Source organism: Phacochoerus africanus, chromosome 13, assembly GCF_016906955.1.
Source record: "Phacochoerus africanus isolate WHEZ1 chromosome 13, ROS_Pafr_v1, whole genome shotgun sequence".
Classification (NCBI taxonomy): Eukaryota; Metazoa; Chordata; class Mammalia; order Artiodactyla; family Suidae; genus Phacochoerus; species Phacochoerus africanus.
Window position 1 is genome coordinate 51,993,495 of NC_062556.1, and position 144,179 is coordinate 52,137,673.

Below are 144,179 nucleotides of genomic sequence, written 5' to 3' on the forward strand. Positions count from 1 at the left end.
GTTGCGGGTTTGATCCCTGCCCTTGCTCAGTGGGTTAACGATCCGGCGTTGCTGTGAGCTGTGGTGTAGGTTGCAGACGTGGCTCGGATCCCGCGTTGCTGTGGCTCTGGCGTAGGCCGGTGGCTACAGCTCCGATTTGACCCCTAGCCTGGGAACCTCCATATGCCGCGGGAGCGGCCCAAGAAATAGCAACAACAACAACAACAACAATAACAACAACAACAAAAGACAAAAAAAAAATCAGAAATTAAGATACCAATACACTCTAAAGATTCATCTCTCTCTCTATATATATATATGTATATACACACACACATATTTATTAGAAATCAGTTTTCAAGAACTAAAATCTCTTATAAATCTCTTATAAAGAAACAGTTTAAAATTTATCAATCCTTTGGCTTCATATCAACTCTGTTTTCTTCTTTTATGTTCAAGAAAGGATCCCTTTCTTTTGATACCCGGCTGTCTGTGGGCTCCCACTTTCCAACTGAGACCTTAGTTTAAGAGAATCATTCAAGCTGCTTTGCGGTCATCATCGTCTCCAGGAAACTTTCCTGATCCCACATACTACATTCAAGATAGAGTTAATCATTTAATCATTTCCTCTTTATATGAATTTTAAGTCTGTAATCACATGTATTATACTCCATCGTAAATATTGAGTTGTCTTTCAAACAAGTTTAGGGGACCAGAAGATACTGTTATTTGTTTTTTGTTTTGTTTTGTTTTTGTCTTTTGTCTTTTTAGGGCCGCACCCGAGGCATCTGGAGGTTCCCAGGCTAGGGATCAAATCGGAGTTACAGCTGTCGGCCTACACCACAGCCACAGCAACTCAGGATCTGAGCAGTGTCTGTGACCTACATCACAGCTCACGGCAATGCCAGATGCTTAAATCAGTGAGCAAGACCAGGGATTGAACTCTTGTCCTCAGGGACACTAGTCAGGTTCATTAAACCACTGAGCCACGATGGGAACTCCAGATACTGTTTTATCTCCTTAGCACTTAACACTGAGCCTGAGGTTAAAAAAAAAAAAAAAAACTTAATACAAAATAATAGGAATTTTTTTATTACTCATTTTGTACCATCACAAGGGTTGCTATTACAGACATCTCTTCAATCTTCACAACTTATATTTTTTTATTTTTTAAAGTTTTATTTATTTATTTTTAATTGTTATTTCCCCAATGCAATTTTTTTTCTACTTTACAGCATGGTGACACAGTTACACATACATGTATACATTCTATTTTCTCACATTATCATGCTCCATAATAAGTGACTAGACATAGTTCCCAGTGCTACGCAGCAGGATCTCATTGCTAATTCATTCCAATGGCAATAGTATGCATCTGTTAACCCCAAGCTCCCAATCCACCCCACTTCCTCTCCCTCCCTCTTGACTACCACAAGTCTATTCTTCAAGTCCATGATTTTCTTTTCTGTGGAAAGGTTCATTTGTGCTGTATATTAGATTCCAGTTATAAGTGATATCATGTGGTATTTGTCTTTTTCTTTCTGACTTACTTCACTTAGTATGAAAGTCTCTAGTTCCATCCATGTTGCTGCAAATGGCATTATTTTGTTCTTTTTTTATGGCTGAGTAGTATTCCATTGTGTATATATACCACTTCTTCCTGATCCAATCATCTGTCGATGAACATTTGGGTTGTTTCCATGTCTTGGCAATTGGGAATGGTGCTGCAACGAACTTGCGGGTGCATGTGTCTTTTTTAAGGAGAGTTTTGTCCAGATATATGCCCAAGAGTGGGATTTCTGGGTCATAAGGTAGTTCTATACTGTTCTCCATAGTGGTTGTACCAGCTTACATTGTCACCAACAGTGCAGGAGGGTTCCCTTTTCTCCATGCTCCCTCCAGCATTTGATATTTGTGGACTTATTAATGATGGCCCTTCTGACTGGTCTAAGGTGGTATCTCATGGTAGTTTTGTTATGCATTTCTCTAATAATCAGAGATGTTGAGCATTTGTTCATGTGCTTGTTGGCCATCTGCTTACCTTCTTTGGAGAAATGTCTACTCAGGTCTTTTGCCCATTTTGTTGGCTTTTTTGCTGTTGAGTTGTATAAGTTGCTTGTATATTTTAGAGATTAAGCCCTTGTCAGTTGCATCACTTGAAACTATTTTCTCCCATTCTGTAAGTTGTCTTTTTGTTTTCTTTGTGGTTTTCTTTGTTGTGCAAAAGCTTGTCAGTTTGATTTAGGTCCCATTGGCTTTTTTTTTTTTTTTGTCTTTTTTGCTATTTCTTGGGCCGCTCCCGCAGCATATGGAGGTTCCCAGGCTAGGGGTCTAATTGGAGCTGTAGCCACAGGCCTACGCCAGAGCCACAGTAATGCGGGATCCAAGCCGCATCTGCAACCTACACCACAACTCACGGCAACGCCGGATCGTTAACCCGCTGAGCAAGGGCAGGGATCAAACCCGAAACCTCATGGTTCCTAGTCGGATTCATTAACCACTGCGCCACGACAGGAACTCCCCCATTGGCTTATTTTTGCTTTTATTTCTGTTACTTTGGGAGACTGACCTGAGAAAACATTTGTAAGGTGGATGTCAGAGAATGTTTTGCCTATGTTTTCTTCCAGGAGTTTGACGGTGTCTTGTCTTATATTTAAGTCTTTAAGCCATTTTGAGTTTATTTTTGTGCATGGCAGGAGGGTGTGTTCTAGCCTCATAGATTTGCATGCAGCTGTCCAGGTTTCCCAGCCAATACTTGCTGAAAAGACTGTCTTTTCCCCATTTTATGTTCTTGCCTCCTTTGTCAAAGATTAATTGACCATAGGTGTCTGGTTTTATTTCTTCATTCTCTATTCTGTTCCATGGGTGTGTATGTCTGTTTTGGTACCAGTACCACACTGTCCTGATGACTGTGGCTTTGTAATATTGCCTGAAGTCTGGGAGAGTTATGCCTCCTGCTTGGTTTTTGTTCCTCAGAATTGCTTTGGCAATTCTGGGTCTTTTGTGGGTCTTCACAACTTTTAGATCAAGTATTATCTTAGAGTTCCTGCTGTGATACAGTGGCTTAAGAATCTGACTGCAGTGGCTTGGATCACTGCCGTGTTGCAGATTCCTGGCCCAGAGCAGTGGGATAAAGAATCCGGTGTTGCTGCTGCTGCAGCATAGATTCAGTCCCTGGCCCAAGAACTTCCATATGCTGTGGGTATAGCCAAAGAAAAAAGAATTGTTATATCTCTGATGAAGATACTGGGCTAAGAGAAGTTAAGTAACTTGCCTGTGGCCACACAACCAGTAGGGAACAGAGAAGGGCATTTGCCTAGTGGCTAGACCTCCTGAACTTGAAATACAACAGAAAGAGATGTTTATAAACAGAAGGCGTTTTTCCACTAGAGGAATTTCAGAAGCTTAGCACTCAGACTGGAAATTCCAAAATGATGGTCACAGCACTCTCCCCAAGTCCTTTGACCTCACCCCCTAACCCCACACACAGCTGATGGCCATCCTTGCTCTGTCTCTGTCTCCCACCTACCAACATAGCTTCTTCTTAGCAGGGTTTCTCAGACTTGGCATTATTGGTCTTTGGAGACTCAGTAATTCTTGGTTATTAGGACTGTCCTGGTCAGGCTAGTGCAGAATGTTTAGTAATTTGCCTCTACCTGCAAAGGCCAGTAGCATCTCCTTTCCACACTCAGTAGCAAGACCAAATGTGTCTCCAGATCTTGAGAAATGTCCCTCTGGGGGATCAAGGCAGGAAGTGGGTAATGCTACCAATCATTTCCTATGATTTAGAATCTAAGTCCTAGATGATCAGCTTCCAAAGGGTCATCATTCTTATTTTGATTTAGGCAAATGCTTTTATCCTTGTTGACTGTAACATCTTCTGCACTGGAGATACACCATAAATATTCAACCCGTGACAAATAACTGCATCCTGGGCCTATAGTTTGTTTTATCTTTTTCTCTTTTAGGGCTACATCCAAGGCATATGGAAATTCCCAGGCTAGGCATTGAATTGGAGCTGCAGCTGCTGGCCTACACTATAGCTCAGGTCCCTGACCCACAGAGCGAGGCCAGGGATGGAACCCACATCCTCATGGATACTAGTCAGGTTCTGTTAACCACTGAGCCAGAACAGGAACTCCCTGGGGCAGTAGCTTTGATTGTTCAAGTGGCAGAGCAAAGACCCAGAAGACACATTATTGCATTCTTAGCTTGTGAATTTTCATGATGATTCGAAGCAGACCAATGGTTTGTAAAATAATCCATTTCCAAAGTTTAAGCTCAAAGGAATAGTGTTAACGAATGTTTGGAGTGAAGTCAGTTAGGCTGCATCTGAATTGTGTAGGTGAGAATCCAGAGACAAATGCAAACATTAATTGTGCGGTTGCTGATGCTCCTGGAGTCAAGCTATTATTAACAGAGGGACAGTCAGAGACAAACACATCTCTGCACAGCCTAGCCATTAGCTTGCCAACCCAGCAGGTACCGAATGTTTATCTCAGGGCTCTATGCTGCTGTTCAGTGCATGCTAGGTGGTTCCTGGGTCACTTCAGTGACCCTTTGATATGATTTCTTTTTTTTTTCTCTTTTCTTTCTCTTTTTTTTTTCTTCTTTTTAGGGCCACGCCCATGGCATATGGAGGTTTCCAGGCTAGGGGTCTAATGGGAGCTACAGCTACTGGCTACAGCTGCAGCCACAGCCACAGCCACGCCAGATTCAAGCTGTGTCTGCGACTTACACCACAGCTCATGGCAATGCTGGATCCTTAACCCACTGAGCAAGGCTGGGGATTGAACCAAAACCTCGTGATTCCCAGTCGGATTCGTTTCCACTGCGCCATGACAGGAACTCCGGATGTGATTTCTTAAATGTAGTTTCTAACTTATAAAGATGACTTTGTAACAGGAATCTCAGGAATAATTTCCGGTATGACTAGCAGCTAACAGCGGATATTGGGGCTACTTGGTGCCTACTTTGGGGCAGGAAAGCCAGGTCTAGGAAAGATACACATATTAAGAACTCAGAGAGATGAGAGATGGTACAATATGGTATTTATCAGAACCCTGCTTGACTTGACTGTAAGCCCTATTGATGCAAGTTAATAAGCCAGATGTTATGTGGAGCATAAAATCATTTCAGAAATGGAAGTTGTATTAACTTAGGTAATAGAGATGGTCACCAGGCCTTCAACAGCCAATGTGGACCTGACAAGCCAGGTCAAGGGCATTGTTTTTTGACAAGGGCGTAATTGCTCTAAAGCATGACCTCTTCCTTTCTATCTTGAACACTTCTCAGCTTGCTTATCCCCAATTTGTTCTTTACAAGTATTCCTTTTTCTAGGTGCAGAAGCAAGCAGAAATTATGATTCATGTCAAAGGGTAAATTCTAGCAAAAACTGGAAAAACAAGAATAAACAGGTCTTTCCAATTTTTGTCTTATTTTTATATCCTATAGTGCATTTTTTACATATTCCTTAAGGAAAAGTCTTAGTGGATCGGCATCATAAAATTAAGAATCAACAGAGTAAATTATAGCTCTAAATATTAAGCGAACAGCTTCACATTTCACTGAAGATACAAGCCTGGTGAACATAGTTTTATTTAATGAGTAATGGGAATTCGGTTGCATCTTGCTGAGCTAAAAACTCTTTGGTTATTTAAATAGCTGTAACCATTGCAAAGGCCTGGGAATCAAACCCAGTATGGAGACACATCAGTGCTTTCCCCATTTTCTGCCTCTTAGAGCACCTTGCTTGTACTTTTGCTGTGAAAGTCCTGCCTGCGTTAGAGTCACTGACCCTTTGCCTTTGCACTGCATCAACTAGCCCGGTGATGGGTAAGGAGTAGACATTCAAAAAAAAAAAAAAAACAGTTTCTTTTTTCTTCTCTGTGCATTGAACTGTTTTGAGAAATTAATTGATTTAAGGTATGCTGAATCCTTATATGCCACATCTAGCCAAGCCAGAGGTCAAAGCAATAGGCTTCATTCTAATCTCCTTTAATAGTTTATTAAAAAATGAGTTAGTTGGGAGTTCCTGTCGATGGCTCAGTGGTTAACGAATCCAACTAGGAACCATGAGGTTGCGGGTTCGATCCCTGGCCTTGCTCAGTGGGTTGGGCATCCGGCGTTGCCATGAGCTGTGGTGTAGGTTGCAGATGTGGCTCAGATCCCGCGTTGCTGTGGCTGTGGTGTAGGCCGGAGACCACAGCTCTGATTCGACCCCTAGCCTGGGAACCTCCATATTGCCACAGGAGTGGCCCTAGAAAAGGCAAAAATAGACAAAAAAAAGAAAAAGAAAAAAGAGTTAGTTGCCAAATAAAACTGGCTTTTAAAAATTCTTTAGGTCAGGAGTTCCCGTCGTGGCGCAGTGGTTAACGAATCCGACTAGGAACCATGAGGTTGCGGGTTCGGTCCCTGCCCTTGCTCAGTGAGTTAAGGATCCGGCGTTGCCGTGAGCTGTGGTGTAGGTTGCAGACGCGTCTTGGATCCCGCGTTGCTGTGGCTCTGGCGTAGGCCGGAGACCACAGCTCTGATTCGACCCCTAGTCTGGGAACCTCCATATGCCGAGGGAGCGGCCCAAGAAATAGCAAAAAAGACAAAAAAAAAAATTCTTTAGGTCAATCAAAATGCAGTTTTAAAAAAATGTGAAACTTTCTCTCTCTCTCTCTCTTTTTTTTAGGGCTGAACCCTTGGCATATGGAAGTTCCCAGGCTAGGGGTCCAATCAGAGCTGTAGCTGCTGGCTTATACTACAGTTACAGCAACGCAGGATCCGAGCCACGTCTGCGACCTACACCACAGCTCACAGCAATGCCGGATCTTTTACCCACTGAGTGAGGCCAGGGATCGAACCTGTGTCCTCATGGCAGCTAGTTGGGTTTGTTACTGCTGAGCTCCAACGGGAACTTTTGGTAAAAATTTAAGTGCTAATTTGTGTTATTTGCTCTAGTTTTAGATTCTCTTTCTAGAGTATAATATACCTTATAGTTTATTAGATATATTCTTCCTCCCTTTCCTTATTATTATTATTATTATTTTGGCTGCACTCCAGGCATGTGGAAGTTCCCAGGCCAGGGATGGAACTTGCGCCACAGTAGCGACCTGAGCTGCTGCAGTGACAACGCCGAATCCTTAACCCGCCATGCCACAAGAACTCCATCTCCACCCTTTTCTGGCTGTAAATTAAATGAACATCAGAATTTTATCTTTGACCAGCGGTGCACTCTCATTAGTGGTATTCACGTTTTGCCTCACATTATTCGTAGTGGTCTCTCGTGGCACAAGGAAGGTGGTAGAGTGGCATCTAAATAAAAATCTAAGTGTGGGATATAGTCAGACAGCTTTTTTCTTTACTTTCTCTCTTTTTTGGCTGCCCTGTGGCACATGGAGACCTATGCTGCAGCTGCAGCAATGTTGGATCCTTTAACTCACTGTGCCGGTTGGGGATTGAGCCTACATTCTGGAGCTGCAGAGTTGCCATTGTGTCACTGTGGGAACTGCCAGAGAGCTTTATCCTCCCAGGAATGGCCAAACCAGTGATTCCAGATGTAAAGCTTCACTCAGGATCAGTTAAACCAAATCAGACAGGCCTTATTTCAAAATTCTGCTCTATCTTCAATCATTGGAGACCCACCCTTGGAGAAATGAGGCAACTGGCCTAATTAAAGTAGAAATTAACATAAGCTGTGTCTTGGGAGTTCCTGTCCTGGCGCAATGGAAACGAATCCGACTAGGAACCATGAGGTTGAGGGTTCAATCCCTGGCCTTGCTCAGTGGGTTAAGGATCTGTCATTGCCATGAGCTATGGTGTAGGTTGCAGACATGGCTCAGATCTGGCATTGCAGTGGCTGTGGTGTAGGCTGGCAGCCGTAGCTCTGATTAGACCCCTAGCCTTGGAAACTCCATATGCTGCCAGTGTGGCCCTAAAAATCACACACAAAAAAACTCCCAAAAAACCATAAGTTGTGTCTTAATGGATACTGTAAACCAAAGAATGGATACTGATACAGTATTGCTGTAACTAGCTAATGCCGTTTTTATTTTTCTTCCCTAAAAGAGTGTAAAATACTTTGCATGATGACAGTGTTTTTGAGCTACACAGTTTAACCCATTTTCAAGCTGAGATTTTGCACCTACATCCTGGTGCTTTTGAACCTTTAAGAGAGGAAGGCAAATGGCCAATTTTGGGTGTAACTGCAAGCATAACTCGAAACCCATTAAAGCTTTGAAAGTTTTGACATCTATATTCAAAAACATCAAACCTATCAACTGTCTACCAAATACCTCACAGAAGTGTGCAAAGTGCAAACTCATTTATCTGACATCATCTGTGTCTTCTAGATCCTGGAGACAGGCCCTCCTAAGACAAAAGTGTACTGCAGAAGAAAGTTATGCAAAAAGTTGGGTTGAGAGTACCTGTACTTAGGGTTGGCTTTCTTCTTTCACAGACAATGCCCAGAGCATGCTCCAACATGGAGACATCTGGCAGGGCCTTAAAAATCTCCTCCTCAAAACACAGAAATGACTGTTTTAACTAACAATCAAGTTGTCATCCTTAAAAGAATTTCAATATACAGAATGCACAGATTTCTAAAAAAGAGGAAAAAAAAAAGGCAAGAAACCAGACAAAAAAAGCTAAGATTTCCCTAAATATTAAGCAGTTCAAGTAATGTTTACTGTATTATTATACTTTTTTTGTTTGTTTTGTTTTTTAGCACCTTACCCTGGGGCACATGGAAGGTCCCAGGCTAGGGGTGGAATCAGAGCTACAGCTGCTGGCCTATACTACAGCCACAGCCACAGCCACACCAGATCCAAGCTGCGTCTGTGACCTACACCGCAGCTCATGGCAACACCAGTTCTTAACCCACCAGGCGAGGCCACGGATGGAACCCACACCCTCATGGATCCTAGTTGGGTTTGAGCCACGATGGGAGCTCCCTGTATTGTGATCCTTTTAATCTATCACATTATCAAAATAATGATCATTGCATTATTAACTGATATTTATCATAAGAAATTGTCCTAAACTTTAGAGATTAAGAACCCGAGGTGATGATTCTTTCACTTCAGTGAGGTGATAGAAGACTCAGAAACTTCAACACACTTAAGAGTGAGCACCTGCTGTTTTCAATCTCTTTAGATATACATTTCATTTTTTCTATTCTGAAAGTGAATTCTATGCTGGTTTATATAGGCTCAACATTTAATAGGCTAGTTGGAAGCTTCTTGAAGAATCCAGTTTTTCCTTAACTATCTCTAAATAATTTTCATCAGGACCTCGTATATACTGACACCAGATTCTCTCCCAACTTCAGCTGGTTTGTCCCTATATTCCACATTCAAAGAAGTGAATTATGCTTTCAATGGACTCCATTAAAAAAAAAAAAGCTACACTTGATCTTAGCCAAACGGCCGAGAAGTGATCCTGCGAAATTGGATTGTGATAATCATTATACAACTACAGATGTGATAAATTCATTGAATAATAAAAAAAAATTTAAAAAAAGCTAAACAAGAAAGTAATTTCTAGATCAGTAGTTCTCAAACTGTACATAATCACTACTGGATTAAAATCATTCCGCTCTGATGGAATCACACCATTAGAGACTGATTCAATAACCATGGAAAGAGGTATTTAATCTGTCTCTTCAACAACACCCAATTGCATCCGATACAATCTGTCTGTATAATACTTTGGAAGCTGCTCAAGTGGTTTTTTTTTAAAAAAAAAAAAAAAGGACTCTCACAACTTTTATACCAAAAAAGCTCACGCATATCAGTGCATATGGCAGTTTTAGGTCAGAAACTGATTAGTCAAAAATTCTGTGCTTTATAAATACTGAAAACTATACAATGAATAAAAAAAACTCTGCTCTAGTTTTTTTTTTTCAATATTCTAACTCCTCTTACACCATCAGGGTTGGATTTAAGGATATTAGAATTATAACATTCAGGATCCCAAAAGTGAAAATTAAGAGTAAATAATTTCTAAATTAACCGGTATTTTTTGGAAGAAGTTTAGAGGAAACTGAGGGTTCTTACAGCAATGTCTTGGTTTTAAGAGGTTATATAGTCCCTTGAAAGCCAATTTCAAAAAACAAAACAGAAGACAGTCTGTACAAAGACCTCTTAACCTGAGAAAAGGAACCTCAGAACAGGAAACAGATTAAACAAGAATGACAGGTAAATCATTTCCTAGACTTCCTGTGATTCTTGGCAGCAAAAGGTTGTGCTTTTGGAAGAAAAAAATAAACAGCCATAAAGTGACTAATTAATCAAGTGACTTATTACAAATAAGAAAACCCAATATTTGTCAAGATGGGCTTGTAGCAGCTTGCTGTGTGTTGGCTTCCAAAAGATAACTGCAAACGCACCGACTTTTTTGCCGTACTGCATCTTTTTTTCAGAGTAATATTTAACAATTTTCCAGATAATTCGATTAAATAAGACAAGGCCTCTCAAGTTGGCTTGCTTGGGCCTGAATTATTAGGCTAATATGTAGGATGAATATTCATGATTCCAGTACTTCAATCAAAACAAGCTATATTTTCCATCAACTTGGTATCATGCTGATGAACTCAAGAGTCTAAAACCAAAGAGACTAGAAAAACAGCCACCATCAGTGAAGTCAAGAAAACATTTTCAGCACTGACCTGTGTACACTGCATGCCTAACACACAAAGGACAGTCAATAACCGTTTGTTTAACGGAATTCATTTCTCTGGTCTTAAATCAGCCTTATGGCATTCATTCTTAGTACTCTATAAAAAGAAAAAAAAAGCTTAATTGTTCATCTTTTAGAAGTCTCCTGAGTGAATTAGGATTTTTTTTAAACTTGCAAAACAAAGACAAGTCTGCAAATCAACAAAAGAGAACAGGAGCCAAAATGAGCTCTCATGTGATTAATACAGTTAAGTGAGTCTAATACTCAGTTATTTCTCTCCTGATGCTACAATTATCTCTGAAAACCACCAAATCTCCACTTTACTTTAAAGCGGCCACCAAGAGATAATCTAATGGATAAGTGAAACTCTCACCGAAATGCTATTCCCGACATAAAATGGTTTCTTTTTCAGTTCAAAAAAACAAAAGAAAAGGTAAAATAAGACAATACAGCTCAGTTTAATTTCAAACGTTAATATATTTTCTATTTTATATTGAACATATGCATCTGTAACCCCTCATTTGCAGCAACTATCACATCCTCATAAAAGGGGCAAAATCTGTAAGATGCCTCTTAAAATAAATATTCTTTTTTATAAAATAATAAAACTTCAAATAAATATTCTTTACACTAAACAATATGTTGAAAAAATTAGAAAATAAAGGTTGGATTTTACTGTAACTGTACAATATACATGAAGTCCAAAGGGAAATCAGAGTCTTACAATAAAGGCTTTCTGTAAGGCAAAATACAATCTAAAAACATACTGATTGATTCACATTCTTCCGAATGTACAACATATTAGTATAATATTTTGTGACTGTGCCATATAGCATGGCACAACTTGTTTTTCACAGTTGCAAATATTATTGTATATACAAAAATATAGCACATTATCTCTGGAGAAAACAATGGAAAAAAAAAGTCATTTGCTAATTTACAAATTTTGCAAGTACTATTCACAAACAAAAACTTTGCCTAGGAGTGTCTGTTGCTTTAGCTTATGCAACATGTAGGTCGCCAAGATCTGTATCCCCCACTCGGAGCTCCATTAGCTGAGTTCTAACAAGCATATCAGTTAAAATGGCACACGGACAAAAAAGCATTTCACTGCAAACAGCAAAGGATATTCCAACCCTCTATGAACAGTGCCAAGATTAGCTGGTTGCATATGTGTGTGTTAAAAAACAAAAACAAAAAAAAAAAGGGAACCATCCTTATTACTGCAATATTCCTGATTAAGGATGCTATGTCGGTTTCTCAAAGTTCCTGGGTGGGACAGTGGGAACTCTGCAGCAAACTGTGTTTGAATTTTTACAGCGGCATCCAGGCCTGTTCACCCGGTCATAACACCCCTGGCACAATTTAAGGCAACCCTTGGCTGGCAGGTAACACCATAAGCAAGGCAAAAAGAGGGACATGACACCCATGGCCGACCAACGGGTACAACAGTGAGACTGGCTGCAAGAACACGGGTTGTCGGCACAGTTGTCCTCGTCATCGTTAGAACAGTGATAGAACAGACCTTTGACACAGCACACGCAGGTCCCATAGTCAATGACGTTCTGGGCTGAGCAAAGGCACTGCTTGTCGCAGATCCAGTCTGATGGCAGAGGCCTCGGGTAGGTGCACTCCTTACACTTGCACTTGCCGCAGTCCTCACACCTGTAGGCGTGCAGCCCCAAATCCTCCTTGCTCAGTGGCTTAAGCTCACCTGGCTTGAGCTCAGATTTGGGCTGCACCCGGATTATCCCGTCAGCCACGGGCCCCGAGGAGAAGGATGATCCCAACAGCCTCTGTTCCGAGGAATTGCTGCTGGTACTTGTCCTCGTACTGCTCCGAGACCCCGAGCTGACAGTGCTGATGGACCTGGACAGGGAGGCCCTCACAGAAACGTGGGCCTGCGAGTGCTGGAGCCGGGGAGGCTGGCGGTGCTCGGGCAGACCGTTGAGTCTCTCGTGTTTGTGCTGAGCAGAGGGGCGAGGGGCAGGCTTGAGCCCGGGTCTGGGGACCACAGTAGGTCCCTCTGTGTACTCATTGGTGTTTCGGATGGCTCTGATCTGATCCAGAGACAGCACGTGTACCTGCTGGGTGAGGGCATCTCTGGGGTCGGGCTCCCCACGCTGCCTGCCACCGTCACGGGGTGCCTGCAACAAGGGCTGCGACCCGCTGCCACTCTGAGCTCTGGCCTCCATCAGGTCTTGGAAGTGTGGTCACTCCAGCAGGCTTAGAACACATCTGAATTCCTGTGGGAGCCAAGAGGAAAGAGATGGTTTACACGCCGGGATACTTCCCACTCTCCACCCACCTGACTTAACTCTTCACTCCCCACTTCCCCTAGAGAAACAGCATTGGAATGGAGCGGCTGTCTAGGGCAGGTATTGGGATCGCCATCTGAACCCAAAAGAAAAAATATGGCCAGGTGCTGACAATTCTTTATTCTAATGATATGCAGTGACACCAAGCAGTGACCTTTGTTTCGATCATTTAAGCAACAATGCCTTACTCAAATAGGCATACAATTTCCAAGGTTCAGGTTCCATGGAAAAATTGTGGCAAAGTAATGTTGGAATACAACATTGATACTGACATTTTCAAAAGCTGAATAACACCTTTTCAAATTCTGAAATAAGCTTACATTTATCATGGTCACTTCTGCCTTAAGCAGCAATAAACACAGCCAAGAAATTCTTGGTTCTTTTACATCAAACACCTAGAACTATGGTTTATCTAACTTTATAAAATGCCATAGGATTACTATGATATGCAAAAAAGTAAATACCCCTCCAAGGGAGAGTTATACATTTTATACAATAATCAAGCACTATCATTAACTATAGAGTAACACAAAGTTTAGAACTAAAAACCTATCAATTCAAATCCTGCTAAGTGCCAGAAACATAATAAAGCAAATTTACATCATGAGCAACAAAAAGACAGGAACTTATTTTCAACTTCCCAACAACTTGTGACTCACATATTTTACAACCTGATAGATAGCCTAGGAGAACATCTTAAATTATGTAACTACAAGACTGTTCTCCCTGTTTTAGATATGAATTATGTCCAAATCTCAACTGCTCTGCCCATTTCCAAAAACCTAGTGAGAACATACACCGATTGGTGATAACAAGAAGTGTTCTAAAAACTCAACTGTCACGTCTCAGATCTATCATCCTGACAAGTAACCCCTTAAATGACCCTCCCTCTATAAATTTCAAAACTACCATCCTCTTTGCCAAGTCTGCAAAAGTGGACTTTCACCCAGTGTCTGCTTTTTAGAAAAAGAGACACAGGCAGGTGACACACACCTTCCACTTTGGAAAAAAAGCTGGCAACTGGATCTCAGTTCCAACAGAAAGGCAGACAAGACAGCGTTGCTCTTTGCTTTTACTCCGGCTACAGGCTCTATCTGCGCCCCAACACCGTCCCCAGCAGGTGGGTCACATTCGGAGCCCCGGGGCTAAGCTGCCCACCCCACCCCCCCGCGCCTCGGAAGGGGAGTGCCCTGAAATGCTAGGGCACGCTTCCCCCTCCTTTCCTCCGCTGCCAGAATCTCCCCCACCCCAGAGAACTGCCTGGCAGCTTTATGTGGGAGCCGCTCCACCCTCCGGCGGAGGTCACGCAGCCCATGGCAGGACGTTCCCTCCAAGGCCCTCGACCTTCGGGAACCGGTTTCCAGACCCGCACTGCGAGGTAGAAAGCCGTGCCTTGGACACACAGCCAGGATACCGAGGTCTAATCCTAGCACAACGGGAGACTCTACCTGCGCTGACCGAGGGGGCAGTGCCTGCAATCTGCATATACCCATGTATTAAAAATATACACACATATTCACATATGAATATGTTTCTTAGAGTCAAAGAAAAATTGCTTTAAAAGAGAAAACATTTTCCAGGAACCCACTGCAAACCCCCCCCCCCCCCCCCCGCCCCGGCATGCAAGACCCAGATCCCTGGGCTGGAAACTTTCCGCGCAGATTTGTTTGAGGGGGAAAGTAGCATCTTTGGGGATATTTACCAAACTGATTTTCCTGATCCCTGGCCTCCTTCACAGACCCCCGCCTCCCTCACCGCCCCCCGCTTTTGAAAGTGCTTTGAAACCCCCATTAAGAACAGTGTGTGATTAGACTTAGGATTAGGGAGAAAAGACTTCAGCAAAAGGGTGGGGCGAGCCGACACAGTGACCGCTTTGTAAAAACGCACAAGATTCCAAATTACAAAATAGCAGCAACAACAAAGTTGATCAACTCATCAAAGGAAAGGGGAAAAAAAATAGCTAGCCTCTTTTAATACCTCTTTTCAGGGAATGGAAAACGCTCGCGACTGTTTTAGGACTTTCTTCCTCTGCTGGGTCAGCCCAATCTTCCAAAAATAAAAAAAGCGTGACCCAGGCAGACCACGGCGAACGGAAAAAAGAGAGAGCTGCACTTCCGAACCGCAGAGACGCGGCGCCACGCTGGGCGACGCTCCCACCCGCCCTCTGCTCGCCTCTGTCCACACCGCGCAGAGCACCCCCTCCCAACCCGGTACCCTGTCCCTTTTTCACCCGCGGGGTCTCGCTGCCCCCGTGAGGCGAGCCCTCGGTCCCGCCGGCGTCCCTGCCCTGAGACAGCCTTTCCCAGGACTCGCTTTCCCCGAAGAGGAACAGGTTAGAAATGCGGGCGCCTGCAACAGCGACCTGGAAAACACAAAGTGCTTTCCCTCTCCCTCCCGCTCTCAGCGCCCAATTCGCGGCCAGTGCACCGCCCGGAGCCGACTCCCGGCGAGCAGTCGGCCACCCCAACCCCCCCAGGGCGCGGGCGCTTAGGGCGGTGGGTCCAGGGACACCGTGCCAGCCGCGCACTGCAGCCCCCGCCGGGGCAGGCCGAGCCCCAGGCGAGCCAGATCAGCGGGCAGCTCCGGGGATCCCCGCGGGGAACCTGTGGAGTTAGAAAAAGGGAGGCCGGAGGAGAGACAGACCCCACTCCTGGTCCGGCTGCACCTACTCCATGTTGCCCACAATGCGCCGGCCACGGCGCCAGGAGGGGAAGAGCCAGCCAAACGCGCCTCACCGTGATCTCGGCTTTGCACCAACCCCTCTCCGTTGGATTCTCTTCTTCCTGCGATGTGCAAATAAATCCAGCCCCGATGCAAACTTTTTCCCCTTTCCTTCCAAACTCTGCTTCCGTCCAACTTCCGAGCAACCGGCGGGACAAGAAAAGGAGAGGAAATCCGGAGCCAAGTCCCCAGCCGATGAACACTGCGGGGTTCGGGGCTGGAGGCGACCCCCCTTCTGGAAGCGCACGCGGAGTATTTCCTCTTTTTTTCTCAATGAACTGGAGGCCGAAGCGCCAACGGCTTGTCTTTTCCTGGCAGATGAACGAATGAGAAAAGAGGCCTTACAGAGAACCTAAAGCCAGATGGTCAAGTCCTGCAGCCGCGTCCGCGTCGGAGCGGAGGCGGCGCGGGGACGCGGGGCGGCGGGCCGGGCCGGGCGGGCGCGGGGGCCTGGGCGCTGCGCGCTCCGCCGGCCCCTCTCCTCCGCTCGCGCTGCGGCGCGCAGCTCTCGGCAGTGCAGACTGGGCGTTGTGGAGGCGCGGCGGCGAGGCCGAGGCGGGGGTGGTGGGTGCGAAGGAGGAGGAGGAGAAGGAGGAGGAGGAGGAGGCGGAGGGTCTGGGGCCTGACCGGGGGGGCTCGTTGTTGGCCTGCGCCCTAGCCTTTCCGGAGGAGGCAGGGAGCTCTGCGGCGGCCGCGGCAGCAGTAAATGGCGTCATGTGGATCCGAGGCGGAACAGAGCAGTTGTTGTCCCAGAGGATATATCGCATCCGGTCCCAGCTCATTGGCTCCGCGGGGCTACATTCACTCACACTCCAGCGCCCGCCAGCGCTCCGAGCCGCTGGAGGCATTCAAAAGGGCAACCACGCCGCCCCGCGCGTCCCCAGGCCGGTCCTACCGCCCCGGCGCCGTCACGCGGGGTGCCCGCGGGGCCGGGCTGGGCACGGCGGGGTCAGTTTATCTAGTTTCAAGGAAACACTGACCTTAAGGTTTCCCCAGAGGCCACGAGGACGAGCCGTGGCTCCCGCTGATTTGGGGAACTTTCTCCCCGCCACTAGGAAAAGGGAATGAACCTTAAAAACGAATCCGGGCCAGGCAGCGTTAGCATTAAAAACAGCAAGTTGCAGGTTTTGCGACTTTATGCGGAATCCATTGCAAGCCCACCTCTCCTCTTTTCTGTTCCCCCTCGAGGGGGCGACGGGGAGAGAAGAAGGGGGAGGGGAAGGGGAGAGGGAAGTGAGGTGGGAGGGCTATTGGTTTATTCTTTGTCTACTGGATTAACCCGATTATACACCAGGCACCAGCACAAACCGCCTCCCCCACCTCAGAGCCGCGTACGGGAGGAACGGAATGCAGATTCGTGTTTCAAGTACCTTCTGCTCTTGCCGGGATTTGCTTTTGATTACGTCGATTTGTAGTTTTTCGTTTAACATTAGACTTTATTTTTGAAGAGGGAGCGAGCTACGGATGGAGGCTTCTTTGAAGCTCTTCCTTACTGTTTTGTTTGACGCAATAGCCGAAGGAAATGCTACAATCTAGGCCTTTTTACAATTACACAGACGCGATTACTAAGGGCGACGTCGCGGGCTTCTGAAATGGGAGGGGGGCCCGCTGTTTTACTGCATCTTTCCTCCTTCACTTAACCAAGAAGAGTCACCCTTCTTTGCCAACTCTCCTTGTCACGTAGATCATTTCTCGAAGAAGATCCTATTGTCCTTTTTGAAGGTGGTCTGTACTTTCCTACTTAAAAAATAGATTATAATACAAAGATAGAAAATGCATACATCAGCACTGTGCCGACTGCCGTTCATTTACTAAGAAAGGTTGCACGTGGGAGCACCAGTGGGGAGTTAACACCCCCCCTCCTCGACCCACTCCTACTACTGCCGTTCATTTACTAAGAAAGGTTGCACGTGGGAGCATCAGTGGGGAGTTAACACCCCTCCCTCCCCGACCCACTCCTAATACTGGATTCTAATGATTTACAGAAAGGTTTTACTTTACAGGGAAGTACGGTCAAAGCTCCCGAAGAGCACCTGCGAGGGTTAGAGTTCTTGAAACACTGCTAGGAAAACGTGGTGCTAGATTCCCCGGGTCCGGCTCCAGCCCACATCCGTTCACAGCTACCCTGGCACTCGCTGCCTTCTCCCAGGCTCTCGTTCTAGAACGTCCCGGCGCGTTCCCGGCCGCGCTATGCTCTCGGCCTGCCTTCTCCATGTTTCTCCAGCGCTCTCCCTCGTCAACCGAGGTTTGGAACCAGAGGTGGCAAGGGAAGTGGCACGCGTTATTTCCGGGCGCTGGCCTACGTTCCCCCCCCCCCGCCCCACGCCACCCCTCCGGCGAGGGTGGACAGGGCTACATCCGCCTGCTCAGCGGCGCCCGAGGGGGCTGCAGACACTGGACGACCCGGGCTCCCCAGCCCGGGCCGCTCTCCCAACACTGGAGTCTTTCGAGCCTCGGAGGAGCGCAGGCGCCGCTGCGCTCCCAGCCCGTCCGGCCACCAGGGGGCGCCCGCCCGGCGCGGGGCTGGAGCTGCTTTCTTCCCCAGGACTGGACGAGGGCCGGCGGAGTTGCTTTCCAAGATGTACCCCGGGCCGGCTGTTTCCCAGTGAATAAAAAGACATTTATAATGTAAGTGCAACGGCAGGTGGCTTTCCTTACCATCTCCTCGACACATTCCGTTTGAATATGAGGTGAGGCACCCAGGGGCAGAGGAACCCCAGTTTTTAGTGAGCGGACGGAGTTGGAGGCCAAAGCCAGGGTGTGCAAGGCTGGCGGGAATACGCTGCCTGAGTCTGGCAGAACACGTGAAAGAAAACTTCTCTTGGCTTCCTCACACCCCTGCACCCAGTGGCTGCTTTGTAAGGAGACCCTTGCGCCCATGCTCTTTTCCCAGCCCTGCAGGAACTCTGCGAATATGCGTTCTTCTGGATCAAAGCATAAAATGGAATTTAAATTAGGAGCTTCCGGCTGCCTAGAGCACCTTCTATTTGTATTGAGTCAATAGGGTAGAATCTAGGAATTTATACTTTATCTTTCCTGAGCCAGAAGGAATCCCCTGTAATCTAGCTCTTCCTCTACCCCCCAAGCCTCCCGCTGGCAAGCTGGGAAAACATTTAACTTCTACCTTAAGCACGAGATAAAAACGAGAATCTGTTGGATTCTAATTTACTCCTTACTATTTGATTTATTATTACTCAACTCATTATTAATTTTTTGGACGTGGCGTATAAAGCGTTATGTTATGCCTCTAGAATTTACTTAGTTGTAGTTCCAAAGAGGAATCGTGTCCCTACTTATGCGTGCGCACACATATATAATTAAGTGTTTGGTGCAGCTGTTGTAATGTGTCCCCAAATTGATTCTCGTGTTACATTCCAAAATTATAACTGAGGTTCATTTTGGAAGATACTTTAGAATTTTGAAAGAATGTTATGTAAAACTTCACAGTGAAGCTCATTTTTAATCTGGTTTTGGAGAGTTCTAGAGATGCAACCCTGATGTGTGAACACATGTTCCTGTTTATCTGATGCTGAAAAATACCAAATCCTTGGAAAAGTCTGCTGCACCAGTACTCGCCTCTAAGTTCTCAGGTGGCACCAAGTAACATGCCCTCTTACTCCTGGCCATTGAGCAGGACCATGTGTGGTACATTTGGGATCTCATCTCTGCCTTGATTTAATTTTCTGTATTCACTTATGTGGATTTACTTCACTTTATAACTATAATTATCCTCATTTTTTTTAAAATTAAGGCAGTGTATAAACCTATGTGAATTTTGCCCCCTCCAGTCTTTGGTAGAAGGCATCATTAGGGACAATCTAGAGGTGCTTCTTTACTAGTGGGTATGTTGGCCAAGTTAAATCAGATATTTTCAAGGTTGTATACATTCATCTAAACTTCTGATTTATGTTGTAGAAATCGGAGAGTGTACTTTTACACAACTCTAGATCCGTTTTGTGTGTGTGCATGTGTGTGAGATTGACCAAACCACTTGGCCTTATTGTGATCAGACCCCCTAGTTTTGATAATCTCACAGTGATGTGATGTATTCTTGAGACAAAGAAGAATATTGATTAGTTGGTTGTTTTGTTAGTATTATAACCAAGACAACAACTTACTTATGTATTGATATTTAAAGATGGCCCAGAACACAACCTTGTAAACTCCTTCCAAGAGTAGCAATTTAGATCTTTCAACCATTATTACTACTCCTATCCCAGCTGCAATGGTAAACTTAATTTATGCATAGACTCTTCTGGGAGGGACCTTCCTAAATTAGAGGACTTTGCAGTAGTGGACCTTTTGATTGGCAGCCAGGACTATAGTCATTTTATTTTTTAAATTGCTTCGTATCTCCAAATTCGATAGTTATACTTCTTGGAGGGACTGGAAGAGGCTGCAATAGGAATTCAAAATAGACCACTTGAGGTCTTATCTACATCTCTTGGAAGACTGGGAACAGCTTTTCTCTGCATCTGACCTTCTTCGGTGATGTCTCTTATCCTTAACTAAACCAGGATAAAGATCTGGAGTTACCCCTGGGTAAGAGAAGTGGTTTGATAAGTTGGTCTTGAACCGAAGGCTCTGGTTGGTCTGGTCTTTCTCAGAGACTTTATATGCAACCTGGATCCACGGGGTGGTTAATCAGTCTTCTTGCTAGCTCCATGTACTTTATTGCTACAATTTATGCCAAGTCGGATGTGGACTAAGTTCTATAACAAAGCAAAACAAAATTTCTCTGCCAGCTAACATGATTTTTCCCATTATATTTCCAAAATATTTATTCCTTGACCTTAAGGTCGAGCTTCTTCCTTTGTAGGACTGATGTGTGCAGAGAATCAAGTGAGACCACTGTGCTCTTGCTTTGCCTTTCCCCAAATAGCCCTAGCTTTACTAGTTTTATTCTGTTTGCTTTTAACATTTGATCTCCTTTGTTATGCAGTATTTGTAACCCAGATGCTAAATCCTCATAAAAGTGAAAATCATAAATTGAAATGAATATTTGTGTATCACTGGCCAAGCTTAGGAGAAGTAGGAAGATGTTAAGTCTCTGAATAACCCTGAGGTTTGGGGTTATACCTCCCATTATGGGGACATGGGATCGAAAGGGCATAGGAAGTTCAACCTGTTCTCCAAGAAAGATGTAGTCAGACAGATTCCACGATAGCCATTCTTATAACCCAGATGCCATAATATTCAGGCTGCCAGCCAGCCCTGAATTAAGCTCAGTTAACAGGTCAGGTCAAAAATGTTCAGTTTGGTAAATGGACTAGGGGTGCATACAGACTCAATTTGTTCTTCCTGTCCTGTTTCTTTGGACAGGGAGTGTTTTGAAGTTAGAGTGAATTGTGAATCATTTGAGAATCTTATGGGGTTATATAAAACATCTTTATATAAACGCCGTATTTGGTGAAACTCTTCCAAAGGCTAAACTTCTCTCAGGATCTGAGGGAGTCTATATCAGGATGGCCTTGGACTTCTTTGTTAGTGGGCTGGAACGGAAATAGATTCTTCACGTTCTCATTCTTAAAAAAAAGAAAATATTCACCCTGATCTCTGTAAACATTAGGCTCTCAATAATGCTTTTCACTGAATGAGTGAAATTAATGAATGTAATTAAAATAGGAAATACTTTTTTCCTTAATTTTCTAAAATCAAATAGAGATTTTCTGGATTTTTTTTTTAATGACAGAATTTGAGTCATTCCGTTAGCCTGGAAGTTACTCTTCTGGTTTGTAAAATGATTAGGAAGTGACTGAAATAAGTTTGTTAAGGCTATGATTTTTAGTCCCTGAAATATTAAATGTTATGAAGTTAAAAAAGAAATCCTCATGGAAATTTTACGTATGCAAAAGAAAAATCTCTAGGGAATGTCTATCTCAAGCAATATAATAAAGAAATTAACAAAAAGGCTAATCATGGGTGGCTAGAAAATACAGATAAAAAAGTAAACTCTTGTGAATGTTTTACTTTAAAAAGTGCAGTTGGCAAAAGTGTAAGTATAATAATAATTAAAATTAAGTACTAATCTGTAGTTTCAAATTAAGCTAGCACTTTACCAACTTTCAGGAAAGCATTTTTAGGAGTTCCCCGTGTGGCTTAGTGATAATGAGCTCTGCTAGTATCCATGAGGATTTGGATTAGATCCCTGACCTCGCTCAGTGGGTTAAAGATCCAGTCATGATCTGTTGCCATGAGCTGTGGTATAGGTCAAAGATGCAGCTCAGATCTGTTGTTGCTGTGGCGTGGGCTGACAGCTACAGCTCTGATTCAACCCCTAGACTGGGAACTTCCATATGCTCCATGGTTGGCCCTAAAAAAAAAAAAAAAAAAATGCATTTTTAGAATAGTTCCAAGAAAGTCACCAAATACTGAACCATTTTTTTATTTTTTGTGAAAATCCCCTTTGCAATTTTGAGATGTATTCTTCTCACCCTGTTTATCATGTAGAGACATACTTGCCTTATTCCCTAAGAGATGTTAAAATCATGCATGGGCAAAATTAGATTTTCTATATATATAAATTTTTTTAAGTTGTAACTCCTAAAAGAAAATGACACTAAGGTTTAAACTCTTAAATACCGTAATAGGTTTTAGGGACTTTGGGAGTTGAAGAAATCTGGAATTGGGTTCAGTCTAGGCTATTTTGGGCAAATCTGATCAGGATTCCCTGATGCTTAAACTCCCACCCTTGCCTTTTCAGTACTCCTGGGATAAAGATCCAAGTCTTTAACCCAGCTTCGAGGTCCTACAGTCCAGCCCCTTTCCCCCTCCCAGCCTTCTGTTTCAACAGCCCCTGCTTTCTGCCTTGCAGCTCTGACTACTTCCTTCTAGTTGCTCCCAAATGCTCCTCTCCTGGACCGGGCCTTTGTATATGCGATTTCCCCGTTCACTTTTCTGGCCTTCTGCTATGTTAACTTCTACTTATCTTTTAAATCCCTGTTGTCTTTTTCTCAAGAACGCTTTTTCTGACCTTTTGACTAGGTCAAATCTCTCTTGTTCCTCTCCAGACCTTCTTTGCTGCAAACATACATGTAATTGAGTGACCATTTGCCGTATTCAAAGCTCCAGGAAGGCGAGAATCCAGGTCAGGTCTCACCTGTCATTTTATCTCCAGCACCAAAGATAACTACACTCATAAGTAACTCAAAGGTCAGTCTGTCTGTCTGTCTTTCTTTCTTTCTTTCTTTTCTTTGTTTTTTTTTTTCCTTTTGTCTTTTTGGGGCCGTACCTGCGGCTTACGGATGTTCCCAGGCTAGGGGTCTAATCACAGCTACAGCTTCTGGCCTACGCCAGAGCCACAGCAATGCCAGATCTGAGCCACGTCTGCAGCCTACACCACAGCTCATGGCAATGCTGGATCCTTAACCCACTGATTGAGGCCAGGGATTGAACCTGAAACCTCATGGTTCCTGGTTGGATTTGTTTCTGCTGCGCCACAACGGGAACTCCTCTTTCTTTCTTTCTTTTTTTCTTTTTTCTTTCTTTTTTTGGCTGCACCCACGGCATGTGGAAGTTCCTGGGCCAGGGGTTGAACCCATGCTGTATTTGCTTCCTGCGCCACAGCTGCTGCAATGCCAGATCCTTAATGCACTGCACCACAAGGGAACTGTTTCAGAAGTTTTTAAATCAGATGAATGAATGAATGAATGAGGTAATTAACCTTAGTTCCCATCTGTAAAAGAGCTGCTGTTAGCATTGGATGCTATAAAGTATCTATAAAGCCTAGCATAGGGGAAGCTCTCAATAAGTGGCAGTGATAATTTCAGTTAAATTGGGCTTGGTAGTTTATTTGGTAAAATAAATTGTTTTGCCTCCATATTTTCCAAAAGTTTTAAAATTATATAGTAAGCACTATTTGATTTGTATATCTTATTTGTGCTTATGTAGCAATAAAAGTAGAGATTTAAAACACATTTCAGTGACCCCTGCTAACTATGTTCAGCTATTAATAGTATTTCTACAGAAATCTTCACCTTATATTGATTTTTGTTGTCATATGTGACCTTCTCAAAGTAGAGAGAGCACTTTAGGGGAGAAGGGACCTATTTACCTGCTGTGGTTGGTTCTGACTGGAATGTCTCCTCATTGAATTACTTGTTCAAGAAATCTAGAGGCTTGAGAAATATGAGTTCCTTCCTACTTAAGAAGGCTTCAACATTTGGGCTCTTATCCAACACTGAATTTTTAAGCACACATTTTTGGAATGGAAACTTGTGCCTGAAATGAAGCTCCATCCCCTGTTAGGAAGAGTTTGTACATTCACTTACGTTAAATGGGGTGTGGCTGAAGTATTTGTTGTACACCAGAAGGCTGTGATGTTTCATTGCTCGAAACTCTCTAGGTTCTTTTATGATCCTGTGAAGGTGAATGTGCAAAGACCCAGAATAATAATACTGAGAGTCTTGAATTATATAGCAAATCCTGTTTTCCAGCATTCGTGGGGGTGGCGGGGGGGGACCTCATATCACGTCCTCTCTCTTATTAAATACCAAATGGTCTTCTGGGGCAGAATTCCTGTCCTCATGGCCTTGGTCTGATCTGGGACCTACTGGCCCTATCACTTTGCTCAAATAGTTGCGATGAGGACTGGCTAGTTTCTGAGTGCAAGGAGCTGACGGTGTAAATGGGAGACTGAGAGAAATGGCCATGAAAATATTGAAAAGTCATTCAAGAGCACCTAGAAAGTCATTTTCACCTGGGTGCTGTTGATGCTTGAGGGTTTGTGAGCGCAACAGAGTTAAGGAGGCTCCTGCAGAGCGGTGGTCTAGTTGTCTGATCTCTTTGGGCCTCAGTGTACAGGCAGTGCATTTTGGCAGTACACATTTGGAGTGGTCTGTTAAGAAGCTAAAATTCTTTGAATGTATACTGAGAATGTGGGTGAAAAAGATCCTTAGGTCTCTAGTACTGTAACTTTATAATGGAATTCAGATAAGACTGTTCTAGGCAGAAGCTGAAATATTTGAACTTCCCTAAAGAATTCTGTAAGTATTTTCATGACATCGTAGGAGCATTTCAAACTCAGTCAGGGCCAGGGTTCTGGCAACAGACAAATGAGTATCTTTCCATTATTTGAAATCCTTTTCTCATGAACTTCATACAATTTTTAAAATGGGTTGTTTTCATACCCTATGTTCCTAACTGCTTGTCAAGTTATTAGTGGATTGTGATACTTCTGAAATCTAAGATAAATACCACATGTCCTGGGCTCATGGAGCAAAGGGCATCTTCCTTGAGGAAGTCCTTAGTATCACAACTCAGCAGGGACTATAGATCAGATAGATCAGCTGGGACTGGGAGGGTTTTCTCTTGCTTTCAGTCTAAGAGCAGAGATTTTTACCAAAAATCTCTAGTACATTTTGATGGCTACATTCCATCAATTTGTATCAAGTACTTTATGCTCCAGAATTATCCAAAGATAAGATCATGCTACTTTTTTCCCTATCACAGCTTCCCAAATGACAAATGGGTTAATTTTATTTTATTGTTTCTGCGCTAAATGTTCACTGTAAGAAAAAAAAAATCAAACAATTCAGAAAACTATAAAGAGTAAAAGTCCCACTCATGGATGATATTTGATGAATATTTATTTTAAAAATCTTTCTTTGCTAGTCATTCAATTTCCTGTTTTTGAGAGCTTGGGGGACCAGTTGTTTTGCTAGAATAAATAATGCTGTGATAAGCATTCATTTATTTTTTGTTTGTTTGTTTGTTTGGTTTTTTTGTGTGTGTTTTTAAGGCCACACCCACAGCACATGGAGGTTCCCAGGCTAGAATCAGAACTGTAGCTGCCGGCCATAGCCACAGCAACATAGGATCCGAGCCGCGTCTTTGACCTACACCACAGCTCATGGCAACACCCGATCCTTAACCCACTGAGTGAGGCCAGGGGTGGAACCTACCTCCTCATGGATGCCAGTCAGATTGGTTTCCACTGAGCCACAATGAGAACTCCCTATGATAAGCATTCTTGTTCATATATATTTACGTGTTTGTCTTACTTTGTAAGGATACATTCAATGAAGTAGAATTTAACTCAAGTTTATGCATAGTAAATTTTTTGATAATATTGCTAAAAAATACCCTAAAAGAGTACTTCACTTTACATTCCTAATCTCATTTGGTGAGATGGACTGTTTTTCAGTAAGTCTTTTTTTTTTTTTTTGTCTTTTTGGCATATGGAGGTTCCCAGGCTAGGGGTCTAATCGGAGCTGTAGCTGCTGGCCTGCACCAGAGCCACAGCAACGCAGGATCTGAGCTGCGTATGCAGTCTGCAGCACAGCTCATGGCAACGCTGGATCGTTAACCCACTGAGGAAGACCAGGGATCAAACCCACAACCTCATGGTTCTTAGTCGGATTCGTTAACCTCTGTGCCAGGACGGGAACTCCCTTCAGTAAGTCTTACCGATAGTAAGTTTTGTCAAAATTTAAAATTTCTGTTTATCTGATAAGTGAATCATGGTGTCTCATTTCATTGTGTATTTCTTTGTTTACTTCTGAAGTTAAGCATATTTTCCAAGCCTTATCTTTTATTTATTCATTTATTCACTTATTTATATTGAAGTATAGTTGACTTAATGTTTTGTTAGTTTCTGGTGTACAGCAAAATGATTCAGTTATACATATCAAAGAACATATATATATATTCTTTTTTGTATTCTTTTCCATTATAGTTTATTACAGGATATTGCATATAGTTCCTTGTGCTATTAGTTAGGACCTTGCTGTTTATCTATTTTATGCCTAATAGTCTATACCTGCTAATCCGAAACTCCTAATTTATCCCGTTCCTCTTCCCCTTAGGAAACTATAAATTTCTTTTTATTTCTGTGAGTCTGCTTCTGTTTTGTAAATAAGTTATTTATATCATATTTTAGATTCCATGTGTGATACCATATGATATTTGTCTTTCTTTTCCTGACTTACTTCATTTAGTATGATAATCTCTAAGTCCATCCATGCTGCTGCAAATGGCATTATTTCATTCTTTTTTATGGTTGAGTGATATTCCATGGTATATGAATTTGTATACCTATCCTATTATATATGTGTGATATGTGTGTGTGTGTGTGTGTATTTCACATCTTCTTTTTCCATCCATCCCTCAGAGGACATTAAGGTTGATTCCATGTCTTGGCTTTTGTAGATAGTGATACATATACCTTTTCAAAGTAGAGTTTTCTCCAATTATATACCAAGGAGTGGGACCACTGGATCATATGGTAACTCTATTTTTGTTTTTTTAAGTTGCTTTGATGCTGTTTTCCGTAGTGACTGCACCAGTTTACATTCCCACCAACAATGTAGGAGGGTTCCCTTTTCTCCACATCCCCATTATTGTTTGTAGACTTTTTCGTGTTGGCCATTCTTATTGGCATGAGGTGATTCCTCATTGTAGTTTCAATTTGCGTTTCTGTAATAATTAGTGAGGTTGAACATCTAATGGCCATCTGTATGTCTTTGGTGAATTGTCTATTTAGGTCTAAAGCCCTATTTTTTAATTAAAACAATTTTTTTTGTCTTTTTGCCTTTTCTAGGGCCGCTTCCCGCGGCATATGGAGGTTCCCAGACTAGGGGTCGAATTGCAGCTGTAGCGGCCGGCCTATACCACAGCCACAGCATTGCCAGATCCAAGCTGAGCCGTGATCCTTAACCCACTGAGCGAGGCCAGGGATCGAACACGAAACCTCATGGTTCCTACTCGGATTTGTTAACCACTGTGCCACAATGGGAACTCCTAAAGCCCATTTTTTTTTTTTTTTTTTTGCTTTTTGGTCCTCTTGCTGTTGAGTTATATTTGTCTATTTGTCTATTTGTCTATTTTGGAACTTAACTCATTTTCTGTCACATCATTTGAAAATATTTTCTCCCAGTCTGTAGGTTTATCTTTTCATTTTCTTAATGGTTTCCTTTGCTGTGCAAAAGCTTTAAAGTTTAATTAGGTCCCATTTGTTTCCTTTTGCTTTTATTTCTATTGCCTTGGGAGAGTGACCTAATAAATTTATTTATAATAAATTTAAAATTTAACCTTGAGGATCAAAATCATTGGGAATAACTTGATGCAAATAGTAAAGCCTCGTTGCTTCCTGGCACACTCACTGGGCCTCATTTGAAGGGTGGATAAGCTTGGATGGTGAGAGGATCCTGTGGAAAACTTTGATTCAAAGCATGAAAATTTTGACCCTCAATTAAGCTGGGGTTGCCAGACTTAACAAAGAAAAACACAGGACACTTAGTCACATTTACACTTCAGAGAAGCAACAAGTAGTTTTTTTATACATAGGTCTTGTATTTTATCTGGCGACGCCAAATTAAGCAAAGTGTAAATAACAATACAATAATATTTGAAGTAAAAGCTAGTCATTGGAAACTATACCACTACCTTACCTGTTGAGATCATTAGGATATTGAGAATAGTTTTTTAGAAAAACTATATCACATCCTAAAGATGACCCACATTCCACCTTTATCTCCACAAAGGTTTTTGTTTGTTTGTTTTTTAACACATCATGTGTATGTACATAGCCAAGTGTGAACTGAACTTTTTACACAAGACCGAACATAGAGTTAGCCACGGTCAACTAGAAAGTTGTAATTTTTTCAAATAGCAAGGGTTCTTGCTTTATTTTCTAAATCAATGATTCTCAGGCATGGCCAAACATTAGCATTACTTGGGGAGACTTTTAAAAAAATAGATGATGATCTCCTTCATAGAGTCTGTTTGAGGTTGGTTTGAGAGGGAGGCCTTATATAAATATCTCAGTTGCCCACTGCCTTCATTTCCTCACCCATAAAGTGGGGATAAAAATATTTCCTGTGTCCAAGTGTCATGATTAAATGAATAATGCATGTGGAGTTTCAGAAAAGGTCTGACTTGCAATAACTATTTAGTAAATGAAAGTCATTATGTTATTACAGTGAAACCATAATAGAGATTCATAGCTTATTGAGAATAAGACTAGAAAGTGGAGTTGATACCAAACAAAGCATGTATAGAGGAAAATGTTAAGCCAGGCTCACACCTGCATGCAAGAGCTGATTGTGGATGTCTCTTCTCACCCCCACATTTAGTGAAATTACATTTGAAAGTCAGTTATGGAAAGTTTATTTATAGCACAGATAGCACCACATGTTGATGTCAGGGGTTTTTGGGTTTTGGGGTTTTTTGTTTTTTGTTTTTGTTTTTTTTTTTTTGGTCCTCATTGGGTTTTGAATCTAGAATCACCAGAGTATGCCTGTACTCTCAATCATCAGTTCCAAATCTTGCAGCAACTTATTTACTCCTGCTCTCAAAAACTCGAGGATTGCTTTGTTTTTTTGTTTTGTTTGCTTTTTAGGGCTGCATCCATGGCATATGGAGGTTCCCAGGCTAGGGGTCCAGTCAGAGCTACAGCTGCCGGCCTACACCAAAGCCACAGCAATGCAGGATCCAAGCCACGTCTGCGACCTAAACCACAGCTCACAGCAACACCAGATCCTTGACCCACTGAGTGAGGCCAGGGATTGAATCCGCATCCTCGCGGATACTAGTCAGATTCTTTTCCATTGTGCTGTGACAGGAACTCCACAAATTTAGGGATTTGAACTCATAGAAAAAGAGAGTAGAATGGTGGTTGCCAGAGGCTGAGGTGGGGGAAATGGGAGCTGTTGGTTGTAGAGTATAAACTTTCAGTTATAGAAGGAATAAGGATCCTGAGGATTTGATTACATCAGGGTGACTATAGTTAATAATACTGTATTGTATACTTGAAATTTGCTGAGAGTAGATCTTAAGCGTTCTCATAAAAAAAAAAAGTAAAAGAGAAAGTAACTATATGAGGTAATAGATGAGTTAATTAACTTGGTTGTGGGAATCATTTCATGATATATATGTGTGTCAACTTATCATGTTGTACACTTTAAATGTATTACAATTTTATTTCTAAATTATACCCCAATAAAGCTGGAAAAAACTAATTAAGAATTTGTAGGGATATAGCCAGGGATCAGATCTGAGCTGCAGTTGTGACCTATGCTGTAGCTAGGGCAATGTGGGATCTTTAACCCATTGTCCTGGTCCGGGGATCAAACCTACCTCCTCCTGGCACTGCAGAGATGCTGCCAATCCCATTGAGCCACAATGGGAACGCTTAAATTCATGTACATTCTTAAAACACAAGGCCAAAGTAATGATGATGATGATGATAAAATCCCCCTGAGGTCTACGTTCAGGTTAGTTTTGGAAATGCTCCAAGAGTCTGTTCATTCTCCTTTGCCTTTGTTGGGGACTCAGGTGGAAATAGATGGGAAGTACTGGAGAGTCTCCACACCTCAGTTTTCCCATTGGTCAGAAGAGGATGGTTGTCAGGGTGATATGAGACAATGGATTTTAATGACACAATGATGGTAGTTAGTGCCTCAATTTTAAGGAATGTTTGTTGAATCAGTTTGTGACTTAGGACTTAGAGCTAAGTAAACCCCTGGCCCAGAATCTGAACTTCGACCTTGGACCTCAGTATCTCTAAGTGCTTCCTAAGGCCACTAGGGCTAGTAGACTCAACAGAGATAGAACTAGAATCCTACTGCCTGCTAATTTATTTTTGCTGAATTCTTCCGAAATTAGTATGTGTTAACTTTTACTTGACGTGCTTTAGCAAAAAGACATAGTAAACATTTTCTAATAATGATTGAAACATTCTTCATGTATGGAGTTACATTGTTTTTTTTTTAAAGCAGCTTGTATCATTCTGTATTTTATTAAAATGTGCAACATTGTTATTCTGGATTATTTTCTATACTCTAATGTATAAAATTGTGCCTTAAGAAATTCAATGTGATACTTTTAATTTCTTAATTTAAAAAACCAGACTACAATTGTATTGTTTTAAGAAGAGAATGAACATTTGTAATACTTATCTATATAGTTAAATTAGGCCAGAAATTGACATTTGTGCAATTTCTCCGCCTTGGAAGCAGCAGGTATATAAAATTATTATACATTGTGTTTACACTGCATGTACATAAAATTGACTAGAGACCTGAAAGTAAAGCAAGCTCTTTGGAATCTAGACTGGATTGCCAAGCTGAGTACCCCTGCAGAACAAACTCTCTTTGTCTGAACCTGTGAAAGGTACCAAAAGAGAGTGAGAACCAGTTTTACTTTTTTTTTTTTTAACTTTTTTTCTGTTTTTGTAGGAGAACCAGCAGTGGAAGAAAAGATCACTTCCTCTGTCGACCCTTTATGGGTTTCGGATTCTGAAAACTCTGCCATGTAACTTGATCCCAACGCTAATAAAATCCTGTTAGACTCTCCCTGCCCTCCTTCCCGCTTCCATCTTTCGGAGGGTCTCACCTTTTAAAACCTCGCTTTGGATTTGCAGACCTGTGTAATCCTCCTGCCATTGTTTGGCTTTTTACCCGGGCACTTTTCACCTACATCCTCTCTGCCCTCATTTGGCAGTCGGTTGGGCTTCTTCCTGCCTTGAATACCGCATTCCCGAGTTATTCAAGCTCAGTCATTAGCACCCTGTCCCCCTACGAAAATTATGAATGAAAAGCCTTGTTGTTCTTTACAAATAACTCAGGCTTCCTCAGTCAGTCAAATGCGAATGGAAGTGACTGCCGGACAAAGGGGCGGGATGATGGACAGTCCTCACAGCGAGTCATCAATGCGCACAGGAAGTTTTTCAAGCCACAGTCTAGGTGGAGAGGGCTGGGCGTTCCCGGAGGACGTGCCTACAGAAGGGGCGGCGGGGGGCGGGGGGGGGGGGGTGCGTGCTCTTTGTGTGCGTTGGGATCTTACCGAAAAAACGAACGCGAGCACCAGAGAGAGCAATGCAGGCAGCCCCTCTTGCCCACGCCAGAACTTAAAACTCCGTCCGTGGAGACATCCACCTTGCAGGCACTCTGGTTGGCGCTGACACACACAGACAAAAGCGAAGGCACCGACCCTTTACTGGGTTTTGAATGCTGAACGGGGCCAAGAGTGGGTTACAGACTGGGAGCTGCAGGGCGCCCCGCTGGGAAGTTGCATTGTCCTGGGCCCCTTTTTCACAACAGGGGAAAAGGTAATTGACAGCCCGATTGTTTGGTCGGGACCCCTGCTGTTTTAAAATCCTGGAAGGCCCCAGTCACACGTTGTCAATAATAGCCGTTGGAGGTGCAGAGTGAAGGACTGTTCAGGAAACAGTTTGAGCCCTTCAAGTGGACAGGCCTCAGTGACTTTTCTTGCACTCTGGCTGCCACAAGCAGCTCATTCAAAAATAACCTTCAAGTAATAAATCAAACTTGTTTCCTGAACTATACAAGGAACAGCTGGTTATTTTTCCTCACTTTTTTTTTTTTTTTTCAAAGAAAGGGGGGAAAAAAAAGGAGATTTTTTACTACAGGAAATCAAGCATGTCAAAATTTGGCAAAGCAATTTGGATGATTTAACAGCTAAACACTTCTCTTTTTAATGTTATGCTTTCATCGGTCTTTTGATTTCAGCTTTTCATTTTTGCATTCTGTTTGCTGCAGTGACTGTCCCTTGTCTGTGCTCTCCTCCCCTTTGAAAGGAAAACGGGTTTAGTGGCTTGTCATTAGAAGAGCTTTGGTGTAATTTCTCATGTCTTGGTGCAGGGGCTCAGCTTATTACACAGCTAAAGCATGTTCTCCTCCACAGAGAGAGTTTAGATTTAGACCTATAGCTCCATGTATCTGTTCCTCGTGAGAGCTATATATTTTGGCGTTCTGATGACAAGGCAGTTTTTCTTCAGTCTGCTGATTTAGGAACCCCAAGCTAGTGCATGTGTCATAACTGAAGTAGTCTGGTATTTTAAAGAAGTTTATTTTGGGCTTTTGGGGTTTTTTTTAAATGCCTTTTTTTGCGCCTGTCTTTGTGTTCTCTTTGTGTGTGTCTTTTCCTCCTTGAATATTCTGGAAAAATCTGCCAACCTCTGATTGACCTTACCAATAATTAAAAAGATAAGTATAAATAAATAACACAAAACAATTCCCTTCTGTGATGATGGCTGTTGATTTTTATAGATGCTTGATATTTCAAACAGAAATCCATTCTAAATGAAAATTGTTTTGCGATCTCTCAGTGTGTACCTTAGAGATTAGCTTTTCACAACTTGTGGACACTTAGAATTTAAAAAAAATCTGTATTTGAAGGTCTGTCAGATTTTAATGAAGGTCTCTTTCAATTAATTTAAGTATAATTAAACAGTAATGTTAAGATTAGATATTAAGATTAGGTAAAACATCTTTTTTGTTACAGGATATTTTGACGACTCTATAGTCAATGAAAAAAGATGTTGATTATAATTTAGCATTATATGAGAAGTTATAAATTATGCTTTGGGATTTTAGTTGAATATGTACAATAAATTTATTTTTCTCCTTTATTTTGTTGACAAGATTATTCATTTGTAATAAAGCGCTTGTAATGAAAGGTATGTTTACAGGAGGATAATAATGAAATTTAATTTATAGTAGAATTAGATCACTGTGGGCTTCTTTTCTATTTCTGTTCTTTTCTTTTCCTATTTCTTTTCCTTTGTAGTTGCAGTAAATGACAATGCCATAATAGCACAAAGAAACCCATCTTCGAGCTACACGATTAAACTTACACACTTTGTCTGTATACAGATATCTCCCTGATACAAGTGGGAGTTCAGCAGTGGGTGTGGTTTCTATAGAAATGGTTCTTCCATATATGGCTGATATTCATACTGAACCTGTTTTTGATGTAACATTTCTTTACTTTCAGCGTTAAATCTTCGAACATGTGGTACGTGACTGGATGGAGTTCCTGGAGAGCTGTATTAACATGTTTCAGAGTTGAATTCTGAGGTTAGTGCCATGTCAGAAAACAGGGTCCCTCAAGAATGTGCATAGTAATTATTTGTATAGTTCATAGCTATTGTAGCATATCCTTCGTAAGTGAATGATAAATATTGTATTTAGAACAATGTAAGAGCCTCAATTCTGTAGAGGACTATGTTGCAGCCTTTTGTTGTGCTCTGAGATGCTCAGGAATTGATGTGTTAAGCGGACTTTGAACCTTCTGGTGTCCTCCGGCAGCCTCAGAACTCCTCCCCTTGGCCCTGTGGACTCTGGCCACAGTAGGGGCGAGATAGCGAGTATAGACTGAAAGTGCTCTGTGCAGACTTGCCTTCTGGCCTCCTGTTCAGCTGCCAGTCTCACAGCTTGCCCTGAGAATGGACTTCCTGTGCTGTCATTTACACTCAGTATCACACTAAGCATTCTTTGTCACTCAGCCTTTGAGACAGAAGGGGGTGAGATAACCAATCTAGACTGCTGGTGTTGACTTTGTGGATAAAGTAAAGGGCCAGCGTCAAGAACCCTGGGTCTTATCCTCACTTCGCAACTGCCTTTCCTATGACATTGAGCGAGGCTTTTGACCTCCCCATTCCTCAGTTTTCCCCTTCTATCAAATGAGTATGTGGTGTTGTCTCATGTTATCAGGAAGGCGTGGTTATTGAAAAATGTCCTAAATACTTGAAGCCCCCTAGCCAAAGGAAAAAAAAAAATCAGATAAAATGTCCTGTTTCTGCCTTTCAGGGGGGAGATAGAAAGGAAACCACAGCTGGTTCGTTATTTCCCCCCTCCCAGAAATAATTTGTTCTGTCATCCAGTAGGTAGGGCATTTTCTCTCCTACTCTTGTCAGTTTTTTTCCTCATCTTTGTCTTTGGCTCTTTTCTTCTCTCTCCCTCCCTCTCTCTCTCTGTCTGTCTCCTCCCTTCCCTCTGCCCCTGCAATGGCGACATGCTGTGAGATCAAGGTGCATAGAAAATAGAAAAGGTGAAGAATATCTCTAAAAGGCTTTGTCCAACGTGGGTGAGCAAGGACACTGAGAAAACAAGAAGGGTGTTTTGAGTTGACTCAATGGGAAGTGAGAGTAAGGCTGTGGAAGCTTTTGCAAATATATCGGGCTTAAAAAGGTAAACTTTCTGACACGGTAACCTGCTGGCAAGATGGGTCTCTGGTGCCTGGGACCGCTTATTTAGAGGATCTCTTTGGGAAGGGATGGAGTTGGAAGAGGGTTGGATCCTATAGTAAATTTCTTGGGGGTGGGGGGTGGGGTGGGAAATAGGATGGAAGGCCTCTCCTGGCCAAAAGTATGGCCACATCCTTTTTCTTTTTCACTTAAATTATGCAACTGAATAGAGCATAGTTTTGAGTGGAAAGGGATTTCTTCCCTTACTTCAGCTAGAGTATATGAGATATTGTGAATTTTAAAGGGTGCATTTTAATACATTTCACTTTTTGAAAACCTGTAGTAGTTGAGGTTTTTTTGCTATTATTTTCATTTTGTTATGGGAAGAGATTGGTAATATAAATTACAAACCAGGTATTAATTCACTTAGTATTCCTCAGGCATTTTAGGAGGGGTGTTGTATATGCTAGTTTGCTTATTTGATTTTCCAGATCCACACATCCATTCCTGTGTGTTTAGATTTTTCCATTCAAAAGGTGGCAATAAAAGTTCCCATTTTGGCTTAGCGGTAACAAACGCAAATAGTATCCATGAATGCTTTATGCTATTTTGCTACCTAGGGATAGACTTTCTCAGTATCACCCCATTAAAAAGCAAACAAGTGAAAAACCTACTATGTGGAGGGCATATATGTTATGTGTATACATAATATATATACACATAAGCATATAATATATTAAAAATATAATATATAAATATATGTTTTACCTGTTTTAATAAGAAGTATATGAAAACCTACATACCAATCTGTTTATAATATGCAGGATCTGAAGGGGAAGCAGGAGTTTATTTCTAAGCTTTTTTCTGATTTGTTTCACTTTGTACAACAAATACATATTTTTAAATTAAAACATTAATAAAGAAAATATTTCAATACCTATTTACTGGAAACACTTAAAGAGAAAATTTTGTGGTCGTAGGGAATATTTGTATCTTACAAGGTTTTTATCAATCTTGAGAAAATGTCTAAACATCCATGAAGAAAAGACAGTCCCTTTAGTTTTTGGAGCACACACATGACAAAGCAATGACTGGTGCTCCCTCTGCTGGTTTCCCTACAAAAATTAGCTGGCCACTTTGGGAGGATGAAAAGATAGCTATGAAAATCATGACAAGACTTTGACCTTTAAAGAGCCTTTCCACATGCAAGTTTTATCCCTGATTGGCGGCAAGTGTCAGAGCAGTTTGTGAAAATGCGTTCTTTCCAGATATTAACTGTGGTACTGAGGCTAAACTAGATCATTATGATCGTTTTAAAAAATGAATTTCTCCTTTTCGTATCACAAAGTAGGATATCAAACATAACTATTCTTAATGGACTGGGGATTTTTGAGTGGAGATTAATCTTATGTAACTAACTCTCAGTAACAGGATCTGGAAGTCAGTTGGCTATTTGAACATCTTCATACTAGTAAGCAAAACTGATGGGCAGTGATGTCATCACTGGATAATTACATTTAAAAAATTAAATACCTTGTTAGATCCTCACTGTAATCTCTGTATTCCTATATAAGATATTTGACAGTTTCTTAATTGAGATAACACTGGTATCTAAACTATAAAGATTCTTAGAATTCATTGGAATCATCAGTTTTGTTTTTTTCCTGAGAATCCTGACTTTCTTGGATCAGGGTGTGCTGAGCCATACATACTATTCATTTATCAAATACTTGTATTAAATAATTCCTAAATCTTTATTAGAGTCTGTATTATATGTAAGACAGTATTCTATGTCTTCAAGGTGTTTAACGTGAAGATTCTGTCTCTACATATTCAACTCTGTCTGCTAGCTTTTGCCTTTAGGTAGATGTCAGTGATGGTCTTAATTGATAAAATATATGAAACTACTTCCCTGAGGGGTATATGCATTTCATAGGGAGCCCCGAAGAATTTATAGGCTTTCAAAGAAAGCATTTTTCAGAGAGAGGGCTTTTGTAGGAAGATAAAGTAGACCGGAGATGGGGCACCTCTGGAGAATGGACGGGCCCACTGGAAAGGAGGAGAGAATTAAAAGAGCTCCAGGCAGTAGGCAGGAAAGAATGAGGGGGATGCTGTTCAGTCCAGAAGCATAGGAACTGTATTTCCTTGATGGAGAACTGCTCTCCTTCAAAAAGTTATCTTTGTGGAGGGTATTCATGGAATGGTGAAGGAGAAAGGAAATAATAGGGTAGAAACCCGGATCTCATAAATCAACCTTACCCATCGTTGATGAGCCAGATGCTGTAGTCAGATCATCCTAACACCCTGGAAAGTGCCAGGTAGAGATTGAGGCAAGTGCCAGAGTTAGAGAAGGGCAGCTTTAGGTAGCAGAGGTCCAGCCACAGCTACTGGAGTTTAGGTGTGGAATGTCTAGGCTCTGGAAGGAGCCGGGGATGTGTGTTGGGAATCTGGGTATACTGAGGAGGCACATGTGCCAGGACTCCAGGTCTCCAGGCGGTGCATCAAAGCAAAGACAAGATTCAGTTCCTGCAGCTGGCTCGGCAGCTGAAAGGATCCCTGTTCTGCATCATGGGATAGGAGCAGTTAGGGTCAAGGCTGATTTGGTACTGACCCCAATATACTAGCAAATTCCTTCATCCTGAGTCTGGAGAGGCTTTGCACACGAGTGCAGTTTTGTTAAGACCTACAAGCCGCACAGATAACGGCCCAAAGCAGGACTTTTAGGAGATGTTATTGGATGGGAGGTCATGCCCCTTGCATCTCAAACCATGATATATGGGCTAATGCCCACTTAACCTACTTATAAAGACACTCTGCGCTAGAGGTTAGGGATTAAAGAGACCAGAAAAACTTTTATATTTCCCATCAGTCCCACATAATTGTCCTCTGATTTTTTATGTATTTGGTTTTAGTTCTGTCTCTTCTGATGATATATTTTAAGTTTCTTAAATGCAGAACTGTTTTTTTTTTATGTCTTTTGCATTTCCCTAAGAGCTTAGTTTAATTTTCTACCCAGATGATTCTAAATGACAGAGATGTTAGGGTTTTTTGTTTGTTTTCAGTGATGCTCTATAGAGCTGTGGCAAATCTGCTGAGTTTTTACATGAGAATGGGGGAGGGAACAGAGCTTTGTTTGTATGTATTTAGTTAGCATTTATATATTCAGTATTTCCCTTGAGGAGAGAATTGCCCTAAAAAATTTCAGAAAACTATGTGTATGTTTTGCTAGTGATAATCAAATTAATATTTAGAAGCACCTGAATCTAGGAAACTTTTCATTGAAGGTCTGTATTTCTAAAATGCATTCTTTATGAGCATATTCTTTATGCATTTTTAGTCCTATATGAGTTTTGGTCTTATATGAATCAACTTAAAATTAAATGTGTTTCTTTTTCTTGTCTTGGTCCCAAAAGTTGTTTTAAAAACCATGCTTCTTATTGTTAGAAGAACTGTTAGTCAAAGAATGCTCATGTGTTCATAAGCCTCATAGTCCAGGAGAAGCGGTTGGAAAGAAAAAACTGTCTCTCTATTCCCCAGGGGTTCCCCGTGTAGATTATGTATTTATATATGTGCATTTTCCCCACCCTTGGACCACATCAAATGTGACACTGAGCAAGGCATTTACTAAATCAGATTAGGAAGCATATAAAGGCTGGTGGATTTATTTTAGGCCCTTTTAAACCAAAGCTACTTTTTTTCCTTATTTCTATTATTTGAGAAAACAGTGTGAATTGGGTATCTTCTTTCTTGCCTTCCATTCTCTTTTGGTCAGAAAGGTAGAATCCTTTAGACCTACTTACCCTGTTAACAGGAGCCATTAGTCACATGTGTCTGTTGAGCACTTGAAATGTGCTGTAATATACACTAGATTTCAAAAACTTAGTAGGAAAAGAAGACTGCGAACTAGCCCTTTTATATATTTCTTATATTGATTATATGTTGAAATGAAGAGTTGCATTTAAAACATAATGAAAATTAACTTCTTTTAATTAATTTGTTTCTTTTTACTTTTTCACTACTCAAAAATGTTAATTGACACATGTGGCTCACTTTTCTATTGGATAGAACTCCCGTAGACCAGTAGTTCTTAAATTTTTTTGAATAATAATGAGAATCTGATAAAAGCTCAGGAAGTCCTAGAGAGATAGATACTGTCAGTTTGGCTATATGCAATATATGTGTTCCTAAGACTCCCATGGCTTTGCAAAATCATGCACTAGTAATGACAGGGCTGGGTTTGGAGCAGACACTCAAAAATTTCATTAAAAAAGATAGAAACATAATAAAGATTGTAGCACAGTTTTATCCATGGTGAGTGGTAAGGAAATATATCAATATCGCAATAAATAGGGCACTTGACTTTGAAAATGTCCCATCTGTCTGTGAAAGTGGGCGCTCCTATAATTGCTCCTCTCCCATGCCTGCCTTACTCCCATGGCTGCCATCCTGGGTGCCAAAGGAAGAGAAGTTAGGGAGATGGAAAAAGAGTGAGGGAAAGAGAACTAAAGTGAGAAAAAGAAGAGACAACAGAGAGGAAGGTCCCAAAACAGGCTGAGAGGAAAGAGGGGACAAAATGAAAGAGGAGGGAGGGCATGGGGCTGAGTTGCTAGTCAGCAGTGTTTAAAAAAGATTAGAGTGATCAGAGGGTTACCTGACATTGGATGGAAAGTTGGACCAGCCCATGTCAAAAGTTGGAACAGCAAATGGAGAGCTCATTGTCCTCGAGAGTTGTGTGCACGGGTGCGTTTTTTTGATTTGTGCAAAGCTCAGTTCAGCTCAGTGTCGTTTTCTGTGTTGGCCTGGTGATGAAATTGGCACAAGCAAGTCCCAAATTCCTGTTGTGCCAAAATTGTCCCTAATTTATCAGTCCCGTTGGAACAACTTCACATTTTCAAAACAAGCGTTCTAGCAGAACTGACTGTAGAAACATACGCCACGAGAGACTGTCATGCCCAGCCCACATTAGCAACCTCCAGACGGGAGGAGGGTCAGAGCACGCCAAGCGTTAGGAGGCAAAACCGAAATGCCAGTGTTAGGTTTTTTTCAGGGTGTTACAGTGCCAGCGTTAAGTTCTTTCCAAGGTGTTATAGACACAAGGGATTATGAGAAGGGGGGCCCCGCTGAGCAATTCGTGGAGCCCTAAGTGGAGTGAGGGAGCCAATGCGTTCTTGGGGTGGATCCATGGAAGTAGAGGACACGTTGAATCTGAGGGGCAGAGAAAGTGGGTTCCCTTTAGATACCAACTGCGAATGATCCATTTACATAAGCCTTTGCCAGTCTGTGCCAAAAATGGTCCGGGAAAGTCCATTTGCAAACAGAACTCTTCCACTGATAGGAAATGCGTGCTTGGTGAGAGGAAAATTCTAGCAGGTAGATAAAGAGCCGGTACTGTCTCAATACCCTGCCTCTATTTGTTCTGGGCTTTCGTTACAATTCACAGATGTAGTTCCTGTGAATTCACAGACATAGGGCTCAGTATCTGTCAAGAGGTGGTGAATTGAGAGGATCTCAAGAGTCGCGAAGTAACTTTGAAAATTAAATCAAACCATTGAAGGTGGTTGCCTATGAAACATAATGATGCTAATGATGCTGATGCTGATGAATGATGATGGTGATAATGATGGCGATGATGACAAGCTAATATTTTTGGGCTCTTGGTATAGCCGGGGACTGTACTATGTGTTTTAAGTGGATGATTTTATTTAAGAGTCACACCATTTTAAAGGAAGGGTTTATTGTTATCTCCTTTTCTGGATAGAAGTCATTCTGCCAACATCAGACTGGCTTCAAGGAGCTGAGTTAGGACATGAACGCAGACAGTCTAAAGCCAGTGTTTGCATGGAAACTACCAGATTCTGGTCTTAAAGTGGTCTTGCTGCGTCCTCCCTTGTCTTCTGTTATATAGTCTGGTGCTGTTTAACTTTGTGTAATGAAATGCTATGACTTAGGTTGTCTTTATTTATTTATTTATTTGTCTTTTGCCATTTTCTTGGGCCGCTTCCTGCGGCATATGGAGGTTCCCAGGCTAGGGGTTGAATCAGAGCTGTAGCCACCGGCCTACGCTAGAGTCACAGCAATGCTGGATCCGAGCCACATCTTCGACCTACAGCACAGCTCACGGCAACACCGGATCCTTAACCCACTGAGCAAGGCCAGGGATGGAACCCGCAACCTCATGGTTCCTAGTTGGATTCGTTAACCACTGCGCCACGACGGGAACTCCTTAGGTTATCTTTAAAACAGGAGAAAAATACGCACACACACACACCACACACACACACACACACACACACACACACACAAGATTTAAGAGAGGAAGCCTAGAAAAAGGAAATAAAAATGATTTTAAAAAGTGAACATCAACTTTTAAATTCTACATCGAACATTTTATAGCACATGTACTTGGGTAGCATGACTTGAAAATGTTTTTACTTTGTATCCATGTGGAGAGCGCTGTCTCTCCAAGCATAGGCTCCCTCAGGGATTTCCTGTGGCCATCAGACAGGATTGCCAACCATAAACTGCAGTACCAGTGGCCAGTATAATAAATTTTATTTTTTTTTATAATAAATTTTAAATTGATGTTCAGTTTTAGAGAAGAAATATTTAATATTCAGCTATTAAAATGTTAACAAGTGCCATTCATTATTTTTCAGAAATGGGTAGAATGATTCATTTTTCACATGTCCAGTTAAATTTTCCTGTGTGTCTGATAAAACGCTATTTTGTTGTACCAAAGGTAATCCATTGTTGTAAAACCCGAAGTTACCTGTTTGCTGTAATTATTTTCCATTTGCTTATCTCTGCTCTAGATTCTAGTTTGAGAAGTATACGGTAAGATATTTCAGATTTAAGCTAAATCTATTTTTCTTTTTTTATTTTTCTTTTTTCTTTTTAGGTCCGCACCTGGGGCATTTGGAAGTTCCCAGGGTAGGGGTTGAATTGGAGCTGTAGCTGCTGGCCTATACCACAGCCACAGCAATGCACAGGATTGGAGTCGCATATGTGATCTACACCACAGCTCACGGCAACACTAGATCCTTAACCCACTGAGCAAGGCCAGGGATCGAACCGGAATCCTCATGGATACTAGTTGGGTTCATAACTGCTAAACCACAGCGGGAATCCCTAAATCTATTTTTTAAATGATTTTTTTTCTGCACGTAACAATGGGTAGTACCAGATTTCGTTCCATTTGTTTCTACAAATCTGTTGTTTTCCCAGATACTTGGTTCTTGTTAGTGGGTTAGAAAAGGGAGATTTTAGAAATGCAAGTAGAAGACCTTCTCTCTTCCCTGTCCTCTAACCCTACCTAGTTTCAGATCTTCCATGAATTGGGAGATGTCATTTCATAACATTTTCCCTAGTTTCTGTTGTGTGAGAGGAAGTAAGAATACACATTTGCAAATGGGATTTTTTGAAGGAACTCTGGTTTCTTTACAATCACAGTAGGAGCACATTTTCTCCTATTGCTGGGTAAGTAAATGCCCGGTGAAGCTCCCCCTCTCTTCCTTGGATTCCTCCTCATGCTTCCCCAGAGAGAGGACTGAGGACCTGACTGAGCTCTCCCATCACCTGGCCTGGCCCCCCAGACATCCTGGGCTGTGCTTCCAAGAGGTGGAACGTCTGGGGCTGCTCAGGCTGAGCTATCAGGGGCAGCCGCTCTGCCCCCAGCCTCCCTCTCAGCAACCCCGAAGGGAATATTCTGGCTGTGCAGCTCCTGCCAGCCGCCCTGGCCAGGGGCTGGCAGAGAGAAAGAAGGATCGGGGGAATTTCCTTCACCAGCCCAGAGGTGCCTTTCTGCCCTGAGAGCCTAGAGAGGATTTGGCTCATTCCCTGGTGCTATGGAGGAAAAATAAGAATGGTGGGTGGGGCTGATTTTTCACAAAGGACCATGCTTTGCTGAAAAATAAGATGTTGCTAATTTGTCATAAAGATTTGAGCTCTAGGGTGGTAAAATTGATGCCCGTGTATTTGTGATATTAGGCAAGTGGACAGTAGGCTGGCAGTTTCCCTTTGAGTCTGGAAAAAAAAAAAAAAGCCTTTCTCTCAGAGGCTGAGTCATCTTTCCAGTCTTGATCATGAATGGAAGCATTTCTCGGCAGCCCTGGCATTTCTGTTGAGCTTGTCCAGGGAACCAGGAAAGGGGTGCATGACCAAACTCTTCCCTGGGCTAAGGAGAACCTACCTGCTGATGGCACGGAGGACTCGTTTTCCTCTCTGACCTCTCTCCTCGTCCCCCTCCCGCCTTCCCTGCCACTCCCGCAGGCTCCGGCTCGTGCTCACACTGAGGGCGAGTGCCCGGGGCCAGGGGCAGACCGGGAGCAGCTCACTTGTACTTGGCAGAGGGAAGCCCTGCAGATCCCAACAAGTGTCTTTATGGGTTGGGTCTTGTCCCTGTAACAACCAGCTGGGGAAGGGGTTGGGGTTTATATCATATTCGATATCGAAATGATGATTTTCCCTGCCCCACCTTTTGGAAACACATTTTAAAAATACAAGAATAAGTCTAGCATCATTCTTCCATCACCCCAGAGGATTGGAACGAATGGATGAGGGGGACGTGGTTTTCCAGGTCAACGTCTGTGTGCACCACAGAAAAGAAAAAGCCAGTGTGCTAATTTCAAGCCACCAGGCATATCAAGATAGGTAATGGAGAAGAAGGCAGTGAGTCATGGGGTCCTAATTAAATATTTCATCCTACATCTTAACTATTAAACAAAGCCCGCAGATGGAGCAGAAGAACGTGCCTTTCTGAGGCTCCATGCTGTGAGGTCTCCACTGTGGCACCTGCAGCCTGTAGCAGGCCCCCTGATGCTTTCCCCCACCCCTAGAGAGACCCCCCTCTTGAAGAACTCGGGTGTATCCTGGAAGAAGGCTGGGGACCTTGCCCAGCTGTACGTCATTCCCTTTCTAGACAGGTGGGAGGCCAGTGAGGTTCTGAGGCCAACCCGAATCTTGGGTATTTTAAGGGTAATGTAGGAGAAAACAAACTCTCTCCTCCACTCTCAATGTTTCTGCCACCAGAGGTGTGGATTTTTCCCACACCAAGTAATTCATCAATTCTCAGTGGACACTGACTGAGGGTCCCGGCAATTTCAGTCGGTTCTGACGCTATCCATCTGAGACGGCATCCCATCCCATCCGTCAAGGCTCCGTCCTGCAAGACTGCCCCGCCTCAGATGCCAGTCACTAAGTCTGGATTGCCACCTGCAGTTCTGACCAACCAGGGTTGCCTTGACCCCCTCCTCAGGCTTGATAATTTGCTAGAGTGGCTCACAGAATGTAGGGAAGAGTTTACTTACGTTTGCTGATTTATTATAAAAGGATACAAGTCAGAACAAGCAGATGGAAGAGATGCAGGGGGCTAGGGATGGGGCAAGAGCCACCCTAGGGTGTGTCACCTTCCCAGCACCTTCCTGTGTTCCCCAGTCTGGACCCTTATCAAATCTTGTCCTTCAGGAGTTTTTATAGAGCTTAATCTCCAGCTGACCACAGCCTCACCTTCAGGGTGGGAAGTTGAATTCTCCTACAGACCCAGAGGGTACCAGTCATATCAGGGATGTTGTTTGCGTCTCCGTCACGTTTATCTCTATCTCCATTCCCATATATTGATGCGATTTCCTGTGCCTCAAGAAAATAGTTGAAGACTATTATCTATTTTCATATGGAAAGCTCTATAGAATGTAGACCCCAAGCCCAGGAAAAATGAATTTCATCATTCAACAACGTCCTCAAGATAACCCATCCCACATGAATGAGTAGGAGATCCAGCACTCCTTCTCATGGGAATTGAATTAGTCTGCTAGTTCTGCTGCAGCAAAATACCACAGACCAGGCGGCTTATATAACAGAAAATTTTTTTCTCACATTTCTGGAGGCTGGAAGTCCAAGATCAACGTGTTGACAGGGGATTTCCTCTGAGGCCCCTCTCCTTGGTTTGAAGATGGCTGCCTTCTTGCTGTTGTTTTATGTGGTCTTTCTTGCATGTGCGTGTGTGCGTGGGGGTGTGGGAGTGTGGTGTCCATGTGTGTGTGCAATCTCTCTGTGCGTCCTGATATCTTACAAGGATGCCAGTCAGACTGCATGGGGGCCCACCCTCCTTTCCTCGTCTCAACTGAGTTACCTCTTTAAAGGCCCTGTCTCTAAATACAGTCACATTTTGAGGTACTGGATTTAGGGCTTCAACATGTGAATTCGGGGGAACACAATTCAGCTCACGATAGGACTGATTTCTGTCTGTTTCTCGTTTAGAGCATGCAAACAGTAGGTAACGTAGGTCTGGCCTTTTAATTTTGAAAAGCAGGATGACGTTCTTGTAAGGAGCATGAGCTATGAAATTAGACTGCCGACAGTGTACACTCTGATTTGATCACTTACCTCTGGGCCTCAATTTCCCCAGGGGCATGATCTGTGTAATATCTGCTTGGGATTAGGCAACTGTAAAGTGCCCCGGGCGACAGTGTAAGTGGTAAGCTTAGTTTTGCGCCCTTCAAAAATAGGTAAGAGGAGTTCCCATCGTGTCTTGGTGGAAACGAATCTGACTGGCATCCATGAGGACAAAGGTTCGATCCCTGGCCTTGCTGAGTGGGTTAAGGACCCAGTGTTGCTGTGAGCTGTGGTGTAGGTCGCAGATGCACCTCGGATCCTGAGTTGCTGTGGCTGTGGCATAGGCCAGCAGTTACCACTCCAATTTGACCCCTAGCCTGGGAACCTCCATATGCCACAGCCCTAAAAAGACCCCAAAAAATTAAAAAATAGGTAAAGGTTTCTGTTATCAAGGGAAGGCATTTTTCTCTGGCTCCTCTAGTGGGATTCAATATATTGCTTAGAGAAAAAGAAAATAGGAAAGGAGGGAGTTGGAAGTAGTTGGAAAACTACTTAAATGTGCCATGGATTACTTAGGCTTCTGTGGGTTGGACTGGGGATTAATAAATACTTAGAGCCCTTTATTTTAGGGAATGGTATTCAGTTTGGCAACAGGAAATATAGTATCAAGGGCTAGTGCTTTCTGTGAGCAGATACAAGAGTTGGGAAGGGAATTAAATGACTACTGAGGAGTTCCCGTCGTGGTGCAGTGGTTAACGAATCCGACTAGGAACCATGAGGTTGCGGGTTCGGTCCCTGCCCTTGCTCAGTGGGTTAACGATCCGGCGTTGCCGTGAGCTGTGGTGTAGGTCGCAGACGCGGCTCGGATCCCGCGTTGCTGTGGCTCTGGCGTAGGCCGGTGGCTGCAGCTCCGATTCGACCCCTAGACTGGGAACCTCCATATGCTGCAGGAGCGGCCCAAAGAAATAGCAAAAAGACAAAAAAATAAATAAAATAAATAAATAAATAAATAAATAAATAAATGACTACTGAGCAAGTACCAAAGCTGGTCACTGGGATGGAGCAAGTATAGTTTCAGTCTGAGGAACAGCTACTGCTCAGTGGAGTTCAAAGAAAAGCATGTGAGGGGAGTTCTCTCTGGTGTAGCCGGTTAAAGATCTGGAATTGTCATTGCAGTGGCTTGGGTCGCTGCTGTGGTGTGGGTTCCATACTGGGCCTGGGAATTTCTGGATACCGTATCTGTGGTCAAAAATTAAAGCACATTTGGGGCCACAAGACAGCTCTCAACTTGAACCTGTTGGTGGATCTAGGACTTATGATACCTCGATAGGCAGAACTGCAAGACATTTCCTTGCCATTATAAGCCTTTAGAATTGGTTAGCAGAGTAAGACCGGGAGAGGAAAGAGCTCGGTAGTCGTCTTCCATTTGAGGACAACCAATAAGCATTTTCTAAACCTAATTATTGCTCAGACACTCTGCCCATTTATCTCTTCATAGAAATAACAGACTGGACAACATGTAATTTGTAGTTTATCACTGTGATTCTTTGACTCTCAGATCATTTCTAGAAAAAGGTTCTGATATATTTTTTATTTTTTATTTTTGCTATCATAATGATTTACATGAGGAAAGAATAGAGAAATAAGGTTAAGTAGAGATCTCAGACATACTATCTCCTGGTAATTTTCCACTGCTTAGGAGAAAATGTCCCTTTTCTCCCAAACCACCGAATCCTTACTCTTATCACCAATGTACATAACCTGATTGATATTGCATATCTGTTCCATAAACATTGCTTTAGTATTTGTCATTACTTTTGCCCAAATGACCCTGAGTAAATGTGGTATCTTGCACAAGGTGCTGGAGTTGTGACACTGTTTCAAAGCCAGTGGCTTTGTTGCACAAATGGAACTCTCAGAACTTTGGCGTAGCTAGAGGGTTTTTTTACTTAAAAAAATTTCATTGGAGATTTCATGTTTGTTATCCATGAGGCTCTAGTGCCTAGTAATCAGACATTAAAGGCTAAAGGGAACCAAACAAATGACATACTTTCAACTCCCTAGTAGGGTAATGATTTAAAATAAGGTGTATGTGACTAGTGCCCAGGAGTTGGCAAAATTTTTTTTCATTCTTTCTCCACCCCCCCACCCCCCCACCCGCCTCTCTCTCTCACACACCCACACACAAAGACACACACACACCATTTGGGGGAGAAATAGGGATTCATTTGAGCAGGAATAAAGCTTGCCTTCTAACAAAAGAGAGGAATATTATCCCCTCATTATTTCTCTGTAAATGTTCTCATAGTCACTGATATTAATGTTCAGAGAGTTTTTTAAACTACATTTGTATTTTTATTCCATGAAAGCAAGCTACCTGCACTCTTCCAAATAAGTCAAGCAAATTTCAAGGATGTTTAGATTTCCATGGGATACCACATAGAGCTGAAGTATACAATTTTAAAAATTACATTGGATAATTAAATGGAGGAAACTATTTTGACCTTATCTTTAACAGTTCTATTTAAAAATAATTGCGATATGCAAAAAATAAGCATATGGGACCTAATCCATCTTACAAGCTTTTGCACAGCAAAGGAAACTGTAAACAAAATGAAAAGACAGTGTACAGAATGGGAGAAAATATTTGCAAATGATGCAACCAACAGGAGCTTAATTTCCAAAATATATAAGTAGCTCATACAACTCAACAACAACAAAAAAGATGGCTCAATCAAAAAAAATGGGCAGAAGACTTAAATATTTCCCCAAACGAGACCTACAACTGACCAACAGGCACATGAAAAGGTGTTCCACTTCACTAATTCCCAGAGAAAGGCAAATCAAAACTACAATAAGGTATCATCTCACACAGGTCAGAATGGCCATCATGAAAAAGTCTACAAATAACAAATGATGGATAAGGTTGGAGAAAAGGGAACCCTCCTATGCTGCTGATGGCAATGCAAATTGGTGCAGATACCGTGGAGAACAGCGTGGGTGTTCCTCAAAACATGAAACATAGAGTTGCCTTATCCCATTCCTGGGCATATGTTCAGAAAATATGAAAACACCAATTTGAAAATATATATGCACCAATGTTCATAGCAGCACTATTTACAATAGCTAAGATATGGAAGCAGCTTAAAAGTCCACCAACAGAGGAATGAGTAACAAAGATGCGGTATATGTGTGTGTGTGTGTGTGTGTGTGTATACCACACGCACACACACACACAATGGAATATTACTCAGCCATAAAAAGAATGAAATAACACCCTTTGCAGGAACATAGATGGACCTAGAAATTATCATACTAAATGAAGTAAGTCAGGGCAAGACAGATATCATATGATATCATTTATGTATGGAATATAAAATATGGTACAAAGAACCTATTTGCAAAACATAAATAGACTCAGAGAAAAAAACTTATGGTTACCAAACTGCAAAGAGGGTGAAGTGGGGGATAATTTAGTGATTTGGGATCAGCAGATACAAACTACTACATACAAAATAGATAAACAACAAGGTTTTACTGTATAGCACAGGGCACCATATTCAATATTCTGTAATAGAACACAATGGGGGAGTTCCCGTCGTGGCGCAGTGGTTAATGAATCTGACTAGGAACCATGAGGTTTCGGGTTCAATCCCTGGCCTTGCTCAGTGGGTTAACGATCCGGCATTGCCATGAGCTGTGGTGTAGGTTGCAGACATGGCTCGGATCCTGCATTGCTGTGGCTCTGGTGTAGGCCGGTGGCTACGGCTCTGATTAGACCCCTAGCCTGGGAACCTCCATATGCTGCGGGAGCAGCCCAAGAAATGGCAAAAAGACAATAAAAACAACAAAACAAAACAAAAAAAACCCACAATGGGAAAGAATACGAAAAAGAATGTTTACATTTACCACATTATAAATCAACTATACTTCAATTAAAAAAAATAACTGTTATATCACCTCTCCATGTCAAAAAGATATGAGTATATAAATCGTATGATCCTAGCTTATTTAAACCAGTTTTCCTATGCCTAGAAAGTATTTTATGTCAATTTTTTCAAATAATTCATTTTTAAAATAAAAGGTTAAGTTATTTAAAGACGTCTCTCTAATGTTAATCAATAATGCTTACAGTATAATCATCAGTTTTGTGAAAAACACAGAACAAAACGTCACATTAAAGGTATTTTAAATAGGGTGAGTTTAAATTTCTGTGATTGGAAAGCTAAACACAATTACACACACACACTGGAAATAGTTGACAGTTGTTCTTATCTCCATCATCGTCATCATTCACCATTTTAAATCCTATTGAGCAGAAGTCTTTAAAAGAACTCTTCTCCCTATAAAGAATCCCCAAATTGTCATAAAATCCAAAGTCCACTTTTCTTCATGCACGGAGGCAAAACTGTTCACCGCAAATTCAATTAGATAAACTGAGAAGAGTTTGAACAAGAGGCAGTGCATACACCGATCTGATGGAACTGGAATATGAGAGTAAGGAGTCCCAGTGCCTGGCTTCTAGCACTCAGTTTGCCGTTTGAAAGTCGTTGGATCTTAGATACATCATTCTGTACCCCACGACCTCTGACCTAGGGCCTTGGTTTTTACATCTGTAAAATGGAAACTCAACACTGTTGTTCAGCTTACCTCGTATCATACTTCTAGGATCAGATGGGATCATATGTGCAAACTGTTTTCAATATCTCCAAGTGTTATGAAGATGTAAGGGGCTGTTATTTTTTGACAGAGGTGCACGGCTTGGTGGGTTTGTTCAGAAAACCTGAGTCCAGGTTTGCCTTCTTCCACTCACTAGCTAGGAGTTCTTGAGCATGTACGTGGACCTTTTCTCTTACCTCTAAAACAGAGGTAAAATACCTACTTTACGTATATAATATAAAAACATACAATATATCAAGTTGATATAAAACTCAAGGTAGTAAGTTATCATCATGTCTGGAAGATTGTCATAAGCGATGTCATGAATGCGATCAGAGCAAGAAAGGATTTTGTAAAGTAATGTACAATTTGTTAGAGTGTTTTTTTTTAAAGCTGTAAAAAGGGGGGAGAAAAAGCTTTTAAAAATCGTAAATCTCCTTGAAAACATTAAACCCACTTGCTGACAGTGGCTGAGTTTTTCTATGCCGTGAACAAATGCTCACCATCCCGATTGAGGAACAGCAGGAGAGACCTTCTAACTGGGAGGTCACCAGTTCCTTTCGTTGGGGCTACTGGGAGCCTCTGTTGAAAGCCTGGCAGAAGGATCTAGGATTTCTTTGTATGAAAGAGTCACATCTAGCTTATCAAGGGATGATTCACATACATACAAGTGAAAATCTTTAATTTTTTTTTTTAACGAAAATGGACGTTAAGAACTTAAATGAAAGTGATGTAACAGGAAATAGAATACACAGTTGTTGATGGTAAAAATCAACACAGCAGTTTCTAAATCTAATTATTAGTATATCATTGCTCATATCACATTGATTTTTTTTTTTTCTTTCTTTAGGGCTGCACGCACAGGGTATGGAGGTTCCCAGGCTAGAGGTCAAATGATCAAAGCAAAGCTGTAGCCGCCAGCCTACGCCACAGCCACAGCAACACCAGATCCAAGCCGTGTCTGCTACTAGACCACAGCTCACAGCAACACTGGATCCTTAATGCACTGAGCAAGGTCAGGGATCGAACATGCATCCTCATGGATATTAGTCAGGTTTGTTGCCACTTAGCCACAGTGGGAACTCCAATATCACATTGATTTTTGATATTGATAAACCAGGACTGATACTGCTTTCGTTGTGGTCACATGAGAAGGGAATGCATGTCGGGTGTATTGGAACAACGCCTTACATTTTCGCTGATTTCAAACAGGGTTACAAAAGCTTCCAGTGCTTTCCTGGTTGAGTTTTCCTGAGAAAGTAGTTCTCATAACTCTCCCGTTCTGTAATCTTCCTATTTCAGCTCTTTAAATTAACTTTGCGGTCAGCAACCAGCCTCTTTGGCTTTTGGTATGTTTTAATAAATGTTGTGCTGTTTGGCAATAGAAAGCAGGCAAAGAGTCAGAAGATCTTCCTCTAGATAGCCTTTTATGGTTGTGGAAATACCACTGCTATTGCCTTTTTTCCATTTACCTCTCTCTCTCTGCCGTTTCTGATAAAACTGACTAAAATGAGAGCAAAATTACCAAGAACCCAGAAGTTTCAGAGTTCTGTAGAGAACAAACGAATAGTTACCAGTGGGGGTGGGGGGGGCAAAGCAGGGGTAGGGGATTATGAAATACAAACTACTCTACATAAAATAAATAAGCTACAAGGACATATTGTACAGCTTAGGGAATATGGCTAATAGTTTATAATAACCATAAATGGAGCATAACCTTTAAAAATTATGAATCACTATGCCATATATCTGAAACTTATATAATATTGGACATCAACTATACCTGAATGAAAAATAATTTTTTTTCATTCAAAGGAATCGTATTTGTGAGGCTCAGTGCAGAGTGGACATGAGGTGTCTGGGGGCCTGTCATAGCAATGTCCCTACTCTCTTGCCAAAATTGAGGGGTGCTTGGTACCCCTCAAGGGTACGCCGTCTGAGGTTCTGTGTTGCCTCTTCTGTAGGTTTAAAATGACAGATCAATAGGTGTAATGGCTGGAGAAGAGCAAACACTTATTTTCTGGTGTTTTGAACTCCCCCAGGAAGAGCGGCATAAATGAATGAATGAATGAATGAATGAATAACAATAAATGCCAGACAACATTTACTTCTAACAGAAAGGATACTTCCAAGTCAGTCCCTAGCTAAGAACATTTCTTTAAGCTTCCTCAACAACCATTGCCCTGTCTCTTGGTAATGGCACTTTAGCTTTTGTAATTTTTTTTTTAAATTTAAAGCTAAAAGCTTTTTTTTTTTTTTTTTTTTGTCTTTTCAGGGCCACACCCATGGCATATGAAGGTTCCCAGGCCAGGGGTCTAATTGGAGCTGTAGCCACTGGCCTACACCACAGCCACAGCAATGCCAGATCCGAGCCACATCTGCAACCTACAGCACAGCTCATTGCAATGCCAGGTTCTTGACCCATTGAGCGAGGCTAGGGATTGGACCCACAACCTCATGGTTCCCAGTCGAATTTGTTTCTTCTGTGCCACGACGGGAACTCCTTTTTTTAGCTTTTTAGGGCTGCGCCTGCAGCCTATGGAAGTTCCAAGGCTAGGGGTTGAATCGGAGCTACAGCTGCTGGCCTACACTACAGCCACAGCAACTTGGGATCCAGGCTGAGTCTGTGACCGACACCACAGCTCAAGGCAGCCGGATCCCTGACCCACTGAGTGAGGTCAGGGTTCGAACCTGTATCCTCATGGATACTAGTTGGATTTGTTTCTGCTGAGCCACAATAGGAACTCACCTAACTTTTGTAATTTTATAATTTAAGTACATGATCCATTTTGAGTACATTTTTGTGTAAAGGATGAAGTTTAGGTCAAGGTCTATTTTTTTACCTGTTGACATCCAATTGCCCCAGTGTCATTTATTGAAAAGGCTGTGTATCCTTCAATGGATTTCTTCATGGATGGAGGTAGAATTCACAGTGTTCCATTTTATGTATGTATGAATGTATGTATTTATTTATTTGTTTTTTATGGCCCCAGCCATGGCATATGGAAGTTCCTGGGGCAGGGATTGAATCCAAGCTGCAGCTGCAACCCACATCACAGCTGTGGCCAAGACGGATCCTTTAACTCACTGCTCTGGGCCCAGGATCGAACCCGCTCCTCTCCAGTGACCTGAGTCACTGCAGTTGGCTTCTTAACCCACTGTGCCACAGCGGGAACTCCAGCATTCCATTTTAATATGCATATTTTCTTTTTCCTTCAATGCGGAGACTTTTTTTTTCTATTATGCTTTTGTATATTTCTTATTCCATTTGTTGACTTTAGGGAGAAATGCATCTTACTAATTTTTGATAGATCCTTCAATGTAGAGATAACTCAATCAGTGTAATTTCAGTTCTCACTCTATCCCAGAGAACAATCAATGCATGATGCATCTGAGCTCTACAGTTTGGATAAATAAATTAAACCTGTTTGGCTTGATTTCCACTCTTTTTCTTGTGGGGAAGAAAAGCCTGAAGGAAGCAAGAGCCAGGACACAGGATAACTTCTGCTTTCCATGAGGTTCTTCCTCCGGGGTCAGACCACCCATCTCCCATCACGGAGAGTACTGCCTGTGTCTGAATGAATAAGTCTGCTCATTCTAGGGTTCAGTTAACATGCACATTTGGCTGTCACACCAAATTGCATCCTCTAGTTTTGCCTCTAGCAACCATAAAGTTGATATTTTGCTCGCTTAAGTGCAGGTATGTCTTCTTTTTCAATTGTGTAATCATCTCAGCAGGAAAGAGGGGTGCTTTTTATTGAGGCCATCTGAAATTCCTAGCATTTAATGTATAGGTCAGAGACATTGCTAGAAATAACAGAGGATAGAACTTGCCAATAAAAGGTTTTGGTATAGTTTGGACATTTGATTTTAATGTGTATGTAGTTTTTTTTTTGGTCTTGGCACTTCACAGAGGTTTATATTGTACTAAGTTCCCAGTGCTACTGTTTTTAGGCACCTGGTATTTGACTTTGGTCTGTGTATTAGTCAGCTCAGGCTGCTATAACAAAATTTCATAGACTGGGGGTGGGACTTGAACAACAGACATTTATTTTTCACAGTTTGAGAAGGCAGGAAGTCTAAAATCAAGGTGCTGGCACACGCAGTCTGTGGTGAGGACCTGTTCCCGGCTGGTGGATGGCTGCCTTCTTGCTATAGCCTCGCATCTAGAGAGGAAGCTCTGGTGCCTCTGCCTTTTCTCATAAAGGACACTAATCCCATCATGAGCACCCCGCCCTCATGATCACATCTAAACCTAATTACCTCCCAAGAGTCCCTCCTCCTAATACCATTATGTTGACATTCAGTCGATGGGTCAGTCTGTAATTGTAGCTATGGAAGCTTGATGCACAGGTAAGCAATAGTTTCTACAGATTCAACAAACCTTTCAGGATCTAAAAAAACCCTACCCATAGGTTATTGCTTCCTTGTCAAGAGTCTACAGGGACCTCTTGGGTGTCAAGTGTGTGCAGGGCTATGAGACCACTGGCTCGTGAGAGCCAGAGTTTCTTGACAAGAGCAACAGAAGCAAAGAGACTTGGACAAAGGTGCATAGATCCCTGCAGGTAGGCTGTGAATTGTCATCATCAAATGGCAACCACTTAGGGGGCTGGAACCACATCTGTGAGCAGGTTTCAGGAATGGTCTTTGAGGGCAGACTGATACAGATTTTTATGCAAACTTAGCTTTTCCTAAGCACATCAGCTGAGATGTGATATAGTAACTGCACTAAGGGACCCTATTTTTTGTGCCATCTGGGTCTATGCCCTTTGACGGCACTCTCCCATATTGATTCTCTGCTTGCTCCCATGACTTTCTTCAGCCAATGGGATAGGAGCAGACATAATGCACTCAGAGGTTTGGAAAGTATTTGAGTGATTCTACTTCCTCTCTTGAAATCCTGCCATTGCCGTGAAAACAGATCTGCGTAGTTTAAGGATGAGACCACATGAAGCAGAAGGGAGCCACCCCAGTGGTGCTAGCTTGGACCACCTGGCTCATGCCCCACTCTTTCAGCTGACCACAAACATTTGGAGGAATCTAAATGAGAATAGCTAGATGCTGGTCAACAAACAGTACATCTGATATGCAGATTCATGATAAATAATAAATAATATTGTCTTAAGCCTCTATATTTTAGGATGATTTGTTACACAGTAATAACTAATACGAAAAGCAACATTCCAAAAGTAGAGAAAAGAGGTTCTTTAGAGGCCTTTTAAGTATTTTTGGTCATACATCTGCCCCTGTAATTGCTTCTCTTGACTGGCAAGGCAGCCGAGATTTTGGATTTATATCCTTAGTCTCAGGCCCAACTAGTCAGTGCTGGATAGACTGATGCAAATTTAGCTGAATTTTCTTGAGAAGAGTGTGTAGGGGGGAACATAATTGAGAAAAAGACATTGGAGAAAGAAATGTTTTCTTGAGCCCTGGAACATTGCATGGCACTGTTCTTTATTAGGCCCCCGAGGGCTCAGTCTTAAGAAATATAAAGAGTTGCTTCCGATTAGGAATCTGGTAAGGACGATTTTTCCAGCTAAATGTGGAGACAAGATGAAAACTTAATTAGGAGGCTTTTAAAAAATGCCTAAGCCATTTCATAACAAGAAACAATACTCACTGAAGTAGAAGGCTGGAAATGCCTGATCACAAGAATTTGTGGATGCTGGCTCACCAGACAGAGTCGATACTAAGTTCAATACTGGAGTGAACAAAAAGCAAGAGATTTTGTGTGTACTCGGAAGGATAAAAAGGCACTCTGAATAAAACCAGGTGACTGGGGCTGCCTCCCCTGCAAATTCCTAACCTTTGCAAGAAAGCACCATACACATCAGGATGCACTATGTGATGCTGGAATAACAAACAAACTCGAAATCTCACTGGCTCTTAACACAACACAACACAGCACAACACAGCTTTAAAGTATTTCTTTCCCTTGCTCCTTTGTTCTGCATGAATTAGAGGGCAATCTTGCTGCAGTCTTTCAGAGACGCGGGCTGATAGACACTGCATCTCAACACATTCATAATCACCAAGGTAAAAACATAAAAGGGGAATGTGGCAAATTACAGGCTGGTCTCAGAGCTACCGCAGGGAAGAAACATATGGCACTTCCATTCACATTTTACTGGTCTAAGCTAGTCACATCGAAGAAGGAAATAGCATCGTCTGTTCTGCCTGCGAGGAGGGAGGAAGCAGAACACACTTTAATCTCTTCCACAGTCGTTCTATGCAACACAATATGCGATTCAGTCTTCTTTTTCTATGTGAAATACACTTACTCTCATCCCAAGGAAAACAACCAGAAAGTGCCACAGAGTAAGGACACCAAATACAATGTCTAGGATGTCCGGTGATGTGCCGACAACTCTACAGCGGGTCTAGCAATGTGCTTTTGGATCCAGAGACTTTTTTTTTTTTTTTTGTCTTTTTGCCATTTCTTGGGCCGCTCCCGAGGCATATGGAGGTTCCCAGGCTAGGGGTCGAATCAGAGCTGTAGCCACCAGCCTACGCCAGAGCCACAGCAATGCGGGATCCGAGCCGCGTCTGCAACCTACACCACAGCTCATGGCAACGCCGGATCGTTAAGCCACTGAGCAAGGGCAGGGACCGAACCCGCAACCTCATGGTTCCTAGTCGGATTCGTTAACCACTGCGCCACGATGGGAACTCCCAGAGACTTTAAGTGGTAAATTTTCTCTTCTTTACACATCCTGTTCTCCGTGATAGTTTCAGTATAGGATAACTGCTGTAAACTCTCCCGCCCAGCAAGGGGATGATTAGCAGACACACAATGGACTCATTCTAAAAATCTCAGTCAACATTTTTAAAAATTTTTAAAGATTTTTAAAATTCATTTTTTTTCCTTTTTTAAAGTTTTATTGAAGTAGAGTTGATTTACAAGGCGGTGATAATTTCTGCTGTACAAAGTAGGGATTCATTTACACATGTACACACATCCATTCTCTTTCAGATTCTTTTCCCACATAGATTATCACAGGCTGCTGGGTAGAGCTCTCTGGCCCTTTCACTGAGCGTGAGCACTGGCCCTCTCACAATGTGTGTTCAGTTAGTGTAACTCAGGGCCTCTCTCCACCTCGTTGCTCGCTCTATCCTGAGACGTTCGAGTGACACACCATTGATAACTTTGGAAAAGTAAATTGGGGGTGATTCAGTCAGCTCTTGCCCCTTCCTTATGGGGCTGAGCAGTTGTTAGGGAGCAGACATCCACCTCTGCTTTGCCATGCTACCCCTGATTGGGTGCCCTGTCCTCCTACCTCTCGGGTGAGATGGTCTATCCTGGCTCAGCCTTGCTCGTTGGGTAAGGTCAGCACGCCAACCACTGCAATTCAGATAGTGGGTCTACTTAGCTGTTCAGCTCAGCTGCAGACTTAGCCTTTATCAAAATAATGGTGGTATTTTGATTCTTTATCACTGACCTACTTTTATTCCTCAGTTTTTTCAGATGGGAACGATTAAACACGTTTCTCTCAGAGAATTTAATAGGTGGGTTTTCTATTTCAGAAAGCCTTATGTTGGAATGTCTTTATCGTCAGTGTTTATATTCTTTTCTTTAACTGCTTTGATCCGTTTGTTTTATTGTGTTCACTCATGATTAGTTTTTCAGGACTTTCCGTATTGTTGAAAATTATATTTTAGCATGCAGATTCTATTTCTGCTCCTAATTATTTTTAGGTCTATCGTAGTGTTATTTTAGTACTACGTTAATATTTCCACAGGGTGCTCTTTTATGTTATGCTTGATGACTATTTGAATATAGTTCAGATAGAGAAGAAAGATTAGTTCATTTCTGCAGATCTTGACTGAATAAGGAAGATGAGGGAGATGGAAGAGTAAAGATAAGTCCTAGAAGTCTGGCTTGAATAATTGACCAGTGCTGATCACTGATAGATTTCAGCAGGAGGAAAATACGTTGATTCCAGAAATAAATTCCTTTTGCGCATTGGACCTGATTGCTTTCTCAGTAACACCTCAGACCTGAAGAATTAGGACTTTTAAAGGGCAGATCTGAGTGGGTTGCTTCAGTGGGAGGGAGGGAAATTTAAGAGACATATAAACACTGAGTTTCAAAAGAGAGGGTTTCCAGAATGTTAGGAAGTAGTGCAAAAAATTAATTGGAAGAGTGACAAAGGCTAACTTAATTAGTTCCACATTCATCTTTTAAAATGGCTCTTAAGTATTCTTTTGAGGGGATATATGGTTGGACACTAAGTGGCTTTTAATATCTTTTTAACAAATAGTGTTATGAGTGTATAAATATGGATAAGTCCCTTTTTTTCTCTTGGATTTTTACATAGAATAAAATTCTCACGAAGAGGGCTTATTTAGTAGAATATTAAATGTAATTCCTTATACTGTATGATGGCAAAATTGCTTTCTTAAAGACTACAGAATCTTTGTTGCCAGCTACACTGTGTTGGTATATTTTGTCCACCTCACATTACTTAATTTTAAAAGCAATAATGAGTAATTGCTATTAGGCAAAAACTAGCAGATCATTTTAAAGGCATTGATTATTATTAGGCATAAAATGACATTTTATTGTTTTAAAATATTGCATATTTTTGTTACTGGTGAGACCTTTAGCATTTTATTTATTTACTTATTGTATTTCCTTTTATGCTAATTATTCATCCATATTTTTGGTCAATTAACTGTCTGCCCTTTTAGTTTTAGTTGTTTCCTAAAATGTTTAAGGTTTTTGTGGAAATTTGTTATTTTCCTTTGTTGTTTCCATTCTATTTTAATCTTAAAAAGTCATCGCCTCTCCAAAGATCTGGAAAACATAAATTTCTCTTTTAGTTTTCTCTTTTATTGGACTTATAAAAGGCAATATCCTCATTAGTCCAGTAGAAAATATTGTTGTGTATAATGTGAAGTATATCTCTACATTTGTGAACATTTTAACCATTAATGCTATAAGAGATTGTTATGATTCTAAGAGCTGTCTAGAAATTGGGTGTTTTGCTGTTTCAGGGCAGGGGGGGTGTGGGGAGGGTAGTGGGCAGGGGGCATATAGTGGGTCTTTACCCTATCGTGGATTTCAAATGGATTGGACTGGAAGATGTCTTAAGAATTCTTTTGAACTTGAGGTTCAGGAAAACGATGCGTATGGAAGGGAAATTATCTCTATTTCTTATTTATGAGAGATTTCCCAAGAAGAATAAACTCTTCATTGCTGTCCAAATGACTAATAGCAGAGGATTGTGATGAAAGGTAATTAAGAAAAACAAAGCTAATGATTTCTTTTATTAATCTTCTTTCAAAAAGAAATAATCTGCCAAAAGTCACAAGCCAAACTCCTCACCCTTGATCTGATGTTCAGTCTTTGTAAGAGACTCTTTGAAATCCTCTTCAATATATCCAACTTCTTGAGTTGCCACAGAGAAGAGGTTAATGATGTATCTTCTGGGCATTTAGAGAGAAAGCTTCTTTGGTCCTCTAAATGAGTTCTTTCTCTTAATCAGGTACAAACCTCTCTTCAGTGGAAAATAGTACTCAATTGTCCACAGTCTGAAGCGGTTCCTGATAGAATTTTGTTACAACCACTTTAAATTCCATGTTGAGTGCCTTTGCTCTATGCCTGCGTTTCCTGTATCTGGAAGCAGGATGGGGCCAAGATAAGATAATTGACTCCTTGGAGACCTGAATGGTATAAGAAGCACTAGTGTATTATCTCTGTTTACCAACAAGAAAACAGTTTTGAGAGACCTAAGTTCTGATCTTTGCTGTCATAGCCGAATAACTTATGTTGTTGAAGAAACATGTACATACCACTTATTACTGCCAGATATATTATAACCATATGCAATGAGTATTATAGTTATCCCATTTTAAGATGAGGAAGCTGGGGCTCAGAGAGGTTAAGTGACTAGCATAAGTGACACATTGGGTAGGTGGCAAAGCCAGGAGTTTGGCTCTGGAGAGGATTGTTCGAAACTCAGTAAAGCCAGAACTGGGAACAAAATCTCCGGACTTATTTATTTATGATTTAGTCCTCTTTCCAGTAAACAAGGCAAGTGCACCTCTACTTTCTGGCTTTACAAAAGCCAGATCCACGTTTCTGTCCCACGAAACGCCTCTGTCAAGTTTTCATCAAGCGTTCTTACGATCATACCCCTTGCAGTTGATCTGCTGCTGGTTTATAAGTGACTCCACGACAAAAAGACAAACAAAATTAATTCTCTTCTGTAAGGAGCTGAACCACTGGTACATGAAGTCCTAACGTACTGAAAATTGGTGCTGGAAGTCATGGTTTTACAGGATACAGGTGTTAAAATAGGGTTTCTTGCCCGGCTGTCTCAAAAAGGTGAAAAAGGAAACCAAACACACTTGTGGTCAGCCTAAAAGGGGTTGGAAAGTTCCCGATGCTTTCTCTCCTGTGAGCGGTTGAAGAACACCCGTGCTCCTCTCACCAGTGTTCTTGTTCACAAATGATTCCAGAGCAAGGATCCCTGAAGAACTAAGAGAAATAAGACGAATTTCTAACACCATGCTGTTTAATAGGCTATGCAAGAGAATTCAGATAATCAGTACAATTTTTTTCCCACTTCTACTTTGATCTGGAATTGATTGCTGCAACTATAAAGTATCAACTACCTTTGCGAGGGAGCTGTGAGCTTGGGATGCATATTATCCTCTAGACAGATTCCACTGGATTCTTCACTTCCTCCTTAAATGAGGTGCAAACCTGAAAGCTTTCTGCTAAAATGTATCATCAGTTCAGATTTCTTTGAAATACCTAGTGTTTAGGTTTTTCTGATATTAACAATAGGAGAAATGGAACCTGAGTTAAAATGTCAATGTATATAATATTTAGAGCTAGTGGTATTGTTATTAGTATACCCTCTTCTCGCAGGAAAAGATTTACTTTTCTGTAATGAGTTCAAGCATTTCTTTAACCAGAACTTTGAGCTGCTTGCTTAGGAGAATTTCAGCATATGGTTTTCCTCTTCCACTTTTTAATATTTTGGTCTCCGGTGAATCCGCATACAAAGGCTTCCTTCCTTTAGCTGCAGTCCACAAATGAAAGGCTTTTCTTTTTCTGATTGTAGATTAGCTTGCCAAGAAACAAACACGAGCTGGAGAACATCACTTTAATTTATTGATGGGATACAGATGACAAGGAAGTCTGTCCTCTTCTAGGCTTTTGGGAACTGTTCAGGCTGACCCAGCACAGCGGAGTTCATACGGCAAAGACAGATTTTGCCAAAAACCGAAGCCAATAGTCATTGCAAACCTCTGAACCAAAACATTCCTTTAGTGCTTGAATTTCCCTATAATTTGTGTAGATTCCCTTTTTGTCAATGAAGCTAGCAGTGGATAACTAGCTTAGTGCAATCAGACAAAACAACCGTGCCATTCATTCAGTAATTAGATGATAGCCTTACTGCATGCTTTATGGTTTCCGTTCTTCATTCTTTCCTTTCTTTTCAAGTCCTTGGAGACAAACTCTGGGATGTTTGGCAAAGCCGAGGACCTTGTTGAAAAATATCCTGTCTTTTTTTTTTTTGCTTTAGGGTTGCTAATAAGTTCTAGTCTCAGAGGCAAAACATTAGATGCACACAGCAGGGAGGATCAGCCAAGTTAAAAAAAAAGTTCGGTTCTTCCCTGTATTGCTTTTGCCTCACTTTACAGTTTTGCCTTACTCAAGACAGACGATGTTTTCCTCCTCTTTTATCTCTCAGCTTGGAAATGAATTTGATACTCAAGCTAAATGTTTATAGAAGATCTTACATAAATCACTTTTTAAACTTGCAGGCATTAAACTTTTATGAGACATGAAGCAGAGACAGAAAGATAGGGAAAAGAGATGGAGAGGAGGGCTCTTGATCCGTGTTAGCCCTCTTTGAAGAGTGCGGATTGCATTTCTGCATGGTAAACTGGGTGAAGCATTGCTGTTGTGTGAATCTTTTTCCTTCCTTTTGTCAAACTCCTGCTTGTCTGTTTCCTAAGCTATAAGAAGAGGAGGGAGGGAACATTTCTGTGAGAAAGCAGGGATGCTATTTCGGATTCTGTTGCCCTTGCTGCCTTGAAGATGTAGTGGTGTCAACATCCACAAAATAGGTGTTGTTGGCAGCCTTCTGCAGGGATTTTCTGGCCCCGTTGGTCAGGAGTCTTGGTGGCATGCAATACAGCTTGAGCGACTTGAAGGAAAAAAGGACCTTTTTTTTTGGCTGCTCTATGTAAGCTATGGGGGATAGGAATGGGGTGTCTTGAGGGGTGACTGGAATCAGAGACCTAAAGCCTTGTCAGGATTCTCTTTTTTCTTCTCCTTTCTGCTGCTCCTTTGGCTTGATCTCCTTTCCCTCCCCTGAGCCACCTAGAACCACAGCTAGAAATATGGTGTTACAAGATAATAATCTAGGAGTTCCCCTTGTGGCTCAGCAGGTTAATAACCTGACTCTGTCTCTATGATGATACAGGTTTGATCCCTGGCCTCGTTCGGTGGGTTAAGGATCCAGCATTGCCGCAAGCTGCAGCGTAGGTCACAGCCGTGGCTGGGATGTGGTGTGGCTGTGGCTGTGGTGTGGGCCTGCAGCTACTGCTCTGATTTGACCCCTAACCCCGGAACTTCCATATGTTGCAGGTGCAGCTGTAAAAAGAGAGAAAAAAAAGAAATTAGTTTAAAAGATAATCCAAATGAATCTATACACAAAACAGAAACAGACTCACAGACACAGGTAACACACTTATGGTTATCTAAGGGAAAAGGGACAGGGGGAGGGATAAATTAGGACAATGGAATTAACAGATACACACTACTGTGCATAAAATAGATAAAGAATAAAGACCTACTGTATAGCACAGGGAACCATATTCAATATCTTATAATAACCTATAATGGGCAAGGTTCTGGAAAAAAATATAACTGAATCACTTAGCGGTACACCTGAAACTAATACAATATTGTAAGTCAACTATACTCCAATCCAAAATGTGTAGTGTATCAAACACCTTAAGAATTAATTTGAGCAAAAATCAGTTGCCATGGGGTGATATCAAACCAGAAGTGGATAGAAGAGCTCTTCCTTTAGCAGCTCAGGGAGAGACTTTTATAGAGAAAAGGCGGAAGGAAGGTAGGAAATTACTGTTTGGCTAAAACAGAAAGCCTGGTTGGCTGTTTGTGATTGGTTGTCTTTAGGTTTCAATTTTATAACCTTATGGCATCACAGGCTAGGTTTGGGTTTACTTATATGGGCCACCATGGCATGAGAGCCTCCTTTTAAAATTAACAATGGATAATGAAAATTTTGACTTCAATTATAGCTCTGAGGTTAGATTGTTGAAAAAAAAAAAAAGAAACTATTCTTTTCTTAAACTCCAAATTACCCAGGAAAGTACTTTGATTTGCCTGATTTAGGACATTTTTGTCCTCTTAGACCAATCATTTTGACCACTGGGATGAAGTTTAACTGGTTCAGTCTAGATCACAAGCTCATTCTTGTGTGTGTGTGTGTGTGTGTGTGTGTGTGTGTGTGTGTGTGTGTGTCTTTTTAGAGCCACACCCATGGCATATGGAATTTCCCAGTCAAATTGGCACTGTAGCTGCCAGCCTATACCACAGCCATAGCAACACCAGATCTGAGCTGCATCTGCGACCTACAGCACAGCTCATGGCAACCCTGGATCCTTAACCCACCAAACAAGGCCAGGGATCGAACCTGCGTCCTCTTAGATATCAGATTCATTTCCACTGAGCCACGATGATGGGAACTCCCTCGCAAGCCCATTCTTGATCCTGTGGCCAAAGGAATGAGTCATGAATCTTGAAGAAGGTAAGGAGGGTTGAGCAGGCAAAAATAAATTGGAAATCTTTTCTGTTTCTCAGCTTATCCACTTGAGGAAAATATATTTGATATTTAGGAATGCCATGGAGTGAGATTATCTCCTGACAATATAGTTGTAACTCTGCCAGGACAGGTTGGGTGCTGTGGTGGTCCATTGAATTGCAAAGAAAATGTATTTATAATTCTTAATCTGACATATTAAGAAATTTTGATTGTATTGACGATACACTCCCTTTCTGGTCTAAGGAGTGTTTGATGGTTTTCTTAATTATTATCACGTGGAGAAACAGTACATTGCTGCTAAATGAAAGTATAATTTTTCTCATTGTTAAAATAGAAAACAAATTAGCTTGAAGGTGAGCTGTAATGTGTAGGGTGTGAAGGGGGGCATAAACCTGTCACTTTGCTCCAGAACAGAGATCAGCAAACTTTTTCTGTAAATGGTTATGTAAGAAATACTTTTGGCTTTACAGGGTAGCCAGTTTTTACTTCGACTGTAGAGTTTTGCTCTTGCAGCAAAAAAAGCAGCTATATACAATCTGTAAATGAACAGAAGTGGCTGTGTTCCAATAAAACTTTATTGACAAGTTGCAGGGTATGGGCAGTACTAGTTTATGGACTATCATATACAGTATATGCCTAAGAGATGAGTAAAGTGAAATGTTAAGTAAATCCTATGCATTACTGGCATTTGAAATGTTCTTGAGTAACCTAGGAGTAGATTTATAGAAAAAGCTGGATCAGAAGATTGGTGTTAAATAAATATTTTAAAAATGATATATATACATATTTTCTTTTTAGGGCCACACCAGTGGCATATGGAAGTTCCCAGGCTAGGGGTCGAATCAGAGCTACAGCTGAGGGCTTACACCACAGCCACAGCAATGGGATCCAAGCCGTGTCTGTGACCCACACCACAGCTCATGGCAGTGCCAGATCCCTGACCCACTGAGCAAGGCCAAGGATTGAACCCAAATCCTCATGGATACTAGTGGGACTCAAGTCCACTGCACCACAAAGGGAACTCCCTAAAATGGTATTTCCTAAGGAAAGCATAATCCCAATTAAACTACTTCCATTATTGAAAAGTGCTTGCAGATTCACTGTTTATTTTACGATTTTAAAAAGTTTTTCAAGAATGAATATAGCATTGATTGAAATTCAAATCTGATAAACTCTTGAAATCAAATGTGTTTTTTTCATAGGATATAGACATAAATAACTTTTTCCCTGTTTTACTGCTGGGACAAAACGGTTACTGACAACATATGTTGTGAACAGATTGGTTCCTTTATTTGTAATGCTTGTAGTCATGTGAGCATGCAATTCTTATCTTTCAAAATTGAGGTATAGTTAACTTACAATGTTTTAGTTTCAAGTGTACAGCAAAGTGACTCAATTATATATATATATTCTTTTTTAGATTCTTTTAGATTATAGGTTATTACAAGATATTGAGTATAGTTTCCTATGCTATACAGTAGGTCTTTGTTTTATTTACTTATTCTATATGTAGTAGTATGTGTGTTAATCTCAAACTCCTAGTTCTTTCCCACCCCTGCCCCCTTGCCTCCACCTCCCAGCTACCCCCTTTGGTAACCATAAGTTTGTTAGTCTAGTCAGATTCGTTAACCACTGAGCCACGACGGGAACTCCACACAATTATATTTATGATACAACTTTAATATTTTCACTCTTCCCCTTTATTTTTAAGCATTTATTAAGTAGCTATGAAATCAGTTTGGGGCCGTACTTGATGTGTTTTTAATTTTTTTTTTTATCATGGGTGCACCTTTGGCACTTGTAAGTTCCCAGGCCAAGGATCAAACCCCTACCTCCACAGCAACCTGAGCCACTGCAGTTGGATTCTTAACCCACTGCGCCACAGCAGGAAATCTGATGTGAGGTTTTGTTTGTTTGTTTGTTTGTTTGCTTTTTAGGGCTGCACTCACGGCATGTGGAAGCTCCCAGCCCAGGGGTCTAATCAGAGCTACAGCTGCCTACCTATACCAAAGCCACAGCAACAAGCCATGTCCGCAACCTACACCACAGCTCATGGCAACACCAGATCCTTAACCCACTGAGTGAGGCCAGGGAACCCGAGTCCTCATGGATACTAATTGGATTCTTTGCCGCTGAGCCAAGACAGGAACTCCTGACAAATTTATTTCTTGTATTTGAAGTGATAATAATAATTTTAAAAAAGCACTTTACTGGGAGTTCCCTGGTGGCCTGGTTAAGGAGTTGGCATTGTCACTACTGTGCCTCAGGATTGGCAAAAACAAACAGACAAACCAAAAAACCCAACAAACGCCTCCCCCCCCAACTACTATTCCTGTTAAAGAAAATGTAACTTGTTAACTGAAAAGGCAGGGTAACTTCATCATCCACTTACTCGATGAACCCTCACTACGTCTTCTAAAGCACAATTCGGAAAGATTCAGCATGAATGCTTAATCTCAGCACCTTGAATTCAAGACCCGGAGCGTGTTTTACAAAAATCAGGCTAGGTTTTGATTATCATCATCCCATCAGCCTTGTATCCCCTTCTTTCAGTGTTTTGATGATGTGATGATTTGATAATTTCCTTTTCAAAGTTTTTGAAGATTTGTTAGAAACATGTTTGTGATGACACCATTTCAGTGGTAATGAAGATAGTTTTGGACCCAATTAGTGATGTATTAATCAGAACATTTTGAATGTCAAGTGAGACAATACAGAGAATTATTCAATTGTAAGTTGCTCTCTTAATTGTATTCAAAAGGATACGTTTTAGAGAATAATTATTCTCAATAGTTACTACTTTGGTTGAAAGGGATGCTTGTCTTGGGGTTGGTGTGCTTAGGCTGGGAATCCTAGGTCTGTTAGAAACTGAAACTATGGGAATTAAGGAACTGCTCTTCATTCCTTAGAAGTAGCTGGACTTGTAATCAGGATTGAAATATGTAATTCGGTGTAATTACGTACTGTTTGTTACACAGCAATCTGGGTCTTGAATATGGCTTAATTAATGCCATATTCTGTCCTGAAATATCTAATAAATAATCATTTGAGAGGAGAGGTAAAAGTTGGGTTAAGATCACAATGGGTGGGAGGTCCCAGCGTGGCTCAGCAGGTTAAGAACCCAACTAGTATCTATGAGGATGTGGGTTTGATCCCTGGCCTTGCTCAGTGGGTTCAGGACCCAGCATTGCTGTGAGCAGTGGTGTAGGTCACAGACATAACTTGGATCCCGAGTTGCTGTGACTGTGGTGTAAGCCAGCAGCTATAGCTCTGATCTGACCCCTAGCCTGGGAACTTCTCTATGCTGCAGGTGTGGGCCTAAATAAAATTAAAAAAAATAAAATCACAATGGCTGGATCACCAATCACACATTATTAACATCAACAATAATTTCCTTAGTGGCGCTCAGCTACAGTGTTGCTTGCTATGGAGTATGGTCATGTAATGGAAGAAACGCTCCCATGTCTGAGTTTCTTGCTCTGCAGAAGCACGTTGCCATGAGTCTTCCAGCCCCAACCTGGCAATAACTTGAAAGCTTGGAAGTTGACCTTTTTCAGTGAAGCCTTTGATGAGAACCTAGTCTCGGCCACAAAAGATTCAAGGTCATTAGTGTGCAACAGTGGAAATCGTTTACGTATGTATGTATTATGCATGCCTGAGTGAATGAATCTATATGTATGTATCGATCTAATCTTTATAGCTTTCTCCAGAGCTGAAAAAGAAAGGAAACTGTCTTCTTACTCCTCCTCAATCTTGTGTTATTGGGCATCATTCATTTTTCGTAGGTGTTACTGGTATTTTGCTATGTGGATGACTAAGAAAAGAGTGTGTGCCTGTGTGTATGTGTGAGAGAGATTTTCAGCTACTGAGTGCTAGTTCATTCAGTGTTGCACAGAGAAGGATGCACTTCTTTACAGAAACATATGAAGACATCGCTTCTTTGGGTTTGTGGAAGTTCATTTATATTACCTTGTAAGCTGAATGATTAGACTTATTGTAATATGTTGAGAACTCATTTATTTCCTTCAGTCCTCTAAGGGAACACCAGTTTTGTATATTTTAGTAGAGGAATCCCCTCTGTCTGCTTGGTTTCTGCATATCTTGGAATTTTGCATACATTACAGCTCTGAATTTGTGGCTGCCAGGAAAATGAAAGGAGATCAGCCAACTTAAATGTTGCATCTAGTTATATGAGGTGATGTAGAGAATTACATTTAAAATACATTGGCTGTGTGTATGTTGCCATGGAAAGACTCTAATGGGGCAACTGCCACCATGTTGTGTCTCTGGCTCTGTTTCTGCTCTTCCTTGGTTAAGTCCCCCTTGGATCGCCAAGTCCATTGCTGATGCGACATCATATAAACCTATGTCTCTGTGTGCTATATTTATGATTTTTTTCTTCATTAGCCTTCATCAAATCTTCTTTCTTTTTGGAAAAGATGATTACACTTTCTTCCAACTCCATTCCTTCCTACTCTCTGAGAAGGGTTGCTGACAAGATCTCTTACCAAACCACACTTGAGGTGGCATGAACCTCACCTGGATTTAGGCGATGTCTGCAGGTGGGTTGTCTAATGCTTTCCCCTCTCCCACTGGCCCTTTCCTCAACCCTCTCATTTTAGAAATCAAGAAGCGCTGGAATAGGAAGAGGCAAACTCTGTTGTGCACGTGAGTCCAGCAAATCAGTAGGTACAGGTTTTATTTGAAGCCTCTTCCTTAGGTCCGTGAGAGAGTCTCTGCTATATCTCTTATAATGTATTCATTCAATTTAGAAGAGTCAGCACCTCTGTGCCAAGAAGCTTGCATTCTTCTAAACTGTGAAGAAAGTTACCCCAGATCCAGCCTCAGACTTGAGCCTGTGCTTGCCTCCAGCACTAAATAGCTAGTTGTTGCCAAGGACCTGCTTCCAATTTTTTTCTCAGCTATTGGCCAACATAATTGAAACAGTAGCATAGACAGTCATGAGGAAAAGTGTGACAACACATATGATACAAGGAGAGTGAGGCTCTAAAGTCGGGCTACACAGCTACAGCTTCCTTCAGACATGGCCGGATAGAGCCAGTTACCTCAGGGTTTCTCACCTTTAAAAAAAGTCATCTAATTTTAAAAAGGTAACTGAAATTATTTTCTGTTTGTGAACGTTCTATGTGCATGTTGAAGAAAAGCTGGGAAAAAAGAAATTAATGGAAACAAAACATCTGTTATCATACTGCTCTCTGTTTCACGGGCTAACACATTTCTTTCCATGATTTTCTCTGACCTCCTTTTTTTTTTTTTTTGATATTTAAAATCAGATGACTTTTACAATGTTGTCTGCAGCTTCATTCACCTAACATTCTATCACAAGGATTGTCCAATGTCATTAGGAAAAGTTCATACACATATCTGCACTCTCAGGATTCTAGCCTATTATCCAGAAAAAAGAAAAAATTTTTTTTTTCAGCTGCACCCAAGTCATGAGGATCAAACAAGCAGTGACAACGCTGGATCCTTAACACCCTGAGCCACCAAGGGAACTCCCTGAAAAAATATTAACTCTTCCCTAATATACCGTTCATGTGAAGAATGTGTTGTCGCCAAGTTTGTAGTGATAAGTCCAAGTCCTAATGATGGCACACAGGACTCTAGACGGTCTGGTGCCCTCTCTGGGTGCACCTCCTACTGCTCTGTAGTAGGAGGTGAACTCATCTCCTCATCAACCTCTTCTCCAGTTGTTGAACCTCCCAATCTCGCTGCACCTCCGGCCTTCCCAGCCTGCCCTCTGCCAGGAGCGCTTTTGTCTGGAAAGCTCTATGGCCTTGACTTGAAATTCACCTTCTCACTCTTTTATTTTTTTTTCTGTCAACCTGAACATTTCAACCCACTTGTACAATTGCCTCAGGTTTATTTTATTATGTTCATTTTTTTTCTTCTCTGTAGTATCTGTCACTATCTCACACATTTTACATATCTATGTGTGTATGTATTTATGTCTATTGCTCCTACCCTGAACTAGAAAGAATTTCACAAGGACAAACATTTTGGTGTTATTTACTGCTACATCCCTGATCCATAGAAAGACAGTACTAGGTCTTTAGTCTTCAGTTAATATGTATTTCATAAGGGAATAAAAAAAAAAAAAACACTGCAGGAAACGTGTTTGTGAATGGAACTACCAGCATTGTAGGTTACCTCCTTAAGACAGACCCGGAGGGAGTTACTTGGTGGCTCAGCGGGTTAAGGACCTGGTATTGTTATTGCTGGGGCATGGGTCACTTGGGTGGCATGGGTTCAGTCCCTGGTCCCAGAATTTCTGCATGCTGAGGGCGTGGCAAAAAAGAAAGAAAAGATAGACCCCTAAGGAGTAGAATTTTTAGATTTATGAATATTATCTATAATGATTCATAAATCATTAAGAACACTTTTGAAAACTACTCAAAGTTGAGATATTCACATGTAATTCTTTTATTTTTCAACTTAATCAAGAAAAATTGTCTTTATTTTAGCTTTTGAAAGAACTTGATAATTCATATAATAACCCAAATCAATCTCTTCCTTTACGTGATAGAGCAGGTTAAAAAACCATTTAATTCCCCCATGACTATTTTTCCTCCAATTCTCTTGCTATGAGTGATGAGTAAACACGTGAATCCCTGAGTGAAGGAGCCTTTCTGATGAGCATCTGACCACTTCACTGTGCTCCTTTTCCCTTGGATCTCACTAGTAGCGAGGGATTCTCCTTCATCTCCATTCCGGGTGTGCAAATAGGTTGACTCTTGCAACATCCATTCCAAACTCCTTCCTTGACTTCTAAAAATTTAGAGAAAAAAAAGATAGCACCCGGAGCTCCCGTTGTGGCACAGTGGTTAATGAATCCGACTGGGAACCATGAGGTTTCGGGTTCGATCCCTGGCCTTGCTCAGTGGGTTAAGGACCCGGTGTTGCCGTGAGCTGTGGTGAAGGTTGCAGACGCGGCTCGGATCCTGCGTTGCTGTGGCTCTGGATTAGGCTGGTGGCTACGGCTCCGATTCGGCCCCTGGCCTGGGAACCTCCATATGCCGCTGTAGCGGCCCTAGAAAAGGCAAAAAGACAAAAAAAAAAAAAATAGCACTCAAGTTTCTATCTCCTGTAAGCCAGAGTAATGATGTAACATAGTTCTAGGCAGGTAGATGGGGAAGGAAATTCCAAAAGAATTTTTTATTCTTGCCAAATAAAAAGGCAAACCTTAAGGGAAAAGGATTTTACCTTTTCCTTTGTATTTTTCCTTTTTCCCGTCTGCAGTGCCAGAAATTTCACAGCTGTCCTGTGACCCTGAGGATGAGTTGTGTGCTAAAGAACAGAAAAATAAAAGCATCCCAATTCCTATGGCAGCGATTCTCATTATTGGAGAAACATCCACCCCTTCTTTTGGTCATTGTTTTTTGTTGTTGTTTTTATTTGCAGCGAAGTCCAGTCCTACCTTCCCTACCCATCTTATCCTCACTTCTCGCTGTGCTTGTTTTCTTCTGAGGTTGGGTCATGCTGTCATAGCTTTACAGCCTGCATACACCCCGAGGGACCGCCAGCCAGAGCTCCTGGTGCTGTTCTATTCCTGCATCTCCTGAGGCACAGAACATCCAAAACATAGTGGAATGACAGGCATCATTGGGAGGGCAAATTTTAACTCATTTCACTGTTATCAGATATCATTCCTTTGTTTATTATTTATTTATTTTATTTTATTTCATTTTATTTTATTTTTTGCCTTTTCTAGGGCCACTCCTGTGGCACATGGAGGTTCCCAGGCTAGGGGTCCAATCAGAGCTGTAGCCACCGGCCTACACCAGGGCCGCAGCAACTCGGGATCTGAGCCACGTCTGCGACCTACACCACAGCTCACGGCAACGCCGGGTCCCCAACCCACTGGGCAAGGCCAGGGATCGAACCCGCAACCCCATGGTTCCTAGTCGGATTCGTTAACCACTGTGCCACGATGGGAACTCCATTCCATTGTTTTATTTTGAACTCGCTTGTCCAGAGAGTAATTTCTGCCGTGCACTGTCCCTCTCAGTCACCGAAGTTCTCTCTGTGTAATATGACATGTGTTTTTCATTTGTCTCACCTGGAAGTATGCTGAAGCAACTATGTTTATATTAACTACAGATCTATAATGAAAATATCTCATGATGTAATAGTGAAGGGGCAGATTTGCTATTTAGAGCCATAATTGTATTCCAGAGGAGCAAGATGACATAGGATTTGATAAACTTGGCGTATAACTAAATGTAGACAAGAGGCGAAAGAGATAGAGGGTGTTACACAGAAGGATGGATAAAGAAGAGAAAGGGCCACATGAGGAAGGAAAGGCCAGAGAGGTGGTTTGGGCTGAATAAATTGGATACAGTGGTCCCTGGAGGGGGAAAAAATATCACATCCATTAGAGTAGCCAGAGGACTTTTTAATAATGTGAATACAGTATTTAGTTTGAATAGATGCCTTGCTTGAATGTAAAACTTCTTATGTATTTTCTCCCCCTTCAGTTAAATCTGCTACATTCCTAAATGATTTGGGGAGGGAAACTAGAGGAAAAGACTGACTGTCACTCTTGATTCAGTACTATGACAGATCAATCTTTGGAAAGCAGAGTAACTGAACTGCCACTTAGAGCTGAGGTCCTAAGTCTTCCTGAAAATCACCAAGACCCTTTGGAGTGAGGTTCGAGCTAATGATACCTGCCTTGAAGAGCCAGGCAAACCAGGTGGTATGTGAGCTAACCATTCATAAGAATGATTAAAATATATTAATAGTTGGAAGGTTTTTTTGTTTGTTTTTTTTTTAGGGCTTCGCCTGTAGCATATAGAGGTTTCCAGGCTATGGGTATAATTGGAGCTACAGCTGCTGGCCTACACCACAGCTCACAGCAACGCCAGATCCTTAACCCACTGAGCGAGACCAGGGATGGAACCCACAACCTCATGGTTCCTAGTCAGATTCGTTTCCGCTGCACCATGACAGGAACTCCTGGAAGGGTCTATCTTAACAGTAAGTTGTAGAGCTTTGCTCAAATATTCTTTCAGATTTGAGAAAGTTTGGAAAGAAAATTTTCGTGTTTCCCAAACCTTTTCCTTTTTCGCTACATATGATATAAACTTAAGTGTGGGGCAACTATGTCTCTTTTGCTTTCTAATCCCCAGGATCGAGGGTAGTGCCAGCCATGTAATAGGTCTCGATAAATACTTTGGTTAAATAAAATTAATTTAGAAATACATTTTCAAGATATGAAATTGGGATAGTATAGAATTGATAGTGAGTTTTGACTTCTTTCCCTCCAAGTGCCATTTATTTATTTAGTCTTTTTTTTTTTTTTTTTTTTTTTAGGGCTGCACCCGCAGCATATGGAGGTTTCCAGACTAGGGGTAAAATTGGAGCTGCAGCTGCTGGCCTGTGCCACAGCCATAGCAGTGCCAGATCCAAGCTGCGTTTGTGACCTACACCACAGCTCACAGCAATGCTGGATCCTTAACCCACTGAGTGGAACCAGGGATCAAACCTGCATCCTCATGGATACTAGTCTGATTCGTTTCTGCTGAGCTGCAATGGGAACTCCCCTCCAAGTGCCATTTAAAAGTAATACTTTCTTTAAAAATTCTGATGGAGTCCTAGAATGCACGTTTCCATAGATGCATTCAGATCCTTTGATAAAGTAGCACAAAACTTTCTGCAATATGAACTTATGCATTGGATGAAAAATGTCACTTGTCAGTTGTCACATTTAATTTTAAGGTTGTTTTGGCAAACCTCATTCATGGCAGAGTTTTTGTTTCTCTTTGCATTTATTTTGATGCTAAAATACAATGCTATTTAAATTTTTAAAAATTTTTTAAAATTTAAATATAGTTGATCTACAATGTTGTGCCCATTTATGCTGTACAGCAAAGTGATTCACTCATATATGTACACACATTCCTTTTTATATTCTTTTCCATCATGGTCTATCCCAGGAGACTAGACATAGTTCCCTGTGCTATGCAGTAGGATCTTGTTTTTTATCCATTCTAAATGTAATAGTTTGCATCTCTTAGTCCCAAACTCCCAGCCCATCCCTCTCTCTCTCTCCTGTTCTCTATGTCTGTGAGCCTGTTTCTGTTTTTTGATAGGTTTATTTGTGCCATATTTTAGATTCTGCCTGTAAGTGATATCATATGGTATTTGTCTTTCTCTTTCTGACTTCACTTAGTATGAGAATCGCTAGTTGTATCAATGTTGCTGCAAATGGCATTATTTCATTCTTTTTTAATGACTGAGTAGTATTCCATTGTACATTTGGGTTGTTTCTATCTCTTGGCTGCTATAAATAGGGTTGCAATGAACATTGGGGTCCATGTATCTTTTTTTTCTTTTTATGGTTGCACCTGCAGCATGTGGAAGTTCTCAGGCTAGGGGTCAATCAGAGCTGCAGCTGCTGGCATATGCCACAGCCACAGCAACACCAGATCTGAGCCAAATCTGCAACCTACACCACAGTTCATTGCAATGCTGCATCCTTAACCTACTGAGCAAGGCCAGGGATTGAACCTGCATCCTCATGGATACTAGTCAGATTCTTAACCCACTGAGCCATGTGTATCTTTTTAAATTAGAATTTCCTTCCACATGCTCAGGAGTGGGATTGTACAATCATATGGTAACTCTATTTTTAGTTTTTTAAGGAACCTCCTACTGTTTTCCATAGTGTTTGTACCAATTTACATTCCTACCAACAGTGCAGGAGGGTTCCCTTTTCTCCATGCTCCCTCCAGCATTTGATATTTGTGGACTTATTAATAATGGCCCTTCTGACTGGTTTAAGGTGGTATCTCATGGTAGTTTTGTTATGCATTTCTCTAATAATCAGAGGTACCTCCATACTGGTTGTACTAATTTATATCCCCACCAACAGTGGAGGAGGGTTCCCTTTTCTCCACACCCTCCCCAGCATTTGTAGACTTATTAATAATGGCCGTTCTGACTGGTGTGAGATGGTACCTCATTGTAGTTTTGACTTGCATCTTTTCATGTGCCTGCTGGCTATCCATATGTCTTCTTTGGAGAAATATCTATTTAAGTTTTCTGCCCATTTTTTGATTGGGTTGTTTTTGTTTTTTGTTGTTGTTGTTGAGTTGTATGGATTGTTTGCATATTTTGGGGATTAAGCCCTTGCTGGTTGCATCGTTTGCAAATATCTTCTCCCATTTTGTAGGTTTTCTTTTCATTTTCATTTTTTTTTAATGATTTACTTTGCTGTGCAAAACTTGTAAGTTTGATTAGGTCCCATTTGTTTATTTTTGTTTTTATCTCTATTGCCTTGGGAGACTGCCCCAGGAAAATATTTGTATGATCTATGTCAGAGGATGTTTTGCGTATGTTCTTTTTTAGGGTTTTATGGTGTCATGTCTTATGTTTAAGTCTTTTTTTTTTTTTTTCCTTTTCTAGGGCCGCTCCCGCAGCATGTGGAGGTTCCCAGGCTAGGGGTCCAATTGGAGCTGTAGCCACCAGCCTACAATACAGCCACAGCAACGCAGGATCCAAGCTGCATCTGTGACCTACACAACTCATGGCAATGCCAGATTCTTAACCCACTGGGAGAGGCCAGGGATTGAACCCGCAACCTCATGGTTCTAGTTGGATTCGTTTCCACTGTGCCGTGAGGGGAACTCCTTGAGTGGATGACTTGGTTTTGAAGAATTCCCTGAGGTTTGATCACTCAGGCTTGTGGTACCTGCCTGGACCTAGGGATTGATCCAGCAGTAGATACGTGCACTTACAGATCCTTTGAATTCCAGAGAATATTGTAGGAATTCAAGGTCTCTGTGGCATACAGATGTGGAGCCTGCATATCTTTGGTTACTACTAGGGGAACTGGCCAGGGAATGAGGTTTCTGCATAGAGATGAGCAGACCTGAGAGAGAGCCAGAGAAAGGGAGCTCTGATCAAATATCCTGTCCCTGGACTTTTTCAAATGCATGAGGTAAACAGACTAAAGCCAAACCCCTAAAAAACAAACTTAGCTTTACTGTTGCAACATAACGGGTCTTACTGAACTAGACTGCTGCCGCATTCAGCACCAGAAAGTAGGATGTTGTGAGTACAAATGTGGGACTCCTGAACCGAGGAAGGAGGAGGTGGTGAATTCTTCTATCATGTGCTAGAAAGTTAGCTTTTCTTATTTGTCGTTACAAAGGAGTTTTTAAAAAACGACAGCGGTGAGTTTAGGGATAAGGGTCACGTAAGAAAGGTCAGAATGCTAAATAAAGTGTGTTGAGGTCTTCTTTTCGTGTCCTATACTATCCTATGATAATGAGAGATGCTTCTTTTGAAATTAGACCTCCTGGAGGTCACCAACAATCTCCAATTGGAGAAGCCATGAGGTCCCAAGGAAGCTGATCGCACTGCTGACTCTAGTGACTAGTTGTCACTGGAGAAGCAGAAACTTGTCAAACTGTTCTTAAATCTGACTCTGGACCATTTGACTTTAAAAAGTCAATAAATTCCCTTTGTTGTTGAGGCAATCCAAGTTGCATTTTATATTTGTCACATAACAGAAAAACACATTCAATGCTCAAATCTTTTTTTTTTTGAGAATTTTTTTTTTATTTCCCCAATACATTATTCTTTTTTTTCTACCGTACAGCATGGTGACCCAGTCACACATACATGTATACATTCTTTTTTCTCACATTCTCATGCTCCATCATAAGTGACTAGACATAGTTTCCAGTGCTACACAGCAGGATCTCATTGCTAATCCATTCCAAAGGCAATAGTCTGCATCTATTAACCCCAAGTTCCCTCAAATCTCTTTCTGAAAAAAAAAAAAACAAAAACACCCCCAAAACCTTAGTTTCTATCCTCTTAGCTTATATATCCTTCTAGATACCTTTTTATTATTAGTCTCTTTCAACAGTTGTAAACGTAACATTTACCTGATCTCTTCTATCCACCGATTTCTGCTTTCCATCCTTATCACTGCACAGACACAGCTATTGACAAGGACATAAATGGCTTGCAAACAGTCAAATCAGTGGATCTATTTCTGTTCTTAACTTATTCTGTCTCTTCATTGGTGCCACTTGATACAAACATACTTTCTTTTCTTCCTTGGTTTTCTAAAGGCCTTTCTCCCATTACTTTTTAAAATATAACTTTCAAACAGCTTCTGCTCAGTAGTTTTGCTTTCTCTTTTTTGTGTGTTGACCAGAGTTTCACTGATGCTATTTCCCATTCCCCAGACTTTTAAGCTAGTCAAACTTTATATCTTTATATTAATTATGAACATTTTCCTAGTTTTTGACAATCCCCAGGACTCCTCTCTCTCCCAGTGTTCTTGTCTCTAACCTAAACTCTTAACTCTGTGCCTTGAATCTTTATTTTAATCTCTGAATACCCTGAGCTTGATATTCTTTTATGTGTTTGCTATATCTAAAATCTCAGTATAATCCTATGAATTTATACTTAACTTACTATTTTCTTTCTCATTTTTTCCTGTTGTGTTGGTTAGGAATTTCCTGTCTTATCTTGGTCCTTGTATTCGTCAGGGTTCTCCAGAGAAACAGAACTGACAGGGTGTGTATAGATATGTAGAAAGAGATTTATTGTGAGAAATTGGCTCACATGGGCCAATGAGTCAATTATTAAGAAGTTCCAGGAAAACCGTAGACAAAATGAAGAGACAAGTTATGGAGAAAATAGTTGCAAATGATGCAACTGACAAGGGCTTAATCTCCACATACATACAAACACTTCATACAACTCAGCAATAGCAACAAAAAATAGGCAGAAGACCTAAATAGCCATTTCTCCAAGGAAGACATATAGATGGCCAGTAGGCATATGAAAAAAATGCTCCATATCACTAATTTTGAAAGAAAGGCCAATCAAAACTATAATGAGGTATACTACCTCATACTGGTCAGAATGGCCGTCATTAATAAGTCTATAAATAAATGCTGGATGTACATTCCCATCACCACATTGTTGGTGGGAATGTACATTTGTACAACCACTATGGAAAACAGTATAGAGGTTCCTTAAAAAAATTAAAAATAGAGTTACTGTATGGTCCCACAATTCCACTTCTGGGCATATATCTATAGAAAACTCTAATTTAAAAATTCATGTACCCTCAATGTTCATTGCAGCACTATTCACAATAGCCAAGACATGGAAACAACCAAAATGTCCATCACCAGATGAATGGATTAAGAAGATGTGGTACATATATATAATGGAATACTACTCAGCCACAAAAAGAGCAAAATAATACCATTTGCAGCAACATGGATACAGCTAGAGATTCTCATATTAAGTGAAGTAAGTCAGAAAGAGAAAGACAAATACCATACGGTATCACTTACACATGGAATCTAAAACATGGCACAGGAGTTCCCGTCGTGGCGCAGTGGTTAACGAATCCAACTAGGAACCATGAGGTTGCGGGTTCGATCCCTGACCTTGCTCAGTGGGTTAACGATCCGGCGTTGCTGTGAGCTGTGGTGTAGGTTGCAGACGCAGCTCAGATCCTGCGTTGCTGTGGCTCTGGTGTAGGCTGGTGGCTACGGCTCCGATTAGACCCCTGGCCTGGGAATCTCCATATGCCACGGAAGCGGCCCAAGAAATAGCAAAAAATAAGTAAATTAAAATAAAATAAAATATGGCACAAATGAACCTATCTACAAAACAGATTCACAGACATGGAGAATAGACTTGTGGTTGCCAAAGGGGGGTGGGGGAGAGGGAGTAGGATGGACTAGGACATTGTGGTTAATAGAGGCAAACTATTACATTTAGAGTGGAGAGACAACAAGGTCCTACTGTATAGCATGGGGAACTATATCCAACCCCCTATGATAGACCATGATGGAAAAATAATATTAAACAAAAGAATGTGTGTGTGTGTGTGTGTGTGTGTATGGATGACCAGGTCACTCTGCTGTAAGGCAGCAACTGGTACATTTTAAATCAATTATACTTTAATAAAAATAGAAAATAAAAAGATTCCCCATTATAATTAGAAAAAAAAAAAATCCCAGCATCTACTGTCCACAAGCTTGAGGCCCAGGAGCGCTGGCAGTATAGTTCTCCAACCAGGAGTGCTGATGTCCCCTGGCAGGAGAGGGATATCCCAGCTCAAACAGGAAGCACTTTTCCCCTTCCTTTCCTTTTCTCTTCCAGTCAGGCTCTTAACACATTGGAGGATGCTCACTTGCTTTGGTGAGAGCAATCTTCATTCAGTCTACTGATTCAAATGCTAATCTCTTCTGGAAACACCCTCACAGGTACATCCAGAAATAGGTTTTACAGTTCTCTGGGTATTTCTTAGTCCAGTCAATTTGACGCATAGAACTAACCTTCATAGCTCTATAGAACACAACCCTTTATTCATCTTCCCTCCACCTCAAGACAAGGGAGAGTTGGAAGCATTGAACATAGATTCATTTTCCTTCGTATTACCTCTTGTACATCAACTGAAGCTGACTGTGTTGCAGCAATAGTGAAATCCTAGGAGGCCAATGGAAACTAAGAGAGAGCTAGGAAGGTGGTCTTATCACTCTAAGCAATTTTTTTTATTTCTACACAGTCTGCAGCTTTTAACCAGTGATATTGGTCCGATAATACAGTAATGGAGATCTTTGTATCGGTTAAAAGCTAAGGAGGGAGCTGGTAGAGTCCCTGGTTTGTGCAGTAGATCCTGGCTGGGTGGCTGGAATAGGGATCTGTTTCCTTAGAATCCATACACATAGGGTGGTCATGGGGGAAGATGGAGAAAGTCCACATGTGGAATAGATTTCCGTGGGAGTGTTAGTGACAGATAGCTCGTCCCTTCTTTGTGCTACTTTTAGAGAATTGCCCTCTGCAAGAATTGTCTACAATGTGGAGGGGTGTGTTATTTTTTCAAACCTTGCAGGTAGAGCTAGCCAGCCAAGAATGTAGGACCTGGATCTTGGGCTGGAAATTTGAGGCAGGGAATAATTATTTGAAATCGTTACTCATTGAGAAGCAGAGGCCAAAGACAAGAAAATGATTTTCGAGGGGCTCTACGGGTCCCAGGAAACTAGAAAGAGTAATTGAAGTCACGCCATCTCATCAAGAAAGGAACTGTGGTCCAAAATGATGTGATTTATTTTCTAAGCTTTTCTTCCTAAGCTCATCTCTTAAATTATGGTATCCTCCAGATGTCCATCCTCGACCCACGGTTCTCATGCTGTGAACTTTTCCAGGGTGATCTCATTTCCTCTCATGATTTCAATTCCCAATGACTTCAATTCTCTATCTTTATCCTTGACATTTTCCCACGGATTCATGCTTCTACCCATCTGTCTGCTTATGTCTCCCGTGATGTCATCATAAAGTCTCAAAGTCAACTTTTATGCAATGGAAATTATCCCCATCATCGCTGCTATGCTCCCTCCCTCGTTTGCCAGACTCCTTTATTATTATTACGTCTCTCTCTTTTTTTGTGTTTGGAAGTACTAAAAACATCTCATTTATCCAGGCTAGAAATCATCCTCCGTGTCTCTTCGCTTTATCCCACTTACTCAGTAAATTCCTATGAATTGTAACTCCTAGCTATTTTCCCACCCTCTCTTCTCCTTTCCATCCTGACACCCTTGCTGGAATTCAAGCCACTACCCTCTTTTATCCCAAATGATCACAACAACCTCTTATCTGCTCTGTGTCGGTCAGAATTTTCATCATAAGCAATAGAAAATGACTATTTTGCTAGCTCGAGCAAAAGAGAATATTTCCTACAGGTTTGGGAACACTTAGAGAATCTAATGGGATTGTTGGAAAACAGGATTCCGAAAATGCATGGGAACCAATGAGGTCCAGTCAGCGGGGGGCGAGTGCTAAGGTGATGTATCCGTCTGTTTAGGATGTCACCCCTCGCATTGGCCCTGCTGAAAAAAAAGTGCCATGCTCACCTTTGGTCCCACTGATACTCCAGCCTCTGGACAGTGCTATTTTGAATGCCACAGCTGACTGTCCCTTCACATTGTTTGCTCCACATTCAAAATTCTGAGTGAGTATCAAATCAGCCTACCTTAACTGCATGCCCATGCCTTAGGTACTAGAAGCTAGAGAGAAAAAAAATCTGTCCTCCTTCAGTTGCTGTAGTGGGAAGTAAATCCTGCCTTTCCTGAATGTCACTCAGTGGGGCACTTCTCTTAAACTGGATATACTGAAAAACTGGGTAGCAAGAATAATCATAAAAAGAAAGGTACGATTGCATGGACTCTCCTTCTGGTTATGTTCCCCTCTAATCAACCTTCCTTGTGGAAACCAGGGGGAAGAAAGGAGACAGGGGACTTGTGAGAAAGTTGTGGCAGAGACCCAGGCAAGACATTATGGGCTCTGGAAGGAAAGTTGGGACAGAAGACTGCAGAGAAGTGGGCTAGACGAGTGATATATAAGGGCTCTAATCAACCGGGATTCGTGACTTATAGATGTGTGGGATGAGATTGAGGCTGGCGTTGAGATTTCTTTGTCAAGCAGTTAGGAAGGAATGAGAGATTTCTTTAATTTTGGATGTATTACTTTGGGGACTTGTGGGAGAGTCCAGGAAAATGTTTAAATAGATGACTATGAGGGTCTGGGGTTCAGAGGACAGAGCAAAACAGGAAATATATTCTTGTGAGCCATTAACATAAAATTGACAGTTAAAGTGGTAGCAGCTGTTGTGATCACCCAGGGGTGGTACCCGGAGTAAGGACACCCAACTCCACTGAAGCCTGACAAATAGATGCCTCTCTGGGGCAGCTGTCCTGAGACATTTGGACCACATCACCTCAATTCTTTCAGATTTAGCCCTTGGCTCACTGCTTCTCCTGTGTTGACATTAATCCTGCCAAACTCTTGGTGATTCCAAGATACCTCTCCTGAGTCTGTTTCCATCACCCTTGTCTCTCAAATCCTTGATCTACTCATTTCCAAAGATTTTGTCCTTAACCCCACATCCACCACTCGCTTTCTGTGGTCAGACCCTGGGCTGGTGTTTTGCAACCATGAGCTTTTAGCAAATCATAAAATCAATGAGCTTGTCTTAAGTAGCATTTTTTTTTTTTTTTGTCTTTTTAGGGCCGCACTCTCAGCATATGGAAGTCCCTAGGTTAGGGGTCGAATTGGAGCTACAGCTGCTGACCTACACCACAGCTATAGCAATACAGGATTTGAGCTGCAGCTGTGACCTACACCAAGCTAACAGCAACACTGGATCCTTAACCCACTGAGCAAGGCCAGGGATTGAACCTGCAACCTCATGGTTCCTAGTCAGATTCGTTAACCACTGAGCCGTGACGGGAACTCCATTAAGTAGCATTTTAAATAAATTAAATGTAATTGAAAATATCAGCATGCTTAGTATATGCTTAGTGTGTGAACTGGGTTATACATCAATCCTGTCTGACTATATACAGGGTTTACGATTGTTCACATATCGGAAAAGGAGAAAAAGGCAGATTAAAAACAGGGTGGCAAGTTTTGGGTGGGATTATTTTGGGTTTTTAATGAACTAAAAAAGCCTGGTCTTCAAACAAGGACAAGGACAAGAATAATATCTTTGAGTCATCAAGAGGAAATGGAATCCAATCCTCAGAATATTTTTTCTGCTCTTCTCTCTTTTTACTGCATGATTGCTTTTCTTTGTCCACAAGATTTTTCTCATTTGCATAGAAAGATGGAGTAAACCCTTCTGTCTGAAAAAAAAAAAAAAAAGTCTCCAGGTGACTGTACATCCTACTCCACACAATTTTCTGTACTCATCGTTTCCTTTCCTTCTTTCCTCATGTCTCACTGGGCCACCGCACTCAGACTTGCATTTTCACCCCTCGGAAAAGTTATCGAGAGCTCTACTCAACAAAGCTGATGACGATCTGACATCTGACCGTACTTAACTCATAAGCCATGTTTCACATTGTGAATCACCATCTCTTCTGCGAAACTCTCTCCTTGCTTGACCCTAATTCTTTGCTGCCCTCCCCATTCTCCTCACACTTCAGTGACTGCTCATCTGAAACGTTTTACCCTGCTAACCATGTCTTCCTGCCTGAAATAGGTGCTTCCTGTGGCTTCAGTGTCACCAGCCCTTCTGGTTTATTTGCCTCCTCTTTGTAGACTATTCCATTTTCTTTATAAGCTTCCCTTCTTCTTGTTCCCTAGATCCTCAAATACCATGGTTTCTTCCGAGATCCCTTCTTGTTCATTCTTTTATTTATTTATTATAGAGTAAAGGTTTACTATGGATGAACAGACTCATCAGTGTTGGGAAAAAGCAGTGAAGCACATAAAGCAGAGTTTGTTTATGTTAAGTAGGATCTGGTGGGAAGCAACTGAAAATGGACACATAAGCAAAACATATGAAGGCACATGGGACAATGGAAAATAAAGCCTAAGGAGAGAATACAAAGTTACCTGATGAGGAGGTGTCTTATGTGGGAGTCGAGGGAGGCCCTGAAAGAAGTAACAGAAGTTACAGGTTATAATTTGGACGTGGGCATTTCAGAAAGATGAACCAATAAGGTACAAAGAACCTCAAGTTAGGAGAATGCCCAGTGTGTACAAGAAAAAGCAAGGAGGGCAGTGTATCTGGAGTGGAAAGAGAGATAGAGAGAGAAATGGTAGGGTAGGGAATGGCTGAGAACACAGAGGAGCCCATCAAGGGGAGCCTTGTGAATCATGATAAACACTTCAGATTTTACCCTGAGATGCAAAACCACAGGCAAATTTTGATCAGCAAGGACCTCTACCTAAGGTTAAACTTTGATAAGTGAAACTACATGGACTTAGGGAAGGTTGAGCTGGGGAGGAAAAAATTGAAATGAGAGAGACTAATTAAGAGGTTGCTGAAGTTGGTCCTGTGAAAAGAGATAGCAGTTTGCATGAAGTGGTGGTGGAAGAGACGATGAGTGCCAGTCAAATGCTGCATCTATTTCAGTGATGGAGCCGGCGAGATTTCTTCATGATTTGGAAATAAGTCTGCGAATCAGGAATAAATAAAAAACAGGTTTTGGATCGAGTAACTGGTAGCGTGGACTTGCCATTAAGTGAGATGGGAATGATTAGAGGGTAAGCAGATTGGGAGAGGGTGTTAGGGGAATCACATACTTGGTTTTGCCCATTCTAAGTTTGTGCTGCTTGTTAGACATCCACATGTATACGTCAAGTCAGGGGGTGGATATATAAACCTGGGGTAGGGGAGAAATCCGTGCGGGAAGTACACATTTGGCTATTTCCAGATGATAGTCGAGGGCATGGAACTAGAGGAGAGTCAGGAATCACCCAGGATGAGAGTGAGAGATATCCAGGTTAAAAGTCAGAGCCCCCATCCCTATCTGTGTTTTCCAGCAGGGGTGCCCATCTGAGCCTTTAGTCTTTGCCCTCATTCTACTCCTGTTGCTGTCCTGAGGCCCAGCAACATCAAGGCCATGAACGATGATGTCGGTGTGGAGCCCTGGAATGCCTCTGACACTGAGTGGCCTTCAGAGCTACAACAAATGGAATATCGGGAGGTTCCTAGTTCAGGAGAAAATATAATCGATTCGCCTTCAAAGGGTCAAAGATCACCATTGGCTCCACAGTGCCAATTATTAGAAAAAGGCAAAGCAGAACACAGTGAGGCATCACCTCGCATCAGTCAGCCTGGCCTACATTAAAAAGTGTACAAATAATCAGTGCTGGAGAGGGTGTGGAGAGAAGCACATCCTTCTACATTGTTGGTGGGAATGTAAATCAGTGCAGCCCTTATGGAAGACGGTATGGAAGTAACTTAAAAAACTAAAATAGAGTTACCATGTGATCCTGCAATCCTATTCCTGGGCATGTATCTGGAAAAGAAGAAAAACTAATTTGAAGAGATAGGTACCCCCCAATTTTCATAGCAGCACTGTTTACAATATCCAACGTATGGAAGCAACCAAGTGCACATAAACAGATAAGGATAAAAAAGAGAATAAAATAATACCGTTTATAGCACCAGGAATGGACTTGGAGAATATCATACTACATGAAATAAGTCAGGCAAAGATAAATATTATGTAATACAGCTTATATGTGAAATCTAAAAATAATACAAATGAATGTATATACAGCAGACTCACAGACATAGAAAACAAATGTATGGCTACCCAAGGGAAGAGGCGGGGGAGGGGTGAATTAGGAGCCTGGGATTAGCAGATAAAAGCTATTCTACATACAATAGATATGCAATAAGGACCTATTGAATAGCACAGGGAACTATTCCTCAATCACTTGTAATAACCTATCGTGGAAAATAATCTGAAAAAAATACAACTATCATTTTGCAGTACATCTGAAACTATAATATAGTAAATCAACTATACTTCAGTTAAGAAAAAAAAAAAAGAAAGACTGCCTTTAAAATATAGAGCTGACCCTTTGTCAGTGGAGCACTGCCAAGTCCTTCGGAGGCTGCCCTGTTAAGAAGGGCCTGGAAGGATGAGAACTATTAACAAGGCAGGGTCATGCTGGAGACTCCTTGGGACGTTGACACCTTTGTGAAAATGCTTGCAGGATTATCAGGCTGGGCTAGACTCCTGGTGGTGGAGTGTATCCAGCTCCCTGGTGGATCTTTTTTATTATACCCAAGGAGACTCGCTGGAGGAATGTGTGGGAATTGGAGCCTGGAATTACATACTTTTGGCCTCTTCCATTTCGGTTTGTGGTGACATTAAATCTTCTCCCTTCATTGGTGCTCCTGAGTTGCTTTTGGCTAGTGTCCCTCTGAGGTCATGTGCCTTCTGGGTTCTGGCAGGAGTGCAAGGGGCCAGTTTCTGTGTCAGCAGTGTTGGGGGGGGGGTGGGGGAGAGCCTGCCTAGGGCCATGGCTATGAAGCAGATGCCAGCTGAACCAGTCACACTTAGTGCTCTAGAGTTTGAAACCTCCTTACTACTTGTCCTCGTCTCAGAAGCCTGTACCTACGCATTTAAGGGAGAGAATATGTTTTTATAAATTTAAGGCAGTGATAAAACAAAAAACTGAGACGTGTGAATGAAGATACCAATCATCTGAAATACATAATAACAGACTGCTACATTAACTAACTATGTTTGGAGAGTGTGCTTTGGCTTGTTAAACTGTCTGATGAGTGGGATGTGAAATATGATTGCATGACCAAAGGGTTTCAGTTTAAAGGCCAGATACAAATGGAGGAAGGGAATGCATTGAAGGGATACTGGGAGTCTCACAGAATCACTGGGAGAGCAGAACAAAGAGTTTGACATTTGACGTAGCAAGAACCCCAACCTAAACCCGGTCATATAACTGGTCTGGAGAAAATGCATTACGACTGCTGAGAGCTGGACCTTGATGTGTGTCCCACCCACGCTGCTGCTGGTCATGCCCACATTCTGCCTTTGCTATGGAGAGGGTCCTGATGCTGTTACTATCATTAGCATCAAAGCACATTTTCACCTGTCCCTTCTTTTTTTTTAATGCTCGATTTCTGATTTATAATACTGGGTGGGTACATCTGATAGAGCCTAGGAGTTGTGCCTGTACCCTACCCACCAAGATATCTGGGATGGTGGGTATTCGGCATCTTTTGCCTCTGTGGTAGGATAAGCCTCCCATCAAGGTCTGTAAGACGTGAATTCCTTTTTTTTTAATCTTTTTGTTTTCCAGGGCTGCAGCTGCAGCATGTGGAGGTTCCCCAGGCTATGGGTCCAATTGGAATTGTAGCCACTCGCCTATGCCAGAGCCGCAGCAACGCGGGATCCAAGCCTCGTCTGCGACCTACACCACAGCTCAAGTGGATCCTTGACCCACTGAACGAGGCCAGGGATGGAACCTGCATCCTCATGGATGCTACTTGGGATCACTAACCACTGAGCCATGATGAGAACTCCAAGACATGAATTCCTTAAATGTACTGAAGAAGGGCAGGTGCTGGGCAGCCACAAAAGTGACAAATGTCTAGAAGGCGTATATCCTTTAGCTGTTGAAAATCAACCCATACTTCCTTCTACACTCACACTTCTAAAAGAAAACTGCATCCATGTAGCATAATAAAATTATTCCGTGTAAAACCGGGGATGCACCCACTGGCTTCTAACTCTTCGCAGTTATCGCGAGTAGCTCAGGCCGTGCTCTGGGTAACATCCCTCCCTCCCTCTGTTCTTCCAGGACCCCGACCAGAGATTCCTTCAAGTGTGGATGGTATTGTGACATGAACCACGTTATTTAAAATAGTAGAGGGAAAGGAACAAAAAGAGTAGGAGAACTACATAAAGTGTCTAAGTTATAAGAATATATGTGATGCAGAGAGGAAGTCTTTTTTTCACAATTCACAGAGAGCTCCTGGAGAGCATCCTTCACTCCCACTCTTTTTTCTCTCTCATCCAGTCCCATCCTCCTCCGGCATGGAAACAACTGCTGTCTTCTTAACAAGACTTTCTCAATGCATCACTACCTTTCATACATGTCCCTTCTCCACGGCCATCATCTTGGATCAAGATGTTGGAAGACTTCAATAGCCCCTGAATATTTTTCTTTTGCCTCCCTTTCTCCCCACGAAATTCTTTCCATAAAAGATGGTTATCTTTAAAAATGCACATCTGATCATGTTACTCTCCTGCTTCCAGTGACTTGTGCTTATTCTTTAGAGAAAGTCCATGGTTCTGAGCATGGCCTGGAAGGTTTTCCACTTATGGCCTCTGGCCTTTCCCAGCCTCATCCACTGTCTCCACCCTCCCCACCCCACCTTTTAGGGTGCCTTGCCTGTGGCATGCAGTAATTCCTGGGCCAGGGATCAGACCCGTGCCACCGCAATGACCGTTGCTGAAGCAGTGACGATGCCAGGTCCTTAAGCTGCTGTGCCATCAGGTAACTCCTTCCCCGTTGTCTTTGGGTTCCGGTCACACTCTTCTCTCTCAGGTCTTCTAAAACCCCACTCTTTCCAGCCTCATGGCCTTGCAGTGCTCTGCCATCTGCTTGTTCTTGCCAAGCCTTCTCTTCCTTCTCTTCCTCGGATTTCAGCAAAATTTCACATCACGTCTCCATCACGTATTTGTCTGCACACCCAGACAGGCAAGGTCTTTACCTGCACTACTGTTCACACTACAGGTTGTCACAAATATTATTTTTAGTATTTGCTAAATACCTTTTTTGACCCCTAAACCCTAAGGTTCATGAGGAAATGGGCTGTGTCCTCAGTGGCACAGATACTTAACCATCTGGCACGTGGCAGGTGCTCAACAGGTTAATGCCAAACAAGCAGACGCGGGAAGAGCGCCTGCGTTGGTAATTCTCAGGCCAGGGAATTATATGTGGCTGCTTTCAGGTTTGTATTTTCTCCCGATGAAACTCCTCACTTATTTAATCTTCTGATTTCTCAGGTCATTTGTTTTGGCTGGGAAGGCAGTAATAGAAGAATGCAGTTCGCATTAAGATACGCCCCTCGTATTTGCTAAGAGGAATGGGACAGCTTTGGGACAGGCCAAATGTCATTTGTTTCCCAGCCTTAAACTTTGGCAAGACTAGTTCTCTACTAATTCGAGTGACCAAGAATTTATGCAATTTCCTCTGAAGAAAATTATCCTTTTGAGAGCATGAAGAAACATTTTATTCTCTCCACCTAAAGCTAATCATTTAACCAGGCTCTGTTTCCTCTTGCACCTGATTTTCTCTTTTTTCCTCAAGCCTCAGTTCTCTCTGCTTTGTGTAAACCTCTCATATTTAAACATTTGCCTTTCAACTGCACGATGTCCTAGGATGTGTATATTGAGCCACCAGAAATAACTCAGTGACATATTCTTCTTGCTTATTTCATACATATTTCCAACTTATGACTCATTGGTTTCAAGAGGACAAATGTGAACCAAGAGCCAAACAGAGGGACTTGACGAGCTTGTGCCTGAGGGAAGATGAGTCACAGTGCTGCTGGCAGAGCACCCCGCAGGGACGCCTGTCTCAGGGGTTTGAATGACCCCCACTGTGATCCCGGGCCCAGCCCCGCTCTCAAACTCACTTGCGACCTCACACAAACACGCATCCCAACACCACGCGCCTCTTACTTTAGAAGCCCCGTGGGACTATTTTAGGCTGGGAGGGACGCACATAATAAAGAGAGTGACTGTTTTGGAGGCCATAACGTGATATATGAACACGTCAGAGGAACCCAAAGTGGTAGCAATGGCATTTTCATTCTCAATTTTCAAAGAGTTTTATTTTCCTCACTCCTTCCACCATCTGTTTTTCTTACTGTTGCAAATGTCATTTCCTATGGCGTTTAATAGGATCTGAAATGGGATGGTTTTACAGTGAATTTTGATGTAGTTTCATGATTTTCCTGAGTAGATTCCCTCTGTCTGTCCCTCCCTCCTTTCTCCCTTTTTTCTTTTCTTCCTTCTCTCTTCCTTCTTTCTCTCCCCCGCTTCTTTTTTTAACCCTCTCCCTCCCCCCTCATGGTTCTCTTCTTCTTTCCATTTTTCCATTTGAATCAGAACAATTGAGCTAGCTTTGACATGGCATTAATCATACCAACTTAAAAAGAACTCCTGTAGATTTGCTTCTAGATCCTGGACTGAAAGCTGTGAAAAGGCAAAGTTCTTAAACATGTGCACTTTTATTTATTTATTTATTCTTATAAGAAACACAAGTTCCCAACCTGGCATTAGACTGGCTTAAGGGGCAGTCATCCCCCATTGAAATGCTGAGCCAAGGATCTTACCTTCCACTGGTGTGGGGGTGTGCATGCAAGGAGTCAGTGGACAAGGCCCAGCAGAGAGAGCAATGAAAAGGCCAAGTGCTGCAAGTGCTAATGACACATGTATGTAACTTTCCTCTGTGACAGGCAGTGTGTAAACTCTACATTTATGAATTTATCTAAATGTCACTGCAACTAGATGCTAGAGGTATTATCGCCCCGTCCGTTTTACAAATGAGAAAACCAAGGTGTAAAGGGGTTAAGGCCACACAGCTACTAACTGGCAGAGGTACAGGGCCCCCACATGAAAGGATCATGGGTTTTGCTCTGCTGTTTTCCACCTCTGACTCGCAGGTAAAAATCTGCCACAGGATGGGTGAAACATTAGAACCGTCTTTTACTGTCTTCCCTCGAGGGGAAAAACAACCCCGAGGGTTTTAGAAAGCTCCTCTCACCATCCTAAAGGGTGGGGAACCCCAGAGGGGGAGTGTGGTCTTGAGAGGGCGACTGTGTGGCGTGATGGGGAAAAGGGGGAGAGAAACGCCGAGGGAGCCTGGCGTGTTTAGAGAATGGGATGCGGTCACCGGGCTGTATGGATGGTGTGCTCGCTCTGCTGTTGACCAGAGACATCGCGACCTCTGAACCAGGAAAACTCCTCTGCCTCCACTTCTCTTTCCTCTTTATGACTGATGGAGTGAGTTCACCCTCTTTAGGGGAAAAGGAGGATTAAGAAAGGAAGGTAGGATTCTACCTGTCGAGAAAGGCTCAACTGTGTGGAGTTGCCGGGAATAGAGGTGCCATTGGGAAGATGATTTTTTTTTTTTTTTTTTTTTTTTACATTTTAGGACTGCAGGTGAAGCATATGGAAGTTCCCAGGCTAAGGGTCAGATCAGAGCTGCTGCTGCCAGCCTAGGCTACAGCCACAGCCACAGCCACACCAGATCCGAGCCTCATCTGTGACCTATACCACAGCTCATGGCAATGCTGGATCCTTAACCCACTGAGCGAGGCCAGGGATCGAACCCACATCCTCACAGGTTCCATGCTGGGTTCTAAACCTGCTGCGCCATAATGGGAATTCCAGGAACATGCTATTTTAAAGGTAACCTGTGTTTCTCCGGAAAGGATAAGATAGAAAGATATATATTTTGGAGATATATGCTTTTCTTTTAAAATTTTTCTCTCATTACTGTAGGGTTTCTCCTCCAATAAGGGCTTCAGTACTCAGATGCAGTTAAATGATGGAGTCAATTTCTTGAGTTTAGGATTCTGCCCTTCTCTAGTGCCTCTCTCCTGTTTATTCCGGGAGTCTGATGTTCCTCCCAGACTCTGTTAGATCGCCTTCATCAAAAAAGGAAGGTTTATTTCAATTTTGTAGGCACTGCTGGAGTAGCAATCTTGGGAATCCTCATTTACTTTGATTTTATGGCTTTCAGCAGGAAGGCTAGAGACATCAACAAGTATATTTCCAAGTTTGTCTTCAGAACAAATTTGGTGGGCTCTGTGAAACCCTGGGTAGGACTTTCTCCTTGCAGTGTTTCTTGGCACACACATGTATTGACCTGCCAACTGCCGTGGGGCCCATCTAGGCAAAACCTTCTTGGCATTTCGAGTGTCTGGGAGAGGAAAAGGAAGATATCTTTTCTCCTCTTGGCTTTAGGATCTATTATAAAAGAAAGAATCAGAAAAAATATTATTTTTTGTTATATGCTTTGAAGGTGTTTTATTGTGCTCAAGTGGAAGAGAATGTACCCATAAAACGAGATTCTTGTTAACCACCAGGACAAGACTGGAGAGAAACACACGACTGCTATGTTCCCAAACAGAATGGAGCAGGTGAAAAAAATCGCTGTTCAATACACGAGCAAACAAAAACCAAAAACCCAACAGATCGAACATGTCCTATATGGACATAGTGTACTATTAGATCTTTGATTCAAACTAGATCAAACTAGATTAACAAAAATAAGGGAGTTGATTGTCTTTCAAGATTGAATAGGATACTGGGGTAGTTCATGTGAACAAAAGAAACGTTTCAGAGATTAGGACCTTACTGGCCGGGACAAAAGCTCAGTACTGGCAATTTCTCCTCTCCTCTCCCCTTTACTCTCCACCTGCTCTGTTGTCCTCTATTTCCACCTGCTCTGTTGTCCTCTATTTCCTTTCTCTCCCCCTCCCTTGCTTTACACACACACACACACACGTACGTACGAGTTCATATCCTCATCCCAAGTAGCAGAAACTATTCAGTCACTGTAAAGCCCTGACTCACATTCCCACAGATCAGCAAACCTGGTAGAGAGAGACCTTCTCCCCAAGTTTGCCCGTCAACCCCATGTAAGGTCTTTGATTAGCTCGTTTGAGGGAGTGACATGCCCACTCCTGGATAAAGCAATAATATACATGGAAAAAATTAGTATTATTTGAAAATGCCTATTTTACCACATTTTATAAAATTTATATAGTTTTCCAATTTATAGAAAACGGAACTACATTTATGGAAGACCTACGGAGATGCTGAATCCATCCTCTTCAAGATAAAAACTGTCCTTGTTCCCCCAGAGTTCAGAGGCTTCAAGCTTTTGTTATGAGTACGAACTCAATAAAATTGCTGAAGCTATGCTTTTAATAATTTTATATTTGAAACAAGGTGAAAATTTCATTGGTTTCACTTTCCATCTCTTTTCTAGCCCGTGTAATTGGGAGGGGTTACTGGGCCGGCTTTGAAGATGGTTGTCTTGGTTTAGTGATCTCTGTCAAGACTTCACATGGGAGACAAAGTCGAAACCATGAACTCCTTAAAAAAAAGAGTGCTTTAAATAAAAATACATAAACTTGATAACACCCACCCACTAGGATTGTTTGAAGTACATTATTGTAGGTCTCCCATTGGTGTAGAGATTAAAGTCCAATCAAGAGGTATCCTGGACTCCTGGCAGTGGAACAGCTGGAGAAAATCCAGCTCATGGATCACTATAGGTGGGAGGGCAGTGACTGAGCAAAAGTGAAGTAAATGCATGACACACGGGCAGGGCGGCAAAAGTACGGTGTCCAGACAAAGTTCGGTCCTATTAGTTGTGCTGGTAGTTCAGGGTTACAGAGCACATAAACACTTTGGACAATTGTTTCAGACGTTTCAGTTGTTATATTGGGGTTTATTCATTGTCATAAGTTACAGACAAATCTACGGTATATATGTACACAGTTTTCAATCAACCTTGCAGTACCATGTAACTTTTGTAGAAGTTCGTGTGGTTAACTTGATTCAGTCAGATCGAAGGTATTTTATTGTATATAGTTCTCTTTTCTGGCCCTTGCCAGAAGAGACCAGTGGTTCCCTGACCAAAGGGAACAGTTTGTTTTTTTTTGAAGGGCTGTCTGTATTACCAACAGTGACATCACAGCAGAATCTCAAGCTCCACTTCATATCTAATGAATCAGAATTGGCATTTTAACAAGATGCCCCAGATTCAAAGAGTCTATAGGATTTGGACAAGCAAACAATAATGGTGAAGGCCATGCTGAAAGGAAGTATCAGAGGCAGCAAGGCATACAGGAATTAAAGGTCCCCCATGAGGAGTTCCCATCGCGGCTCAGCAGTAACGAACCTGCTTAGTATGCATGAAGAACCAAGTTGGATCCCTGGCCTTGCTCAGTGGATTAAGAATCTGGCGTTGCTGTGAGCTGTGGTGATGGTCGCAGATGTGGCTCGGATCCCGAGTTGCTGCAGCTGTGGCGTAGGCCAGCAGCTGTGGCTCCGATTTGACCCCTAGCCTGGGAACCTCCATATGCTGCAGGTGTGGGCCCTAACCACCCCCACCCCCCCCGCCAAAAGATCCCTGATGATTGTTCTGGAGGTGGCTGAGATTTTAAAACTGGAGACTAAGGTAACTAAGTAGTGTTCAGGGAAGAACAGTATGGACAGCCCTGTAGGCTGGCATGGAGAGGGAGCGTGGAGGTGCTGGGAACAATTCCAGAAACATCTTTCAGCCCTGAAGCAAAGGGACATGGGGCCGATAGGGGCTTTTGGCAACAGGAGTGGCCAGGATAGGAGTCTGTGATTCGTTCTGAATTAACTTATTTAAGTGAACTATTGAAGTGACTTGTTGGGATGAGTTCATGTTACGCTAGGAAGATAAAAAAGTAGGTCTATTTGAGCTAGGAGATCAGGAGGTAGTCTGCAGAGCATGTCAGGGCAGTGGTGACTCTGGAGAAAGGTTGTATAAGCTAAGTCCAGGTCTCTGTTTCTAAGACTTGCCCCACACTCAATTAAATATATGTTATCCCTTGGGCCTGGCACTGCCATCCAAGGTGGCTAAAAATATATTTTAAAAAATGAGTGTGTGGAGAGCATCTATACAGCGTTCAAGAAATTGACTTCACCCATATATGGTTATCTGATTTGCCTAAGAAAAATGTTGATTTTTACTCTTCTTAACGTTACAAGGGACAAGTTAAATATTTATTTTCTGAACATTAGCCAGAAACATTGAATGACCACTGACTATATTTATTACAGTACAACTTTTTTTTAATTTTAATTTTTATTTTTTATTTTTTTTGCTTTTTAGGGCTACACCTGTGGTATATGGAAACTCCCAGGCTAGGGGTCGAATCAGAGCTACAGCTGCCAGCCTACGCCACAGCCACAGCAACACCAGATCCGATCCACGTCTGCGACCTACACCACAGCTCATGGCAGTGCTGGATCCTTAATCCACTGAGCGAGGCCAGGGATCAAACCTGCATCCTCATGGTTCCTAGTCAGATTCATTTCCACTGCACCATGACGGGAACTCCCTACAGTGCAACTTTCCAATGTTAAAAAAAAAAAATAATGTCCTGAAATAACTCAGAGCCGTTATCTTCAAATAGAAAAATAATTTTGAGAAAATCCATGTTTGACAATTACTATTTCTTCTTCCTGTTTTTCTCCATGAAGGCCATCAAAAACATACTTCCAATTAATTTTATGATTACAGTGAATCCAAGAGGTCAAGAGCATTGGGCAGCGAGAGCACGCGCATCTTATGTTTCCTTGATATAAAGTACCTACTGCTCTTGTGCCATTTAGCACAAGGAATTAAAAAGGTAAAGTGGTGGAAACTAGGACATCCCTGAGAGAGTGCTCTGGGAGTCAGAAACTCATGGTGTTTTATTTAGAATGACATTTTTGACACTTGTTAAATTGTGTTGTTGCAGTGAACAAGGCAAACTCTAATTAGAACAAAACCAAAACTCAGTAACTCCCTCTTCATGGCATATCCCACCTTATTGTTTCTTCCCAGATTGTTCCCATTCACTCAGGAGAAAAAAAAAAAAAAAAAAGTCTTGAGTTTCTGCCTTGCAGGGACAACTGCAAACTGCAGTCAGATGTAGGAGCTGCCTCACCAGGTCTGGGAACCAGGCCTTAATTAGAATGCTTGGAAAAGAAGAGCAAATGAAAATTATTAAGCTTCATTCCTGATTCCTGTTTCTAATTTTAAAGAGGAAATCATGCATTAATCAAGCCCTGTGCTAGACCTCAGAGGCACGTTTCTGAAATATCCTGAAATAACAAGGGGAAAATTTTTGCTCTGTTTTGATAAAACTACCCTTGACTACTTGCTCTGTGTAGTGTGATAGATTTCAGTGTGCAGTGTGCTGGGTTACAATATATGAAGTTTTGGCAATGTGACATTTTTTTTCTGGACTCAAGGTAGAGCACAATAAACAAGGTTAGGCATATTATATTTAACAGACATGTTCAGAGCCATTTTCAGAGGTAAATGGAAGGTGAGTTAAAGGCTTTAGGAGAAGAACACAGCTCTTGTGGTGTAGGGGGTTAGGGATCTGCTGTTAACGAAGCAGTTTGGGTTGATGCTGTGGGACAGGTTCGATCCCCGGCCCAGCCAGGAACTTCCATGTGTTGCAGGTGTGGGCAGCCCCCCCCCCCAGCCCCCTGCCCACCAAGAAAGAAAAAAAGGAGAAGGGTGATGATGAATGGCAACTGACATAGCCACACGGTCCAAGGCACCAGAGGTGGAAGGGAATGCAGAGAATTGGCGGGGGTGGGGGTGGGGGGTGGGGCTTGTCCTGGCCTCCCCCATCTCAAGGGGCAACCACCGCCATCTTTAGGGGGACACCACCTAGTGGGGCCAGACCACCTGAGCCACCTGAGGGAACATAGAAAAAAAGTGGGTTTCTGTGTGTAACTTCCTGATTTTTAAATATTGCTGCTAATTTTCAAAACATCATGCAGACATCAAATCCAAGATGACTTTGATTGCCAAACATTCTGATATTTAATAAACTACTAATGAAGAACAAAAACAGAGAAGAACACAGCTCCACAAAGAGCTACATGGCCAATAACTTCTGATAGGCAGAAAATTGCTTTCATTGCAGCATTTTGTGGAGATACAGACTCTGAATCAATGATAACACTCTAATTTTCTATGATTAAATGGTTGTTTTATGTGAGCGGAGACAAGTACTCCAGTTTTCTACAAAGCAATGAAGTATGGCTCTTGTATTCCTAAAAAAATTCTTAGCAGTTAATTCTCCAATTTCTCATCCCGATCCATACTATGAAAATAAACGTATGTGGACACGCTCCTCATAAATGTATTTCCTTATGACTCTAAAGTAATAAAAGTTTTTGTTCTTACTGACTCCACTGATGTTAGTAACTTTCTTTTAAAAGAAACGCAGTAGTGGAGAGAGTGGTGAATTCTGTGTGAAATGACATTTCCTCGCCGCCCAGGAACTAAACTGCCTTTCTGCGTCTGGACTATTCTTTCAGTATCCAGAGGCCGTAACTGAGAGCCTTGCTTAGACTATGTTGCCTACTTTAAACTTAATTCTAAATGCTTCGGGATGAGGGTGGTCTAATCTTTGAGCACATTTAAAAAAAATCAGCCTTCTGGAACCTTAAATTTGTGGGAGGACAGAGACTGAATCCGGGGTGTGTGTCTGTGTGTGTGTGTGTGTGTGTGTGATCACTACAGAGTTTTAAACACAGTAAACATAACAAAATATTTTCAAGGGACTGAAGTCACATTAGGATTAAGGGGAAGATTCAGAGATATGGGATGTTGAGAAGATGATAAAAGAGTAAAAAAGTACAAATGTTTAACTCTTCCAGGAAATTGTAATAGGTGAGGTTTCAAACACTTTCATTAATTAGGCACTCTCACATTCTCTACTTAAATTTAAAAGGAAGTGGGAGTTTAATTTCTTTCTTAAGACCCGGTCCCTCTGCTTGCTTGTTTGTTCGTTTTCCTACCATTTCATTTCAGGCACTTTCTCTTTTCTGACATTTTTCCGAGTTTCTTGTATTGTGGAGTTAGAGATTACAGGATTTTCAATTTGCCAATTCTGTTGTTTTTTTATCCTCCTTTTGAACTGTCTCCATCATTAAAACGCATGCTCACACGTGCACACATACACACACACACACACACCCCAAAACAAAATCCTACCCCTATAGCCCTTTGGGGCCCAGTGACCAAGACTCCATTTTAGCAAAGACGGTTTTCTAGAACCTTTGCTATTGCCACATACAATGTCATAGTCTTTTTTTTTTTTTGAGTGTTTCATTTCCTTGAGCTTACTTATAATGTCTACTAAAGGGAGGGCAGAACAAACAGCAACAATATTTAGGACCCCGTTATCTCAGCAATAATAGCCAGCTTTTAGCCTCCTGGTAAAGAGTTAGCTATTTAATGAATAACAAATTATAAACAGACCTTGAGGTGAAAGGATAACAGCCACCGTCTTGGCCTCCACCTTGTTAAGCAGACCCACTGCCACAGACATGGGGGCAGTTACACCAGCAAGAGCCACTGGGTCTAATTCTAATGTTCCTGTTGTATTTTCTCTCCTGTTTACTTCCCAGGACTGCACCTCTAAACAGAGCCAACCTTCACCTGGATGTGTTCTTTGTTATTATCATTTTAAAAATAAAAAAAACCCTTTTGGAAAATTCAGTGTATTTTTGTCACAGTGCAGTCAGTGCTAGGGGTGTGTGGTTATCAAGTTGAGTGTGCGTAGGCTGATGGAGGCGAGGCTGGTCAGACTGAAGAACAGAGGTGTGAAAAGTTGTTAAAAATAAGGCTAGAAAAACACATGTCTTTTCTTACCAAGCCCAACACTGCTTACATTTCTTAAAAAGAACTTAAAGGTCCTGGTAAGTGGTGATGAAGTTTAGATCATCATTGATCCAAATTGATCCTTTTCAGAGAAATGGGTCTGAAACTTAGGCGTTAGCAAAGTATTTCTGGCTTGTAGCTTGTGGGCTATTGCCATTCAAGAAAGCATTAATTATGATCCCATTATGCCAGGTATTTTGCCCAAAGCCATGGATATAAAAATGAATTTTTTTTTTTTTTTCGTCCTTGGGATGATGTAGAGACTGGGAAGAATAATGGAGTTATAATCAAATACTGCGGGACATTTGGTTTTGGAGCTTTGATAAAAATAATTATAAATGGTATCTAATGGGCATAGACAAAGAACACTGATACTTCCAGGGGTTGGTGGGGATGAGGAATGAAATGAAAGATTAGGGCAGGAGGGATTTTGAATGACTTGGAGCAGAAAGTTGCTGAGCATTGAGATACGACACTCTAGGAGAACAGGAAGTAATCTGATGCCATTATAGGAGTGGCTCTCCAAGTGTGGCCCCTGGACCAGCAGTATCAACATCACCTGGAACTTGTTAGAAATGCAAACCCTGTGCCCTAGAACCAGAAACCCCGGAGGTGGGGCCTAACATGATGCGTGCTATGGTTTGAGAACTTCTAGTTTTACATATGGAAGTTCCCAGGCTAGGGGTCCAAATGGAGCTGCAGCTGCTGGCCTGTGCCATGGCCACAGCAATGCAGGATCCAATCTACTTCTGCAACCCATGCCCCAGCTTGCAGCCATGCCGGATCCTTAGCCCACTGAGTGAGACCAGGGATTGAACCCACATCCTCATGGACACCATGTCGGGTTCTTAACCTGCTTAGCCACAACGGGAATGCCAAAGATGGGGTTTCAAACTTGATTTTACCTCAGAATCATCTGGGAGTTTAAAAATATGATGCCTGGGGCCCATTCCAGAGAGTATGACTTACTTGGTCTGAGGAAATTAAATCTTTGAGGGACTGAATAGTTTCCTTTAAGGTCACATAGCTGAAAGGAAGAGATTAATGCCCAGATCAGCCTGATCCAAGACCCATGTTTACCCATTTTGTTGCACAGACCCGCCAAACTGTGTAAGAGCCGAGGTTGACCAGCCTTTCTTGTGGGCACCTGGGATCACTGTAAAAGACCTCTTTTTGTTTATTTCTGTTCCCTTAAAGGAGAGAGTCCTTGAACAATAACGATACTTGCGGATGTGACTTTGAATGTCAAGATTAAGGTATGAGTATATCTTAGCTGTTATGTTACTTTTAAAAATACATTTGCTTGCAAACCCACGAACCACCTAGACTTACTACAGCATTCTCCGATTTTCAGCAAATCCCATAAATGGAAATTTTATCGAGAGCTGAAAAATAGAATTATCCCCCAACAGGGCAATGCTTGCACTTTCTTAAAGGATTCATGACTGGCTTTCAGGGTTTTCAAGGGCAGTGTTTACTCAGATATTCTTTGTGTATTCCTTGTGACCTGTGAGATTTTCAGTGGCATGCAAATGAATACTTGCATGCATAAGAGTTATGCATGATTTCATGGATTTTTCTAAGCAACTATATTATCTGATCTCCCTGCTAGGTGCTTTACATGGATTATCTCATTTAATCTGCATAACCTGCTGTGAGATATGTAATATGATTCTACTCGTTTTACAGATAAGGAAACCGAGGTTTAGGAAAATCCAGTTCCCTTCTACAAAGCTGTGTGGACTTGGATGTAGTAAATTCAGGATTTAATTCAAACAGGTGAAAAACAGAGTGCAGCCTTAAACTGGTTCCATCTCCTTGTCACTTTGAGTAGCTGAGTATCCACAGCTCTCTTTTCAGAAAACAGCTACAAGATTCTTTCTTCCTTATCTATTGCCCCGGGCAACCAGCTACAAGCTGGGCACTGGAGAACTCGATGATCTAGGAGGCACCTTGGATCGTGGACTCTGTTATCACTGAGTTCTGCCTGATGACCTATTTGATACTTGCTTTGCAGTATATTAATCAGAGAGTAGATTGCTTAGAAACTCGAAGAGACGCACAGAAGCAGAAATCCGTCTGACTGCTGCCAAGATGATTTTCTCTGTTTACCTACCTCTGGATGTTTTCTTACAAAAACTCCCATCACTCAGGGCCAACTTGGCATATCTCTGTTTCTCGTCATCTCAAAGAGCCTGACTGATATAATCACAGGAGACTCCAATGAGAGTTAGGTACCTACAGGTGTGGAAAATTAAAAATTTAGCCCTGAACCTCTATATGAGTCAGAGATGATGATATCAGCCTGGATGTGAATATGACTCCACCCCCCATCTTCCAGTCATTTTTCTTGGTACCTGAAATGGCAAAAGAAGGGTGTGAGTCCTTGACCCAGTTATACTGTGGGGCTGCAAAAGGTCACTTAGGCACATTTATTTTTCGCTTCTGTTGAAACTTTGAGTGACCCTGGTATTTAGCATCTATTTCTCTATAGCAACTGAGAAATTGTGGAATCAACAGGATTGCAGAGGAGCAGAGGTTCATACCCAAAAGCCTTTATTAGAAACAGATAATTTACAAATATGCCTCTGTCTTGTAGGTATTTTAGACTAAACTATGATTCTTGAGAAAAACAAATATGATTTTTTTTTCTTTTTTTAAGGCCCACACCTGTGGCATATGGAAGTTCACAGGCTGAATCAGAGCTGCAGCTGTCGGCCTATACCACAGCCACAGCAATCCTGGATCCAAGCCGCACTTGTGACCTATGCTGCAGCTCATGGCAATGCCGGATCCTTAACCCACTAGGTGAGGCCAGGCATAGAATCTGCATCCTCAGGGACATTGCGTCGGGTTCTTAACCTGCTGAGCCACCATGGGAACTCCTGATTTTTTTTTTTTTTTTTTTAGCTAGCACATATTTCTTTTCTATTTGGTATTCCTATCTCAACCTAAGTAACAGCTCACCTATTGTGCCTGATTTGTAAACAGCTGAAACTCTTCTCTGCTCAAATACCTGGGATCATAATTGCTTTCTTTAAAACTTGGCCACAGGCAAAGACTTTGAATAATACATTTTTCATTTAGTGTGCCAAGTCAGGATCTGGGAATACAAGACAGAGTCTGTTTGATTACCACAGTGTTGCACGAAACTGTAATATAACTTCAAACTAACTCTTTTTAAAAGTCAAATGTTTTGTTCTTGTATGTTAATAACCTAACTATTCAAGTCATTAGATTTTTATAATAGTACTTAGAATAATTGGCAGGACATCTGCAGCTCTTTCTCATGGGTGCAGTCTGCTTTGACACCACTATGTTAACGCTGAATACTTTGTGATAATTACCCGAACAAACGTCAGCACTGTTCTCATAATGTATATCCATAGAGAATATTATCCAAAAAAGAGAGCCTAAGTCCACAATTATATAACATTCCTCTTCGTGAGAATGATGTCACAGAATCCGGAGAAGGTCAAAGACTTGAGAAATAGCCTTTTAGAGAGTTCTTAGACTATAAGCATTTATTCAAAAGAACTCAAAGAGTTTTACTATTCAGTAAATCTCAAGAGAAACCTGGCGAGGACGATGGGATTAAGATGGCGGAGTAGAAGGACTGGAGCTCAACCTCTCTCCTAAAAACAACAAAATTCACAACTAAAGGCTGAGCAATCTCCACCCAAATGGACCGGAAACCTTAAAAAAGATACCCTACTCCAGAAGACAAAGAGGAGGCCACATCAAGAGGTAGGAGGGGCGATTTCGCGATCTAAACAACCCCATACCTCCCGGGTGGGAAGCCCCACATCAAACCCTCACGTGTGGGGATGTGGCACTGGGAGAAAGAGCCCTGGGAGCATCTTGCATTGAAGGCCAGTGGGGCTTGTGCACAGGAGCTCCACGGGACTGGGGGAAACGGAGACCCCATCCTTAAAAGGCACACACAGACATTCTCGTGCACTGGGTCCCAGGGCAAAGCAAAGTCTCCATAGGAACCTGGGTCAAACCTGACTGCAGTTCTTGGAGGACATCCTGGGAAAACAGGGGTGAATGTGGCTTGTTGTGATGTTATGGCAGCTGCCCAGCAGCCCTGCGTCGCAGCGTATCAGCTCTGGCGACAGCCCTGTGGCTGGAGGGTACCAGCTCCAGCAGCCCTGTGGCTGCAGCGTATCAGCTCTTTTACCCGGTGAGAAACCAAGCGAACACTCGGAGAATTGAACTCAGGTTTATTAGGCTGGCGGGCTCAGAGGAGATGGCTCTCCAGAGTCTGAGCCCTGAAGAAGGGTTTCACAAGGCGTTTACGGGCTACCACTTCGGGTCCGTGCTTGGCTGGTCGGACAGGAGTGAGGTCAGGCAAGGTAGTCTATGCGGAAGCAAGTTTACAGAAGCAGATGTGTGTGAGAGGGGTGGTGGGGGCAGAAGGGTGGTTGGGGCAGTTGGCTGGACTTTGCTTAGTCATTATGGCTGGGGTCTCTCCTTTCTACATTTTTTTCGCGACATTTTCTTCTGCAGTGAGGGAAGGACATTGAAAGCAAACTCTCGGGAATATTCAGCAGCGTGCCTTTCTCTGGGGGAGGGGAGGGCATTTTGGGAAAATCTGGCCCCACCCATCAGTCAGCTGCTGAGAAGCCCCAGGGCAAACAACAACCCAGGTGGGATCACAGCCCTGCCCCTCAGGAAACAGGCTCCCTAAGACCCTCAGGCACCCAGCTGCCTCAAATCCCCTCCGGAGACTAAGCCCCACCCACCGGAGGGATTAGAATAGGCTCCACCCACCAGTGGGCAGGCATCAGTCCCTCCCATCAGCCTACAGCAAGCCCCCATACCGACTTCAGCGGCAACCAGGGCAGATACCAGAAGTAGGAGAGGCTACAACTCTATTATCTGTAAAAAGATCACCACACCAAAAACCTATGAAAAGACAGAAAACTATAACTCAGATGAGGGAGAAAGGAAAAACCCCAGAGAAACAGCTAAGCCATGAGGAGATTCTCAGCCTCCAGGAAAAAGACTTTAGATTGTTGATGCTGAAGATGATGCAAAACATTGGAAATAAACTGGAGGAAAGGTGGATAACTTACAGGAAACACTGAGTAAAGAGATACAGGATATAAAACTTAAGAAGAGATGCAAAATATGATAAACCTGGCAAGAATATTTTGATAAAAATTCAATCAATTACTTTTCTGAATGATTTTAGGTTACTGTTAGATCAGCATCCATAGGGGAAGATAGAAGTGTTTGTTTATATTTATTCGTGAACTTGTTTTTAAAGATAGATCTGCTTCGTGGAAATGGGCTCACTTTAGAGGCCTCTGTATCCTGGTGAAGCATACAGTCCCTGGCTGTGCAAGCAGAGATTGCTGCTTCTGCTGTAATACTTTGCTTTGGAAAGAGGTCTTGGTCTGTATTTACTTTTCTTCTTGCTACGGGGGGTCGTCTGTTCCTATGACACTGGAGTTTTCCAGATGGATGTGTGTTTGTTACCCTATTGGAAAAGTCTAATTTTATAAATGAAGGAAGTAGCGTAATTGCCAAAGGGTTTTTTTTTTTTTTTCTTATTCCTCTTTACACCCTGATATTAATAAGAGAAATTCTTTGGAATGAGTGTCATCTCTTTATTAATGCAAACCAACATCATCCTTCTCTTTTTTAATAATGTGACCTTATTACAATCAGGCCAATTGTTTTTAAGGTTTTTTGGCTTAAACTGCTAGCTAGGGATAAACTTTTCTTCCTTGCAATGCCTGTAAAGTCCATTCAAGACTGCCTTAGTCATTCCATAAAGGTATTTTACTGAGGGCAGTGCATCCATAATAGACAGAACAAAGACTTTGGTGCCAGATGGTTCCATGGTTGATTCCTGGCTCCACTACTAATCAAAGGGAACCATTGGGTGATTTACTTACTCTTTCTGAATCTCAGTTTTCTCATCTGTAACAGAAGTGATGTCTATCTCATAGAGTTTTGTAAAGATCAGGTGAGATGAAATTTGCTTGGCTGTCAATACATTTTATTTTTTTGTCTTTTTGCCTTCTCTCGAGCCATTCCTGTGGCATACGGAGGTTCCCAGGCTAGGGGTCTAATTGGAGCTGTAGCCACCGGCCTACACCAGAGCCACAGCAACGTGGGATCCGAGCCTTGTCTGCAACCCACACCAGAGCTCATGGCAACGCCACATCCTTAACCCACTAAGCGAGGCCCAGGATCGAACCCACAAACTCATGGTTCCTGGTTGGATTCGTCAACAACCGAGCCACAACAGGAACTCCTGATCTTCTGTTTTCTGTGCCATATATCTTTTTATTTTCTTTTGGTAGAGCTTATTTCCCAGGAATTTATTAAACATGGGTTCATGGAGGTAGCAGTTGATACTTACAACATCTGACACATCTTGTATCCTGCCCTCTCACTAGGTGATCGCTTCATAGATGAAGAATTTTACACTGGAAAAAGCTTCCCTTTAGGAAATGGGCTTAGTGCTAGTCTAGGCCAAATAAAGTTGAGATGACAGAAGTGCTTTTGTGTAACATGGAATCCCAAATCATAGATAAGAATGTTGGAGTAATTTAAATTCACTGGTCCCAAGAAGGCCAGAGACATTACCTTCATTCAACTATTAGATATAAATTACTGAGAAGAGCACAAGAATCCCTGAAAACCCTGTAGATGATAGTCTCTGGAGCCATAGCTGGGGATGGACCTGTCTGAAACTGTCACTGGAATGGGCTCTCCCTGATTTTAGTGCAGATGTTGAGATTCCATGGGAAGAGGGGACAAACAGCATGAATTATATGCCAGAGGCAAGGTGAATATACTCTATTAGCTGGTCAGGCCTACAGGAATCTTTGATGTTGGTTGGCTAAGTGATCATAGAGTCTTCAGATCAAAATAGATGGTCAGGGCACCGAAATCTCACTTAGTCTTTATGAAAACAATATAAGCCCTAAGTTTGCTGAGTAGAAGCATGACTTTCAGCCTTGAGTCATGTCACAGAGCCAAAGCTCCCTGAGTAAAGGAAATGGGTACCCTTGGAAAACATCTTGTGTCAATATCATGCACATGTGTTTATATCTTCCTTCTAGCCTTCCACGGAAAGATCTGTGACTGTCGTGCACCACAGGAAGGTAAAATGTCCAGGCTGTTGGAGGGCAATCGGATGTAGCCTGAGCCCCACACCAATTGTGGGGAACCAAAATGTCACCAGATCATCGGTTAGGTGGATGATGGAAGATAAATGAACTTTTATTTAAAGACCATTCCATGTTGGCCCCATTGAGTCTCCAAGCCTATGCTGTGATTACTTCCTTAGTTTCTGTGTGGATAATTTGATGAAATATATTCAGAAACAGTTTCCCCAGTCTTTCTCTGATACAGGCTGTTAAGACTACTCTAGCAGGGAGAGCAAAGAGGAAGCCTGTGGAGTCCCTAACAAAATAAGTCAAAAGTAATGCCCCATCCTGAGGGACTTTCAGAAATGAGAGCTAACATTAAGAGCTTAGCAGCCGCAAAAGTGATAATTTCTAGGATAACCCCCTTAAACTTACCTGTTTGTTTATGCAGAACATGGATGGGTAGTCTTTAGGGGATGATAATGAATTACAATATTTATAAGCATCTCATGACTCCATGTAGCTGCAATTTGATGTGGTTGTTTTTGGTAGGGCAGACTAACTAACACATATCCAGAAGTTTTTCTTTGCAGCTATCAATATCCACTAGAAGAAATTTGCTTTTACTTGATATTGTAAAGCTTCACTTTTATCCTGGCCAGTCTTCTAATTCTAGGAAGTAATTTAGTCCTTGGGGATTTTTTTTTTTTTTTTGGTCATTTTTAAAGTTTTATTGAAGGATAGTTGATTAACACTATGGTTGTAATTTCTGCTATACAACAAAGTGATTCAGTTATACACACATCCATTCTTTTTCAAATTCTCAGGGATTTTTTTATCCTCTCATCATCCTTTAGGATATTTTTCACAAGGGCCTGTTTTTATCATCTTATCATCTTTTAGCATATATGTGTGTGTATGTATATACATATATAAATGCTTATATATTACATGAATCATGCTGCTAGGGCCATGGAGTCGTACCAACATAGATGTTTTCATTATACCTGCCTTTAAAAGAGGATGGAAGATATTTCACATATTTCACACATATTCAGGGATCTTCTACTTAAAAGTTTAGGGGCCTAGAGTCTGAAGCTTATTGATATATTTCCTTCAAAGTGAGAGTCTATAGGGGTCGTCTGTATCTTATGCTAATAAGGAAAAGATGCCGTAGTTTGTGGATTGATTTGGAGTTTGGATTAATATGTAACACATGTGGATATGTGGCTCAGACACGTTTATCAAGTGAATTGCTTACAAAAGTGTTTACAAATAGTGGGGCCAGCGCAAGAGAAAGCATTCCAGCAGATCTAGGCTGTGGTACAAGCAGTTCTCCCTCTTGGCTCTCACAAAACGATAGATCCGTGCAGCTCGTGACATCTCTGGCAGACCACTGCACTGCAGAAAGCACAGCCCAAATAGGAGAACTACAATAGAGCCCACTAAGGTTCTACTGCAAAGCCTTGTCCTCTTCAGCTGTTTTTAACTTGTTATTGATCTAAGGGAGGGACTGCAAGCAGGTGACGGCCCCCTGAACTCCTAAAATAAACAGTTTCTGTCTTGTTCTCCAAGCATAAAGTCAGGCATGTTGAAGAGTTTCTCCATCCACAAACTGAAGTGGTGAATACAATATCCAGATTTATCAGATTCTGAAAGCACAAGAAAGTTGCATGAGTAAGTGACTAACCTTTAGTGTACTTACTTCTAAGGCTCTGCTTCTGACCCTCCAGGATGGCCTTTGGAGGTGTATGGGGGGGTTCCTATGAACAATTGACTTAAGGGGAGGGGAAATTTGGGTCTGCTTTAAAGATGATAAGTAAATTGTTGGCACTAGATGGCAGAGGGCTAGTTTACAATCCATCTGAGGAACAGTATTGAGGAGAATGGAAAAGTCTTCTGGTGAGAAGAACTACCAGTTTACACCAACTTGTGCATGGTGGCTGATGACTAAATAGGCCAGTAAGGGGTTTAGAAAGGATAGGACAGGAGGGCTAGTGACAGATTGGTTTGGGGAAGAGAAATATGAATGAGCCTCCTGGAATGGGTCCAAATTATGAGAATATTTATGCACTGGGTGAAAAGTCACCAGAAGTACTCTCTGTGAAGAGTCTTTAATCAATAATCAGTTAAATGAGATTACCATGTGAATTCAATCATGTCCTTCCTCACCCAGTTCAAAACTTGTTTAATGGGCTTATGAATGAAGAAGCATCATAACAGACACTGAGGTCATTTATGGACCATCCATAAATTCCCAGAATTCTCCTAACTGCAGCTGATTCCACTACTACTGCAAGTGGGAACCTAGCCTGTCAAAATAGCAACAAAACTTGAGTCTCTGATGTGTTATCATATCCTGAGGAGACTAACCTGCCTTTGGCATGTTGATGAACTATTTTGAAGCATATTCTAAAATATATTCCTGGAAAAATAATTTGGGAAAATATTAAGCTAAGCCAGAATTCAAAGTTTAATTTTGATTCAATAGGGATTCCATAATTACATTTATTTCTTTCCTAATAGGTACAGTTTTGATTATCTCTAGGTGATTGAAAACACATCAGACCAATTAGGAGAAAAATTATCTAAATTTAGAGATAATAACATTATAACTTGTATTATCCAGGGAGGGAAAAATAATTTTATATTTATTTGAAATCATTTGGCTGTTTTTGTTTTACTACACCCAAATTGTTTTGATTTTAATTAATTTGATATTATTTTTGGACTCATAGTCTATTTATTAATGCTGTTCTTTTTCTTTAACCATCTCAGGATTTTTTTTTCTTTACTTTTTAGGGCAGCACCTGAGGCATATGAAAGTTCCCAGGCTAGGGGTTGAATTGGAGCTGCAGCTTCCGGCCTATGCCACAGCCATAGCAATGCCAGATCCGAGCCGTGTCTGTCTGAGCCGTGTCTGTGACCTACACCACGGTTTGAAGCAATGTTGGATTCTTAACCCCTGAGCAAGGCCAGTGATTGAACTCGCATCCTCATGGATACTAGTCAGGTTCGTTAACCACTGAGCCACAATGAGAACTCCTAGATCAGCTTTTTAAATATTGCTATAGGAATTCAGAGAAGGGACGGATCACTTCAGACACCCTGGTATGGAGTGTTGCCACTTTTCAGTGGGAAATCTATCTGGTTCTGAATGTGCTTTTCTGGGGTAGGATGGGTGAATGAGCAGATAGTTATGGGCTAAATTTTAAAACTTCTTGACTGAAAATATACATATCTCGGAAACTTCATTTTTTTTCATTATCAGGGTTAACTAGAAATGTAAAGTGGGCAGTCAGATATGAAAAGTCCTAGCATTTCGGTTGCCATCAATTCAAAGAAAGAGGTGAGATCTGAGTTGTTTAGAAAATGAGAGAAGATTTGAATCTATAGAGAGGAAGATCTCTATAGAGTATCTTGGGCCGGTATAACAAAAAACTTCTGGGGATGCTTATGGTGAAAAGGATAAATATATTACTTGAAGCAGACACATCACACAGGAAGTACTTGACAATAAGGCCAGCAACTTGAGATGTTTGCTGAGGCCAAAGATGAATGGCTTTGAATGCCAAGATTAATTTAAGCTATGGGAATGAAGGATTGTGGATGCTATTTGGAAGAAATAGATAACATAGAAGAAAACTAAAAAGACAAGATAATAAATGACATTGTCTCACAGCTTCCTGACAAATGTACATCACTCTTCAGGTTGCATCACTCTATGGAACCTCCATCCCAACTAAACTTACAAGGTCTGTCACTCAAATATAACTGTCCAAAGCCAGCTTTTTGTAGAGGTGAACATAATGTATGAATTGAGAAATTGTTGTATATGTGACTTTTTTCTTCTATAATGATTCATAGATGTCTGAAACGCCAACATCAGAGGTTCCTTTGGTTCAAAAAGAAAGTCTAGAGGCATTCAAGAAGCATAATCAATTTGGGCATATCCATCTCTGACACCTTAGTGTGAATGCCTTCTCTAGGAACTTTTTCTGAAGGGTAGGGTCAGATGATGTGGCAGAGGAGGCATGGGGCAAAGAGAGGTTGATACAGCACATTGGTGTTAGTTCAGTCTTTTACTAATTCCATATGGGGAAAGACATGAGAAGAGATGCTAGAGTGGAGGAATGAAACATAAAAGACTGTTCTTCTGGTCCCAACCATATCACCTCCACTTTGTCCAGAGCCAGCCCACTCTCTTTCTGCTTTGCCACAACTATCTTGTTGGACACCTATTCTTATTTCCTTAAATATATAGTGGAATCATCATTTGAGGGATGTAGGCATTAAGCCTATCAGACATGGGCTCCCTAAAATGGGGGCCTTGGAAAATTGCCAGAAAGATGAAGAAATTTTTAATTTTATTATCATGTATTTTCTTTCATTTAGTCATCTCTATATAAGGAGGGCCACTGGTAGCATCTTTCCAGCTCCCTGGCCTAAAAGTCACTTTCAGGATAGTGTCTTGAGGGCTTTACGTACATTCTGAATATAGTCTTGATTTCTATTTAAAGATTGACCTTGCTTTTCATTGGGAAAGTGGGGCATCTTGTTTCAAACATGCTTTTCTTGGATAGAACAGAGAGCAAGCAGAGAATTGTGTGTGAGTTCTGAAACTTCTTAACCAAAGATATTTGGAACCTTCAATTTTGAAATATCAGTGTTATTTGGAAACATACAATGGGCACCAAGATATTGAAGTACAAGGATTTCAATTATTATCAATTTTAAAATATAGCTCTTAGTCAAGGTCTGGGATGATTATATAACTATTTAGGAAAAATTACACATGGTCTTATTTTGTCAATTCCTGGTTGTTATGAATTTGATTTTGTCCATGTTTGGTCAAGTTGATTAGTTTCTAAGAATTCTTCGACATTCCAGGCTCATTGTTTATTAGGGTCCTGCCAAGTCACTGAGCACATAAGGCTGCTCGTGACAAAGTGTTTGCTTCAGTATTTAGAATCATATTCTCAAATGGATCAGAAGGACCAGCTGGAAAACATAAGATATCTGGCAGATAACCAGCATGGTTAGTTATATGTGAAAAACAAAGATAAAAGTTTGACCGGGTATAGGATGATCAGCAATGAGGTTGTTAAACTAGCATAAGTATGATTTAAGCAGGGCCCGAATGAAAGGCCTTATCAGATTTCGACAGCCCCAATAATGCAGCATAAAATTAATAAGTATCTATTTAGCTTACAAGCCTGCAGGTCAGTGATTTAGTCTTGGCTCAGCTGGGTCCCTCTTTTGCCTGGGCTCCTTCACATGTCTGGCTATCAGCTGGAGTGCTGGAGCCACTGGGCTACCCCTTGTCTATTATACTCCAACAGGCTAGCCTGGGCAGGTTCTCAGGGCAAAAGCAGAGGAGAGAGAGCAGAAGAAGCAAATGAACATGGCTTGAGGTCAAGGCTCAGAGCTAGCATACTGTTCACTTCTATTATATTTTATTGGCCATAGGAGGTCACAGAGTTAGTCCAGATTCAAGGAATAAGGAGATAGACTTATCTCGACGGAAAAGGTGGCAAAGTAGTGATGAAGTGGATTATTCATTAATGAAATCAATCTACCATCAAACCCTGCACTCCAGGGACTAAAAAGTTCATCCCTAAGCTCCCATGTAGTTACAGGTCCATCTAGATGACTGTGAACTAGAAAGACCCAGACCAGACTGGCCTAAGGACATGAGATTTGACCACAGGTTGTTCTCAGTGCAGAGTGGATAAATACGTATCTTTTTTTGATTTACAGAAGTAACACATAATAACCAGAGATTTATGTATGTGCTCTCATGAAGATGAGAATGCTATAGATTAAATATGTGTGCTTTCCCCCACTTTCTAAGAATTGGTGTAGAGAAAGTAGAGTGAGTGTTGCTGTAGCAAATAAAAATGTGGAAGCAACTTTGAAACTAGGTGCAGGCGTTTCTTGTTTTATTGTAATTTTCTGTATTGTACTTCACAGATACTGTGTTTTTTTACAAATTGAAGGTGTGTGGCAACCTTGTGTTGTCAGATGATGGTTAGCTTTATTTTTTAGCAGTAAAGTATTTGTGAATTAACTTATATACATTTTTTTAGGCATAATGCAGCTGCACACTTAATAGACTACAGAGTCCTCAGGGTATGCCTGACAGGGGTAGAGGCTGGAAGCTTGGAGGTGTATCCTGGGAAAAGCCTACCTTGCCTTGAAAAGACTGGAGCAATTTTGAAGAGAGCTCAGAAAAAAGAGAGCTGTAGAAAAAGCCTCAGTCTTCTTAGAGAACACCTAAGTCATCCCAAATAGAATGTTGATAGAAATATGGATGGTTCCATAACCATCTGACAAGGCTTCAGATAGAAACGTGGAGCGTGTTATTGGAAACAGGAAGAAAGTCCATTTTTGTTACTGAGTGGTGAAGAACTTGACTGGATTGTGTTTGTGACCTAGAGATTTGTGGAGGGTAGAACTTGCGAAGTATGAATTTAGAAATTGACAGAAGGCATTTCTAGGCAAAGTATTGACTCAGTGGCTTGAAACTTCTTGACTGTTCATAGTAAAATGTGAGGCAAGAGAAAGAATTTAAAGATAGAATTGTTTATCAAGAGGGAAGCAGAATTTAAAGGTTGAGAAAATCCTCAGCTTATCCATATGAAGAATGAGAAAACCTGTCACCTTAAAGGGTGTGGCCAATGGACTGTGTGACAAGATTAATCAACCATCTCTGTAGAAACCAGTAGCTATTGCTCAAGACAATGAAAGAATGCAGATCAGGAGCCACTGGTACACTGAGACCTCAGCACCTCCCGCCTCACATCTCAGGCTCAGTCCTGTGCTGCTGCTCCAGTGCCACAGGTCTGACTTCCCCAGGTACTGCTCTGGCAGGCCAGGTGGCATCTCTGAAGCATGCAGGTGACAAACTTTGGCTGTGTCTGTGCTACTGTCTCTGCAGAAGTGCCTAATGCATGAGCTGTGGGGACATGGCTGCCTCCAGCTAGATTTCAAAGGGTGCAAGTCAGAGCCACTGGGCACTGGATTCCATCCCTGAATTGTGGGCAAAGACCTTAGCCTTGGGGGAGAGTCCAAGCAGAGCCAAGCTATCAGGACTGTGTTGCCCAGAGTCTTAGGGGCCAGCCTCTGCTTGGCAAAACTGCCCCTGTGAGTTTGGTGGGCAGAACATTGAGCCAAAGAGGATTGTTCTTGAGCTTTAAGGTCTAACGGAATGTGCTCCATTGAAGGTCTAACTGCTTGGTACAGTCACTCCTTTCTTATTTTTTAATTCCCCCTTTTTTGGAATGGGAATGTCTATCCTGCACCTGTTACACCTTTGTGTTTTGGGCGCAGGTAACACGTTTGATTTCCCAGGTTCACGGTGATAGCAGTTTGCCTCAGGATGAATCATATCTTGAGTATGATTTAGATTTAATCAGAACTCCATCTGCTTTAGACGATGTTTAGATAGGACTTTGGACTTAGATTTTAAAGGTGATGCTGGGATGAGTTAAAACTTTGGGGGCTGTTCAGACAGAATGAATGTATTGTGCACTCATTTGGAGGGGTCAGTGGCAGAATGCTATGAGCTGAATGTTTGTGTCCTCCCTAAATCCGTAAGTTGAGTCCTAATTCTCAATGTGACATGTTTAGAGGTGGGGGGTTTGGGAGGTGATGAGGTCATGAAGGTGAGGCCCTCATGGATGGATTAGTGACCTTATTAAAACGGACCCCAGATGGAGTTCCTGTCATGGCGCAGTGGTTAACGAATCCGACTAGGAACCATGAGGTTGGTGGTTCGATCCCTGGTCTTCCTCAGTGGGTTTCAGATCTGGTGTTGGCCGTAAGCTGTGGTGTAGGTTGCAGACGAGGCTTGGATCCCGCATTGCTGTGGCTATGGTGTAGGCTGGCGGCTACAGCTCCGATTAGACCCCTAGCCTGGGAACCTCCATATACCGAGGGAGCAGCCCTAGAAAAGGCAAAAAGACAAAACAAACAAACAAAAGACTCCAGAGAGTTTCCTTATCTCTTTTACCATGTGAGGCTACAGCAAAAAGATGGAACCAACTCTTATGAACTAGGAAAATGGACTTTCGCTAGACACTGAGTGTTTTGATCTTTGACTTCTCAGCCTCCAGAACCATGAAAAATACATATTTGCTGTTTATAAGTCACTCAGTCTAGGGTATTTTGTTGTGGCAACTTAAGGAAGAGTAATAGATACTTGTTTAAAAATGTTTAAAATTGAGCATCATGAAATACATTGATGTTTTCAAATGGTCTTGTTAAAAAGGAAAAGGGATTGAAAATTGTATGTTCAGAGAAGAGGATCTTCTGGAATGTATAATTATATTATTATTATTATTTATTTATTTATTTTTTTGTCTTTTTGCTATTTCTTGGGCCGCTCCCGTGGCATATGGAGGTTCCCAGGGTAGGGCTTGAATTGGAGCTGTAGCCGCTGGCCTACACCACAGCCACAGCAACACGGAATCAGAGCCACCTCTGGGATCTACACCATAGTTCACTGAAACACTGGATCCTTAACCCACTGAGCAAGGCCAGGGATCAAACTTGCATCCTCATGGATGCTAGTCAGGTTTGTTAACCACTGAGCCACGACGGGAACTCCCTATAATTATATTAGTTTTAAGTAGTGCTTTCTAATCAACCGCACTGGTCAGAAATGCCTTTGTCCTCTGTTGTATTGGTAAAGACGACCAATAAAAATTGCATCAAAATGTTTTTATTGGGATTGTAATGCCAATATATTTTTCAAAAATATTTATTGGCTGTCTTTTATGCACTAAGCAGTACTGGGCATTGAGCATATAAAGTGAAGGGAGAAGACGGGGAGGGGACTTCTCAGTGACACAAATTAACAAAGTCTTGTTTATTTCGGAGGGATATGCTGTTCTCCACTCCTCCTCTCTTCCATTAACCTGTGCTCTCTCGCTGTTAGCATATAGAGTATAATCTCATTATAGTATGTGTGGCATATTACCTCATCTAGCCATGCCAAACACTCAGGAATGGGCTTGTGATTCAGAACAGGCCAATTAATGCTTTTTCCATGTACTTTTCCAGTTGGAGGTAGACCATAAGGTCCCCTGCCACCTCGGTCAGGACCTGTTAGGAGTCACACCCAGAACTTTGAGTGTGTGACCTCTGTCTCACAGAGCGCTGTCTGCAGAAGAGAGCATGGAATTACACTCAAAATGAAGCAGAGATGAGAAATTCTGGGAGGGAGTGTCTTGACAAGCTATGAGGTTTTTGGATTCAAAGGATCTTGAGGCCAGCCCCACCTCTTGCTTTTGTGTTGTTTGTTTACTTCAGCCAAAAAATTTCCCCCTACAATTTCAGGGAAGGTAGTTTGAGTTGATTTTCTTTGCAAACCAAAAGGTTTTGACTAATGGGAACTAGTGTGCAATAGTTTATTTATTATTTATTGTTTATATTATTTCCTTGAAAAATTGTATGGTAGTTTTGACTTTTTTTTTTTTTTTTTTGGCTTTTTAGGGCCGCACCCATGGCATACAGAGGTTCCCAAGCTAGGGGTCTAATTGGAGCTGCAGCTGCCGGCCTACACCAAAGCCACGGAAACACCAGATCTGAACTACATCTGTGACCTACACCACAGCTCACTGCAACACCGGATCCTTAACCCACTGAGCAAGGCCAGGGATTGAACCTGCATCCTCATGGATGCTAGTCAGATTCTTTTCTGCTGAGCCATGACGGGAACTCCAGCAGTTTTTACTTTTGTATTGCTCATTTTTTATTTTTCCCACTGTACAGCAAGGGGATCAAGTTATCCTTACATGTATACATTACAATTACATTTTTTTTCCCCACTCTTTGTTCTGTTGCAACATGAGTATCTAGACAAAGTTCTCAATGCTACTCAGCAGGATCTCCTTGTAAATCTATTCTAAGTTGTGTCTGATAATTTTTAACTTCACAAATGAATGATAACAGAACCCCCCCAAAAGGAAGAATATCATTTCCTAATAGGAAAGGATTTGCAGAATGCATAGTGTTGTTGATGGTGATGATAAGACAAGGAGTAAGAATGATTAGGAGAAAAGGGAGGAAGGAAAAAATTAATAAAAATCTAGCTAAGATCTGTCAGTTTTCTTTCTTTCTTTCTTTCTTTCTTTCTTTCTTTCTTTCTTTCTTTCTTTCTTTCTTTCTTTCTTTCTTTCTTTCTTTCTCCTTTTTCTTTTTTTTTTCTGTACTTTTTAGGGCTGCTTCTGCAGCATATGGAAGTTCCCAGGCTTGAGGTCGAATAGGAACAGTAGCTATTGGCCTATGTCACAGTCATAGCAACACCAGATCCAAACCACGTGTGCAACCTACACCACAACTCACGGCAGTGCCAGATTCTTAACCCCTTAGCTAGGCCAGGGATTGAACCTGCGTCCTCATGGATACTAGTTGGGTTTGTTACCACTGAGCCACCTTGGCAACTCCTCAATTTTCTAACTTTTACTATTAGGCTTTTTTCTAAATACGTTACTTGTATTAGCTTATTTAATCTTACAATATCCCTTTGAGATGTATACTATTTTTATCTCAACTTTAAAGATAACATTGGCACAGATGTTAAATATTTTTCTCAAAGCCACATGGCTAGCAGAGACAAAGAAATAGAGGCAGAGTCAGTATTCACTTTAGTAGGCTTTCAAGTAATATTTGTTGATAGAAAGAAAGAATGAAAGAGACCACCATAAATAATTATACTGCAGTGTGATAGAGGTCACATTTAACCTTTAAAATACCGTTATAAAGAATATATTATTATTATCATCGTCATTTCATACATGTGGAAATTGAAGTTTAGAATTTGACAGTTTAGTCTTCCTGGGCCGTCATCACTCAGCTAAAAAATGGTAGATCTGGGAATATACTCCAGCTGACTTTAAAGTACCCTTGGGTATTTTTGCATAAGGTGAGATCCCAAATTGGAGACTGCCTTTAAGTAAAACTTTAAGACATTTTAGTGCTTTATTCATTTTTGGATCTTTATTCCTACAATTTCCCTATAACTATTTCTTCAAGTTTTGTTAAAGTACTTTAAATCCTTTTCATACATATCGTTTCTGTCCTTTTGCAGGATCTTCATCAAAATCAGAGCAGTCAAACACAATAGTAGACAGCCCTCATTTTAAACCAGATCCCATACAAATTTGCATAAAAGCTTTTTTCTTTTTCTTTCAGGGCCGTACCCGTGCCATATGGAGGTTCCCAGGCTAGGCATCGAATTGGAGCTACAGCTGCCGGCCTACACCACAGCCACAGCAACGCCAGATCTGAGTCTTGTCTGCGACTACACCACAGCTCACGGCAACGCTGGATCCTCAACCCACTGAGCGAGGCCAGGGATCAAACCTGCAAACTCATGGCTCCTAGTTGGATTTGTTTCCACTGTGCCATGACGGGAACTCCCATAAAAACCTTTTGAAAATAATTGTTATTAGTTATCTTTACCAGTACCATGAGGGCATAAGGCATTTTGACCAGTGTGGTGATTAGAAAGCGCTACTTGAAACAGATATAATTATACATTCCAGAAGATGCTGTTCCCCAAAAGCTCATGCACATCTTGAAATTTCAAAAATAAATACATCTATATAGCAAAGAAGACAACCTAGAAACAAAGTCCATCAACCATCTGATCTTGCAAGCTACTACTTTTTTCACTGTCATCTAGTTTCCTACTACATTTATGTGGCTAAATGGTCAAGAACATACGTGTATGGATGGCATATTTTAGGCATCCATTTTTTAGTTCTTCCTTGGCTTAGGAATTGTTTTATACTAACTTCGTACCATTTCATTAAGTTATTTGGCGAATTCTCACACGGCAATACTCTTTGAATACACAAAGCTGTTGTCTTTAGCCAGTATTTCTTTTCTAATACAACATGTAAACAATCTTCATTTTTGGCTCTTTGAACAGTGCTATTACAAATTGCAGCTTGTGTTTCAGATTCTTTTCCCCAAATAAATCTTTGAGAATAAATCAGGGTGCTATTTCCCAAGCTTATATCATACAACCCTGACATTTGAGTTGTTGCAAAAATATCTTGGAAATATTTCCAGTGTCTTTTGAGTCAAAGTTTCATAACTTAATCCCTACATGGGCAATTGCAGACTTCCTTGCATCTTTTCCCAATTACACCTCTACAAAAAAAAGGTTTTAAGGTTCTCTGGTCTGTTGTTTGATGTCAAAAAAGAGAAGGAAGCAGACATGTTCTCAGAATTGAAGATGGAAATACTCTGTGGAATAGTTTGATCATTGTCTGCCTAAGGAGCTATCTTTTTCTCTTCATGGTCTTTTAGGAAGTTGCTGAATATCGGATTGCGCTGGAGGGAGCTTCTTCTTCCCCTTTTTCATCACTGCATTTCCTTCTCTTCCCTATTAAGCATTAAATTCTCTGCTCTTAGGAATTGCCATTTTGGAGTTCCCGTCGTGGCGCAGTGGTTAACGAATCCGACTAGGAACCATGAGGTTGCAGGTTCGGTCCCTGCCCTTGCTCAGTGGGTTAACTATCCGGCGTTGCCGTGAGCTGTGGTGTAGGTTGCAGACGCGGCTCGGATCCCTCGTTGCTGTGGCTCTGGCGTGGGCCGGTGGCTACAGCTCCAATTCGACCCCTAGCCTGGGAACCTCCACGTGCCGTGGGAGCGGCCCAAAGAAATAGCAAAAAGACAAAAAAAAAAAAAAGGAATTGCCACTTCTCCCTCTTTTCACATCTGAAATCAGAATAATTTGGGAACCGGTATTTGCTTTGACTCCATTCTATGTTTTACTCATCTTACCTTGCTTCATCCAGATTTTTTAGTGCCAACATTTTTTCCTGCTTTGCCGACTCCTGCCCAGTCTTCTGTCATTAATGTAGGGCTTTTCTTGTTCATTCTCTTCCTTGGCATTTTTCTTTAGAATCATCATAGGATACATTTGAACTACAAAGCAATTATTATTCTCATATTAGGCATTATATATAAAGAAACTGAAGGACAGCGGCCTGGGTATGTCACCGAACATGACCGACAGATCCAGGTTCAGAGATTAAAGTGTAGGCTCAACTCTTAGACTAAGACTGTCCCATCTAGAATGCCATTTCCCAATTTATGAAAGTGTGAGCATGACTTTTTTTCCCCTTTTATGGCCAGGCCGGTGGCATATGGAAGTTCCCAGGCTAACAGTCAAATCAGAGCTGCACTGCCAGTCGACGTAACAGCTTGCAGCAGTTCCGGATCCTTAACCCACTGAGTGAGACCAGGGATCAAACCCACATCCTCATGGACACTATGTCAGGTTCTTAACCCACTGAGCCACAACAGGAACTCCTAAACATGATATTTTGAGCCCCAGCTTTAATTTATTTTATCTTTAAATAAATTCATAACAGTGACTTCCAACCTTATAATTTAGTAAGGTGTTAAATTTTTTTTTCGGGGATTCCCATTTTTAAGTACTATTTCCCACATGATACTTCTCTGAAGAAGGCAAAAAAAAAAAATAAAATAAAAAGGCAATGTGTATTGGATCAGACTTGCTTGACTCAGTATTTTTCTGCAAATTAGATAGATGAGGTGAATAATTTCAAAGCATCTTTTTAAAGAAGTAGTGTACCACAACCGATTGTGTGTCCTCAAGTATACAATCATCCTAGAGTGCTCCCAATTTGGTGGATTTTGTCCTTTCACTGATCAGAATTTTTTTTTTCTGGAAAAAAAATTCTGGAACGATTTCTTCTGATGCTAAAGAAATCTTGAAGGCTTATCATTGTATTTTGATGAAATTAGAAGCCTACTGATTTGTTCAGAAAAATCATAGATAAGTTTAAAAATAGTACATACTTGGTTAATAGACTGCACCAAGGAAAGAGCATATGGTTATATTAGTGGGTTTTGTAGGGCTGCAAGTGTGGCATATGGAAGTTTGAGCAGGCTAGGGGTTGAAGCAGAGCTACAGCTGCCAGCCTACACCACACCATAGCCACAGCAACATGGGATCCAAGCCATGTCTGCGACATACACCTCAGCTCCCAGCAACGCCAGATCCTTGACTATTAGTGGGTTCTATGAATAGCACTCATGTATCACTCTTTTCCATTTAATAGGAGTTGTAGTTTCTGTACATGCCCATCCATCCTGAACCAGGCTTATTTTGAGCAGTATGTTTCCCCATTTGTAGAATATAAAGACCTATGAAACCATGGGGAAAAAGGAATTGCATACGATTTCAGTCAGCTAATTCTTAACATATTCCTGATGATTGATTTCCAAACTCATTAAACTATCTGGACAGAATATGATTATTGATGACCTATATCTTGGGTTGAATTTCTTATTTTAACCAAAAAATGTGATTCTCCCTTTTCTCTCGAACCATTGCAAGGAAGGTACCATTGAAAGTATAAAGGGGGATGTTTTTTAAATCAGCTCTTTCTCTTTACTTGAATATAATCAAACTTATAAATATCAAAATAGTGATTTATTTGAGGTTGTGAAATTGGTGGACATTGAAAAAAAACTTTCCTGCCTTACTGGTGGAAATCCAGGTGGCTGGTTTCCCCTGTCTCACAGCCCCTTTAAGACCATTAGTCCCTTTCTCCTTTTCTAAGATATTTTGGCACCAGCATACCTAATTCAGCTCAAGTGCAAAAATTAAGTGGATTTTTTAGCTAATCTAGCTAAATGTTCTAGCCAATACTCATTGACTAATTTTTCTGTGATCTTGGCAAACTTTTCAAGTAACAGAATCATACATTCTGGGTAATTCTTATGGTCCTGTGTTTATAATATAGATAAATAGCAATGAAGTTTTGAAAAGGACAGACCTGAATTTAAATCCCACCTCCAGCACTTATGAATTAGGTGGCTTTAGGTGGGATTGATAGTTAATTTTATGTTGACTTAACTGGGTCATGGAGCACCTGTATATTTGGTCAAATACTGTTCTGGATGTTTCTGAGAGAGTGTTTTATGAATGAGTTTGACATTCAGATCAATAGATTGAGTAAAGCAGATTGCCCTCTCCAGTGTGGGTGGGCCTCATCCAATCAGTTGAAGGCCTGAAAAGAACAAAAAGGCTGATCTTTCCCTGAATAGGAAGGACTTCCTCCTGTCTCACTATCTTGGAGCTGGGACATTGATTTTTCTTTCCTGCTTTCAGACTTCAAAAGAAACACTGACATTTCCTGGATCTTCAGCCTGCCAATCTTGGATCAGAACTATACTATTGGCTCTCTTGGGTCTCCAACTGACTACAGATCCTGGGACTTGTCAACCTTCATAATCATGTGAGTTAATTCCTTATGGCAAAACTCTTTCCATATATATTTTATATTTGTTCTGTTTCTTTGGAGAACTCTAATACAGCAGGTTACTCAATTTTTTGCAACATTGGTTTTATTACATGTGAAATATGAATAGTATTACCCATTTTACAAGGTTGCTGGAAAGGTTTATGAGATCAAGAGAGCAAAGCATCTTGCACAAAATAGGTGTTTATAAAATGGTAACTGTTGTTATTATAATCATTATTTTTCAGAGCACAGAGCCTTTCTAATCTTAAAGGAGACAGTTACAATTAGTCCAGATTTTTAAACATTTTTTCTAAGCTTTTCTTCCAAAGGCTATTAACTTCCTTTTGATTTCCGGCCAAGTAGTCTTTGTATTCCAGTGTCATCTCTGTCAAAATTCCTGGTTGAAAACTTTTTTTTTTTTGCTTTTTAGGGCATATGGAAGTTCCCAGGCTAGGGGTCAAATTGGAGCTACAGCTACAGACCTATGTCACAGCCACAGCAACGTGGGATCCAAGCTGTTTCTGCAACCTACACCATAGCTCATGGCAACGTTGGATCCTTAACCCACTGAGCAAGGCCAGGGATCAGACCCACATCCTCATGGATCCTAGTCAGGTTCGTTAACTGATGAGCCATGAAGGGAACTCCCCCAGTTGAAAACTTTTTAATAAAATTCCTAACTCAGCAAAGCAGCTAATGATCCATTCATAATATTTTTTTTTCTTTTGCTTTTTTTTAGTGCCACACCCTCTACATATGGAAGTTCCCAGGTTAGGGGTCAAATCAGAGCTGCAGCTGCTGGCCTACACAACAACCATAGCAACACAGAATCTGAGCCGTGTCTGTGACCTACACCGCAGCTCATGGTAATGCCAGATCACTAACCCACTGAGGAAGGCCAGGGATCGAACCCGCATCTCATGGATACTAGTTGGATTCGTTTCCCCTGAGCCACAATGGGAACTCCCAATCATAATAATTTTGATTTCCATTTTCTGTGTCCTCAGTCTCCAACTTCTTTTGACTCTATTACTCAGGATTGAGGCTGACCTTGGGTTGACCTCCATGTGACACAGATTCCTTAGGTCTGGACAGTGAAAGAAATTGTCATGAGAATGTGGGCCTTTCATGCCTGAAGTCAAGGTCTAGGAGTGTGGTTGGAAGATGTAGGCTGGGTTGGGGAATTTTAAGTCGGCTGAATCATGTCAAATACTCAGTGTAGTGTTTGCTCTACAAATCCTTCTGAGGTGTGTGCTTTTTCTCCCTCATTTTTCCTTTTCTCCATTTTCTGACCGCTGCTCCCTTCACCTTCCAGAAATACATATACCGCTTTCTATTCTCCCACCTTCCTCTCATCTGCCTTGATTTGTGTGTATGTGCAACAACATTGGACTTATGAATTAGGACTGGCCACATACCTCTCTGCTTCCATTTACTCAACTTTAGGGTAGTTCTCATAACACTTCTTCCTGGGTTGTGGGGAAAATTAAATAACACAATGCATCCAAAATATCTTGTATCCTGCTTAGTACACAGTAAATGTACCAGGAGTGGTAATTATTGCTATTATGTGACTCAGTTAGAATAGGTTATGAGTTCCAGAGTGAGTATACAGAGGGGAGATGTAGGGCAATGCAACCTTGTCAAAGGAATGTTGGCAAAAAAATATAGGAGAAGTAGAAGCTACTTTCATATATAAAAATGTGTATTGTCTAAGTATATACATTTAGTAGTATATATTATACACATTTTAATATATTCATCAATCTTTACATTTTAGCAGTGTAGACTAGTATATATGATAGTAATAGTATGTTAGTACAATAGTATATATAATAGTATATATAAGTAGTATAATTTATATATATTCTTCAAGTATATTATATATTAAATATTATAGTCACTATACTTTAAGTATATTACATATACTTAAAGAAAAAACAAAAGTCAAAGATTAAACCGTCTGACCAGATAGATACAGCAGGTAAGAAAAAGTACCGGAGGTGGTTTGTAGGGGTCCAGAATGTTGAGAAGGAAGCAGAGAAAAATCCTAGTCCAGGTAGACAGCAGCATATGGCATGGGCACAGTCTGGGAAGATGACAGGCTGGCAGCCTCACAGGTTGTCACAGCCAGGTGTGAGGTGATGTCTTGTGGTTTTGATTTGCATCGCCACAATGACGAATGATGTCAAGCACCTCTTCATGTACCTGTTGGACACTCGTTGGTCCTCTTTGGAAAAATATCTGTCCAGTTCCTCTGCCCATTTAAAAAATTGGATCGTTTGCTTTTTCATTATTGAGTTTATGAGTTCTGGAAATATTTTAGATGTTAACTTCTTTTCAGATACGTGATTTACAAATATTTTCATAGGTCATCTTTTTATGTGTCGATTGTTTCTTTTGCCATGCAGAAGTTTTTTTAGGCTGACGTAGTCCCACTTGTTGATTTTTGCTTTTGTTGGTGTGCTTTTTGGTGTCATATCCCAAACATTGCCGAGACCCATGTCAAAGAACTTTCTTCTGTTTTCTTCTATGGTTTCAGGTCTTATGTTTAAGTCTTTAATCCATTTTGAGTTATTTTGTGAGTGGTATGAGATAGAAATTCAATTTCATTTTTCTGCATGTGGTCATCCAGCTTCCTCGGCACCATTTGTTGAAGGACTATGCTTTTCTCAATGAATATTCTTGGTTACCCTGTCAAATATTAGTTAGATATTGGTCAAAAGGTATACACTTGAAGTTAGAAGATGAATAAATCCTGGAGATCTACTGCACAACATGTGATTACAGTTAACAACAATGAAGTATATCCTTCAAAGTTGCCATCAGACTAGCTTATAAATGTTCTCACTACAGAAAAAATTACGTGACATGATGGAGGTGTTAGTTAATGCCATTGTAGTAATCATATTGTAAAAATAAATGCATCAACTCAACACACTGTACACCTTAAACATCCCAATGTTACATGGCAATTATATCTCAACAGAAAAAAGCTGCACAGCTGAAGGATATAAGACCATGGGTGCTCAGGCACTGACTACTTGTCCTCTTCCTTGGTGGCAACACCCACTTAACGAGAATGGATAGGGTGGCCTGCTATGTGTGGGGACCAACCAGTTTTTTTTCCTGGATCACACAGCTAGCCAGAGAATTCACATTTGTTCCGAGAAGTTTCAGACACCAGCTGCTCTGCAAAGCAAGCTTTTCACCACATCTCACATTCCTCTAGCACATGCTTTCTGAGAAATCTTCAGGAAAGAGGAAATACTTAAGCTAATTTTTGAAAGGCACGCTCAGAAAAGGGCTCTAAATAGGAGAGCACAGCAAGTCGAGAGAAGTTAGAGCATAGAGTGTAGGTGTAAGCATGGGAATGGAGAAGGAGCTTTGAAAAAAGTTCAGCTTGAAGTTGCTGAGATAATAAGTAGAAATGTTACCCCGGAGACCTAGGGTTCTTGAGGAGATCATAAGAATATGTGAAGCAGGAATAACATGATGAGATTTGTGTTTGAACATGTAGTGAGTGAAGTGGAAGAGAATTCAGCAGGAAACTAGTAGATCAATTAAGACATTTTTCAATAAATGGTAAGCAATGCCCAGAAGTCCAGTTTAGGAAATGTTTGTGAGGTTGGTGAGCAGGGGATAACTTTGATAGATGTTAAGGACATTCAATATAGGCAATTGAGTGAGAGGAGGAGTCATTAAATGAGGTAATTAACACAGGAGGAGTGGCTTCTGCTACCAAGAGATTCTCCAATTGGCTTAAGACTCTGCTATATCAGGAGAGTTTTGGCAGATAATGTGTACCTTGCTAGAACTTGGCTTACTACACAATTTCTGGGAGGAATCCCTTCATGGCTGTGAAGTAGAGGGATACAGTCAGATCCTATCTAATAGTTAGAGTGGGTATACCTTTGAATTGCACCCTTTCTGAATCACTGTTGTATATAGAAAGTGTTAAACTCTAAAGCATATTTGGTTCAAATTGAATATACAACAGGTTTTTTTTTCTTATACAGAAGATGAGGACTTTGCTTAAAAATATTGTGTTCCAGCATATTGTGGCATGCCTCTAAGAACCTATTCAGTTTGTGTATTCGGTACGTACCTTTAAAAAAAAACCAAAAAAACAAAACACCATCTGCCATGATATACCCAGGAAGGCTAATTACTTCTGTAGGTGTTGAAATGGGTGTATATTTAGCTTTGTCTTTGTATGTGTTCATGATTAAATGTTATTGAGTATTAAGAAATAAAACCCTTTGACTTTTTTCTAAAATCTAATACAGCATGATATCAAACTTAATACCCTAATTGCAAACTAATAAGAGATGCTTTTACAATTACTTCAGTGTTTGTAAGGTTATGACTCATGAACAAATTACTTTCATGGTTGGGTTGCATTTATACAAGACAGGGTGTGAATTTTAAAAATGGATCAACAAGATGGGACAGATTTAGGTGTGGACATATTTACATAACATGTTTAAATATGAGTATAGAGAGGTAGAAAAATAAATACCTTGTTTGGCATGTTCACTAGTTAAAGAAGATTTTGTGCTCTATTGTATTAATAAACATTTATGGAGATTAAATGAAAATTGGCACCAGGTAGGATTCCTGGCAAAGAGCCCTTTAGTAGAGACAGTTGAAAGCTAGTGACAGCTTAAATCCTTAAGAAAATATGGAATAATGCCACTTGCAAATCCTTCACTTACAATAGATGGAAGACATGCTCATTCCGAATGGCAGACTACTCAACAGTGGCAAATGAAATTAAACCAATAATGGTCGTGTGAATCTGTGAAAAAAGGTACTTGACATACAACCCGAGAAATTCAAATGGAATATTATTACTGTGTTTCCCATCTAGTAACACACCTCACTCACAGGGAATGTTCCAGCTCACTTTGGGTAATTGCCAGTCACACTGTTCTGTCCTGGTCTATGCGGATTTGCCCTTTTGCAAATACAGCCCAGTTATGCATTTTACCTGAGTCTGAGTCTCGTATCCCTCAGATTTTAAGAACAGACACTACGCCCAATACAGTCCTTATATACAGTAGGCTAAGTCTGAAATAACTTCCCAGAACAAGGTCAAAATCTGAGTCTTCTCTGTGGTTCTGAAACCATTCCTCATGTCTCCTAACCAACTCTACCTATGGGTAGCTCCAGCCTGCTTAGAGGCAATCTCTGAGCAAGTTCAGAACTGTGCAGTAAATAGTACACTATGTATTACTGCTTGTATTGCAGCTAAATTGGTTTTATTAAGAGATTAACTATAGGACAAACGATGACTCCTAGAGGCTTAAGAATTCTCTTTAAAAATATATCCTTAAGGGGGAGCCTAGAAAAAAGAATTAGCATCCAACTAACAAGTTATTTAGGGGGTGGGGTAGAGATTATATAACAAAGGGGCTCAGACATACTATACAGATGTGTATCCTAGTAAGTCTTCCCTATATGCATGTAATTATTTACATAGGCTAAAGCAAATAGATGTCTGCATTGTATTCCAATTTGACTTTCTTTTCTTGAAATTTTTCTGTTACTAATAATTAGGAAACTACATCACTTCATTTGTCATAGGCTCAACTCTTGATTCAGCATTTCTGGGACTCCACATTGAGGTAGATAATCAGCAGCATGTTTGGGGAGTTTTTTAGAGAATAGCTTTTCTTTCCCGGAAATACTTGGCAAAGAATAGTGATTTCATACTCTTGTCCTGAGCTTAGTGACATTCTCCAAGCTGCCCATCATTCTTGCTCATTTCCCAAGGACAGTGATGCTTCCCTTCTTCCCTTGGCTTAGAGTTACTTCCCTTGGCTTAGAACTACTTCCCTTTGCTTATAGCTACTTCTCTCAGCATTTCTGGAGGGAAGCTAATATTAGTGCTCTCAGGTACAGAATTACAAGCTTCTTTTGAGGACTCATTTACTGCAGTGAAGTTTCTCAGAATCCTTGGAGATTTTCTAGAGGGAATACATTCTCCTTAGGATTTCAATATTATCCAAGTGATCCCTTAAAATGTCTTCACAGGTATGGTATTGCAAAGCTGTGCAGACTGGAAGTGTCCAAACTCCGGTACCCATACTTAGTAAGAATCCTGATAGATTTTTTCATGTCCCTGCTATAAATCTGTGAAGCAGTATGAACTTTGTCTTCTGCCTTAGAGGCACATATCCAGTCTTGTTCATTCCGCCTATTTAGCAATTTCTTGAATCTTCTCTTTATCCTAAACACCTTTACCATAGCTGAGCCACGTGCTTGAAAACTTCTTTATTTCTCCACATGTACCACTAATCCCTTCTGATTCTTCATACAATAGCCAAGGTAACTTTGTAATAGTACAGATATTATCATACTCCTTTCCTAGCTTAAACCCTACCAGTGACTCCTGATTGTTCTTCAGGTAAATCCAGAATCCTTAATGGGGTCTCTAAGGCCCTATCTGGTTTGAGACTTGCCTACCTCAGTAGGCTTGTCTCTTGTAATGGTCTCTCTTGGGCTGTGATCTCTGCTCATCTTCCAATATTTTCTTCCTGTCTGCCTCAGGACCTCTATACTTGCTCTTCCCTCTTTCAGACATACTTTTTCCGCACCCTCCATCCACTTCTTTACACATGTAGCTTCTATCATTCTGCACTTTTTAACTTAAAAGTCTTTTCTTCAGGGAATCCTTCATTGACCCCAGTTCATATCTTTCGAATAGATAAGATCACTGTTATATACTCTCTGTACAATGAGCTTCATTAACAAATTGTCATCTACATTAATTGTTTTATGCTTATCTTCTCCTTTAGACTTTAAGCTCCAAATGAGCATGGCCTATATCTTGTTCTTGCTTATAATTTACATTATTGTTTTCCCTATGCCTAGCTTGGAGCATTGCAACCAATTGGTGCTCAATATATAATATATAATATTATATATAATTATCTATCATTTGCAACCAGTAGGTGCTCAATATATAATTATCTATCATTTGCTAAGTGTTTCTGGAAGTGCATGCACAGCCTTTGGTTCAGTAAAGTGAACTTGAACACTAACTCCAATAGTTTCTAATTATACTATGAAGACTTTTGGAGGACGTAAAAATTCCAATTTTTCTCTTATTTAATATATAAAATTCTTCTCATGTTAATAGTTTGTCCCTGGGAAATTATGTCTTTTTCCTTTAATCTCCTATGATGACTGTACAACATGTAGATGAATGGTTGGTAAATTCTTTTTTTTTTTTTTTTGGTCTTTTTGCTATTTCTTTGGGCCGCTCCCGCGGCATGTGGAGGTTCCCAGGCTAGGGGTCAAATCAGAGCTGTAGCCACTGGCCTACGCCAGAGCCATAGCAACGCGGGATCCGAGCCGCATCTGCAACCTACACCACAGCTCACGGCAACCTCGGATCGTTAACCCACTGAGCAAGGGCAGGGACCGAACCTGCAACCTCATGGTTCCTAGTCGGATTCGTCATGACGGGAACTCCGGTTGGTAAATTCTTAAAAAATCTTAAAAAGGCTTTCCACTGCTTTAATTCTTTGCCTTCTTTAGCATCTCTAGAGATTCTGCTTTTTCATTTGTTTGTTCTCATGGTTTAATGTTAACCTCTGAATTCAAGGAATCTGGTATACATTTCCTAAGGAATAGGGCTGGAAGATTACTTATTTATTTATTTCTGGCCATGCCCATGGCACGTTTAAGTTCCCAGGCCAGGAGTCAAACCCATACCACAACAGTAACCTGAGCCACAGCAATGACCATGCCAGATCTTCAACCTGCTGAGGCACCAGGGAACAGCTGGACTATATTTTAAATGACACATCACCATGTTCTACTCACATCTATTCCTCTATGCCCTGGACCATTTATCCTCTTCCATCGGATGAGTTACTTCTCAGGCTGCTACATTGTCTAGAGAGGCATTGGTGACCATGCTCACCAAGTCAAAAGCTACTTTTCAGACCCAAAGTATCTATTCATTATCCCTGCCACAGCAATCACTAGGTTCCGTGCAATTAAAATTCAGAATCGAATTGTTTTTAATGAGAATGATATTGATGCTACTCAGATTAAATGAGTGATAAAAAATACAGATTTGAAAACCATGTTTTAGTTCTATCTTATCTAGGGTGAAAGGTTTACTTATTTACTAAATGGTGATGTTTTTATAGCCTCTTTTTGGGTTTGGAATATATGCAATTTTATTTCTATTTTTATTTTTTTGCTTTTTAGGGCTGCACCCACAGCATAGGGAAGTTCCTGGCTTGGGGTTAATTGGGAGCTGCAGCTGCTGGCCTACACCATAGCCGCAGCAATGCCAGATCTAAGCTGTGTCTTTGACCTACACCACAGCTCACAGCAAGGCTGGATCCTTAACCCATTAAGCAAGGCCAGGTATCAAACCCACATCCTCGTGGATACTAGTCAGGTTTGTTACTGCTGCGCCACAGCAGGAACTCCTATATGTAATTTTTAAAACTATGTCATATAGAGTCCAAAAGGACATCTATGTATGATGAAAGAAAAAAACCACAGGAATCACATCTACTCTTAACAACTGATTTAAGTAATACTTACTCCCTGTATGTGATTATACTGATAGCAAGAGATGCATGTTTGGATTTGCATACCAGATCAGGAATATGTCTTGCTTGTCTTTTCTTCATATCATCTTTCAGAGGTTTCAAATTAACAAAGGTTAATAATGAGAATAATTTTTTTTTTGTCTTTTTGCTATTTCTTTGGGCCGCTCCCGCGGCATATGGAGGTTCCCAGGCTTGGGATCTAATCAGAGCTGTAGCCGCCAGCCTACACCACAGCCACAGCAACGCGGGATCTGAGCCGCGTCTGCAACCTACACCACAGCTCACGGCAACGCCGGATCCTTAACCCATTGAGCAAGGCCAGGGATTGAACCTACAACCTCATGGTTCCTAGTTGCATTCGTTAACCACTGAGCCACGACGGGAACTCCCGAGAATAATTTTTTTATATATTAGCACATGTGTCCTAATTCAGAATGATACAAAGATAAACACATCTTATGATTTTTTTATTCTGGATTTCGCTTCATTTTCAGCCTCTAAACTGTGGATGTTGAAATCTGTGCTTGGGCATAGATTTTGTGCCTTTTTATGAAAAAATGTGATTGGGGCTAAGTCTGAAAATGACTTATTTTTCTGGCTTATACCTAAAATATTTTCCTTCAATTATTTATTTTATTTTTAAGTTAATTCTTCAACTTATACATAAATATGTTCTCGTTAAAGATGCAAACAATACAGATAAAGTAAAGTTCCTCTTGGTAACACCATGCCAGTCTCCTTTCCTAGCAGTGACCATCACTAGGTGTTTGATATGTAAGTTTGTTAAACTTTAAAATACATTATATACATGTTAATATTCATGTTAAATTTATAAATTTAAATAAAAATATATCATGACCTAAATCAAATTATTCCTTTGCTTAAAACTCTCTGGTGGTTTCTTATTTTACTTGGTTTACAATCCATGTAGTTCCCCTGGCCTCCAAGGCCCTTCATGATCTGATCATTGCTTGCTTCTCTAACTCACTTTCTACACTCCCCCCGCCCCTTTTTTAGGGTCACACCTGTGGTGATGGAAATTCCCAGCCTAAGGGTCAAATTGCAGCTACAGCTGCCAGCCTACAGCACAGCCACAGCAACACGGGATCCGAGCTGTGTCTGTGACCTACACTACAGCTCACGGCAATGTCAGATCCTTAACCCACTGAGTGAGGCCAGGGATCGAACCCGTGACCTCTGGATAGTCAGGTTCATTACCGCTGAGCCATGATAGGAATTCCACTTTCCCATTTCTCTACTGTGGTCCAAGAACATTGGGTCATTCCATCTCTTTAATACACCCTGCATGTTCCTCCCTTAGAGTATGTTCATGAACCCTTTTCTTGTATTTAACATATAGGAATATACAGAAATTCTAAGCTGCCAAGAAAAAGAAATAAAGTCATTCAAATTGGAAAAGAAGAAAGTAAAATTGCCTTTGTTTGCAAATAATATGACTATATATAGAGAAAATCTTAAAGGACTCTGCTAAAAAAAACTATTATAACTGATCAACAAACTCAATGAAGATTCGGTATACAAAATCAACATGCAGAATCAGTTGCATTCCTAGACACAAACAGCAAAATCTCTGGGGAAAAAAAAAAAAAACAAAAAAAAACCCTAATCACAATAGCACCAAACCCAAAATAGGAATCAATTTAACTAAGGAAATAAAAGATCTCTATACTGAAAATTCTAAGACTGACAAAAGAAGTTGAAGACACAAACAAATGGATATCCTGTCTTCATGAATAAGAAAAATTAATATTACAATGTTCACACTTCCCAAAGCTATCTATGGATTCAGTGATACCTATCAAAATTCCAACAGTATTTTTCACAGAAATAGAACAAACAATCAGAAATTTCTTATGGAACCACAAAGTTCTGAATAGCTGAATAGCCACAGCAATCCTGAGAAAGAAGAATAAAGCTGGAGACATCATATGCTCTGATTTCAAACTATACTACAAAGCTGTATTAATCAAAATGGTATGGGCCTGGCATAAAAATAGATAGACCAGTGGAAGAGAATCAAGAGCCCAGATATAAAACTTCACATATAAGGTCAACTGATATTTGACAAGGGAACCAGGAATACTCGATGGGAAAAGGATCATTTGTTCAATGTGTTGTCAAAACTGGATAATCCTTTGCAGAAGAATGAGAATGAATGCTATGTTACAATGCTCACAAAAACTAACTCAAATGAACTTAAGACTAAAATATGAGACCGAAACCATAAAACTCTTAGAAGAAAGAATAGAGAAAGAGTTCCTTAACATTAGTCTTGGGAATAACTTTCTGGATAAACTCCAAAAGCATAAGCAACAAAAGCAAAAATAAGTAATTAGGATTGGATCGAACTGAAAAGTTTCTACACAGCAAAAGAAACAATCAACGAAATGAAAAGGCAACCTACAAAGTGAAAGAAAATATTGCAAACCACATAGCTGTTAAGGGGTTAATATCCAAAATATATAACGTGCTAATACAACTCAGTAGCAAAACACAAACATTCTGGAGATCTACTGTACAACATGGTGAAAAGAGTTAACAATAATGTTATACTTTAAAGTTGCTAAGAGAGTAGATCTTAAATGTTTACCTCCCCAAAAAGAAATGGTAACTGTGAGGTGACCGCAGTATTAACTAACCCTACCGTGGTAATCATTTCACAAATGTAAGGGTATGAAGTCAACACATCGTAGACCTTAAACAATGTTGTATGTCAACTATATCTCTATAAACCTGCAAAGAAAACGACAACTAAAAGAAAAAAAAAAGTAGAGAAATAGTACTAGGTTTAAAATTTAGTGGTGGAGTTCCCGTTGTGGCTCAGCGGAAACGAATCTGACTAGGAGGAACCATGAGGTTGCAGGTTTGATCCGTGACCTCACCCAGTGGGTTAAGGATGCGGCATTGCTGTGAGCTGTGGTGTAGATCTCAGACATGGCTTGGATCTGGCGTTGCCGTGGCTGTGGCGTAGGCCGGCAGCTGTAGCTCTGATTAGACCCCTAGCCTGGGAACCTCCATATGCCACGGTGGTGGCCCTAAAAAGCAAAAATAAATAAAATTAAATTAAATTTAATGTCAACTCATAAGTGATATTTCTGAAGCCTCTTTTTTTTTCTTTACTATGCTCAGTGTTTCTTTCCAGAGAGGAAAAAGAGAGAGAGGTGGTTTTGTTATTATTGTAACTGTTTTCTTTCTCTTTTCTTTTTTTTTTTTTTGTGTTTTTAGGGCTGCACCCATAGCATATGGAGTTTCCCAGGCTAGGGGTATAATTGGAGCTGCAGCTGCCAGCCTATACCACAGTTCACCAAAACACCAGATCCCTAACCCACTGAGCAAGGCCAGGGATCGATCCTGGTCCTCATGGATACTAGTCAAATTTATTTCCACTGAACCATGATGGGAACTCCTTTCTTTCTTTCTTTTTATTTAACCAAGTAATGTGAGAGGGTAGGAAGGCAAAGATAATCTACAATGGAAACCCATCTCCCCTTGCCTGTGAACATATCCACCTTCTCTTTAGCGTTTTTTGAAGCAATTCAAGTATGAATATAGGAGGAAGATTGGAAACAACACGCTAAAATCTTCTCCTTTATTAACTATACGGTTAAGTGGGTACGATAGTGGAATTCACTAAGTCTACACAGTTTAGTCTACCCTCAGTGGGCAGTTAGCCATATTATACGCAGCAAACCTGAGATGGAGACAAAAAGATAATCAGTTTGTTAGTTCAGGACAAATGTTTGCCTCTTTCTGGTACTCAGGATTTAAGTTTATCTAAAATTATAGACAAGCCTGTCCTACCAGCCAAATAATCCTTTGCTGTTTACAAACAATTACAATTTGGAGTCCCACTTAATTTGCTCATGAAGACAAACAGGAAGGGGAAGAAGTGAAATATTTAAGACTCTGCAATATAAACAGTTGACCAACGAAGGGACACAGACCATTCTAGCCAGGTTCTCTCTGGTCCTTTTACTCTTTCATTCTCTTCTTTTCCTGGAATTAAACCATAATGAAATGAAGATGGTTATCAGGCATTTCTCTTATTTAAAGATTATTTAAGAAAAGGATGGGAAACTAGACAAAATGTTTTCCTTGTGTAAAGGCATAAACTACAAACATCCACATCTCAGCCACCACTTCAGCGATTGGTAACAGTCTTTATGGAGGAGCTGGTGCTGGAGAAGGCTTTAATCTGGGGAGGTATAAGGACAAGATTAGGTGGAACTGTCTGAATTTACTTACAATTCAGAATAAGAAATCTACTTTATAATGAATGACAGCCCTTCCAGATTTGAGAAAACATAAGCATCAGGCAGAAGATTTTCCTCTTCTTTCTTACTTTTAAGTAGAGAGTCAGTGAAAGCTGACTTGACATATCATCAGAGGATCTGCTGGTTGTATCTAACTTTATATTTTTCCTCTTGCTTTGTCTAAGCTGTACTGATTCCCTTCTCTAGGTTTCTTGGCCTGTCGATGGCACATTTCTTTCCCTTCCCTTCCCTTGAACCTGTTGTGGGTTCCTAGGTAGAGTCTGGAGTGGAGCCAGATGCACAGGATCTGATCCCAGCTATGCCACTTCCTGTGTGGATTTTCATATAAGTCATTTAATCTTGCGGAGTCTCAATTTTCTCCTTCTAAGTGAGACTTACCTGACAGCTTCAAGGAGTTGATGTGCAGTTTATCTGTTATCTTTATTTCCAGTGGGAGATTTGATTTAGTTTCATCTGCATGTGTTCAAACTTCACTTTTTTACACATCTTTTCAACAGTATTCTTTTTTGTTTGTTTGGTTTTGAGACTCCAGATGTCTTTTGTTTAACCAGTTATTAAGCGTATTTGCAAAAATGGAAAATAGCGTCACTCTTCTATTTTTCTGTTTTAGAAGATAGTATTATTTGTCATAAACATGTTATTTGTGTTAACACATTATAAGATTTAATATTGCTGTTTTTTAAAAAAGGAATTCATAAGTATTTTCTAAATGTATCAGTTTTAGTTTCCGATGTGTAGGAGATAAAATAGATGTAGCTCACATATACTAAAGCTCCTTGAGGGTTCTGGAGGCCTTTTAAGAGGGTAAAGTCCCTGGACTTCATCAGTCATGCCCAGGTAGTGAGGCCTCCATAAAACCCGAAAAGGGCAGGGTTCAGAGAGCTTCCTGGTGGGTGAATTCAAGGGAGAGTGGTGTCCCTTCCCACATACCTTGCCCTATGCATCTCTTTTATCTGGCTGTTCCTGAGTTATATCGTTTTATAATAAACGAGTAATCTAGAATATAAAATGTCCCTGAAAAGTAAAGTCCTGAAGTGAGTAAGCTGGAGAACCACTGCTCTCAGACTAGGCAGGAGAATGAAAGAAAGAGGGTCCCTGACCTCATTCTAGTTGGGAAATGCAGGTGAACAAATGTATAAACATGACTTCGGATTGTGTGAGGCTCTGCAACAGATGGGGTGATGGGATATAGCATGGGTAACAGTGCTTCGGGGAAGTCTTCTCTGAGAAACTTACAACTGGGTCTGAGCCTTGAAGAATGAGTAAAAGTGATCAATTAATGAGCCAGAGGGAGGGCATTTCAGGCAGAAGGAGACAGGATATCATCCCGCCAAGGCAAAAAAGAGTGTAGCTGGGCGTTCCTCTCATGGGTCAGCAGTAGCAAACGGGACTAGCATCCAGAAGGATGCAGGTTCAATCCTTGGCCTTCCTCAGTGGGCTAAGGATCCGGCGTTGCCACGAGCTGTGGTGTAGGTCCCAGACCTGGCTCGGATCTGGTGTTGCTGTGGTTGTGATGTAGGTCGGCAGCTGCAGCTCCATTTGGCCCCCTGGCCTGGGAACTTCCTTCCTATTTCAATGAAAAGCGAGCTTCCATCTCTGGTCACGTCTGCCAACCTCCTTGAATTGAACTCTCTGCTCTTCTTCCAAGCCTGATCTTCCACCTGTGAACGCCATCTCCATCTGAACTCTGGCTGCCCCCTTCGCTGCCGAATCATGAGCATCGCTCTAGCAGGGAACTCCTGTCTTTCCTGATCATCAGTCAGCATGGGCAGCACTCTAGCTAAGCTTTTCACTCTCTCCATTCCACCGAAATTATCCTTTCAAGGTTGTCACTGACGCCCACATTTTAGAAAAAAATTTATTTTAATTAAAAATAATTTTATACAATTTTAAGAGTTACTTTTCATTTACAGTTATTACAAAATACTGGCTATATTCCCTTTATTGTGCAATACATCCTTGAGCCCGCTGCACACCCAATGGTTTGTGTCTCCCACTCCCCCACCCTTATATTGCACCCTCCTCCCCACTGGTAACTACTAGTTTTTTGTTTTTGTTTTTTTCTTTTTAGGGCTGCACCCACAGCATATGGAAGTTTCAGGGACAGGGGTCAAATCAGAGCTACAGCAGCAGGCCTATGCCACAGTCACAGCAGTGCTGGATCTGAGCCATACGTGCAGCCTATGCTGCAGCTTTGGGGCAACACCAGATCCTTAACCCACTGAGTGAGGCCAAGGATCGAACTTGCATCCTCATGGATACTATGTCAGGTTCTTACCCCGCTGAACCACAGTGGGAGCTCTGGTAACCACAAGTTTGTCCTCTCTATATGGGAGCCTACTTCTTTTTTTGTTATTTTTACCTGTTTGATTTCAACAACATTTCCTAAAGAGGCTGTTCTTGGCATTATATTTTGCCAGCTGCTTCTACTAATTGTTTATTGCTCAGGGAACAGTTTCTATAATGGACATTATTGTTGTTGTTCTCCTCCTTATTATTGTTGTTGTTATCCCACAATTTTGAAAGAGCATCTGGTTTCCTTTGATGGTGCGTTGTTTCCAGAAGGTGCGCACTTCTCCCCCTCGAGCCTAACTGGGCACTCTTGGAAGTATGAGAATTTAAGTAGTGGGCAGAGGGACAAATGAACTAAAAATGGTTGGGCCTATTCATTCCAGCTGCCTTTCACCTGGATGGACTTCTCAAGTATTCTAACTTGGACCCTTTAAAAGACACCTGATTGCTACCTGAGTTTTTCTGTTAGTCCTGAGGGTTCTGATACATCTAGTATATTATCTTTTTATATACTTGAGCTAGCCAGAGTAAATTTCTTTTTTTTCTTTTTTAAAATTTAATTTTTTAAATTATTTCCCCAATACAATTTTTTTTTCCTGCTGTACAGCATGGTGACCCAGTTACACATACATGGACACATTCCATTTTCTCACATCATCATCTCCATCATAAGTGACTAGACATAGTTCCCAGTGCTACACAGCAGGATCTCATTGCTCATCCATTCCAAAGGCAATAGTGTGCATCCATTGACCCCAAGCTCCCAATCCACCCCACTCCCTCCCCCTCCACCTTGGCAACCCACAAGTCTATTCTCCAAGCCCATGATTTTCTTTTCTGTGGAAAGGTTCATTTGTGCCATATATTAGATCCCAGGTATAAGTGATATCATAAGTGTCTTTCTGACTTACTTCACTCAGTGTGAGAGTCTCTAGTTCCATCCATGTTGCTACAAATGGCATTATTTTGTTCTTTTTTATGGCTGAGTAGTATTCCATTGTGTATGTATACCACATCTTCCTAATCCGATCATCTGTCAACGGACATTTGTGTTGTTTCCATGTCTTGGCTATTGTGAATAGTGCTGAGATGACCATGTGGATGCATGTGTCTTTTTTAAGGAGAGTTTTGTCTGGATATATGCCCAAGAGTGGGGTTGCTGGGTCATATGGCAGTTCTATGTATAGTTTTCTAAGGTACCACCATACTGTTCTCCACAGTGGTTGTACCAGCTTACATTCCCGCCAACAGTACAGGAGGGTTCCCCTTTCTCCACACCCACTCCAGCATTTGTTAATTGTGGACTTAATAATGATGGCCATTCTGACTGGGTGAGGTGGTATCTCATGGTAGTTTTCTTTTCTTTTCTTCCTTTTCCTTTTCTCTTTTCTTTTCTTCTTTTTGCCTCATCAGTGGCATGTGGAGTTCCTGGGCCAGGGATGGAACTCACACCACAGCAGCAACCTGAGCTGCTGCAGTGACAATACCAGGTCCTTAACCCACTGTGCCACAAGGGAACTCCCAGAATAAATTTCTTATGCACAAAGTTGAAGACTCCTCTCTGATACAGATTCCCTCTCTGTGTGTTAGAGCTGCAACTGTGCTCTCCACCAAGAAGTTCTGTGCCCACCCCAGTGTTTTGTTTGGTTATTTTGTTCTCTGTGCCTCAGCCAGCTACCTTTGTGTTCTTTTCCACTTCAGCCATTGCGAGCATAGTTCATTCGACTGCATTTGGTAGAGAGGATCATTTCTTGATTAGAATCTGAGTTGAAAATGGTTTCTCAGTTGAGCAAAATTATCAGAGCTGTATTAGACTTGTTTATAATGGCCTGTTATTTCCTGAGCTGTTCCAAAGGAAGCTGCTGAGATCCTTGTTCACTAATGAGTGAGTATGTTATGGTCACATACCATGTCATCACACCATCTGGCGGATACTTATGGGGCCAGGGATGTGCATGTACCCTAAGGCAGCAAGTCCATGCTTCAGCAAGGCAGAAACTTGTGACTTGCATAGTCTGGCTCAAAAAAATGTGAAGAGAGCCAATCAGATCCATCTCTTAAGAATTTTGAATTGGGAAACAGACCTGCCGAAGGCGGTTAACCTTCGGGACACATCAAAATGATGGATGAAGAGTTGCTATTGTGTAGAGGGGGCTGAAATCCTCACTTGGAGACATGTACAAGTTGAAGCCGGAAAGAGCCCCTAGAAGAGAAGCAGATGAATGAAACAGTCCAGCAGAAAAAAAGCAGAAATGCATGAAAATGTGGTCTCTGAGGGGGAGGCAGGGTTTGGTTTCTGATGGCTTTCCTGGTCTAGTTCCTGAGAGGCTGGCTCTATAGTACTACTGCCCTCAAATTTCTAGGATCCTTACATATCCTTCAAATATTATACCCTCCCATGTTTTTCCTATGATTTGTGAAGCCAAATGTTTCATGATTAAAGCAGATATTATAACACTTCATAGGTAACATCAATAATTCAGAAGGTCAGAACTATTTCCATTAAACCACTTTACAGTCATTATGTATGAGTTACAACAGCATGGGGATTTTCTTGTTATTTCTGCTGGCCCTTTTTTTTTTTTTTTTTTTGTCTTTTTAGGGCTGCACCCTTGGCATATGGAAGTTCCCAGGCTGGGGGTCTAATTGGAGCTACAGCTGCCGGCCTACACCACAGCTCACAGCAACGCTGGATCCTTAACCCACTGAGCGAGGCCAGGGATTGAACCCACAACCTTATGGTTCCCAGTTGGATTTGTTTCCGCTGTGCCACGACAGGAACTCCTCTGTTTTTTAAATTAAATTATTGGTTTATATATGCCACCCTTTCTTCTTAGATGGCCTCTTCATCTTATGGTCAAGCTGGTAGTGATCTGTACCCACTATACCACTAAGGGTTGGCATCTATAGTCAGTGTGACTCACTCAAGAGGACTGAGGTTCAATTAGACTTTAAAGCTTTTCAATTTTTCCTTTTAAGGAAAAGATAACTTTGAGTTTTTAATGGAAATGGGAAGGTTGTTTCATTCAAACGTAATGTAACCACCATGCCCCCTCTCCCCCTTTTTGGAAATGCTAATTCCCTTTGAAAAACGTTGTGGGAAATCTTTTAGGAGTTCCTTGGAGTCTTGCAGTTACAACAGCATGATGACTTTTAGAAACTCTAGCTACTGAAGTGGTATTGCATGGTGGCCAGCCCAGTAGGTCTCAAGTCACATTTGGTCTGACCGCTGTCTTTATAACTTAATGTTTCTTGCTTTGGTCAAATGCCTTAATTTCTCTGATCTCCATCTTTAAAATGGTGATAATGATAGTACCTATGTGTAAGGACTAGGATATAGGATAATCTGCTATAATAACAAAACCTCCAATTGCAATGAGTTCAGAAATATAGGAATTTATTTCTCACTCACTATCTCATGATAGTCCAAAGGTAAGGGGGCATTTACAGCAGGAAAGTGGTCCTATAATTCTCACACCTAGCCATGCCTTGTGGGCTCAAGGTGGCTACTATAATTTTCATTATCTCCAGCTAGCAGAAAGGTGAAAAGGATGAAGGGATCCAGTAACAGTGGGTTTACAGGAACATCTGCTAATTGAACACACACTCCATCCTTCACTTCTGTTGAAAGGTCACCCCTAGCTTTCAAGGATGTTGCAAAATATGTCCTTTGCGTGAGCATCCCTGTGCCCCGCTTCAAGACTGGGGAAGATAAGACATATGGCCTGTAAGATCATTTTGTTTTCTGCTAAACTTACCCTGTTTTCTCAGTGTTAAGTCTATGCAAATAATTTAATTATATGAACCTATTTAAACCTCACAAAGTTCACCAAGTTCATTTAATTAAATTATTTGCTTAGGGCTAACACTCAGAAAATAGAGTAACAAATTACGTTGATTCCTGGTTATGTGTCATTTCATTTTCAAAAGCATCTGTGTTACTTATTTCTTTGGGAGGAAAACAGAAGTTTTTGCTAGAGAAATCATAAACACAATATAGCCCAGTATCCAATTCAGGATTACATTTTAAAACAATTTCCTATAGGCAGTTAACTTTCATACTTTGTTATTTTTAAAGTAGTCTTAGTTGCACTATTCAGAATTTATTTTTCTTTAACTCAGAGTAATTAGGAGTTTTTAATTTAAACATTTTTGTGTGTGTGCAAAGCAATCCTTTTTTAAAATTAAACTTTTAAAAATAAAGTTCTGATTTTAGGAGTTCTGGTGGTGGCTCAGTGGTAATGAACCCGACTAGAATCCATGAAGACTCGGGTTCGATCTTTGGCCTCACTCAGTGGGTTAAGGATCTGGTGTTGTCATGAGCTGTGGTGTAGGTTGCAGACACGACCCGGATCCCGGATCCAGTATTGCTGTGGCTGTGGTGTAGGCCAGTGGCTACAGCTCTGATTTGACCCCTAGCCTGTGAAGTTCCATATGCCACAGGGGCAGCCCTAAAAAAAGAAAAAAAGAAAGAAAGAAAGAAAGAAAAAAATTTCTGATTTTAATGAATTTAGTAGCCTTAAATTTTCTTTTTATTTTTTGTCTTTTTTTTTTTTAATTTTCTTTTTAGACAATAACCATATAACAGTGGAGAAAGTTGTCAAGGTGCCTCATTTTGGCTTGATGTGATAAATCTTTTTGCTCATGGCACACATACCTACTTATTTCACTTCCAACTTGCTTTTTTGGGGACTTTGCTATCAATAGTAACATATCCTGATGATTTCAAGCCTTTAAGGAAATGGGTGATAGTCTCCTCAAAAAAAAAATTGAAAAGACCCTCTTAGATCATTCTAATTACTGCAGCAGCTTCTCAAAACTCTTCTATGCATAATTATCAATATAAATATGAACTTTTTGTATCCATTCCTTTATTTTTTATTCTCCTTTGTCTCATAAGTACTTGGCATATTGTTTTTGAAGATCACTATAATTCCCCCCATCCCACCAGCCCCTTACTGATGTGACTTCATTGTTTTCATTATCAAGAGATGAAATCTCCTTCCCTTCCCCTTGATCTGTGCTGGTCCTATGACCTGCTTTGACCAATGGTGTGCAACAGATGGGGCACTGTGTGACTTCTGGCTCTAAGTCTTAAGAGGTCTTGCGGTTTCCATTTCATCCTTGGAAAGACATTTAATCTAGACTGCCCACTAACACACACAGACTGAGATTACCAAGTGCAGATAGAAGTTATGTAGAGGACAGCTTCCAGCATGAGAGCCCCAAATATGTCAGTGTGCCATCTTGAATCCTCCCACCCCAGTCAAGCCACCGCAGCCAACACTGAATGGAGCAAGAGCCAAGCAGTCGCCTATGAATCTTGCTCAAGTTCCTGAGCCACAGAATGGTGAGCAATAAGATGGCCACTGATTCCAGCCACTAAGTTTTGGACTGGATTGTTATGCAGCAAAAGATTTCTGGAACAGTCTTTTCTTCCCCTTGACATTTCATTGTTTTTCAGGACAGGAGCCATGTCCAATGCATTTTTTGGATGTCTCTTCACAAAGCAGTGTATTGATTGCACAATAGCTGTAACTGAGTGAATTAATTCCACCTCATATGTCTGGAGAAAATTTCTCAAGATTAGGTTGATAAAGTTCAGTGACTGTCAGTGTGTTCTGGAAAGCAACTTTGCCATAATTTGATATTTTAATGCATGACCTTGTTTAAGTCAGTGGCTTGCATGAAGCCTTGGTGCTATTAATCAAGGTCTCTGAGCACTACCTTCCTGAAATTTTGTGAAACCACAATCCCGTGACCAGCCCCAGCTAGAATCACTAATAAAATAGAGAATAAAAATAGATAGGTATAAAGCAATGGAGGGAAGAAGAGAATGTAAATTTAACCATGATGAATTTTAAGGCAGTTTAATTTATTTGTTGTGAGTTGTGTATCTTGGCCTTCAATTTTAGAGTAAAGTAAATACTATCAAATAAAACAAAACTGAATAGTAGGGGAGGTGGCAGTGTGTCTCCCACACAGCTTCCATGTTTTTTGAAACTCAGATACCACAAATTGAGAAAATAACTATTAAATGACATTTATAGAAAAATGTGACACCAATATACGATACGAAGTCCAGGGTCTTTTATCATAAATACAAAATAAAAGCTAATCTCTGAGTAAAGTATAATATTTCAAAGCAAACATGTGCATCATTAAAGGTTTTACTCTTTTGACTCTTCCCCTTCTCTCTCTGTTCCTTCATTTCCTCCTTCCTTTTTTCTTTCTAGTGAATGAGCTAATCAAATATAAAAGAAAAGAATACAAAGTATCAAAATAGAGCTTTGGTTATGTTTCTTTAAGTAGCTAAATTCGACATTTTGATTGGTTGGACATGACCTCCTATCTTGCTGTCCCTTCTGACAGTTACACATGGGAAGTTGTGTCTTTACCTATTTTTATTTCTTCCCTTCGCATCTATATAACAGCAGCTCGCACTCAAGTACTGCAGTGATTGTCTCTCCTTCTTTCAAAAGAAAGTCATTCATTAGGGTGCCTTACCTTTACCAACAGACATGTTCTCAGCGTCATGATGGCTGGCAGCCAGAGAAGCAATTTCCTTTCCTTTAAAAGAGGTTGGAAAGCATCTGATTATATCGGGAAGAGGTATTTCAGTTTTCAAGGTGAAAGAACACTTGCTTCTTTTATAGATAATGGAAGAAATAAGATACATTAGTGAAAGGCAGAGGGCAAACCAATTAAAACTCTCCAGGAAGGGCAGGACACAGTTTGTCCACTTGTTATCTCAATGTAAACTAGCAGAGCAGGGGAGCAATACCAGTTTTCTCCTTAAATAATTCAGCTTTTAAAACAAGTTTTTTCCTGGACATATTTTCTATACCTGAAAACCTGATAGTACAATATTTATCACTTAAAAGGTCTCAAAATATTGTTTCCTTTCCCTGCCTTAGACCCTAAATGTTCAGAGTTACAATACTGAAAAAAATTTCTATTTCATTTATTTTATCCTGGCCTTTATTTTTTTATGTTTTTTGTCTTTTCTGGGGTCACACCTGCAGCATATGGGGGTTCCCAGGCTAGGGTCTAATGGGAGCTGTAGCTGCTGGCCTACACCACAGTCACAGCAACGCAGGATCCGAGCTGCATCTGCGACCCACACAGCTCACCGAAACCACCACAGCTCACGGCAACGCCAGATCCTTAACCCACTGAGCGAGGCCTAGTCAGATTCGTTAACCACTGAGCCACGATGGGAACTCCTACCCTGGCCTTTAGAATTTTGTTTAGGAGAAAGAAAACATGGAGATTCTTTGGACAAGCAGACTAAAGAAGAGTCGCTAGTGAAATTACCTTTAATTGTTTAAATCTAGGATAAAACAATATAAATAAAAAATGCCCAGCTCACATAGGCTGTTCAGTTCCTTTTTTTGGTGTACTCTTTCCCACATTTCCTCTGTACTAGCTCTGTCCAATAAAAATATAATGTGAGATATAGAGAACACAGCAGTGGTTCCAGTGGGGAGAAGGGAGGGGGATGGGGCAAGAGTGGTAGAGGGAGAAAAAAGAGTTATTGTGGGATTATATAAAATCATGTGTAGGAAACTTCTGGAAATTGTAAAGCACTTAGAATGGAAAGAATCTTTCAATAAAGCAAAATGATTGAATCAACAAAAAATATATGGTGGGAGTTCCCATTATGGCAGAGCAGAAACAAAGCTGACCAGGAGACTTGAGGATGAAGGTTCGATCCCTGACCTTGCTTGGTGGGTTAAGGATCTGGTGTTGCTGTGAGATGTGGTGTAGGTCTCCATGTGGCTCAGATCTGGCATTGCTGTGGCTGTGGTGTAGGTTGATTTGATCCCTAACCTGGGAACCTTCATATGCCATGAGTGTAGCCCTTTAAAAAAAAAATTGTGAACCACAAGTATGAGATACTTGTCTAATTTTATTTTTATTTTATTTTTTCTCATACTCCTAATTTATCAATATAATTTTAAATTTTCTACTAGGTACATTAAAAAAGAAACTGGCAAATTAGTTTGAATAATATAGTTTACTTAAGCCAATATATCCAAATGATATTATTTTATATTCTGTTTTTTGTACTGAGTCTTCAAAACCATTATGTACAGATTTCACCTAAAGCATGTCCCAATATGGACTAGTCACCTTTCAAGTGCTCAGTAACTACATGTGTCATGGCTGCACCAGGGGGCAGGGGTAGAATCAGAGCTCCAGCTGCTGGCCTACACCACAGCCACAGCAATGCTGGCTCCCAGCTGCATCTGTGACCTACATTGCAGCTTGAGGCAATCGTAGATCTTTAACCCACTGATTGAGGCCAGGGATTGAGCTCTCATCCTCGCAGACACTATGTTGGGTTCTTAACCCACTGAGCCACTACAGGAACTCCAAATCATTTCTAACTTTGACTACATATTTATGGAGGTAGAAGAAGAGGAGAGGTCCTAAATATATGTCTGGAAAAGAATATGAACTAGAAATTGGGGAATTAAAGCCCCACATTCAAGACTGAAATTTAAAATCAGTTTTGGAGTTCCCATTATGGCACGGTGGAAACAAATCTGAGAAACCATGAGGTTGCTGGTTCGATCCCTGGCCTCACTCAGTGGGTTAAGGATCCCATGCTGCCGTGAACGGTGGTGTAGGTCGAAGATGTGGCTCAGATGTGGCATTGCTGTGGCTGTGGCATAGGCCGGCAGCTACAGCTCCGATTAGACCCCTAGCCTGGAAAACTCCATATGCTGCAGGTATGGCCCTAAAAAGCCAAAAAAAAAAAAAAAAAAAAAACCCCAAAAAACAAAAAAACAAAAATCAGTTTGAAGGTGAGCCGAAATATTGGCCTAATTTAGATGACCTTATAGATGAGGATTCAATCCCCGGCCTCACTCAGCGGGTTAAGGATCCGGTGCTGTTGTGAACAGTGGTGTAGATCGCAGACGTGGCTTGGATCTGGTGTGGCTGTGGCTGTGGCTGGAGGAATTAATGGAGTATTATAAACATCTGTGAGTTGGGCAGTTGATGTATTTTTTTCCCCATCAGATAGATGTTGTGCCTCTCAGAAATTATGAACCTCTCTAATAATGAAATAGTTTAAATACTCTAAAGTTTGTACCTTGTAATCTATTATATAAGTCCAGTCTGTGAAATTTTTATAGCCATCTCTGATTATGGAATATACGCAAAATATACCATACAGTGCCATCTCAACTACAGCACAGCCAGACTTCGTGAGGAATCTGAACATCATTTACCCTGATTTACAGAGTATAGCAGCCCTTTCAGGATCAGTCACATTACTCATCATCCAACAGCATACCATCATCTTGTCATTCTTTGGAAGGTCTTTCCTTTTCTAGTCATTCCATGACACTTGGGATTCAGCACTCTCCACCACTTCTGTTGTTAAATACTT

The 144,179-nt window shown here is 41.3% G+C and overlaps 2 protein-coding genes across 2 annotated transcripts; one reads left to right on the plus strand and one right to left on the minus strand.

Moving 5' to 3' along the window:
• Positions 1–11,101: 11,101 nt before the first annotated feature.
• Positions 11,102–15,827, minus strand: SPRY2 (sprouty RTK signaling antagonist 2). Its single transcript, XM_047756209.1, has 2 exons — positions 15,698–15,827; positions 11,102–12,890 (listed from the first exon to the last, which is right to left on the minus strand). Exon 2 carries the CDS (start codon positions 12,837–12,839, stop codon positions 11,892–11,894), a length of 948 nt encoding a protein of 315 aa, XP_047612165.1. The 5' UTR covers positions 12,840–12,890; positions 15,698–15,827; the 3' UTR covers positions 11,102–11,891.
• Positions 15,828–16,397: 570 nt separating this feature from the next.
• Positions 16,398–119,606, plus strand: LOC125113254 (uncharacterized). Its single transcript, XM_047755819.1, has 4 exons — positions 16,398–16,626; positions 17,687–18,311; positions 33,420–33,502; positions 119,475–119,606. The coding sequence occupies exons 1-3, from the start codon at positions 16,398–16,400 to the stop codon at positions 33,499–33,501; spliced, it is 936 nt and encodes a 311-aa protein (XP_047611775.1). The 3' UTR covers position 33,502; positions 119,475–119,606.
• The last annotated feature ends 24,573 nt before the right edge of the window (positions 119,607–144,179 follow it).

Coding starts and splice junctions, on each gene's coding strand:
- SPRY2 (XM_047756209.1), bottom strand. CDS start 12,839: ATGGAGGCCAGAGCTCAGAGTGGCAGCGGGTCGCAGCCCTTGTTGCAG.
- LOC125113254 (XM_047755819.1), top strand. CDS start 16,398: ATGTGGATCCGAGGCGGAACAGAGCAGTTGTTGTCCCAGAGGATATAT. Junction 16,627..17,686: donor GCGGGGCCGGGCTGGGCACG/GCGGGGTCAGTT, acceptor TTTACTTTACAG/GGAAGTACGGTCAAAGCTCC. Junction 18,312..33,419: donor AATAAAAAGACATTTATAAT/GTAAGTGCAACG, acceptor CTTTACTTTCAG/CGTTAAATCTTCGAACATGT.